A 142,834-nucleotide genomic window follows, 5' to 3' on the forward strand; every position below is an offset into this window, starting at 1 on the left:
CGAGGACGCATGGCTGCGCTGCGACTGGCTCCCTACCCAAACACCGACCGCCACCAACTCTCCATGGCGCGTGGCATTGTGTCGGGCTCTGCGTGTGTGGCATCGGAGTCGCGGCATTTCGGGGGAACTAGGATTTCCCCGCTTCCCGTGGAGTTTCCCTGGGGGGGTGGGGGCGGCCGCGGACAAGGGCAACGCGCCCCGGAGGTGCCCGGGGGCGCTCTTCCCCGGGGCGTGACGCACGGGCTGCGAGGCGCCCGGGTGCGCAGGGCGGGTGGGTGGCGTAGGGAGAGCGAGAGGGGGGCAGCCGGGTGGGGAGCTGCCTTCACTTTGATGGCGCGGCCGCCCCTGGGAAGCCGCCGCCGCCGCCGCCCCGCCCCGCCCGAGCTGGGTGCCGCGGCCGTGGGCTCTGCGCCGCGCGTCTCCGCGGCTGCCTCTTTAATCAGGAACACAGAAGGGGCGGGCCCTGAGCCGGCGCGTAATCGGATAGCTCTGCCGCGGCTCTGACATCCACATGCTGCTCGGCCTGAAAAGGCAGGGGGGAGCCGGAGGGGAGAGGCAGAGACCGCGAGCGAGTCACCAGCCCGCAGCCCGCCCCCAGCACAGCCTCGGACGCGCAGACCTCGGCGAGGCGCGGAGCGAGGTGGAGGTGAGGGCGGGCGCCCGCGAACTCGGAGAGGGGCTCGCTCCCTCGCGGGCGATCCCAGCCGCCGCCGCCGCCGCCGCAGCAGCAGCAGCAGCAGCTTCCTGCCTCAGACGCCCCTCGAGAGGCTGGCCAGGCGGGTGTAGCCGCCGGGGGAGGCTCCCGCTAGGGGAACCCGGCGAGGACGAGAGCCGGGCGGCCGCCTCCCACTCGGGCTGTCCGGCGACCGGTGCCTCCGCCCGCGTGTGCGTCCGTCCCAGGGGCCGGGGATGTGTGTCACTTTACGCCTCTGAGAGCACAACGCTGCCTGGGGGCCGGGTGATGCCCGGAGCAAGTCTTGGCTTTAATTTCTGTGATTATTGTTATTTTACGCCTGGCTTTCGGGAAATACTCGTGATGTTGTAGGATAAAGGAAATGACACTTTGAGGAACTGGCGAGGACATAGATGCGTTGTGAGAGGGAAGCCGTCCCCTCTTCGCGGCTTGCTCCTGCTCTGCTGATTGCCGGGGCTGCGGTCCTCCTAGGGAGCTGGGGATTCCGGCGAGACTAAAGGTGAAGACGGGCTGCGCGGACCCCGGAGGGAAACCCTGCCCAGTAGAGACACCTTTGCAGAAGACATTGTGAGGAAGCAAATTAAGAGAGAGAAACACAAAGACTTAGACTTAGACGAGAGACCTACAAACGCAGCCCCGGGGAGAGCCCCCGTCTCCAGAATGGATATCGTTCTGCTCACCTGGCTTTTCCTAGCAGTCTGCTTCCCAGGACGCGAAGTGCGAGGCCAAGCAGGTAAGCCCCTGAAAGTTTTTTCTATGCGTTTCAACATGGTTTCCCCCTTACAAGTGACTGGTAATGCAGAGAGGCCTCGCAGAGCCGCACACGAGGAAGCTCCCTCAGCTCTCCCATCCAGAGAGAGAGGTCCCAGCCAGCCCTCCCGCACCACCGCCGCTGCTGAAACCCAACTTTTCTCTCCTGCTAGGAGCGTGTGTGTGTGTGTGTGTTTTGAAACACAGAATTTGGCGGTGTTCAGATGTCACATATGGACTGAATCAAAGGTTTAAAAATACTACAAAGCCTTTGCATTACAGTTTTTGGGGATTTTTTTTTTCCTGTCTTGAAGCAGAATACATCTCCCTTGAGTTTCTCCAACCTAGCCAGTGAAATATAAATCATTTGCATTCCCTCCACTTAGCTACATTGAGCAATGCTAACTCAAGGGCTTGGGAACTGCGAGAGTGGAGTTTGGGTTTTCAGATGCTGTGGATTCTTTGCAGAATGGGTGGAAACGCCTAAGAATCCCAAGGCTCGGGCTGGAGGAGCAAGTTGGCTTGTGGCTTAGACAGCGGCTTGGGGCTGGGCACTGCTGGCAGCCCAGGCGGTGGGTCCTCCCTGCACTTTGCTGCATCCATGTGTTTTCTGGGAAAGTAAATCATATGTCCTTTGAAAAATTATGACTGGATAACACAAACTAGATAGAAACAAAATTATGGCCCTCGAAGGTCTCTCACTCTTGTGAAGTGGTTAGAAAGTTTTGAGTGGAATTTGTTCTCAACCAGTGCCAAGAAGGGTGTGTGGACAGACTGCAGAGGTGAGCGCCTGGGAGGCCCAGTTTGGCAGGGCCAGCCTTGGTGGGCACTGGCCAGGGGTCCACTCCCTGAGAAGGGATCTCTGGTCTCAGGGAATCCAAGGGGGCTCCCCCTTCCCTGGGTGAGCCTGTCTCCTCCGAGAACAGCACCTAGAAGCTGACAAGGAAAGTCCTAGCCGAGCCGCTACAGGTGACGGGCGACAGGGAAATCATCAATGAAGGAATTAGGGAAAAGAAAGGAGGAAAAAAAAAAAAAAACCTTCCCGAAGTGTCCTTACCCAAAGCGCTTGGAAGGTGATGGTGGCAGCCCTAGGGCTAACTTCCTGCAGCCTCCCGGGAAAGGCATCCCGCAGTGTGCGGCTAGTGTGGTGGAAAGGGTGAGCTTTGCCTGGTACTGTGGCTCTCCCCGCTGAGCCCCCCAACACACACATGCAGGCACACAGCCCACTTTAAAGCTGGGCATTTACTTGAGGGGGGCAGATTAGGGAATCTTTGCCACCCAAATCCACATGTTTGCAAGCTCTTCTCTGCCTGCCGCAACCGGTCTTCAATGCAGCTGCAGATCCTATCAAAGGGGTGGGCGCAGGTCCCACTTGGAGAGGTTTTCTGGGCCTCTCCATCCGCTCTTGCCTGAATTCTAAGTTCTCAGCTTGAAGCGAAATTAAATTTCTTCCCACAGACCTGGATGCTGCATAAATTATGAATGTTGGTGTGATTCGCAATGTGTGTGTGTGGGGGGGGGGAGCGCGCGCCCGGGAGATGCCCACGGTGTATTATGTATTCAGGCATAGACTCCGGTAGGCCCGGGCGCACGAGCGCGCGCACACTGGCACACACACCAGCGCACACAGACACACAACTTCAGGTTCACTGCTCTGTGCGGAGCGGGAGGGGTCGTGAAGACGCAGCAGCCATCGCCTACCCCAGATGTACGCACATCTGTCCCCGAGCACCACGCCGAGTCTGTGTACGTGCCTGTGCGCGACACTCCCTCGGACCCACTCCCGCTCTGCCACCTGCCTCTCGCGCTCTCTGCAGAGCCCCCTCCCATTCCAACCCCTGGCCGCGCTGCGTCATTTCCAGAAAAGCCCAGAGGCGCGGAGCGCGGGGCAGGTCGCCCACTGTGAGTCCGCGGGCAGCCTCAGACCCGGAATAGGACCTCAGGGTGGGGCCCAGAGCTGCAACTCTCCCAGGGTGGGTATTCCCCCAGTCACCCCCGAAAAGGCGACCGTAAGTCGTGGGCTGCTCTGGCTTTCAGCCGGAGCCATCGACCGGCACCCGGGGAGTTGGCAGCCGGTGGCAAAGGGCGAGGCCAAGCTAGACCTCTGACTCACCCGATGTGTGCCGGCCCGGAGGCGGCCCGGCTGAGCCGCCCGCAGCGGCCGCGAGAACCGATTCCGAGGAGCCATGGGAGAGAGTAGGCGAAGGTGCGCGCGGGGGAGCAATTGAGCAGATAACCCCGCAGTCCTGGCGGGCTGATGGGCGCCTGGGGGGCCGCCGGGCACCCGACGTCCCCTCTGCTCGCCACGCCGCCTAGGCCGATCGTGCCTCTCCCGCCTGCCCGCTCTCGCCAGGGCCCCAGGGCTCAGGGGCTCGGGACCGCTGGGTGGCCTTGCCCGGATCGCCCCCTCCTAACCCTCTCCGCGCTCCGCTCTGCGCCGCCGTTCGCTCGCGGAGACCCCTGGAGACGCGACTCTGAGGGGCTGGGGCCCGAGGCTGCCGGGGCAGAGGATCCAAGTGCTGGCTTTGCTGGGTGGCGGGCAGTCGAGGTGGGATTTCAGCGCAGAGAGGGGAGGCAAGGAGCCAGCTCGAGCCGCAGGAACGCGCGCAACTCGCGCAGCCGCTAGCCGCGCGGCGCGCCCAGCACCCGCCCGCGCGCCCGAACAGGTGAAGAGCATGCGGCGCGCGGGCCTCCACGTGGTGGGGACATGGTGGCCCCCAGATCCCCGCATAATGCACCCCCCCCCCGCCTCCGCAAGCGCCGTCCCTAACATCGATTTGTTTGGGCTACGCAGCAGAAACAGAGCTGAGCGATCCATAAACATTCTATTAGGCAAAAATATTCCCAGCGAAAGCAAAACCCAGGCTGAAGCCTCCGCGAAGTTGGCCGCCTCCGATTCCTCCAGGCTCGTCTCTTCCTCCCCCTCTTCTTCCTCCTTCTGCTCGGGGACCCCCCCTGGGAGAAGCCTGCGGCATTTCCGCGACACTGCCCAGAGCCAGAAAGTTAAGTCGCGGCTGCGGCTCTCCCCACCCCCTTCGTCCCCCACCCCCACCCCGGAGAAGCCTCTGCGGGCGCAGGCGAGTTCCCGCCTCCCGGTCCCCGCCGCCTGGCTCTTGGCTTTTCCGCGTGAGAAAAAGAAATACAGTATTCACGGCCAATGCTTCATTTTCACTGATTGATTTCTTTTTAATATCAACACGAGTGAACGGAGGCGAGGCGCGCTGTGATTAAACGGCTGCCCTCGCCCTGCACCTCGGGCTGGCTGCGCCGCGGGTTTTTCCCACCGAGTCCCGGGCGCCCGGAGGCTGAGCGCGGAGCCCACAGGGCCGGCAGTGATCTGGGGTGGCCCGGGCGCCCCTCTGGGGGTTTCTGCGGTGGCGTGCGTGGGGGGCGGGGGCCCAGCGCATTCGCGCTGCAGCTCCTGCGGCTCGGGCAGAGTTTCTGCTGGCAGGGTACGCGAGGTGACGCCCGGTTTATTGGCGTGTGCTCCCTGCGTCCCCCACCCCTTTCCAGTCGGTTTCAGACGGGCAGGGGAGCCCCCTGGCGCTAGCCATCCCCACCAGCGCCTGACCACGAAACTCCCCTTTGCCAGAGTTCATCGGGATTCACTGGGGACTGAGCTTTGCGGGGAGGTCGTTCGCGTCCTGCCTATGGGTTTTTGCAGATGGTGGGAAGTCCCAGCCAGCAGTAACGTCCCCACCCATGGGACACACCGCTAGGGGCCAAAACAACCGGGACCCCAGAACCATCTCCCGGTCTCCCCTCGCCAGGAGAGCTTTGATCTGTGCTTGGGTTTTAACACCATTGCCATGGACACGGGCAGACAGTCAATTCAACCTTCCGTCTGGACTGGACGATCAGATAAGAGGTGTAAATTGGCTGTGGGAGACAGGTCTGGGTTCAAATAAATTCTGAAAGAGAAGCAATGGCGGTCTAGGCGCCAGCTAAGGGTGTGAGGAGTGTATCTTTTAGCCTCTCTCTCTCTCTCTCTCTTTTTCTCCACAATGCGGTAGAGCCGTGGGGGAGCATAATAATTTGCGAGTAAAACTGTAAGCGCCTAGGTGCTCCACAGACACCCTGCGGAGGACTCTGGGGACCGCTCTCGCGCCCATATTAAATGGGTGCCCAGTAAACTTTTCCTGAGAAGCAGCCACTGGAGGGAGTGACGCTGTTGCCAGCTGCCAACAGAGCACAGAGTGCAAAACAGTGGCTACCCGGGAGCGCCCCACAGGGCTCCAGGGCAGGTTCCTGCTTGTCCAAGCCCCGCCTGGGAGAATTGAGCATGCCCAGCAGCGTCGCACGTTTGGGGTTTTATGTCATTCTATGGAGCCTGTATACATTAAGCCACAGGGCACTGAAGTGGCAAAATGGAAGACTGGAAGGTGGCAGCCATAGGGGACCCAAGCTCTCCAGCCAGGACTCCTGCTGTCTACCAAATGGCTCTGGCCCCCTGCTGTTGAATGTGAAGTCCACATTCTGGCAATTCCTGTCTTCACAGTCCAGAGTGCAATGCCAGGTGGAGAGGGGCCTGGGGACTCTGCGGACCCTGGTGTTTTTCAGCTCGCTCAGCTCTCCATGAAAACTATCGGACACATGAACTGATCTGGTGTGGGACCATTCTGAATTGACAGAACTCAAGGGCCAGCTTCACTGGGACAGAGTTTTCAGAACATATTCCCAGAAAGTCCAGTGTGGAAAGACTTCAGAAACCAGAGATGAGATTTTTCCTGTTTTCTAAGGTAGCAAAAGCATGCTAAATAAAAATGTATAGGCCACTGTTGTAGACCAGCCTCCTGCGCTAGGCCCCCGGCACACCAGACCAAACCACAGCGGAGTCAGGTGCCAAGTGCACGTGCCATATAATCACACTAGGAAACAGACCAGAACAGCTAACCAGGGGACTCGCAGCAACCTAGTTGGCATCAGGAGTGCGTCCCCTCCGGCTCAGCCCTGTAAGGAAAGCAACTTGGAGGTGCCTAGTCCGCTTTGGTTCTTTTTCTGTCTTTTTCGCCCACCTCCTCTGCTCAGCTTACAGGAACACTCATACTCATTCTATTTTACAGAATGAGATGTTGCCCAATTCATGAATTGCAAATAAAAGCTAATTAGGACTCCAACTCAATGTGTTGTAATTTTGTCTTTTGACAAGCAGGATACCTTTTTAACTTCTTGAACGGAAGAGAAAAGGCTGGAAGGACTAGAGCCATAATCTGTAGTATCCTTCACGCATCTGCCGTATTTTATCATCTGGCCCTCAGGTCCCGCTGGGTAAATCTTTGAGGTGCTCTGCTCAAGATGCAGTTCTGTGTTTTCATCCCCGGTTATCAGTGTACTTTTCCTTCCAGGTAAGGACTTAGCTGTTTGCTGTAATTCCTCTCCCCTGTCCCCTCCCCCCCATGCACCTTTTTTTTTTCTTTCTTTCTTGCATTTGATTAACCCATTGCTGGAAGATGGTGCAGAAGTATTTTTTTTTTAAGCTTTTTGAGAAACAGCTGAGGGCTTATGGTTCTGTTACCTAACAGGACTCAGTGGAGTGGGATTCCAGGACACACTGGCCTTGTATCGAGGCTGGCCCTCCAGGAGAAGGCATCTTCTAAAGCTTTAGGAAGCTGTCAAGTTTAGATAAGACTGAGCTCCGATCCTATGGGACCTTGGTTGTATTAATAAGGAGAAATTAATTTTTAACCACTGGGAACGTTGCCAAATTATGTGACCTTTGGCAGACCAGCTGTGCTATAAAAATAAATCCCCCTTTTCTGAAAATGCTTCCCCTCTCCAGTAGAACAATAACAATATGGCATTTAGGATGGGGAAGAGTGAGGGAGAAGAAGCGAGAGCAATGGGAGGTGACAAAAGGCCTCTCAGTCTTACGTATCTCTGCGATACGTGACTTCAGACCTGAGCACCCCACCCAGCCTTCACACTCTCCCTGACCCCCCTCCCTGGGGTTTCAGCAAGCCAGGACAGAGAGCCAGGATGACAAGGAGCTGAGCGCCTCTGCGTGCAGGCAGTGGAGAAGGTGTTAAGTGCTTCCAGCCCACTCACACCCCAGCCTTGAACACATCTCTCATTGTTCACACAGGCGGGTGACTGGCAAGGGCAGACAAAACAGGGTCTGCACACAGGCACAAGACCTGTCCGTCCCTAAATGCCACCAAAGAAGTTTGCCACGGAGAAGTTTTGGAGGGATTGTCACAGGACTTCCCAGCCTCTGGAACCCTGGAACCAGACTGCCTGGGTTTAAAAGCCTGCTAGGCCATGTGCCAGCTGCTGTCCAAGTGCACTCTGTAATCAGAGCATGGAATCTTACGGTGCCTCAGTTTCCTTATCTGTAGAAAGTGCTTATCTGTAGAAAGAATACTTGCTGTCCAAGATGGTTGTGCTATGTCAGATTTCTTTGAGTGCTGTTTGGCACATAAAGCTACGCCTGCACTAAAGTCACTTAATCTTTGAAACGTTTCAGTGGAGCTAACTGTATCTCATCATCATAGGAAGCACACTCCAATCATTGTGGGAAGTTTATGTTGTTTTTATGAGGTTTGCTTTGAATAAGTAAATACTTATTCATTCTCAGGTCTTCCCCCACTAAACCTTTGTCTGTGTTTTATAAGCACCAGATTATCTCAGGCCACGCTGTTCATAGACAGAGATCCTGGGCTGGATTCTCAGCCTAGATTTATGCCTCCTCTTTGCATTTTTTCCTGCTTGCTCTGTGTTTAGTGTTCTCGCCTCCACTTTTTTTCGCCTCTCTTTCTTTCCTTTCCTTTTCCTCCCCTTCCATCCCTCATCAGTGAAAGTGGGCTCAGCAGGGAACACTGTGTTTAAGGCGCTCTCTCCAATGTGTAATAACTTCCACTCTGGCATTAAGGCCCCTCAGCAGCTGAACTCAAAAAAGTCGTCAGAAAGACAAAATAGCTTTTACCCAGCAAGACTCTTAATAATCCCATTTCCCTCTGGGTCTTCATAAAAGAGTCATGATCTAATCCAGGAGAAAAGGGAGGGGGACGGAGAGTCACAAAAGGAAAGCTCTCCCCGGTAGCCGTAGCATGCAGCGGATGGGGCTGCTGGCCAGCTTCATGCACGTGTGTCCCTGGTACCCTGCTCCCTGCCTCCAAAGACCCTGTGATATCCACTGGCCGGCTTCTGGAGGGCCTGTCGGCGGAAGAAGATGAAGGGAATTGCAAATTACTGGGCCGAATGGTGACAGTGATCATTTGGATAAAGAGGAAAAATAAAACAGATGTGCCCAAAAGGCATATCAGGGACCAGAGACAGGGGCATGGGGAAGAGTTCAGTCCCCAGAAAATCCCATGACTAACAAATGGTTCAGCGTGGCAGTAACGGTTTGCACCTTCCTGGAGCTACTGACAACAGCTGTTTAGAGCTCGCCTTTGTGAATCTGGAATGTGAAGGGGCTGTTGTGAGGGAGCAAAAAGGCTTTATTGGTATTAGATGGAAAATGTAAGTGTCCTTTGAACTCCATCATTATTACCTAGTGTTAGAGGGGCCTCAGAGACGGTGTTCACGCTGTCTTCCCTGACCTATGACTAGGTACTGTTGTCCCAGACAAGTTATCAAAACTCTCAGTTTACCACTAAAAGCCATCTGCATCTAATAACAGCTGTGAGTGGGGAAGAGGGATAGTAGCCAGAGAAGCAGAACACTTTGTGATGAGACTCTGAGAATTCGGGACATCTACTGATACTTTGGGGGTTACTGTAGTCCACTTTCAGTTTATTCATTCATCAAATGTCATTGGAGTCTGACTTTTGGGGAAATCTCTGGATTTGGTCCTATGAGGAGTGCCAGAGATGAGTGAGAAAGGCGTTCTGCCCTCCAGGTGCTGATGGCCCAACAGAATGGATCAGGCCGGCCTCAAGTCCCACATCACAGAAAAAGATGCTGGAGACTTTGGCTTTTGAGATCCAGAGAGAAAAAATTAGTCTGGTGTTGGGGATGAGGAAGGGTAGAGACTGGATTGGGAGGCAAGATGGGACTTAGAGCCATCAAAGGAGAAGGTGGGAGTGGAGGCTTGTTGCTGGGTTTATTTGGGGAACACTCAGAAGCTGCAGTGTAGGCTGTGTGGTGAGAAATAATTGCAAAGAAAGTTAAAGAGAATGGCTTGAGCTCAAGGCAAGGTCTGAATTGCCAGGTCAAGGGGTTCGGGTTTCATTTGCTCACCAGTGGGGAGCCATTGATGTTACAACATGAGCTTCAGTTAATCAAAATAAATGAAAAAATATATTATATTACCTTTTTCCTCCTTTGGTTTTTGGATAGACCTCAGAATCATTCTCCTTCTGTTTCCTTCCCCCAAATGTCTGTTAAAATGGTCAGGAATTGTAATCCCAGATCTCTCATCAATGGCATCAAAATTGCATTTGCAATGAGGGCTGGAAAAGAGCGGACATAAATATAAACTAATGATATTATATCGGCTGACCTATTGGAATTGCATTTGTTTATGATATAAGATGACAAATAACAAGGTTACCACAGGTGGCATGATTCGAGGTCGGGGGAGGTAATCACATCAGACTTACATTTCACCCAGTAAATGAGGGTTCATTTTTAGAATCCAGATTGAGGGGCAGCGAGGCTCCGGAGGTCCCATTGGCAGGCCCAATGTGCAGCTCTGCCCTTGGTGAGTTCAGGGGAGGTGTTTTAGAAGAGGCACTGTGCCTCCTTCCTTCCTCTCTTCTTCCATTCTTACATGCTGGCCTCCTCACTACACTACTCTCTCCTCCCCTCCCAGATGTTTCTTTTATTCAGATCTTGAACTTTATCATTGCAAAAGTTCATAGGGGTTTCCATTTGCCGTGCCTTCAGGAGTGCATCATTCACTGCCACCGGCCCCATAAATTGAACAGATTGCATCCCTTCCCAGTTGCCTTAGGAAGTGGTCAAACGGCCACATTCCTGGGCTGATGGATTGGCTCATTTCTTCCCAGCTTAAGCCAAGATACAGATTTTATGAGACTGTCTTGTGACAGACTGAAATCGCTTTGAATAAAACAAAATCCAGCCTCAGCTCACAGAAATAACTTAAAAAGCAGCTTATCCTGAGTTGGTGAGCAAAATTTGGTTAAAACCCTGAGCAGAGGACTTAGATGATCTGAGTGAGGGATTTGAAGAAACTGCTTTTGGTCTTTTCTTTTCATGCATCGCTGTTGTTGACACGCTCACACACAGAACTGTGTATCCATAATATTTATAAACATGCAGCCACAGACTCAGTGGAAAAGAGAAACTCACGTCAGTAGAGCTAATGTGATTAAAAGAGACATTTGAACTCTCCCTAATGCAAGGCAGACATGTTCGTCCAAAGGATCCTGGAGTTGGGTTTCAGGCTTACCAAGAAAGAATACAGGGGTAACACCTTGAACAAGTGTCTTATTCCCTTGGAGGGTGGAGAAGCTTCTGAATTTGGGGTTCAATCCATAGGAGCTTTCTAGGTTATAGTTCTTTTCCTCACTTCATTATCGAGCTGTGACTTTTAGAACTGGAACTGACCTTTGGAATCATAGTCCTTGTCTTACGGATGAGAAAACAAGTGCTCAGAGTTGTTTACTAACTTACTCAAAGTCACAGAGCCAGCCGGTAGTGTAATCCCAGATCTCTCATCAGTGGCATCAAAATTGCATTATGAGGCGCCTGCATCCTGATCTAATGTTATTTCCAGCAGCCTGCCTGGAGTGGAGTAGGTTAAGTGGAAAGGTGACAACTGTGTCCCTTTTTAAGTAGAAGGAGTTTTTTCTTTGCCTTGCTGCTAATAATTAAATGAAAACACAATGCTCTTGAAATAGGGGCAGGATGGGATTAGGTGGCAGATAAAGAATAAATTGCAAAGTAAATAAGGTGTATTAGTTTCAAGGAAAATGAGACCAACTGTTTTTCGCTACCAGGCACCCTCAGGTAGACAGAAATTCCCCCTTATCCACTGGAGACACATTCCTAGACCCTCAGTGGGTGCCTGAAACCTCTGATGAACCCTGCATGTCCCATGTTTTCTCCTATACATGAGTCCCTGCAATAAAGTCTGGTTGATAAACTAGGCATAGCCAGGTGGTAGCAACGGTAACTAATAATAAAACAATTATGGCAATAGTTGTAATAAGAGTAATGTGGATGTGAATGTTCTCTCAAAATATCTTCTTGTACTGTACTCAACCTTGTTGTGATGATGAGATGACCCAGTGCCTACCTGGTGAGATGACATAGGCATTACCAGATGGCGTTGGGCAATCATTGGCCCTCTGATGATGTCCGAGGAGGATCACTGAGCCTGATGATGCCAGTTGGTGCAGGTAACCGAAACCACAAAAGGTGACACCTTGGAAGAGCAGGAACTACCGTCTGTAAGAAATTATGTCTCTCAATCCTTCTGTTTTTCCCCTTTTCCATGGCATTGGAAGAAGGCAACTGAGCTCAGCTCAGTGGGTTTCAAACCACCTACCAGGGAGCCCCAGTGCACCTGCTGAGAAGGCCCACAGAGGCTGTGGGAGGGTTCGGGAGGTGCAGACTCAGCATCGCTTCTGGCTACCCTCCTTCCCAGCCTCCAAGAAGAGCTCCACTTTTGTCTGCTTTGTACACTGGGGTTCTGGGTAGAGTTTTGTTCAAGGGGGAAAAAAAAGAATTTTGAAAACCACATCTAATTCTGTCCACTCATTGAATTACCATTTATGAACCGGAGGAGACTTGGGAAGTGAAGAATCAGGTGCTGCCTGTCGTCTTTTTGCTGCTGTCAAACCCTCTCTCTTGGCACTCCAGATCCTCTTTGATGACAACCGCCTGATTCCCTAACCTCACACCTAGTCGGTGGCCAGGTTTCCCTGCTTTTGTGAAAGACTTTTTCTGTCAGTTCAGCTAAACCAAAGGACCTGATTGTTCATGTATCTGCTGTCATGTGGCTCTGGCTGTTGTGCTGAGCCTTTGTAATTCTGATTATTTAAAAGTTCGTATTACAGTCAGGCTTCAGTTTTTAGAAAATATTATTGTCAAGTTCAAGGCATACAGAGTTCCTTTAAAACAACTCCAATTAAATTTTCCTGGAAGACAAGCCGGGTTTTTAAAAGACTTTCTTGTCCCCTTAATACTTCCTAAAAACCAAGTATTACCAAGGAATCAATGATTTCTCTTAAGTTAGGATCTGTAGGAGGATAAATTCCTCACCCCTAGACTCCATCAGATAGTACTTAGGCCACCAGCAAAGCAAGGTGGGGCTAGAGGGTAGGGGAGGGGAGGGAGAAAGAGAGAGAATATCTGATATTTTGTATTTCAAACAAAAATACGCAAGTACTCATTATAGGTGGTGGTGGCGTCAGAACTTTGACTCCGCATTGCGGTGCTCTCTCTATTGCAAATCACATCTGGAGGTGCCACCTTAAGCTTTTCAGCCTGGGGTCTTGGAGGTCTTCATCAGACCTGACCTGGCCCATTCCCTAGGCTTCCCTCCCAGATTCTGGAGAAGACCAACACCACCCTGAGCCAGTCTCAGCCTGGCCTGGGTTTTGCTACTTCTCGCTGGGAAATGAGTTTGCCCCAGGTGAAAGGTATTCACAAGAAATAGTTGGAGAATGAAGCTCCTTGTCAACTCACCCAACAGGCTCAGTGGCTCCCACTGCAACCGGGTCAATTTCCCCTCTGTGCGGGGAGATTGGCCTTAAGGGGATTGCCCTTGAGTTCAACTCGCCTTTGGCTTGGCTTGCCTCTGCTCCAGCCGGACAGAAAGCATTCTCGAGGTTGATTTGGAACACAATAAAAGCCTGCAGAGTAATGGATGGCACCGCTCTTCAGAAGAAATCCTAAGGAAGGCTGTTGGAGCAGGTTTCATTTAAGAAACAAGAGTTCCCCACCCTGGGCGGGAAAGATCAGTTATCCAGGGGAGATGTCGGATTGAGCGTGTTTTCCTAACAATTTTTACTGATGCATTTTAAGAATTCCTTTCTCTCCAAGAAAAATAGAAACAGAAAATCTAGTATTTATCTGGGGGATCTGTGGCTCCGCAAATGATGTGTGATATTTTATGAGAGGGTGTGAACGTGTATACAGGACAAAAGTGTGAGTTACTGATATGTATATGTAATTGATGTGTGTTCGGTATCTATGTTTGTGTGAGTTTCTGAGTGCGGATGCCATCCAAGCAAAAATGTGAGTTTATAAATGTTTGGGGATGGAAAAGGTTAACCACACACAACTGAAGCAGATGTTTTAATGAGTTCTCAGCTATTTCAATAAATGTCTTGATTTTCTTTGTACAAAGAAAGGATGGAGGAAAAGAAGACCAGGGTTCCTCCTCTTTCTTTTGGTTAAGTAAGTTTTTGGCAGCATGCTCTCGGTTCTGGGATAGAGGATGTGCCTATTTATTTATTAGTTTACTTGTCGTGGGGAAGGGACGGTTAGTGTCCGTGAGAACTGAAACCTTGCTGTGAGGTGGTGTCTGGCCTTCTAGCTGATCCGTGTGCTTGATCTAATTACTAAAAGCTGAAACCTGGGGTGAAGGGGATGGGAGGGGGAGAAGGCCTTCTTTAGAGAGTAATTGGAGAGTCAGGAAAGGCAGGGAGAGCATGGCTGCGGTGACTACACAGGAACTCCGGTCAGGCTTCCTCTGATGAGTTCCAAGGCAAAAAAAAAAAAAAAAGTGTGGTGTGGGGGAGTCGGTGGCAGAGCTGCACTTCCTGCAAAACAGCTGGCAGAGGAGCTAGACGTGGTAGGAAATGCCCTGTCCAGCTGGCAGGGTCAGAGCAGCTGGAGCTGTTAAGTCCCGGCGCCCCTGCCTTCTTAGAGGGCCACTCCCAGGCCCATTTCACACGCCTGAGCCAGGACCCATGGGCTGCCACGTGACTGGCTGGCTGATGCCAGGTGCCCAGCATGGGCGGGTGCTGTGGGCACCTGGAAAGCCTGCAGGCATTGGCTGCAGAGGAAGGCGAGGCACCAGGCGTCAGGGCTGGCCTCGTCTGCGTCTGGGCCCATTGTCCTCCTGGACCCGGGAGGTGCAGGGTCATTAGCTGGAGGATGATGTGGTGTCTACCAGCCGGCGGAAATGGCTTGCTTTTGTTTTCCACCCAGTAGGAAATGGACCTGAATCCATTAGATTCTGGGCAGTTCAACACGGCGCAGTGTGAGCTCGCGGAGGCTCCATGCTGAAAAGGCTACTTGTGTGGATTTGTGTCCCAACCACCATTGTGCGGCGTGCCCATCATTTGTGCATTTAAAGCCTGTCAGGCTGGTGACGTGAAGCCGAGGTCTGGGAGACAGTAATGCCAGCAGACGCGGGGAGCAGTAAAGTGCACCTGTAGAGCTAAAAAATGCATGACCCGTTCCCTCAAAAGAGCGAACACGGGCGAAAGACCCCATCCTGAAGGGGGGCTGCTGAGCTGTAATACATAATTCACGGGCCCATGCTGCTCCATGCAGATGGCGATATTAAATCGTGATTGATGCTAAGAGACGCACACTTCTCAGGAAGGTCTCCAAGAGGCTCCTGAATATTTTCAAGTCTCTGGTGCTTTGCTGTTCAAGTGATATTAAGCAAAATCCCCCACCTCCCGGGAATGCATGCTGGGGAGTGCAGGAGGTCCACCCCACCCCCACCCTCTGCCCCAAAGAGATGGGCTTCTTCAAATGTCATCTCCCACCTTTTCTGCCTTTGAAAGTGTCCGCCCCCTGCCCCCCCCCCCCCCCCCGGCCTGCCCTCCTGGCCCATGGGAGGCTGTTGCCCTCCAGCCAGGCATGGCTGGGAGGGGGCAGCCAGCTGCTGCTGGCCGCCTCGCACAGGCACAGGCTGGCTACAGCTGGAAGGCAGCAGCACACTCTGGTGGCGGTGACCAGGCAGGAGGGACAGTGGGCAGAAAGGCGTCCGTGCAGCACAAAGCACCTTTGTGGAAATTCTGAGGTCAGAGTCAGTGGGTTCTCCCATACAGATTTTTCCACTCGGTGTATAATGAAATAATAAATCAAATTTGCGGTGTATGTGGAATGAAATGTTTGGAGGTTTTGCTTTTTCTTTCTTAAAAGGGGAAAGGAAAAAAAATAGCTAAAATCACCCTCCAGGGCCTGTTCTGGCCCAAAACTGAAAGTACTTCCTCTGCACCACTTGTAATTGTTACCAGGCTCGCCTTGTGGGTCGGCACCACAACACCGCTATTGTCAGCTCTGACTGGCGGGCGGGAGACACCAAATAAAATGAGATAAAGATAGAGATGGGAGGTTTGAAGGAGGAGAGGCAGACAGGCCAAGGAGGGGAGACAGGAAAAGGCAGGGAGGCAGATGAAGTGTGTGCAGCCTTCTTGTTTTTATAATCTCAGAGCATGGAATTGGGAATATATACGGCCATTTCACAGAAGCCTTTCATGTGTGTGTGTGTGTGTGTGCGCGCTCATGTATGTGTAGTGGGTGGTAGGATGGGTTGAATCTCTTCCACTGAATGAGTAAGTGGGTTAGCCTTCTGGACTGCCATAAAAGGACTGTAAAATAGTTGTAATGAGCCACTGGGAGAGAGGAGACGCCAGGAGAGGGAGGAAAAAAAAAAAGAAAAAACCCATGACTGTAACATATTTGAAGTTCCTTGGCTTGTGGCTTTTTCTTCCAGACCCGCCGTGTGGAGGCCGTTTGAATTCCAAAGATGCTGGCTACATCACCTCTCCAGGTTACCCCCAGGACTACCCCTCCCACCAGAACTGCGAGTGGATTGTGTACGCCCCCGAGCCCAATCAGAAGATTGTCCTCAACTTCAACCCTCACTTCGAAATTGAGAAACACGACTGCAAGTAAGCGCCACGCCGCGCCGCGCTGCACCGTTCCTTGGTGGTTTCCTTTCCTCTCTGTGACAGGCACACTCCCTGCCCGCGCCCTGTCACCTCCTGGCAGCACCGTCACCGCGGGACGCGCTGCTAACCTCAACATGACAGCCCCTTCCTGTTTCATCCCGTAGTGTGGAAGACTCACCTGAGTGGGGAGGGCAGAGGCTGCACCTTGTCTTGAAAGTGCAGCAGTAGAGGAAAGTGGCCATGTGGGGCCAGGGATGGGGGGTGGGGTGGGGGTGGGGTGGGGGGGGTGGGGGGTGGACCACCAACTCACACCCCCTTGCTGTGGGGAATTATCTTCCCCTGGGAGCTCGCCCTCCCACTTTGCACTGTGCCTGCATGTAGGAACCTCTCTAGCTTCCTTAAACAGCAGCTTGGATTCCCAGTGGAAGCTTCCCCTGCTGCCAGCTGTTACTTGATGAAGCGGCAGCTGGGTTTTTTTTTTTTTGTTTGTTTGTTTTCTTGAGAGAGAGAGAGAGAGAGAACCAAACATCTGAGTTTGGGTAGATTCCTATTGATTCTTGCTAACTGAGCTGCACAGGTTAGAGTGGCAGAGCTGGGGTCACAGATTATTGAACACACTGTTCTGATGGCTTTGCAAGTACTAATACATTCAATTCTCCCCACCACCCTTGGGTATGGGTGCCATCGTGAGGAGAGACAGAGAGAGAGGTCTTCCATCCCCTGACTCACTCCACAAATGGCTGTGATGGTCAGGGCTAAGCTGGGTTGAAGCCAGGAGCCTGGAACTCCATCCAAGTCCCCCATGTGGGTGCAGGGGCCCAAGTACTTGGGCCATCCTCCACTGCTTTCCCAGACCATAGCAGAGAGCTGGGACTCGGCTCCAATATGGGACTCAGCACTCCAATATGGGATCCAGCATTGCCCTATGCCACAATGCTGGCCCAATCTTAAATGCTTTCCTCATCAAAATGTGCAAACGGTGCAGAAAAGTCTTTGCCAATGTCCTTCTCTCCAGACGGGCACCCACAGTATACAGTTGCTCCAAGAACTCCCAGTGATCCTGTCTGCTTAATAAAGAGTGCGAGTATTCCTTTGAGCAAGGCATTGTGGGTCCTAAAATGTTCACCAAGGGGCCAGCAGGCGGGACAGGTAGATGGGAGCCAGCAAAACTTCTGGCCTTCATCTCAAATCAGGCCAGGGTCCAGCCAGGGCATCCTCATGGGGGGAAACAAAGTCCGCAGGGCTAGAAGGTGAGGCTTGGAGAGTTGATGCCGTTATGAGCCTCCTAGGACCACTGTGCACCTGCGAACAGGCTTTCTCCCGACAAGGGGTGACCTTTGGTGAAAACGGAAGGGCCTTTCTCATGGATGTCTCACGTGAGCGGGAGTCACAAGAGGGAGTTTCTAAGCCCAGATCTGCCCTTGACTCAGTGGACGATGGTGGGTAACTCCCATGTTCCTCTCGAAGTCCCACACACACCCTGATGCATGTGCTCAGCACCTCAAGGCTTCCGATTCCCCAGTGGTGACCTGTGCCAAGAATTTCTGTTAGGAGAGCTTCCTCCTCAGGCCTCTGGGTCTGCGGGCCTCTGCTGGGCTGCAGGAGGTTGGCACAGATGTCAACATAACGCAGAGAGCTTGGGTCTGAGCTCCGAGAAATTTGACTAAGCACCGCTTTCGACAGAGGGCCAAATTCTGTTATGCTTATGCCAGCGAATCTCCCAGGGAAATTGTGTAGAGGTCATTTTATGTATATTCATAACGGCTGAGAGAGAAGCTGCACATTTTGGAAGGAAAAATCTCAGGATCCAAGGGCTTAAAACATGTTAGGAAGTAGGAAAGGTCAGAAAAGCCTGCTCCTGCCCTGCTGGGGGCTGCGGGTACCCCCTTGCCTTCCCAGGACCCAGCACTGGCCAGAGCCCCCACCCCTTGCTGGAGCAGGGACAGAGGAAGCCCGGGGTTAGAGTATGTCCTGCCTTCTGATCCTCACTGAGCACTTCCTGTGTCCCCTCCCCCTTCCTCATCCCGTGCTTCTGGCTCAGAGATCAGCAAGGTCAGAAAGAAATCTCTCTGGCTTCTCCCCCCCCCCCCCCCCCCCCCGCCCCACCCCGGGTGCCAGATTGTCAGAGAGCAACCCCTGGAGTTCAGCCTCAGCCACCCAAGGGGGTCCTGGTTCTCGCGCCCGTTTCTCTTTCTTACTCGTTTTTATATTTAGAAAAGCCTCTCCCTCTTCCAGGTAGGGCTGCCTGTTTCCCTTGGCCAGTTGCATGCAGAGTAAATGGCCACGGCTCTCTTTCCTGCCTTGTTTCACTGTCTGGTGAAAAGAACAATGAACGGAACTGAAGTCCTGGAAGTTCTATCTCACCGCTGCCCGCTTTCCCTCTGCCTGTCTTCCCTGCTGCCTTTTCCCTCCCAGGAAGCTCCTGAGCACTGACTCTTAGAGGCACTTGGCTTCCTTCCCCTTTACTTTGGGCACCTGGTTCAAGTGGCACTTGGCTCCCAAGGCTCGTAAGGTGGATTCTTCCCGAAAGAACACCGCTTTGCTGTCCTCCTGACCTCTGGCACAGCGGCAACACCCTAGCAGAAAGGGGAAATGAATAAGAAAGTCAGAAAAAAAGCCAGCCCAGCTGCGGAGACAGGCTGGTCCCTGTGGCTGCCCGTGTACTGGCTCTTCTTTCTGGGTGCAGGGTTAACCACCAAGACCGCTGCCACCATCTGGGGACAGGGTCCTCATAGGAAAGGATTAGCCTGTGCCGAGGGCCCTAAATCCTTGACGTGTACCCCGAAATCTGCATCCCGAAGGTCAAGGAGTAAAGCCCAGACAGACCTTTCCCCCTAACAGCCACTTGTGACTGGTTCCATTTGATCTTGCTGTCTGCTTGGAAAAGTTCCCTCGTGAGCCTCAGCTCTGCCTGAGTCAGAGCAAGCCAAGGCTAACATCTCTGCTGATCTTCCCCGGACTCCTCCCTTTGGCCATCCACAGGCTGCTCTGGGGCCTGCGTGGCAGCTGGGGGCAGAGAACAGAGGCTGCTGTGAGACTGCCAGGTCCCCGTGGTCCAGGACCACAGGGTGGGACTCGGGGCTGTCTGGACAAACAGAAGCCACTGTACTCCCAGAGAGGCAGAGGATGCTGGAAACTGCTGCCTCCGTATATGGAGACCTTGACCCTGACTCATCAGCCAGTGTTATGGTTTGAGAAACACACCAAGTCGAGCATTCTTCCCATTTCTAGAATTTTAGATACACGTAGTTTGGAAAAACACTCAGTAGCATGTGATAGCCGGCTTGTTAGTGAGCACTCACACAACTGCCTCTCCCCATTCCAGGGGCCCAGCAGATACAAACCAAAACCAAGAGTGTGGGTCCCTTGAAGAATTGGGAATTTCCAGAGACGTAGCTTGAAACATGTTTCAGAAAGTACAAAAGCCAGTAGGAAGACCCAAAAGAACCCTTGTAGGCTAAGCACCTTGCAAGAAAGTTTGCACTCATACCTCATTGAAGAAAGCTGCTCCCTCCCAAGGAAATGTCCAGGTACTACTCAAACCTCCCCTGTAACATCTTTTCTAAAAGGATTTCTGATTTTTAAAAAGCGTTCCAGGCCAGCTCTCTGCTGTGGCCAGGGAGTGCAGTGGAGGATGGCCCAAGTCCTTGGGCCCTGCACCCCATGGGAGACCAGGAGAAGCACCTGGCTCCTACCATCGGATCAGTGTGGTGCGCCGGCCACAGCGCGCCTACCGCGGCGGCCATTGGAGGGTGAACCAACGGCAAAGGAAGACCTTTCTCTCTGTCTCTCTCTCACTGTCCACTCTGCCTGTCAAAAAAAAAAAAAAAAAAAAAAGCGTTCTAAATTGTGCTGCATTTTTCTGTCTTCTCAAAGCTGACACTAATGGGGATCAACTTTTTCCTGATGATTCAGGATTTGAATTCTGCTTTTTTAAAAAAAATTATTTATGGCCGGCGCTGCGGCTCAATAGGCTAATCCTCCGCCTGTGGCGCCGGCACACTGGGTTCTAGTCCTGGTCAGGGCGCTGGATTCTGTCCCGGTTGCCCCTCTTCCAGGCCAGCTCTCTACTGTGGCCCAGGAATGCAGTGGAGGATGGTCCAAGTGCTTGGCCCTGCACCCCATGGGAGACCAGGAGTAGCACCTGGCTCCTGGCTTTGGATCAGTGCGGTGCGCTGGCCGCAGCGCGCCGGCCGTGGTGGCCATTGGAGGATGAACCAACGGCAAAGGAACACCTTTCTCTCTGTGTGTCTCTCTCACTGTCCACTTTGCCTGTCAAAAAAAAAACCTTATTTATTTATTCAACAGGCAGAGTGACAGAGATAAAAAGACAGAGGGGGGAGAGAGAGAGAAAGAGAGAGAGAGACAGAGAGAGAGAAATATCTTCCATCTATTGGTTCCCTCCCCAGATGCCCGTAGTAGCCAGGGTTGGACCAGGCCAAAGTCAAGAGCCAGAAACTCCACATAGGTTGCAGGGGCAGAAGCACTTGGGCCATTTCCCACTCCTTTCCCAGGCACATTAGCAGATCGGAAGCAGAGGAGCCAGGACTTGAACCAGCACTCCAATATGGGATGCTGGTATCGCAAGCAGTGGCTTAGCCCGCTGGGCCACCATGCCAGCCCAGAAGTCTGAGTCTAATTTTGACCTTTGTATCAGTAGGCAGATAATGTCATACTCATATTTAATAGCTTCAGCTTTGAACTTTTGTTGGCCTTTGAAGATTCCCAGGCCTTAGTTTGCTCATCTGCAAGGTGGTGACGCTAACAACTACTTGCAAGATCTCTGTGCCATGATTGTGCAGATGCACAGTAAATTAGAAACTGTTACATCTTTGTACTTTGTCATGGGAAAGTTTGGGACTGTCTGGCTGTCACTTCCTATTCGGGGTAGGCCTGCCTCCCAGGGCCTTCCTCTCTGGCTTGTTTTTGTTTTGTTGTTATGTGAAATGATTTTGTTTCAGGAGGTCTTACTGTCTGTTGAGAAGTTTGGGGGATGGAGGCCAAGTTTTGCCCTACGCCGGTGCAATTTCAGGGGCCACCATTTCCGACCGCTTCAGTCAGCCAAGCTCAGAGCAGCATGAGGGCTGGAGAGTGACCCCAAAGTGAAAAGAGCCAGAGCATTCCTTTAGATGTTCGTGATCCACTCCCCCCCCCCCCCGCCCCCATTCTGGGTATGTAAGGGTTGTGTTCTTGGCCTCTGTCTGTGCGTCCCAGACAAACAAGGTGCTGTTGTGTTTATTCACAACCAGAGGAGCCACCTGAGTCTCAGATGTGTCTGCTTCTGATGAGTCTGGGGTTTCCCAGGTTGATAAACTGACCACGGTCAACAGAGAGAACAGAGCAGCCTCCTCAGTCCAGCCCCTCCTCTTCACTGGTTCCCTGGGCTCAGTGGCCACCCTCCATGCCTGGCAGACAGCCCAGTGCCATGGGACATTTGCATGAGCCCCCAAGGCTCACACCTGCCCCGTCACCTCTCAGCGCATCCAGCTGTGCCCCCCACCCTGTGCTCTCCAGTTCTTTTTCCCGACCCCCTACTCTGAACTCTCACAGCCTCTGATGACCCCCCCGAGTTGCTTGCTTTTCATTCCTGTGTGATTCTCTTGTGTTGGGAGTATGTGAATTCTGTGAGTTCCTTTCTAAGCGCCTAGGGCACCTAGTCCTGGGGGTGCAGGTGACTGTTTCCAGGACATTTTTTACACTGGAGATGCCAGGGCATAGGCCAGCGTGACATCAACCTGTGTTTCAAAGCAGACTGAGCCTTCCTCCCTGTTTGTCCCTCTAGGGATGTATGACAGCAGAAGGAGAGGATATGACATGGGTCTCTCACCAACCTAATGGCAATAGGTCACTGGTTCATTCATCAGGAAGTAGTTAGTAAACACCTACTGTGTGCCCAGCATGGGTGATCCATGATGAATGAACCAATCCTATGTGGCCCTCAATGGAGCTAGAGGAGGAGGCAAGAAACGGTTGTTGACAGCAAAGCAGCCAATCTGGGACATCACCTGTGAGTGTGCCACTGGGCTAAGCACTTAATCCTCACCACAGATATCTGTTTTCACACTTATGCCTCCTCCACGCTATAGATTCTGGTCAGGGACATGATATGGGCCCATTATGTGAGCCCACAGCAGCCAGATCTAGTCAAGGCTGGGGAGATCAAGGAAGGTTCCCTGGAGGAGGTGATGCCTGCACTCACTGAAGTAGTTAGCCAGGCAAAGAGGAAATGTGTGTGGCTGGTGCTCCAGGCAGAGAGCAGTAGCCTCAAAGTCAAGAAGTGGGGAGGTATGATGGCTGCAAGCAGCAGTCTTTGAACATGTCTGAACACAGTTTCTTTGTCTAGAGGCACTGGAAGGATAGTGTAAGGAAGGCTGCTCTTGTTATTCACTGCTGCACATTCTCTCCCAGCAAAGAAGCACCTCAGCACCACTCTTGGATTTTATATCCTGGCCATGCGGCTTCCACCATGTCCTTAGGAGAGGAGCTGTGGTCAGGAAGCAGGAAAGACTGATGCTACGAGGACCCTGCTGCCCCTAACATCCCCATGCCTTGCAGGGTCTCTGCACTCTCATACCCTCGGTTCAGGGCCCCCAGTTGAAGGCTGAATAGCGGGCTTTGGCCTGGGACAGCCCCAGTAACACGTAGGACCAAGGGGCCGCCCTCAGAGTTCCCCTGCACAGGACGGTCTCAGAGTCCACGTCCCTTCCCAAGTAGAGGGCAGGAGGCCAAGTTGCCCAATGGGAGGTGTGGCTTCCGCTGGTGTCTGCTGAAGGCTGCGGAAACCCAACAAAGCAGAGAGAGAGTTCTCTGTGGTTCCAGAGGGTGTCTCACCTTTGCTCAAGAGGGAGCCTCAGGTTGATTACTCATGACATTATTGCAGATTTACTGCCCGCCCAACCACAGAAATCTTGTGATTCCCCCAAGGAGGCCACGAGCAGTAAGACTTTTCTGTATTGCAACAACCCTCCTAATGACACAAACAGATCCACCTCCAGGTACCTGGCGCAGTCATGGGCACAACCCTGCTAACTGGAGCTCAGCTGACAGGCGCCCCGGGCTCGCCAGCCCGTACCAGGGACCCCACCCAGCGACTTCGGCTGGCCGGGGGAGTGGGAAGAAACGCCCACAGATTGTTCTCCTCCTCTTCCCAAGGTTAAAGAGCAGTTGGGACAGTGGTTATTTTTGGCAGTTTGTTTTTGAATCTGCGATGTTGCAATCACCACCCTCACAATGCAAGCTTCACTATGGCCGGCCTTCTGAACAATGTGCCTTATCTTCTGATGGAGAAATCGCTGGAGATTTTATCCTGCACAGTCCCACTTGTTCTGCCTCTCAACCCTGGCACCTCCTCTGCACCCAGCGATCCCAGGGGGCCAGCCACTCACCCCATGTAACTCTGTGTAATCCTCCTGACTAATTACGCTGGCTCAGAGTCTGTCTTCAGAAATTCAGTGGGAGCTCCAGGTGTGGTGGGGAAAAAGCAGAGAGGCAAAACATACAAGTGAAGAAATTAGATTTTTCCAAAAAGGGATTTGTGTATTTTCCTGTAGTGATAAGTCCTCTAGGAAAAAAAAAAAAAAAAATATATATATATATATATATATTCTCTTTGCTTTGTCCTTTTTAGTGGCAAGGGGATTTAGACCTCTGGATTAAGAGAAACTCAAAGATAATTTAATTCCATTCTTCTACTTCTGCTGGGATAAATCATCCCAGGGACAAATAGTAGCTGCCCTTGTGTTTCCTTCTGGAAAGCACTCCCATAATCGTCTTTCATTATGGGGCTCCGCGTCTCCCGACTCATCTCCGTTGATTGCAGAGTAGTTGGTTGTATCTCATTTACATAATCAAAAATTCTTTTCCTAGAAGGAAAATCCCTGAAAAATGTTAGCTGGGTCAAAATTAATTTAACAAAAAAGAAGAAGGAGAAAGAAAAACCTGAGTGTCACGCTTCCGCTTGGGAGGGCCGTGTAAGACTACACTCGTGAAGGGAAAGCACACGGTTTTCCATGCCTTTTTCCTTGGCTTTGTAGCTAGGCATCCCGGCAACCTTGTTGATGTTTCTGCTCTGCCCCATTGGAGACCCAACTATATGTAGGTGGGTGGAGGGATTGTCAGATAGACAGTAGTAGCAAACACTTACTAAGCTCTCAGCAAATGTCAGACACTCCCTAAGGGCTCCCTTGACAGCCTGTGGGGCTGCTACCACTGTTACCCCCTTTAGCAGACAGAGAGAGTGAGGCTCCAGAGGTCACAGAGGGCTGCACTGGAGGCCAGGCAGGTGAAAGAGCCCCCGCGTCCCTGAGTTAGTCTGCCCAGAGCTGTCAGCGGCTGCCTCCTGCTCAGGTATTCGGGGCTTCTCTGATTTCTGTAGATATCCTTGACAAGGTTTTTCCTTGACTCTTTTCTGTACCTTTTCTTTGGCTCTTCCTGTCATGTCGGTCACCTCCGGATGCCGACGGGGCAGTCAAGGAGAGCGACATCTTTCTGTGGCTTTAAATGCAAGCAGGAGGCCTGCCTCTTGGTCAGTACCCTGTCATCCAGGCCCCCTTCCGCCCCCCGCCCCCACCGCCTTCAAATCCCCTGCCATCCCCAGCACCACGTTCACTCTCCATCTGGAAGCCGGAGACGCAAGGGCCCGTAATAGAGTGTCAGCGGAAGTAATTGATTCCTCACACTGGGAGAATTCTGCTGCCTTTAGTGTCAATGGAGCTGAACCAGAGTCTTGGAGGGTGAGCGAGACATGTAAACAGTCCACGGCTGAGCTGTCAGGGCAAAGCCAGACACACTGGAGAGTGAGCAAGAGGGAAACGGTGGAACAAATAATTGTTTTATTGGAAAGGAAAGGAGTAAATAATATTTCAGCCCAGGAATTGGCAGGTTGCAGGAGATGGTGGTGAGCTGGCAGCAGACAGAGTTGTGATGCAGGTTTTAATGGAAGAGTTGTTCTTTGTCTCTCAAGGTAGGAGATTTCGTCCCCTCCCCACCCCACTTCTCACATCATCATCGTTATTATCATTAAAATAATTACCGTAACAATTACAGCTGATGAGACCTCAGGTTTATAGAGCCCCTTTCATCTGAAAGTTCAAAGTGGTTTATCTGTGTGTCATCCCTGGGAGAGTGGTGGCAAGGTAGGGACCTGTTATTATTTTCTTCTTATCCACTGGGAAACCAAGGCCCAGACAGATCCAGGATTTGGTCCAAGCCTCCAGGCAGGCTGCTGGGTTACAATTTGGGGTACTGACTTCTCCTGGGGGTCTCTCCTGCTGTACTCTCCCCCACCCACCAGGGCCCTTAGCCATGTGCGGCTCCCACAGCGCACCCCTGACACTAAATGCTTCCGCCCTGGCTGTGCGCACCCTGCTGGCCGCTGTGGTCTGGAGGCCTTGCAGCCAGCCAGCAGTTCGCCCACCAAACTGCCTGCTTCTGGCTGTGGGGTAAATAACGGTCTTCCGAGCTCTGACTCACGCTGTTTCATCCTGCTTGGAGATTTCCTGTAATCTGGTTCCCTTTTTTTGTAGGGGCTCATGTCCTTTCTTCATAGTCATATGAGCTTTTGTCCAAAAGCACCCAATATTCCCAAGTATTCACAACTTCCCTCCCTCCCCTGCTACCAACCCAGAGTAGAGCTTTCGGGATAGAAGGGGCAGCTCTGTGATGGGGAGAGGCGAGGGCCTTGCCGTGCACTGGGGGACGAGGCTGCCTTTGCGCCCCGTGCTGTCGCGGGCACAGCTTCTCAGCAGCGCTTGGAGAGGAGGAAGCGTTTCCAGCTGACTGGCCACCAAGTGCTGTATTCAGAATCTCCACCCTGGCGTGGCAGCTGCGCCTTCCTGCTTGGACATGAGTGCAGGCCTATCATTTCCACACCACGGTGCTTTTTTTGCACAGTCATGACAAGTTGGCCCCTGGAGCCGGGAGAAGCTCTGAGCTCTGTAACCTGAGGCTTCAAGCAAACGAAGTGAAGGACCTGGGGCCCATCACACCTGCCACCTACTCCCCAGTTCTCCGCAATTTGGATTTCCGCATGGCATGTTTTTCAGACAGGTTTTGACATCTGAGTTTTGAGATGGAGGCTGGATGCCAGCAGAGGCGGGTTGCACAGTGACCTGGAGCCTAAATCCCTGGAAAACCCAAAAGGACTTTTCTCATGCGGGCAGTTCACTCCCCAGTGCCCAGGGCCCCATTCCCAGCGGGCTCCCATTTTTTTGGACTGATGGGGAGGTTATGATTTGCCTGTACAATTGGACCCTCTGGGAGCCAGGGTTAGTGAACACCTGTCTCAGAGGGAGCAGTTCTCCCAGCCAAGTGGAGGGACGCTGCCAGGGCCCCAGGGTCCCAGGATGACGCACTCTGATTTCCTCTTAGTGGTCACCGGATGCCTTATGGCCCTTCAAGCCAGTTGTGGGGAGGCAAGGCGGTGGGGGGTGGGGGTGAGGCATGATCCCTGCTCCCCTTTATGAGGCCAAGCAAACTGAGGCATGAGAGCTATCAGGCCAGCATAGGACAATTTAGTCTTGGCCATGCTGGGATTCGCCTTCATACCCAGGCAACAGCAGGAGGAAAGGAATGGACGTGACCTTTGGAATACTCTCAGCTCCCTTGAATCTGGTGCCTTAAGGAAATGCCAGCCAGGGACCCTTTAGGGTGACTCACAGGATGAGGATTTTATAGATATAGAGCCTTACTGAAAGTAGCTTGCCCTAAACCTGAAACGTCCCCCTGGCACTGGTGACCTGGACAATCATTCCTTACATAAGCAAACACGTTCCTTCCCAGAGGCCTCTGGAGTGCTTGCTGGTCCAGGGGCCGAGCATATTTGTGGCTATCCGGCCTCAGGAATGCACCTCGCTGGGGAACCAGCCCGGTTTGGGAAGTGGTGCTCACCCGAAGGGTCAGGGCCAAAGTACTGGACGCTTTGTTGTGTGCCCTGGGTCCGCCGAAGGTTCATGTGCAGTGAGAAGGCCCCAGTGCCCTGTCTTCCTCACGTGGAGGTGAGTTCTTGGCAGCCCATGCCATGAAGAACAATGAGATGGCAGGGCCCTTGCCATCATCCGGGGGCTTCTGCAAAAAAACAACCAGCAAGTATAAATAGCCGATGTTTGTAGTTTGCATGTTCTTGCCTTCAAGGTTTTTAGAATAATTCCTTCAGTTTGTTTTGGGTTATTCTCTCTGCATACTTCCTTTGCTGGGTGGTCAGATTTCCTGCCTTCTAAACACCCTGGTGACCCAGGCTGTGAGGGGATTTCAAATATGAAGCTCAAAATATTAGAGGCTCATGGTGGGAAGAAAATGCAATGGCAAATAGTCACTGTTAGCAAAGCCCCTGGCACCAATGCAGAAACACAGACCCACATAGAGCTATGGCACATAGAGCTTGAGGCCTTGGAGTGGGACAGTAAATAATAATGATGCATAGCAGTAATAACAGCTCACACCTGTGCATTGAGCACCTACTAGGTGCCAGGCACAGTGCTGAACCACTGGGTGCATTCAGTCTCCAAACTCTGGGGAGGTCATGGATTTTTGAACCCAGCCTAGCAGGCTGGCTGTGGAGCCTGTGCTCAGAAACATAGATTGAAATAAATTCTCAGAAACGTAGGTGAGTGAGCCACTGCTGATGGATTTGTACAGGAGGAGTACTTTAGGAAGTCCCAAGACTGGGGTCATTGAGACTCTAACTATGGCTTTTAGTTTGGGCTTCTTGTGTCTAGTCTCCAAAGTGCTGTGTGTCTGTAGCCTACTGTCCTGTTTTGTTGAACAATACTGGTGATAATAGAGAGCCAGTTTACTGTCACAATCCTGGCGCAGTCCCAAAAGGTGAAGAAATGGAGACTCAGGTGAAAAAGTCCTTGCCTGCAGTCACTAGCAAGTGCCAGAAACTAGCTGGGTCTGTCCACAAAGTCCTTCAGATGCTACACACCCCTGAGGGTAGACAACACCCTTGTAGACAGATGTGTTGTTGTATAGCAGTAATTGAAGATTTGTTTTGTCCCTGGTGCCTTCCCTAGGAAAATGCCCACACACACATTCCCAAACATGGTGGCATAAGATTACGGAGGTCGCCGATCCATTGAAACTCATGTGTGGACCCTACTGGAAATCAATGGACTGAAGAATATGAGCTCTAGACGATGCTTTAAGAGCTTATAAATACACAGGATCCTGCTTTCTCACTCAATGAGCCATATGTTCACATACGGGTGTGCATGTGCTTATAAAAATTCTGCGCTTACAAAATTAATGTGTTATCCCATCTGAGCACTCACAAGCAAGGTTTCCACTGGGTGAATCTTGAAACCATAAAATTCCGAGTCTGCTGTTTCTATTGGTGATTTGTCTATTCATTTTGGCATGTCTTGTGGGCTTTGTTTGAGCAGAACAACTAAATAAAAAGAGCAAGGTTCCATTAAGTCTCTTTCATACCTGATACCTATTTTGTGGAGGTCCACAACCACAAGGTTTCCTTGTACCTGCTGCCTGTGGATACTGTTGTGTTGTGGCAAGCTGGAACTTTCATTGCTCTCTGGTCTTCATTCCACAAGGAGGCAAAGGGAAGGAAGTGAGATTTCTGGGCTCCAGGGCTGACTCCAACCTTTCCTGGTTGTGTGCCCTGGGGCAGGTCATCTCACCACTCTGGGCCTCAGTTTCCTCATCTGCAAGTGAATGGGAATTGTAATAGGGCCTGGTGGGTCTAAATAAGGATTAAATCGTATCTGAGCTGAAGGCCAGGCACATCATAACTGCTCAATAAAATATAAGCAATTTCCATTGATAGACCAGCCTCTTATTAAATGAGCGGTGCCTATGAAAGGAGAAATTCAAGGAAATGAAATTTACTTCTTAAAAATCCTGACCTGACAGCAAGCCAATTTCTCCATTAAGGCTGGGCGTCCGTACAGAGCGCGAGAAGCAGGTGTCCTGGCTGTAGACCTGAGCTGGCCGGAGACCTCAGCATTGTGCAGCCCTGCCTTCGTGGTCTCTTTATGTCTCAGGCAGCTTCTTCATTGGGAAATTGTGCACAGTCCTGTTGGCTTTTCCTCCTATTTTCCCTGCAGGGTTTGATGTAAGGATTAATAAGACAGTGTTTGTAGATGTCTTTGAGCCTCCTGGAAAAAAGACGCTGCAGGAGGCGATAAATTCTCTGGCCTGGATAATCTACTCATGAAATATGGAACTTTGAAAGTGTGAGAAAAATCTCAAATCACTTTGACAGCATTTTAATTATAGTTGATTTGTTTGCCGCTAATAGTGAAAATGCTGTCAGCATGATTGGAGATGTTTTTTCCACTCAAAATGTTATATTTCATGTTTTTGAGTCATGAGGCAACATTGTGGGTTTCAGATGCAACCAGAATAGCTCAGTGAATGTGTTGGGGCACAAAGACGGAGGACAAAGTGGACCAAACCTACCAAATCCCTGGGAAAGTATCATTACAGGGGGCTGCTGCCTTCACAGGGAGCTACCACCACAAGTCCCAGTCGGTGGTCACTCCTGCGTGTCACGCACCCAGCAAGTATTGTGAACTCAGCAGCAGAAAAGTAAGGTCCTTGCTCTTATGGGGCTCACTGTCCAGTGCAGGAGGCAGTACATAAGCAAAAACCAGGCAAGACCTTTTTGGGTTATGATAATAGCCATAAAGAAAAGAAGAAGCTGGTGAGATAGAGCGTAAGGACCACCCATCTGACGCAGGGTGCTCAGGGCCAGCTTCTCTGAAGAGGTGGCATTGCACGTAGACCTGAAGGCTGAGAAACAACCAACTACGCCCAAAGCAAAGAGCATTTCAGAGAGGGGGAAACAGCAAGTGCCAGGTCCCAGGGGGCGGGGAAGGGCTCACCATCTGCACACTGTTACAGATCTTCTATGACACAAGCAGCATGGAAGGGACATGGCCTGTTTGACAAGGGTTGTGATGGCAGATCTGGGCACAGGTGTTCCGGGACGCAGACCCAAGTTCCATTCAGTAGACAAATGGCATTGGTACCCAGAGGACCTATGTACTGTGTCTGATCTAGAGCCCCCTCCCACGCGGTTCTGAGTGGCATCCATACCGTGATACTCTGACAGAGGCTGGACCTTCTCCTGCCTAGCCCAGCCCCGGCTGCCCTACTGGGCAGTGTCAAGTGCTGATAGACTTATGGAAACTCAAAAGCCTCTTTGCATGTTGGCCTAAGTGATGACAGAAAGAGATGAGGTTGTTGCTTCTTCATCTCTCTCCTGTGGACTCTTAAAATTAATTCCACCACCAAGATTCCCACGCCCCCAAATGCAGGTTTGGGGAGAGGCATGAAGACTTTGAAGTGGAGGAAGAAAGTAGGGAAGTCGGTCTCCAGACAGATGTTCCACATGCAGATGTTGGAATCTGTGGAGAAAAGTTAAAGGATGCGATAGGATCCGTTTTAGAGAGAGAAAGAGCCTGGAATAGAGGCGGCCACTGCAGCTCATGGCAAAATAAATAAATAAACAAATAATAAATACAAGGTAGTGTTAAAGCTTTGAAAGGAATTTTTTCATTTGAGAGAGATTATGGATAATGAAATGCAAACACTGTAGTTAATAATGTCTGTTGCCTTCGGAAAGTGAGTAATGCCTACTTAAGAGCAGTTTTCCCGGTTATCCTATTTGACTAAGGTTGGGGTGAGCTCTTTTGTACCCCAGATTCCTTTACCAAACAAACACTGGATATTTGATGCTCAATGCAAAATCATATTTATTCCAAGGCCACAAACTTCCTAAGCCTCTGCCGGGCTTTCTGCAAATGAACCTGACAACATGGAAATTTCTAAGAAGATTTACTCCAGCTGTGGCAAATCCCTAATAATAAAAAATTTCCCCAAATGAGTCAGTCACACAGGAGGTAAATGAGACATTCTGTGTGAAGTCAGCATGCCATTTGGAGTGTGTCCTTTATAGAAAAAGCCTAGCCAGAAAACCGTGTGGTTAAGTGGGGCTTGTCCACGGCACAGAACCAGGACCCTGGAGGGTGAGGGGATATTGCAGCTGCCAGCTGATAGCCCCGGGTCACTCTTCCCTTGAGCAAACCTGATAGAAAAATGTGGTTTTTCTAGGAAGTTCTTGGAAGGGCTGCCTATTTGCTCCACAAAAGGGCTCACCAGAGGGGTCCTTGAACTAACAAGCTCAGAGAGAAAATGTGTAAGACAACTGAGAGACAGGAACCTTTCACCAAAAGCACCCGTTTACTACCGGAGTATGGAGATAGGCGGTCTCTCGCTGGCTGCAGGACGAAAACGGATTTGAGGTGCTGGATCTGTGGAGTAAACTGGGGCGAGCTTGCAGCAGCAGCATTTGTGGAGTAGGCTTGCTGCATGCCATTCTGTTAATCTCCAGAATGACTCCATGGGTGATTAAGCAAGGAGATGAAACCCTCCCACGCTGATGAACAGGCCAGTGGGATGGCAGGGCCTGGCCGTCCTTTCTGGAGGAATTGGCAGCACAAAGGTGCTCTGTGAGATGTTTCTCACGTATTTAGAGTGTGGGCCATGTGCCTGACACGGTGCGAGGTGTTCTGCAAGTCGGATGATGGTGGTGATGGTGAGGATGATGGTGGTGGTGACGAATTTACAGCTTCAACTGCTATATCCTCAGGGCTGGATCCGTTTCCTCAGGTCTTTACTCTGGGAAAGCAGCTTGATTTTATGAATTTTTGGCTTATTAAAACATGTAGGCTCATTATAAACAGGCAGATAATAGAAGACAACAAAGGAGAAATTAAAAATTATCATTTATCCTACCACCCATATGTCTTGCCACTGTGACTGTTTTAGAGTAGAGTCTTTCAGATTTGTTTCTCTATGTTCACACAAGGTTTTATATATATATATATATATATATATATATATATACATATAATGTATACATATAATATATATGTATTTCTCAACACACTTTTAACAGTCTACCTTTTTAAAGTTCTTCCATAAAACATAAGATTCAGACCTGCAGCACTATGTACAATAGCAGAGTACTTGGTTTATAAATATATTGAAATTGGTTTACTTGCTTTTCATGCTTGGATCTTTGTAGTATGCTGCTTACAAACTGTGAATCAAACTTTTCATATGCTTTTAAAAAATATAATGCCCGCAGATGCACGTGCATCTTGCTACAATCATTTGACTGTTTTCAAGGCTGTGTACATATTAACTTCTGACCCATCTTTCCCAAATACTTGAGCAGGCCCATCTGCTGTACCTCTGTGGGCCAGTCACTTCCTCTCTGTGTCCCAGCCTCCTCGCTCCTGAAATGGGGCTGGGGACATAATGAATCAGTTAACCTTCCACACACACTGAGGTCCAGACTAGGTATTCACACTTCTTACACGTTAGATTCAGTCACTTACATCTCACCACCACCCTAGGAGAAAGGATCTATCCAACAGCCCTGTTTTCCTCTAACATTCCCCATTTCTGAGGCCCAGAGAGGTCCAGTCACTTGCCTAAGGGTACCCAGCTAAAAAGTGGTCAAGCTGGGATCCAACTGCAGCTGTGTCTCCTTGCAGGACGGGAACTTTGGCGCCTGGAGCCCTGCGTGCCCCTGCAGGGAGCTGGGTGGGGCTGTGTGGTCAGCAGTGGCAGGTGCAGGCACAGGATTCCTCCTCCTTTGCACACTGCCGGGGCAGTGTCTCCTGTCCTCAGCATGAAAATAGCAGGAGGGGTTTTCCAGAAGGTTTTGGGAGTTTCCTCTGAGAACGAAATAAGTGTCTTTTCGCTTTTATTTTTCGAAGAGAGGAAGCCTGTTTTCAAAGTCAGCACCACTTCTCACACTGAAATCACAGACCTGGACACTTTGCCCCACCCCCAGGGACTACCCCGTCTCTGCCCCTCTCCCCAGAACTGCAGGGGGAAACTGCTCCAGACCCTGGACTGCTTCAGCCATTCTTTTTTTTTTTTTTTTTTTTTTTTTAAGAATTAGGGCTTTTTTGTTTTTAATTTTTATTTATTTCCATTTTATTTGAAAGGCAGAGAGACAGCTGAGGAGAGATCATCCATCTGTTTGGTTCATTCTCCAAATGCCCAGAACAGGCAGGGTCAGGTTAGACCAAAACCAGGAACTGGAAAGTCAGTCTGGGTCTCCCAAGTTGGTGGCAGGAACCGAGTACTTGAGCCATCATCCCTACCCCCCCACCACTCCCCCCAGGTGCACATTAGCAGGAAGCTGGATCAGAAGTAGAGTAGCCAGGACTTGAACCAGGCACTCGATCTGGGATGTGGGCATCCCAAATAGTAACTTAACACTGCACTAAATGCCCAATGCTGCCATTCTTCTGGCTATAGGAATCCAGTCCTCTCCATCCAAGCATGAGCCACTCCTGATCTCCTATTTCTTCCTGAACAGGCTTATTTATTGGGAAGTGGATGAGCAGACTGAAAATATGGCTCCTAGGGGCTGGAGCAGGGCCTCAGCCAAGGCTCACTCCAGCCCCTCTGCTGAAAGCAGGCTCCCACAGATGCTGTGCGGGTGACAGGGGCCACAGGCGTGTTCCAGGGAAGACAGCCTTCCCGCCCCTTTCTTTAGCCACCAGGAAGAGATTTCTTAGGTGTTGTTTTCACAGGTTGATGCAAAATAAATAAACATAGAGGAAGAGAGAGGGGGGATGAATGGTTGTCAGTAAATAATGGTCAGTGGCCAGCAATTTGAAGGGAGCTGGTGCTGAGAGGTTTCCCACCTAGGCAGCTGTGACAGGACTGTTAACTGGGCACCCAGAAAGGGAGACCGACAGAGCCCGTGAAGACTGCCAGAGCACATAGCGCGGCTGAAAATGTGCGTCTGTAAAGATAAAACGGTGCATTATGTGTGTATCAGCCGTGAACCTGGCCAAGGGTGTCTTTGAGGCATCTTCCTCCCCACCCCTAGCCCCAGCTCAGGGAGGGCAGCTCACCCCGCCCCTTGCTGAGTCTGACAGTCAACTCTAGGTCCCCAGAGATCCACCCCCTGCCGTGGGAGAGAGAATTTTATTGCCTTATCTAATATGGCTCTGACTCCTTTTAAGAAGTGTTGTTGACTAGAGCCTGGTGATGTGAAAGTGGCAGGAAGGTGGCCTCTGGATGGGGAGTCTTTGTCACTAACAATTAAAGAGAAGAGGAGGTGACAGTGGTGAGGGGCAGGAAAATAAACAGATTTCTCTGAAACATCCCCAGTGTGCCTGGCACAGTGCCTAACCCTGTGTGTGTGTGTGTGTGTGTGTATATATATATATATATATATATTTCATTCCATCTCTTTCTCAACTCCTTGGAGTGGATTTCTAAAAAAATTTTATTTAATTAAGAGTCACAGAGAAAGTGCTTCCATCCACTGGTTCACTCCCCAAGAGTCCACAATAACCAGGGCTGGGTCAGGCTAAAGCAAGGAGCTGGGAACTCAATCTGGGTCTCCCACTTGGGTGGCAGGGCCCCAAGAACTTAAGCCATCACCTGCTTCCTCCCAGGGTGTACATGTGCAAGAGGCTGCAATTGGGAGCTGGAGCCAGGAACTGAACTAAAATGCTCTGAAGTGGGAGGTGGGCATCCTAGGCAGCGTCTTAGCCACTCAGCCAAATGCCTGGCCCTGAAGTGGGTATTTTTGATCCTCACGTTAGAGATGAAGAACTTGATACTCAAAGGAGTTAAGTGACGTGCAATGACACAGAACTATGAAGAAGAGACCAAAATTCGGAGAGAGAGAAACGGCAATCAAAATAATGCTGGCAAAGGAAGGAAGAGAGATGTTAGCTTTGAGATGCTTGATAGAGCGATGCCACTGCTCTCGTGTGGGCACAGGATAAGGCTCCCAGCCACGTGCCCGATGGCTCTGTGGCTTTCACAAAGCATCAATACTTCCCCATCAGTGTTTCCCAAGGTGCACAAGCAAACCTGAGAGCCCCATGTTTGTCCATCTGGGACACCTGAGTGTCTACAGACAAATGGAGAGAACGGGGCGGGGGAACAGCGGTCCTTCTTGTCTGCTCGTAGTGATCCGTTCTCATTTGTGTCTGTTGTGTCATCTCCACCTAGGTATGACTTCATTGAGATTCGGGATGGGGACAGTGAATCCGCAGACCTCCTGGGCAAGCACTGTGGGAACATCGCCCCACCCACCATCATCTCCTCGGGCTCTATGCTCTACATCAAGTTCACCTCTGACTACGCCCGGCAGGGGGCAGGCTTCTCCCTGCGCTACGAGATCTTCAAGACAGGTCAGAGGGGTCACCCATAGAAGAGCAGGAGAGAGGCATCTTGGGGAGGAAGGTGGGACATGGGGTGGGGGTATAGCAGCCCCATGGGTTGAGACAGGTGACCAAGGGTTACAATTCCATCCAGCTAGAGCAAGGTGACAGAGGAACAGGCTCAAGGTAGAGATGTCTGAGATGAAAAGCCAGCTGAGGTCACCATCTTAGTTGAAAAGTGGCAGGCAGATGGAACACTGTTGTTGTTTTTTCCCAATATCTATTTATTTATTTGAAAGGTAGAGTTATGGAGAGACAGAGAGAAGGGGGGAGAGAGAGAGAGAGAGAGAGAGAGAGAGAGAAGAGAGGTAGAGATCTTTGGTTCACTCCCCAAATGGCTATAACAGTCAGAGCTGTGCCAGGCTGAAGCCAGGATCTAGGACCTTCTTCTGGGTCTCCCACATGGGTGCAGGGGCCCAAGGACTTGAGCCACCTTCCACTGCTTTCCCAGCACAGTAGCAGGGAGTTGGATCAGAAGTGGAGCAGCCAGGTCTCAAAGTGGCTCCCACATGGGATTCCAACACTGCAGGCCATGGCTTAACCTGCTGCACCACAGTGCCTGCCCAGAGCACTGTTTATGCTATTTTCAGAGTAGGGGGCACCAAATATATGGACAAACACCATTTGGAAGTATTGACTTTTGTGTGTTTAAAAAGTCAAAATAAATCTCATGGGAAAAAGCAAACCTTGGTTGAACTTCCTCCCCAATTACTTCATGGTTTAATGTTGCCTTTATTTGGAATTTCATGGGACTGGAGGACATAATCTTTTCATTGTTAGAGTTTCTACAGATCTTACCCTGACCACCCCCAAAAGGGGTCCCACTGTAGCTTTTGAATGAAAAAATGACGTCCAGATTCCCCTCGGCGATTCCTCCTTCCAGCAGCTCTTCCCTTCCACCCTTGACTCCTGAACACCAGAGAGCAGCCTCCCTGGAAAGTCATCCAAGCCAGCGCTGTGGCTCACTAGGCTAATCCTCCGCCTGCGGCGCCAGCACCCTGGGTTCTAGTCCCAGTCGGGGCGCCAGATTCTGTCCCGGTTGCTCCTCTTCCAGGCCAGCTCTCTGCTGAGGCCCAGGAGTGCAGTGGAGGATGGCCCAGGTCCTTGGGCCCTGCACTCCATGGGAGACCAGGAGAAGGCACCTGGCTCCTGGCTTCGGATCAGCGCGGTGTACCAGCTGCAGCGGCCATTAGGGGGTGAACCAACGGAAAAAGGAGGACCTTTCTCTCTGTCTCTCTCACTGTCCACTCTGCCTGTCAAAAAAAGAAAAGTCATCCAAAAGAAAACAGAGAAAGAGGCGAACAAGGTCTCTCTTCAGTTGGCTGCTAGAATCCCATCAGGGCTGCCTACCACTTCACCGGCCCTGGAAACACCGGGTGTAGCCAATCCATCCACAAGATGCAGTCCCAGCACCTGCAGGAAGGCATCCGAGTTCGCGTCCTTCTCTCCGTGCGGGGCGCTAGCTCGCTCACCATCTCCAGGCCGAGGAGCACCTCCTCTGCTTTGCCCCCTCGGCCTGAGCCCCATCCCCACCTCCAGGTTCAGTTTTACAGCTCAACTCGTGGATGGGACTGGGCAGGGGGAGCTGTCAGCCCTGACATCCAGAGGCCTGAGGCCGGCGCCTGTTGAGTTCAGTGTGAGGGGAACTATTCATATATATTTTCTTTTTCATTAAACAGTTTCTTGAAAGGAAGTGGTAGCTGCTGAAAGCACTTTTTTCTGTCCACTCTGTCTAAATATTTGTCAGACTTGTCTGCCCGAGAACAAGAACTTGGAACCAAAGGAAGGCGGGGGTGGGTCTGGGGGAGCTGTATCGGGCCGGAGTGGGAGCCGGTTTGTCACAGGATACGTGTCCCAAGATGGTCTGTTTGCTGTGGTTTTCACGCTGTTGACCACAGTCAGTTCTCACAGGCTGACAATCTGCGTGTCTAGGGGCTCAAGGCTGGTGGGAGGCCCCCAAATAACTTGCGCTCCCCATTCTCGTGACTCCTGTGCAAGATGCAAACCAGCATCCCCAGCACCGATAGGACATCCAAATCCAGGGCGCGAGACAAGTGTGTAAACCCTCCACACCTAACAGATGCACAGTCAGTGTTGGAAGAACACACTTGTAAATGTAAATCGAGAGGGAAAGTGTAACGTGAGGCAGGATGGGTGCGTGCTAAGTAAAGGTGCAGTTAACATGCTGTGGTTACGAAAACGAGGGAGCAATCCAGCGGCTCTGAGGAGTTTGTTAGGCAGTACTAGAGCTGTCACTTGGCTCCACTGTGGTGATCAGGAAAGACAAACAGCCCCCAAGCATGTTGGTCCCAGGAGCCGGCCAAGGGAAGCCAGAGCAAGGGTGAGCCGTGCCATTAAAGCCCATCTGTGGCCTCGTGCCTCTCAACTGTTTCACAAGGCGTGATGCCACGCTCTCCGGAAAGCCGTGCAGAAAGGAAATGTTAAATCTCCCCGTTGTGCCGATTCGAGAGGAGGATATTAAAAGATAATACATTCAAGAGGGTGTCATAATTCATTGCCATTTTGAGATGCCATCGTAGGATTTCGAATGAAGCAACACATCTGTGAACTGCCTGAGAACCATGGTGCCAGCCAATGCAGGTAGACGGCTGGGTGTGGAGAAATGGAAGGACTGGCATTGCTGTGCCAGCAACAGCCACACTTCTGGGAAAGTGAGCAGGGGTGGGAGCAGTGGCCGCCGTATCAGAGCCACTCAAACCTCCGCTGTGCCCATCCGGAAGAGCAGCTCTTGGCAGGAAAGTCAACCCTGCATGAAACACACACACTGGGAAGTTCAGAAGGACGAGCGTTCTGCCAGGTGCCGTGCCCCGTGCCCCTGTTTCCACGGCAGGAGTCCTAAGAGAAAATACACCCAGTTGACATCATCCACAGAACATGAAAGAAATGGGTGTACGCGCTGCAGAAGTCCAAACAAACACAGCTATGTTTGCTAGTCGCATTCATAAAGAGAAAGAAGGGGGAAAGTGTCAACACAGATACGCAAATAGCCTTGGCCTAGTGAGAGTCTCTGCAGAATTAGAGACAAGAACCCTCAACGCAGAAGCAGACGGGGCTCATGGCCCCAGTGGAAAGTTTGTGTCTGTCCTAGGTGAAGAGGCTTATAGAAGATTCCGTATGTCACCATGTGTCCACGTAGAAAAGACCAGGCAAAAATGACTGGCATAGATTTCAAATGACTAAATGGTGTGCAGTTCAAAAAAACGAATTTTTGAACAACTTAAAAAATGACATTGGAAATGGAATCAGTGGAACAGGTGTTTGTGGCTTGTTTGGTGGTGATTTTTTTTTTTTTTCTGATGTGCCTTGGACCAAAGTTCAAGATCAGGTTTTTGTTTGCCCATGTCCAGTGACATTTCTGAAACTGAAATTTCTAGGGTCATTCACAGTGAGAGAAAACCTGGAGGGCTTTCTACCTGAGCCCTGAATTAAGGAACTGAAGGGATCATCTGTGGTCCAGCCAGGCTCAACTTGGAATCGATCCACTCTGTCTTTCATATTGTTATATATGTAGATACTTCTTCCACTTGCAAAGTTGTAAAATTGGCACTAGAAAAACAGAGTAGGAGTTTGTGAGAGCAGAGCCCTTTGTCTGAGAGCATTCGCTGGAACCCAAATCCCCCAGTTTCCATGGAGAATCTTAGCACTGAGTGGACTTGAAGATCTGTTGACTGCGTTCTTTATTCTTAACCTTCTACCCTTCTAGCACATTGTAGGAGAGGATCTTGCATTAAGTAGATATCTGCAAGACTCAACCTTTGTCTCCTTCTCTGAGCTTTTTCCTTGGTGTTTGATGTTCAGCTGCCTCCCTGATGCTTTGACCATGCTGCACACAGCACAATGGTTTAGTAAGACATGAATGCAAGTTTCATAGCTTTGATTTTTCTGCATAAAAAAGGCCAACACTGGCAAGTTTTATGATCTCATTCAAAATAAGGCAGTGGATATTCTCATTCATAGCCATCTATCAGACAGACAAACACACTTTTTTTTCCCCTTAATTTCCTAAGGTTGAAAATTCCATCCCAGTGGAATGAAGGACTTCAGAACCCTGGAAACTGGATACTTAGGCCTTTCACATTTTTCGGGTCTCTCTTGGACTCCTGGGTGTCCATTGTGGAAGCTCTGGTGCCCCACCAGTGAGAGGGACCAAAGGAAGATTCTGCCATCAATTCTACACTCCCAGGGGGCTAGGGATTCCCCTGGCCTTCCAAGAGAATGACAATAGAGCAAGTGCTAAGAGGGAAGGTCTGGATGCCTTTTCTAGCTCTCCAGCAAGTTGTGAATAGAGAGTTAATTTCCACCCAGCCGTGAGGCTCCCTAAGTGGCCCAGGAAGAAGGCTCTTTGGGGCCATAAACTCTAACCTTTTCAGAATTCCTCTTGGCCCCCTGAAGACCTGCCAGCTGGCAGGGCTTTGCTAAATTGTGTCATCCCAGGCCATTGAGGGGGCCCTCAGGAATTTAAGGCCTGCTGAAGAACAAAGCAGCCCCAACTCATCCCTCCAGGCCTAGCTGCCAGTCACAGCTCTGGGCCTACCCTGCCTAGGCCATGCCCCAGGGGGCACTTAGAGCCTCCAAAGAAGCCAGGGAACTGTTTGCTGTTGCCCTCATGTGTCCCTGGTCCCCACCTCGAGAGGCACAGCACTAAGTTGGAGGGAGGTAATGGATAGATAGGTAGGGGATATTAGGATTTCTTGTTCTGTGGACTGCAGCTCTCCCCTTCCCCCACTTATTTGCATGGCACCTTTTCCAAGTCAGACATTTGCTGCTTTCCAGAAAGCCATCATCAATAAAAGAGCCCCGCAGAGGGGCCTGCTACAGGAGCCGTGGATAAAGACATTGCTGCGGGCTAAGATCGGTGTATTGACATCACATCGTTATATTTCAGTGCCATCCCCCGAGGACGCTTCCTGCCCGTAAACACCTGGTTTATTGAGTATTTCTGTGTTTTTTCCCTCTTCGTGCTTGGAGTGCCTATCATCCTTCTCATAAATTCTGTTTCCTTTTCTGATTTGAAAATCCGAATGTGGTGAATGAAATCCATTCTGATTGCCCAGCATCAAGATTCATGGCACTCCCTGGCCTCAGTTCTGGCTCCATGAAGATCTGTGGATCCCTGGGTCTGGGTTGTTGTGCTCCAAGGACCCTTCCGTGGCTCTGCCCTGGCAAATGGGGTTCCCGGGCAAAGCACATTGAGGGCTCTTTGAAGAGGACTCCACCTAGAGGCATCAGGAGATATGGTGGCCATAATCCTCTTGGGAGTTCCTGCCCCTGTGCAAGCTTGCACCAGGCTGCGAGCGTGTGCCGCATTTAATCAGGATGCCTCCCAGCGCCCCAGCAAGCACACAAGAGAGCCGAGGAGGAGCGAAACAAGGCCATCCCCATCACAAAGGAAGCAGAAGCCTTCCAAATGTCGATACACTGCTGCATTTTTCCCAACTTGCTGCTGGAGCGGCCTTTAACATCCCCAGCGCCCCACTGTGATCCACCGGCTAAAAACGTCGATTGTTAATTGTCTGCGCACTACAGAGCAGCTCGTTTTAATATAGTCATGACATGAATGAGACCCAAGCTCCCCTTTGCCCCTCCCCTGAGGCACCTTGGATCTTGGAGGGAGAAGGGCACACTTAGTTGGCTGTGGTACAATAGGGGCTAGTGTTGAGGTCAGCAGTAAATAAGGGGCAACATTGTTTTCCCTGCTGGCAACCAGCAAGCCTTCCTTAAGGATTGAAATAACTTACATTTCTACAGTGAGCAGCTGAGTGACTGAGAAAGAAGATTCTGTTCCTCTTTTCAAGAGAATCAACCCCCCCTGCTCTCTCTCTCTATCACACACACACACACACACACTTCTCTGCCCCTCAGCCCCAGTTCCCCAATTGCTGCCCTTCCTCTAATGTGTGGAGTGAGCCAGCTGTGCTTCCCTGATTCCTATCCTAAAGAGAGAAATACTTGAGGGCTTGAAATATGGATCAAGGGCCACTTGAGTAGAAACAAAAACCTCGTGAGTAGGGAATTGGGGTCCAAATATTTAAATAACCCATGTGACAGAGGCAGTGAAGAAAGCCATTTTTAAAAAAGCTTTGTTTATGCATCTGAAAGGCAGAGTTACAGAGAGAAGGAGAGACAGAGCCATCTTCATCTTAATGCTACAGTTCTTTTTTTGCATACAGGATCCGAAGATTGTTCCAAAAACTTCACAAGCCCCAATGGGACCATCGAGTCCCCTGGGTTCCCTGAGAAATACCCACACAACTTGGACTGCACCTTTACCATCCTGGCCAAACCCAAGATGGAGATAATCCTGCAGTTCCTGACCTTTGACCTGGAGCATGACCCTCTGCAGGTGGGAGAGGGAGACTGCAAGTATGACTGGCTGGACATCTGGGATGGCATTCCGCACGGTGAGTGACGCCACTGTCATGGGCACTTCTGGCTTAAACGCTCCTTGGAGTTCTTAGGTGACCCGTGATGACTCTCTCTTCTTCTCCTTCACCAAGGATGGTGTACAGAAAGGCAGTCTACTTTCTTGGAGATCTTTCTTTGGGAAAGGATAGGAGACAGAATAAATACTTGGGAATGAATGAGGAAAATCTACAGGTGATGTTCTTTTCCCAGGTTGTCAGTATAGAAAGTGACTAATCTCTATGGCCAAAGGGAATGACTCCAGGGCCAGGCTGAGTGGGCGCCAGTCCCGCTCTGCTTTTTACCAGCTGTGCAGCCTTGGAGGAATGACTTAACCTAGTTGTGACTCTTCTGTATATTTTAGCTGCTGTTGTCATCATTATTATTGCTATCAATTTTTAATTATCAATATGGTCATGGATGTTGGAAAGTGCATCACCCAAGTCCAAGAGAAGCCTGTACCTCTGAGGTGAGGACCAGTACAGAACTCGAGTATAGCCAGTATTGTGGGCGAAATGAATCTCTTTTGTCATCATTTTAAGTATTTTCCGATACAAGGGAGACTTAATGCATTTTTCTCTCTGAGGAGAAGCATACCATTTAATCAGAAAGCTAAGGCTTGAGTCCCAACTCTGCTATTTCCTAGCAGTGTGAGCAAAGAAAAGCCAGTCACAAGACCTCGCTGGACCTCAATTTCTTTTTGTATAGCACAGGCGTCATAATGATACCTTTCCAGCCCATCTCCCAGGGCGCTGAGACCAGAATGAGGCCAACTTGGGGAAAGTGCTTTTTTTTTCTGTACAGAGAAAATGTTAGACATTGTTCTCTCTCTTTTTTAAAAAAAAATTTATTGATTTATTTGAACATCAGAGTTACAAAGAGGCAGCAGCAGAGAGAGGAAGATGTTCTATCTGCTGGTTCACTCCCCAAATGGCTGGAGCTGGCCCTATCTGAAGCCAAGATCCAGGAGCTTCTTCCTGGTCTCCCACATGGGTGCATGAGCCCAAGGACTTGGGCCATCTTTCAGTACTTTCCTAGGCCATAGCAGAGAGCTAGATCAGAAGTGGAGCAGCCGGGACACGAACCAGCATCATATGGGATGCTGGCACTGCAGGCGGTGGTTTTACCCATTGTATCTCAGTGTCGGACTCAGCCATTGTTCTTAAAACCACTTCTTTGGTTGTTCTTTGGTTTTTATGTCAATGCATGCAATGTGATTCTCTACTGTGACAAACTGCGGTGGAACAGATTGTGTTGAAAACCAAATGTGACATTTGACTTCTGCTTGCCTCTCTCTGCCCTGCGTGTCCAGTTGGCCCTCTGATTGGCAAGTACTGCGGGACCAAAACACCCTCTGAGCTCCGTTCGTCGACAGGGATCCTCTCCTTGACCTTTCACACGGACATGGCGGTGGCCAAGGATGGCTTCTCTGCGCGTTACTACCTGGTCCACCAGGAGCCGCTAGAGAGTGAGTTGGCCACCTGAGGACCTCGGTCCAGCCGTCCCCTTGGGGCTTCGGGGTGCACAGGTGAAGAGAGGCTGCCTCTGCCAGAGAAGGAGAAGGGAACGCTGCAGAATTTGCTCTGGCGTCCAGCTCGGGGGCTGCATCCCCTTGCCAGGCAGAGACGAAGGAGAAAAGAACCAGTGCTGACCTGGGCGCTCACTGCTTTTAAAGAAACACGTGCACCAAGAGTTGATCTTTTAAAGACATACGTGCACCAAGAGTTGATCGTTCCCAGGGAAACTCACGGGGCCTCTCAAGCCCCAGTTTCCTCGCCTATGAATGAAAGGGAGGTTAGGTAGGATGATCTGTATACAGCCCCCTCCAGGGTTATCTGAAGACATTTTTCTCTCTCTCCAAGCCCTAGGGACCATTTTTATAACCTGAGTCACATTAAACCCCTCTGTGTGTGAGTGTGTGAGTGTGTGTGTGTGTGTGTATCTGCTTTTAAACACCTCTGACTATGACATAATTCTGGCAGGCTTTTCCTGGCTAGACTGGTACACATGCTTGGACTTTCACTTCGCACTTCTAATAAATACAGTTCTTGGAGTTTTTACCATGTGCCAGCCTCTGGGCAAAGCATTGAAAACTGCCACACTGACCCCAGAGGTCATAGAACTTGTGAGTTCTGAGTTTCTGACCCTGAACTCCAAATTGAAAACAGCTGTCTGATAGCTTTGTCGCAAAACTGTAGCACATCTGCCTAGGAATCATATCAACAGCTCTTGGATGTGTGCTTCAGATATGTTGCCATTTCTACTTCAAAACCTAAATGTTCAGGGCCAAAGAAGTCCTTTAAGAATGGTGACACTAACAACACCCTGCCATGGCTGTAGAGAGCTCACCATCTCCAAAACCATAGACGCAGCAGCCCGGCCTTCTGCAAAGTCTCTGGGTTCTGCTCTGAGTCTTGCTTTCATTTTTTCCATCAAAGAGCTCATGAAGATTGAGGGACAAAACAACAGTACAGCAAATTGTACCAGGGTCTACAAATGGCTAAAGAATAGGTTTGATGCTACAAAAAGATGACTGGTCCCTTATCAAACACACACACACCTAAATATTGGTCATTGCCCTTAGCATCCAGGGGAAGAACAGCAATTTAACTGGCAGCACAAGACCAGAGTAAGTGACTTCTGAGTCAATTTGCCCAGACAGGTGGTACAAGGGAAGAGAGCGTGACGTGCATGGCTCAAAAAGAGGTCTCCTAAAGACAGGTATTTATGCTTTGTGATGTCTGGCTTCCGTGCCAGAACTCACGAGACAGTTGAAAGAAAGAGATGCACAAGTGCCTCCTGGGTATGTAGTAATAGATGAGGCTTCCCATGGAGTAGCAGCCCACCCAGGCGGCCCCACGTTTATCTCCTGTTTACCTGTATCGCAGGCACGGTGCATCTGAAATCTCTGCACATCGTAGCCTGCAGCAGGAACAGTGCTTATGCTTTAGATTGTGTTTTCCATTTGCATGATGGTTCTTATTTATCCATAGTCTAATTTCTTTTAGGTCCAAGTTAGTTTCTTTCAGACCCAGAGGGGTTGTCAAGCTCTTTGACTTAGTGTAGTTGTTTTTTTTAAAAATGCGAGTCTATAATTAGGGTCATTAAGATGAGACAGTACCTGCAAGGACTTGTCCCTAGAAAGAGGGTCCCAGGGGTTACAAGTTGAGAGGCCTAACCCTGCCCTTGACCTCCTCCATTTCTCAGACTTCCAATGCAATATCCCTCTGGGAATGGAATCTGGTCGGATCGCCAATGAACAGATCAGTGCCTCGTCTACCTACTCTGACGGGAGGTGGACCCCTCAACAAAGCCGGCTCCACGGTGATGACAATGGCTGGACCCCCAACTTGGATTCCAACAAGGAATATCTCCAGGTATATGTTCTGATTCCACAGGGTGTGAAGAGTGTGGAGGTACTGCTGGGACAGGGGTATGGTGGGAATGGGTCTTCAGGGCAGACAAAGGACACAAAGAAGATAAACACAGCATACTTGAGTACTTCATTCATTCATTCATTCATTCCACACTTGTATGTCAGGCACAGAAAGACTGCACTGAACATCCTTTATGTGCTGAGATAAATTGGTGAGTGAGAGGGACATCGTCCTTCCCCTTACAGAAATTAGCAGGACTGGAGACATTGTCTGGCCAACATGCTGTTTGCCCTATCCGCACAGACATCTCAGCAGTTCTCCAGCAGTTCTCTCTCTAGCCGCCTCTTGGCACAGAAAGGCATCAGAGACTCAGGGCGTCTTCCTGAGGGCAGGTCTGGGGAGATGCTAGCTGAGCATGGCAGCTTCTCCTGATCTTGGCTGCTGCTCGAGAGCCCTGCCAGGAAGGCTTTGCACATAGCTCTCAGAGGAACACATGGGGAAAATGTCAGCACCGGGAACAGAACCCAAGTTACCCGGATGCTCTGCAGCATCTTCTCAGACTATTGTTTGCTTTCTTTCTGAGTAAGACTTGCAGCTCCTGTTGAGTAATGGTCCTGTACTGCAGACTGGCCTAGCGCTCATCCCATGGGAAGAAATAAACAGGGGAAGAGCAAGCTGCTAGTTCCATACCAGAGCAATGACTGCTTTTATGACACATGGCAGACAGCCTTGTGACCCCTGGACAAGTCTGTCCTGGCTCTGAGATGACACAGTGACCTCTGTTCAAGAAGGAAACGACAGAGCAGACAACAGGAGAGGGAGAAAGATCACTTGGAAACTCCAGGAGAACCACAGAGGTCCTCACAGCACAACCTAAGGCCATCTGTCGCTGTCTCTCTTTCTGCCTATCCAAAAATCCTTCTCCTCCTGCAAAGCTTCCTGGAAGTTCTCTAACACTGTCATTCTGTGGGTTGTACTCCTTCTTTGGGGCCCTTAGTCATGTAGCTTCTCCTATGCCCATCCACCTGTTTCTCATACATATGGACAGCACCGCCTCCTCCTTTGGAGTGCATAGTGATGCTGAACACATAAGATGCCAATAAGTGCTTGCTGAATTGAATTTTGCCTGTGCACGTGGCGACTGGGGAATGATATCTAGCAATTTCCAAATGGATTTGGCATTGTAGGGGGGAATGTTAGCCACCTTCCTCACGGAGCAAAAGGTCAGGCTTGGCGCATAAGCCTAATTGCTTGGGCAGACTCTGCAAGCCCTTTGACCTCCTAGTGACCTGAGCGACTAAATACACAATGGAGCCAGGGAGTGTGGGGAGGGGACACAGCTAGAACTGTGGCTTCTGCACTAGGGTATTCTAAGTGGATTGGGTTGGATTGGACTGCATTGGAGTGGAATGGATTAGTTGCCATTGTTCCTTTAATGCAGCTTCTGTTTTCCCTGTCCAAGGCAGGCCACGGTTAGTAAGAAGGGATCAAAGTTCTAGATGCTCAGTGGTTATTGTGAGAAAAACTGAATAATGTCCATGCAGATTTGCAAGCAGAAAGAAATATGATCAAGTTGCATTTTCAAGGTGTCCTATTTAGTGTCACATTAATTTGATTTTCATTGTTCAATGGAATTGCAAAGTGACACTGATTACAAATACATTTCAGTGAGTCTCAGATACAAGTTGTGAGCTAAGTATCCCAGTTGTGTCCTTTGAGGGAACGCGAGGTGCTGGCCCCACATGGGGTGTGGGGGTCCCCTGGTGACGCCTCCCCCTCTCTTCCTCAGGTGGATCTTCGCTTTCTGACCATGCTTACGGCCATTGCGACACAGGGAGCAACTTCCAGGGAAACCCAGAATGGCTACTATGTCAAATCCTACAAGCTGGAAGTCAGCACTAACGGTGAGGACTGGATGGTGTACCGGCATGGCAAAAACCACAAGGTAAGTCCATGCCCCACCCCAGGGACTCACTGCAGCGCCGCAGGAGGGGTGGGGGACTAGAGCAGCTTCCCCACACCTGGGAGGTGGCCTTGTTGAGCAAGGCTGAAATAATTGATGGAGGCCAGGGACACGCTGACCCTGGGAGTCTTTCTTATGCTAAAGTCATTGGAAAATACCGTTTGCCCGACAGCATGGCTTCATTTGCTTCTTCTTCTTGCACAGCAGAGAGAGAGCTTGCAGAGTGCTCTCTGACAGCAAATGAAGGGGAAAATGCGCTCCCAGTCCTCGCCTCCCCACACAGGATTCATTGAGCATTTATGGCCTGAGTCCCTTCCACATGCTGGGTTAACAATCACAAAACCACATGAAACTGCAGTTCAGGAGTTGCCGAGGTCTGGAAATGAAAGGGCACAGATCCTAAGAGGGAATCACAATGTCCCTCAGAAAGAAAGGGGACAATGAATAATGAGGAGAAATTCGGTTTGCCAGGGACCGGCTCTGAACTGGCCATGGGCTTAGCAGTGAGCCATTGAATTGTCCCAGCTGGGGCCTTCCGTGTCTGTGGCTCGCGGAGGTGTGGTCCACGTGGGTGGTGCCGGCCTTTTGGTGCACATATGGATGACTGTCTGGCACTCAGCTTTCTTAAAACACATGGCCCTCTGGGTCTGCAGCTGGCGCTGGCAGTGTGCTAGCTTTATGGCCCACGGGGTCTGTGGGGCAGCTTCTCAGACACCCCTAGCATCTCACCTGAATCGGGGCAGAATGGGAGTGTGTGTGATGGCAGCCCAGGCCCCGACGGCTCTGCAGGCACGGGGCTGGTTCTGAGGTCTGGAAGGAGATGGTGGAGTCCTAGGAATTCCAGAGGCTGCTCACCCTTGCCTGGAAGGGAGTCTAGGATGCCTCCCTCTCCACCGGCTCCCTGTTTGCTGGCTTGAGAATGATCAAAGGACAGAGAGGCCAAAGATCCCTTCCAAAGGCTCTGTCCTTGGCCCCTGTCCCTGCCCCATGGTGTCTCACTCTTGCCCATGCACCTGGAAGCCTTGGGCCCAGAAATGTTGGCAGTCTTGGGAAATGTGACTTTTTAAAGGAGTGGATTTTTTTTTAAGTTAAAATTGCCATAGTAACATAATACCATTCATCTGGAAGTCGTGGTTGCCACACATTACCAAGAATCAATCAATGTCTCTCCCTCTTTTACACACACACACACACACACATGCACGATGTTCCCATTTCTCCTGTGAAAAAAGTGAGGTGCTTAGTAATGGCAAGACATCCCTACCTGGGTACATAGGCCAGTTTACCATTGATTTGGTTTCAGGAAGAGGTGCCAGACTTCAGTAGGGGGTTGCAAGCTGGGCGCTGGGAACTCTGGGACTAAGTCCCTGCCACCCCCTGCTCCTTTTCCACTCAGACCGTCTCTTCCATCCCACCCTTTCCAGTAAGAAACAGGTAGAACCTGAGCTGAAGCTCCGCCAGCAGGCAAGGGCCAGCAGCTGGGTAGGGGGTGGGGCCCGGGGAGAAGGCGGACACGCACCTGACTCTCTCCCTGTCCAGGCTCAATGACCAAGCAGCGCCGGCCAGAGGGATAGTGTAGCATAAGCTGATTTTAAAAGCACACAGATGGGCCGGGATGCTATTTAAAACACCATTTGTAGGAAATCTGCTTTTGGAAATACCTTCGCACTGCACATTTGGATGGAACGCGGTCCTCGCTGGCTTCGTCCCTGGTATTCATTTCCCAGGGAAGATAGTCCTGAGAACTGAATGCGGCTTCCTGGCCTCCAGAGTCATTTATGCTGGGTACATTCATAGTCATTCTCTCCCTCCCTCTCTCCCTCTCCCTCTCTCTCTCTTTCTCTCACCTCCTCTTCTCACCCTTCGCTGAATTGCTTTCCCGAGAGCCAAGGGATAACTTTGGGTTTTGTTTTTGATTTAGTGAATCAGTGGTGCCCAAATCAAGGCAGTGGGGGCAGAGGAAAAGCCCTTTCTTTCCCCCATTGTAATTTTATCGTCTTGGAACTTAGAAGGAGGCAGGGAAATGGAAAGCATGCCAGTTAGGCCTTGCCCCACCCTCCAAGCCCCTCGCCCCGCCGTGGCATGGTGGGCAGGCGGGTGGGACCCCTGCTGCCCCTTCCTTAGCGGATCTCTCTCTGGATTTCACGTGTATTTAAGACAGGCATCTGCATTGAAGGCTTGAGGTGTGTCAGCTCAACCCTCTGGGCTGTTGGGGTTGAAATCGTCGAGTGAACCATGCCAAATAGATTGTCAAGTCTGCTGCAGTGTGTGGAGATGCCACAAAGAGGGCGAGGGTGATATGAGGAAGGCACTTAAAGGCAGCATTGGGGAGAGGCTTCGTTGCCACTGGATGCTACCAACTGAGTTTCTCTTTGTGGCTGCTGCACGCTGGGCACTGAGCCAAGCAAACTGGTGCTAGGTGGTGGGCTTGAAAGTGAAATCAGACAACAGGACTTAAGACAAAAAGCAAAGCAGAGATGAGGCAGCAGCCTTCTCGGCTCTGCAGTATAGGGGGAGGACTTGCAGATGCCTTTCTGGGGTACAGGGAGTGAAGAGAGGGTTGTGATGTTTGGAGAGAAAGGTGGGAACTCGATTTCAATTCCCTGGCCACTGTCAACACCAAGGCAGTTTATCAAAGACCAGGAGCTGGGGAATTGGAGCAAAGCAAGATGAATGAGTGGTCAAGGTGGTAGAGGATGGCTGTGCTATACCCTTGGAAAACACAGGCAAGCCTGGGCCTGTGGGGAAATGACTCCTTGCTGCCAAGAGATGAGGAAGACTACCCAACTCTTCTCTAGCCTCCCCAGCCAAGGCACGGCCTCTTCTTAATCTCTTTCCATCCAGCAGTTAATCATGAGTTTGCCTGTGAGAAAGCTAATCACACTGCTGCTGGCGTATGGCAAGCATGCTGCCGGCAAATGTAGTCCAGTAATGCAGGCCACAGCCCAGCGCAGCCCCAAACCCTTATCCAGTTCCACATGCCGTAAATTCGGAACCTATGATTTTCATATAGGGCGGGCCCTCCTCATGCATATTTATACCGTAACCACAAGGCGGAGAGCTCTTCCACCCGATGGAACCCATATCCAACCCACGTGCTTCCCTAGATTATACAAATTGCTTCCCATACGTTTCTTCAGAAGCCACAAGTAGAAACTACTGCTTTCAGTTTCGCGGGTTGCATTAGCAACATCCCAGACGTGGCCCGGTGTTGTCAGTACAGTCAGAGAAAGGTCCCATATGTGTGTGTGATGCAGCTTGATCATGCACCGGAGAGTTGCATGGAGAGTGACAGGGAGAGCTCCCAGGCATGAGACCGGGGTCAGAGTCCAGCCCTCCTCTGAGAGACTGATTCAGTGAGTGTGCCCTGGAGCCATTACTGGTGTCTGGACAGGGGCAGGGGCCATTCTCCCTCATTTGGTAAGTTTGGGCATCTCCTTTATTGACATGGCTCTGGTTATGCAGCCCTTAGCCATGGCATTGCTGGGCTGTTCTCAGGTATTAGGAAGACATTTGAGCTAAGATTGAGGCAGTCTCTCCACCCTGATTGGGAATGAGGAGTTTTGGGAATTACCCCATCATCAGTGGCACTAAGCTTATCACATTAATATAATGACAACCACCAAGGGTCCTGGAGAACCCTCAGGCACTGACTTCCCTTTAGGATGTCAAGGCATTTCACAGGCTGTGGGGCTGGGACTCTCAAAGACCAAAGAATTTGCCTCAAGGACTGGGGCATGGTGGAGCCCCTGGAGAAGGCAGCTGGCCTTGCTTTCCAGGTTGGTGTTGTCAACAGTCAGTTGACTGTATGGGATGCCAGCACCTCAGGCCAGGGCATTAACCCACTGCGCCACAGCGCTGGCCCAACCATATCATTTCAAAATAGATAAACCCCTCACTTCAAAAACCTTCTGCTGTATGTTTGTTTTTCTAAACTAAACCAGGTCATTGCTAAATCAGAGACTGAGAGAGAGAAGGACGATATGAGAAGGCCCAATCCCCATATTTGTGGGCGGACAGTTGGAAGCACGTGACATCTATTTTCAGGTCTCCTCCGATGATGTGCTGTGTGACTCTGAACAGCCCCACGCTCAGTGTCTCTGTCCACCCAGATGGAGCGGTGCTGCAGCCTCTGTTGGCAGCGCACCCTGAGATCTGCAGATGGAAGCCTCTCTGCAGATATAATTAATGTATTAGGCCTGCAAAGCGCTTCTTGAACAGAAGCAAGTTATCAATTTTAAAAGTAACATGAGCCCCGTGGGGTACTTATCTGCCTCTTTTAAAATCATAGGTCTGGAAGGGACTGTGATAAGTCACCCAGACCTTTCTCTGAATCCAATGGGCCTGCACCCCAGTCACCTCAGATAAATGTCACTCAGCCTCATTCTCCATTAGGGATGCAACGATTACTCCAACTAAGAATTTATGTTTTCAAAAGAAACTTGGTTTTTGCCTCCTGGTGGATGACTGGTTTGCCTGTATTCCTTTTGTGGTAGTCATTTCATTGCTTTGTGGATAAGGTTAGGACAATGACTCAAACCCCGAGCTGGTAATGGGTATCAGCCTTCCAAAACCATGGACGTGACTGCCCCGTCTAACCATGGCAGGGCATGCTCTGAAGAGAACCAATGCCCTTTTCCAAGTTCAAGTCCTTCTGTTTACCTGCTCCCCCTCAGTTAGAACTGAGAAGAATCCAGTGCCCTGGGTAATTAAGTTTGTCCCTTATCCATTTGCCATGGGATGAGATCAGACCTTTAGCCTCTCCACTTAGAAAGCTCAGGGGAAAATTTCATTATACATAAGCTTGTACCTTCTTTCTAGCAGGCTCCTGGACCTGGTATCACCCAAGTCCCATGGGTGCTGAGTCTCCCGGAGCTGAGGCCAGCCTCTCTGAGCTGTTCCTGCCCCCAGGCCTAGGCTGTGTTGCAGAGGCCAGTGGGAAAGAGCTCATCAGGGGTAGTGGAGAGCTGATGGAAAGCTCACCTCGGCCCAACACCAGCAAACCTAGGTGAGCGTTGGCATGAGGGCCTTGCTGGTGGATTGCCGTGCCATTTGCTGTCTTCTTCTGCCTGCTCTGTGGTTTGTCAGACTACATTGGAAGAAGCACGTGACAGTGCACATGCTCCAAGCCTCCTGCCCTAGTCCCTGGCTGTCTTTCACACATACGGGACTTAGGGGTACCCCCTTAAAAACATCTTCGAATGCCCATTAGGAGGTTTTCAGGCATGGAGGACCACCCCCCTAGCTTGGGTGTCTGTGTCTCTCTCTCCCTATCTTTCCAGGAGGACCTTGACCATGGGATGTGGTGTTCTTCCCCCACCCCATCTTCTCCTCCAGCCCCGGGTCCCTGAGCTGCCCTCTTCTCCTCTCCTCCCTGGTGCTTTCCTGTCTCAAACCCTGAAACCCTAATCCTGTTAGTAGGCTGTGTTCCAGGGCTCAGCGTCTCGCTGGGGGTAACCTAATCCTGCATTAAATCTAGCAGCCCCACAAGGCACACACAGATGGGGATGCGCACGTCCACCCACCGCAACCCGCCCGCACAGAGAAGCCGCCCTGCCCCCGTCTCCTCTGTGGCAGGAAAAAAATTGCCTGATGACAAAAACAGCCTTAAAGTAAAGGAGGAGGCGAGCAGAGGTCATCACAGCCATGAACAAGCATTTGGTTGTCAGGGGCTTCTGTGCCTTCCCCAGCCCTGTGTGTACTCCCTGCTCTCTGTCTCTCTCTCATGTGTCTCTCTCTTTCCCACTCTCCCTCTCTCATTTATATATATATATATATAAACACACAGACGCATCCCTTCTGACTCTATCTGGCTGGGTTCCCACTCCCACTAGAATGAAAGCAGCTTTGAAAAAAAAAATTTGTAGTCTTGAAAGAAGGGTTTTAGGGGAGAAATGGCAAGATGATGATTTACACACGGGACAAACCCATGCCTATTACCTTAATATCACCTCCCTCCCCACCGCCACCGTGCCACAGACCCCCTGTCCCACCTGGCCTGTTTGGTGCAACAAATTAATTAGACGGATGGCATTCATTGATTAAGCGTTCATTTTTATGTGTAGACTTGATGGCTGGCTTGAGAGAAAATGCAAGGGTAGGTGATGGGAGAGGCAGGCCAGGCTCTCGGTTCTGGGATGAGTGAGACTGATTCTGAATCCAAGCTGCTGGGTGCCCCAGGTGCTGCCCTCTGTTCCTGCCACCGTTTTCTTTTCTGCCTGCTTTGTTCTCTCCTCCTGAGTGTCTGTACCAAGTAGAACTTTGGATGCCATGAAACATGCATTAGTGGAGAGAGAGATTTATTTAAAAGAAGCAGAAGATCTCATGCACAATTTCTACCTCGGGGCTCCAGCACTGTGTTGTCTTTGAATCGTTTTTTCTTTGCTGTCCCTGGAGCTGAGAGAGTTCAGGTATTTACAGCAAAATGGAAGTAAACAGTAGGTCATCCTGTCGGGAGTAAACAGACAGGTGTGTGCTAGCTGAATACTGAAGCCTATCTCAGATTGGAGCAGTGCCTGTGGGGAGGGACTGCCTGTGTCTACCAAAGCCTCACCTCATTTAGGTAATACCAGGGACCTCACTGCAAAGTTGGGGACTGGACATCTTCAGCCTCAACATGGGACGTGGAGGTCAAAAGCTTGCAGAACTTGAACTCACTCAAGTGTGTAAAGACCCATTTGTTTCTCGTGACTTCGCCGCCACTTTGACATCTGTCCTAGGAGCCAGCAGGGAGGGCGAGTTCAGTTCAGTCTCTACCTGCATGCCTATTCTCGACTTTATCGTCCTGAAGGAGAAGCCGGGGTATCTAAGGTTTATTGATTTGCCTATAGTGATTCAGTGAGTCGGCAGGGAATAGGAAATAAAACCAATTTCCTGGCATCATTTCCTATGCACATAACCCCTTACCTTGCAATGCCTAGACTGGAAGCCAAGAATCCATCTCAGGGAATTTGATCAGAAAACATATGAAGGGTGATTCTAAAGCCACAGAAGCATTGAGAACGTCGTAAAGATGCATAATATATGATCGCATTTACCAGCTATAAATAGGGGAGATGCAGGGAGAAAAATTGAGACCTTATAAATCCATTGGGTCTGGAGAAATAAAAACTGCTTAATATTTCATTAAAAATGGATTTTCATAAATTGCACTTTGATATCTTTGGGTGAAAGACAATATATAAGGACTAAGGCGTTGTTATTCATTACTCTTGGTTATTAATAATTTGGACTGTTATGGAACCAACACATCAACAAGGTGCATTCTTCCGGTGAATGGGGCACTTGCCACGTGTTCTGGGCACTAGCTGATATGTCCACAGAAGCACTTAGCCTCCAAGAGACAGTAGGTTACAAAAATGCCCTGCTACAGAATGGACACACTTGGAGCAATTCGAGAAAGGCTTAGTGTCTGGAGGCCAGAGAGGACTGTAGAAATCAAGCCGTACAATCCCCTCATTTAACAGTGAGGGAAACCAGGGCCTGAGGGAGGTAGAGATATTTGCCCGCTCTTATGAGCTAATTAGTAGCAGAGCCCAGCTCCTGGCTCCTGATTCAGTGGTGATTTTTTGTGTTTTTGTTTTTTCCACTCTGCCTGACTCAGGGCGAGAGAAGCATGTCAAGTTGCATGGAGTAAGACGGTGTTCCTCCAGCGAAGGGTCCAGAGAACAGGGGGCAGATACAAACACAAGGTCAACAGCCAGTGAGGAACCATGGAGGAACTAGTCTGGAAACATAAAGGATAGCTCAAAGCCAAGTTAGGAAAGAGCCTTCATATGATCCCAGGGCGGGAAGGAGTGTGCCATGTGGAAGGGCAGGTGAAGTTCAATTTGAGCAGTCAGATAGAGGGTCCAGGGTAACTAAACTGTGCACTTGCCTCCCTTGCTGACTGCTGACGCTGTGGCCAGGGTTTAGGGGGCTCCATCCAAAGCCTGTGGCCACTTGCATCCCTGGGCAGACCTCCCTGGGCATGTGTACTTGAGCAAGTGCACTGCACACGCACAGCCAGACTCACACACACCGCCACCTTCCCAGACAGTCCAAATACACAGTTGCCTCCTTTCTGAGAAAGGGAAGAAGAAGCTTCTCAGTGTTGTCTGCCAAAGCTGAGAAATGGAGGGGTCAAATAAGAGAAAATTGGACGTTAAAAACACAGAAGACGCGCTGTGCTCCTAAACAGCAGCAGCGTGGTGTGTGCGTGCTGGGGATCAGCAGCTGTGCTGAAGTTCACATCCACTCAGCTCTCCAATTATGGATGCACATGGCAAAGAAAGCTCTTTTCTCCCATCTGAACTCTGTAGCATCCCCTGATGGGGGCCACACACACGGTCACCATCACCGTCCTCGGGGAGCCGTCCAGAGGTGGCCCCTGCTGCTCACGGCACCCGGCCCAAATCAGCAAAGTGCTGCATTCGCTTGCTCCTTGCCAAAACAAAGCACAAACAAAGCCCGTGCCTGTGCTGAGTTCTGAGACCTGATTCATCTCTTTTCCTTGGACTCGGTGCCTCCATCCCTTTCCCCAGAGCTGTGGAGCCCTTTTTCAGCCCCCAGGAAGCCAGGGGCTTTTCCCTGTCTGCTCTTTTCTACTGGCCATCCCTGTCTCAAGGGGCCAGGCACCACTCCCACAGGCCTTCTGCCAGGTGTCCAGCTCTCACCCCCTTTTCTCCTCTATCTTTGCCCTTCTCCCTCCCTTGTGCACCCTTTTTCTTCTTGCTCTTCCTCATCTTCACTCACTGGACAGGAAGTGACAAAATCGCACCTGCAGGAGAGGAGTGGCCAATCAGTTGTCCCTCTGTGCTCCCTGCTGTCAGCAAAGCAGCAGACTTGGCATCTGGCGACCTGAAGACCCAGGGTCGGTGGGCTCCCCATGGGAGGAGAGAGAGCAGCAAGCTAGACAGACTGGATAGGAGCCCCCAGGTTTGGTGGGCTTAATACCAGGGAACAACAGCTTCACCTGAGTGAGGCAGACTGATGCAAATCTGTTTCCTTCACTTGGTTGCAAAAGGTATGATGCCTCCTACCATCATCTCATCTCATCATCCTCTGATGCCTCCTACCCTTTAGCTCACCATCATGGGTGTGTCATTAAATGATGCACCCGAACCTTTGACCTTAGCAAGTAGGAAATATGGAAGGCTCATGGCTGCCAAATGGTAGAGTTTGACAGTTCACGGGGAAGAAAGGCTTAAGTTGTCCATTGGCTCTGGACTCCTGTGCTGCTGTCCAAAGCCATTCTCAGGTGGGATTATTAACTCACGCTGGGGTTGTATCACTGGGCACACACACAATTGGAGACCTTCAAGCAGGAAAGCACAAGCTTGAAGCATAAAAACTTGGCAAGGGCTTTGGATCCACAAGGCATCTCTGAGCCTCAGTTTTCTCATTGATAGAGTAGAGCTATAATCTTTACTTGCTGTGGTGTTGTAGGCATAATTGTGTTTACACAGTGTCACACTCAGAAGTATTTAGATAAACCCATTTCCCCATTCCCTTTGCCCCCGCCCTGCCAGGGCTCCCAATACTTGGCATGTCCTGGGTATACTGAGCCAAAGCATCCAGTTCCCCTATGCAGGGGAAATCCCCGATGGTGGCAGACCTGGCTGGGGCTGGAAGGATAGTCCCTTGGTGGTTATGGCTGTGAGACATGGTTTGTTGGTTCTTCCCTCCAACCTTATCCAAGGAAACCAAGAGAAAATCACATATCCTTACTGCAGTTTCTTTCTTTTTTCTGTTTTTTTTTTTTTTTTTTTCCCTCCCTTAATGGAGAGCACAGAAAGCATCAGGTCCATATGGTGTTATTGACGCAGGCCATCTGGGCAGCCAGGCCTGGCTCCCTCCACGGTGGATCAGACGCATTCGGAAAAGACTTTCCTCCCATAAGAGCTGTGCTGGTCAGATGGGGACAGGGATGGATTTCATTACAGGGCGGGGACCACAGTGAGAGGAAGCCGGAGCAGGACTCAGAGGGAACTGCCTGCAACCTGGGCCCCGCAACAAAGACCAGAGAGAACCCGGCCAGTGTTGATTGACACAGGGGCACTGGGGTAGCCGGTGCCCCTCACCCTCTCACCCACTCCTGGGTGGGAAGGCATTTAAGTAACTAACAAAGACGATTGCAATGCCCTGCAAAAATTCTGATAGCCTGCAACATAAGGGAGTGTCAAGTTCAACCTAGTGTGTGAGGTCTGCTAGCCCTAAAAGAGGGCACTTCTGTTTCACTTTTAACAAATATTCGTATTCATTCTCTCTCTCTCTGTCTCAGCTTTTGAAGCGCTGTCATTTTCAATGCCCTGTCCTCTGCTCACTCTCTGCCCAGAGGCAAAATTTTCCTTCCCTCCAAAAGTTTTTGCAAACACCATTTCTTATTTTCAAGTTGGAGCAATGTGATCCCAAAACAAGCCCAATGATTAGTTTTATTTAGTTATTTTTAAAAGATTTATTTATTTATTTGAAAGTCAGAGTTACACAGAGAGAGAAGGAGAGGCAGAGAAAGAGAGAGGTCTTCCATCCTCTGGTTCACTCCCCAGATGGTTGCAACAGCCAGACCTGGGCTGATCTGAAGCCAGGAGCTTCTTCCAGGTCTCCCATGCAGGTGCAAGGGCCTTAGGACTTGGTCCATCTTCTACTGCTTTTCCCAGGCCATAACAGAGAACTGGATCAGATGTGGAGCAGCTGGGACTCGAACTGGCACCCATATTGGATGCCAGCACTGCAGGCGGCGGCTTTACCCGCTACCCACAGCACCGGCCCCAGTCACTGATTAGTTTTAAACTTGAGGGGGGCTAAAGCGGAATAGAACACTGCAAACAGGGTTTGATAACGTGCTCTTGTACCTTGTGTTACAGTTATTTCAGGCCAACAACGATGCCACCGAGGTGGTTCTGAACAAGCTCCACACCCCACTGCTGACCAGGTTCATCAGGATCCGCCCTCAGACCTGGCACTCAGGCATCGCCCTCCGGCTGGAGCTCTTTGGCTGCCGGGTCACAGGTGAGGGGTCTCCGAAAAGGTTGGGGAGCTGGTGGCCTCTACTTCCCCGTTTAGTGCTCTGCAAGCAACACGAATGCACCACGCAACTTTGCCAGGCTGGGCTCAAGGACTCAAGTCCTACTAGAGTTCGTGTTTTCCTTCATTCAGTGCGTCTTTATTAAGCATATATTATTTTTACCAGCTAATGTTTATGTATTTTTTTAAAGATTTGTTTATTTATTTATTCTTTGGAAAGGCAGAATGACACAGAGACTTTCCATCCTCTGGTTCACTCCCTAAATGGCCACAACAACCAGTTCTGGGCCAGGCCAAAGCCAGGAACTCCATTTTGGTCTCTCAGATGGGTGGCAGGAACCCAAGTACTTGGGCCAGCATCTGCTTTCTTCCAAGGCACATTAGCAGGAAGCTGAATCAGAAACAGTAGCTAGGACATCAACTCGCTGTAATATAGGATGCTGGTACTGCGAGCAGCAGGTTAACCTGCTGTGCCACTGGTGGCCCCATTCTAGCTAACCTTTATTGAATGCTAGCATAGCATCAAGTTCCATTCTCACCTAAGTTGTGTTATCTTTTATTATCCTCATGAGGACTCCATGTGGTACGTGTTATCATCCGTGTCACTTTATAGATGAGGAAGCCAGTGCTTAAAGAGCTAGCTCACACAGCAGGAAGAGGACGAGTCAGGAAGTTTAAATGCAAAGTCTTTGCTCTCCTCTGACACTTTGTGTTGCCTCAACTAGGGCAGGAGCTGTACATGACACTGTGGAAACCATGGAGAGCACACCAGACCCAGCTCTGTGGGGGCTATGTTAATGGAAAAACCAACCCATACATAAGTGTAAAATCCAAATCGAGACACCCGTATGGAAACATTGGCTCATAGCTAGTGGAGGTGCCTTGGAGGGGGTTTGGCCCAGTCCAGGAGAAGGATTTCCTTGTGGAGGTGATAACTGGGCTAAGGTTAGAGGACAGATAGGCTTTCCTGGTGAAGAGAGGAAGGAAAGTGCACCCAGCAGGGGTCACAGCTTGCTCAAAGGAACTGTGGCAAGAGGGACCAAAAGAAAGCGAGCAGGGTTGGGTGGCAACCAAAGGGGTATGGATTAGGAGAATCCCAGTAGGAACGTGGATGCTTTGAGGTGGCAGGTGTGGTGGTATAGGTAAGAGCTGATGGTTGGACCGGCCCTGGCCATTTATGGACAGTCCAGTCCCCCTCATCTTGTGGACTTGGCCTAGGTCAAGCAAGTGGCTTTTGTTGACCTGGAAGAGTCTGTAATATATACCCATCCACATATCTGCCCTCTCATCTTTCCGGCTCGGACAGGGCTTGCTCCAGGCTCCAGGCTGACCCTGTTTGAAGCTTCTGCTTTAAACACTGAGCTTCATGCCGTCTCTACATCTTTCTTTTATCTCTCTGTGTGTGTGTGTGTGTGTTACTAATGTTTTATTTTTTTCCCCAAAGAAACCACTTATTTAATGGGTACAAATTTCCCAAGTACAACTTTAGGAATACAGTGATTCTCCCCATCATACCCGCCCTCCCACTACATCTTTCATATCCATTTCTTGTACATCGTCTTGTCCACTTTCCAACAATGCTGTTAGGTGAGTGGGCAGGGACTGATGGGGAACACAAGACCCAGAGGCTGAATCACTTGTCCACAGCATCGCAACTAGGAGGTGAAGAAGGAACTGACTCCACATTTTCTCAGTACGAACTCTCTGCTCCTACCACCTTTACACAAACACCTGGCTTCTCTCCTATGGATGTGGCTCATCCTAATCCCTGTTAGGGGGCTGTTTCCTGTCCCTCCCATGTTGCTGCCTCAGGACAGCAAAGGCTGGCCATCAAGGAACTAGTTAAGACTCATTTTCTGGAAGACTGAAAGGAGAGAAGCAGTGAATTTGAAGGACAACCTGGAGGCTTTTTTTTCTTTAACCTATAAGTCAGTTTGCAAGTATTTAAGGCACAGTCATTCTAGAGCCTGCCTTGCCCAGCAACAGTTATTCATTCATTTCCCACTCGCTCATTTGCTCCACAAATACTGTGTATGTGGTCCCACACTGGGACTGGAGATCAAAAGTGAACAAAAGAGGTGGGGTCTCTGACATCAGGGGACTTTCAGGCTAAGGGGCAGGATAGACAATAAACAAGAGCAGGCACTGGATAATTACAAGCTATGTGTGTGTGAGTGTGTATGTGTGTGTGTGTGTGTGTGTGAAGGGAAGAAACAGGGTGCTATGCAAATGAATGAGGGAACCTGTTGACTGTGGGTTGACAGTTTGGGGACAGCCTTTCTGCCGATGTGACCCTTAAGCTTGGGGCGATTGAGGTTTGTCTGGAGACAACTGAGGGGAAGAGCATTTGGAGGGAGGGAACAACACGTGAGAAGGATCCTCAGCAGTGAAGAGCTGTGCTAACCACATGGAAGTGAAGACCTGAGGCCAACCCCAGAACAGTTTTGAACTAGTTGGCAAGTGATCACCCAGGAAATAACCCACTGCTTGTCCAAGCTCCCCTGCACCCACCATCCCAGAGAGGGTCAGTGGGGGCTGGGGACATTGACAAGAATGTGCTGTACACCTTCTGAGAGTCCTAGGTTAGAGCCACAAACAGCCAACAGCTGGTGGATGTGCCAAGCACTATCCTATGAGCTTCTATAGAAAAACTAATAGAACCCTCGCAACAACCCTCAAGAGGCAGGAAATGTTATGAGCTCCCCTTGAGATCTGGGGAAACTGAGGCATAGAGTAATTAAATAACCTGCCCATGGTCATCCAGCTAGTAAGAGGCAGAGTGAACATGAACTCTGGAAATTGGCTGCAAGTCCATGTTCTCAACCACAGTGTTATACAACCTTGGAATGCAAAGACTCTCAGCAGACCAAATGTGTGCTAGTTGGGGCCTTTTGCAGCTCCCTAGTGGTGGGTGGACGATCGTTCCTGGTTTGTGGGGTGGGAGCCATGACCTTGGGCATCTTTCCCTACCCTCTGCAGATGCCCCCTGCTCCAACATGCTGGGGATGCTGTCTGGCCTCATCGCAGACTCTCAGATCTCCGCCTCCTCCACCCGCGAGTACCTGTGGAGCCCCAGCGCTGCCCGTTTGGTCAGCAGCCGCTCAGGCTGGTTCCCCCGGATCCCTCAGGCCCAGCCAGGTGAGGAATGGCTTCAGGTGGACCTGGGAGCACCCAAGACAGTGAAGGGCGTCATCATCCAGGGAGCCCGCGGAGGAGACAGCATCACTGCCGTGGAAGCCAGGGCATTCGTGCGCAAGTTCAAAGTCTCCTACAGCCTCAATGGCAAGGACTGGGAATACATCCAGGACCCCAGGACTCAGCAGCCAAAGGTAAGCCATTCCTAGAGGGCTCTCTAGCCTTACCCCAAGCAGCGAGGCTAACTGGGGGGCACAGAATTGGAGATGCTGACTTCCCATCTGAACAGCCATCATCAAACCCCTGCAAGGCAATCCAACAAGTGTCAGCCAGAGATTATTTTGTGCCAGACACTGTGCTAAATGCTTAGATGCTCTCATAAGCCATCAAATGGAATTCCCATTTTAGTGATGATAAAACTGAGTCCTGACATCCCACTCAGGGTCACACAGTTATCCATGGTAGAGCCAGGATTCAGAAACTCCAAGTCTGGCCCCAAAGCTCTCTTTCAGATGAAGTTTCCTTGAAATTGGTCAAACATCCCAAAGGGATGTGGGTTTTGGAGACCAAAGTATAGGAAGGAGGAGTTTGCTTCCAAAAATAACTGTGTTTCTGACTGTTACAGCACTCCTTTGCGTTTTCTAGTCTTGTCTGCTTAGGTCTTCCCTTCCTCTCATACCGAGGCTGGGGAGAAGCAAGCGAAACTTACTGCAGGCCTCAAGTTCAGGCCAGCGCAGCCTGCACCCTGTGGTGACAGGGGTGAAGGTCGGCCTCCCCGACCAACACGTGGGGCCCCAGGACAGGGAGACCTCATAACCCCAGCCCTGGCCACGTTCATCACACTGGTCCTCGTTTCTAGGTTACCCCTTGTTTTCCTCCCAAAGGAAGAGGGCAGTGCAGTCTCTGGTGGGCCGCCTGCACCAGCCAGTTGTTCCCCTTGTGGATGCCGAGGCCAGGGCTGGCAGGAGGCTTTGCAATGCTGATTTCCTCCCAGCACGGGCCTGGAGAGGTTGCGGGAGGGCGTGGTAATGGCACATTCAGTGCATGGTGCAGAATGAGGGACACAAGCTTCCCCACAGAGAGGAAACGGAAGTGGCCTTGACCGGGGTTGGAGACAGCCCTCCCTGAGACAGCATTCCCCTTCTGGAACTGTGGACCTGGGGCGTCCTGCAGAACAAGGCCACCCATGCAGCACCCCGGCGGCTCACTGACCGCAGCCCTTGGCACCTGCACCTGCCTTTCCCTAGGTGAGGGAGGGGTGGCCAGATGTGCTTCGGGTAGGGTTTCTCACTGGCTCCCACCAGGGCAGTTGGTTTTGTGCAGTAGGGCTCTAGCTGAGTTTTCTTGGACAGAACTGCTTTCATTAAACAAAGGTTTGGGAAATGTTCTCCTTACCACGAGTGTGTGACCCGAGGACATGTCACTAGCCTGGAGGAGTGGGGTGGTCACTTTCCCTTCAGGCTCCCAGGGAAGCAGGAACTCGAGGTCCACTGGGACTCTAAATCCAGACTTTCAGGCATTAGGAAAAGCAGCAGCGCTTTGTGAGTAAACAGGATTTCAGAACAGTCAAGTCAGCCTGAAGTGCCTTCTCTTCTCTTGCTAAAGTCAGCTTAAAGCACATCCATTCGGAGCCTGCTTCTCCCCCCACATCCTCGGTTTTGGTCCCAGGATAAAAGCGGACAATTGCGACTTTCTTCTGCTCTCTTCTCTGGGTTCCTAACCACCTTCCAAATGAATAAAACCTTGGTCTGAAGATGAAACTGCCCTTGATGCTGCCTGCCTGCTTGGCTGTGAAAGGCGGGGAGGAAAAGGGGGAAGAGAGGGCAGGGAGTCCACACCAGAAGGGCTGAGCCACCGTCTCTCTGCAGCTGTTTGAAGGGAACATGCACTACGACACCCCTGACATCCGAAGGTTCGACCCTGTTCCCGCACAGTATGTGCGGGTGTACCCGGAGCGGTGGTCGCCCGCGGGGATCGGGATGCGGCTGGAAGTGCTGGGCTGTGACTGGACAGGTAAGGCTCTGCTCTCTGCTGGGGGCTCACTCCCATGGTCTTGTGCACTTGGCATCCAGGGACACTCCTGGGGCAGGGAGAGCAGAGGGGCCCCGGAGGAGCCCTATCCGGTGGGCACCCCTGCAGACCCTGGCCTCTGCCACGTTCTCAGACCACAGGTACTGCAGCCTCTTTCCAAGCTACGTGCACTTTCTTTTTTTCTTTTCTTTCTTTCTTTTTTTTTTTTTTTAAAGGCTCCCTTCAGTTCTCCAACCAGAGTCTCTCAAAAGCAAATCATAACCACACACCACCCACCCCAATTCAATTAGACCCTGACTCTCAGGCCAGAGGGTTGTGCCTGTTGATTTAGGGAAGGAAAAAAAACCCTCATGATAATAAAGTAATCGGTTTATGTCTGAATCTGGCCTCCAGATGTCACTGGCTAAGAGACTTCATTTTCATTTCGAAGCCACATCTGTAAAAGGCATTTATTTGCTCGGGAGGGGCCTTGTTGCAGGAGAGCTGTTGGCAACGGGGCTTCTGGATCACTACTATCCCAGCCAGGTGGCACAGGCCCGGGGCGGGGCCTCCAACCCTCCCCAAGAGGGTGAGGGCCCCGGAGCATGCCCACACAGCCCTGTTTCTGAGGGAGGACCTTACCCTTCCGAGTCCGGCCCCACCTCTCCTCGAGGCACCCGCCCTCCCTTCACAGAAGGGCTGGCACTAGATCTCACTCTCTGGCAGCCAAGGTGAGCTCGCAGGGCCCATCCAGGGCTCAGGGCCTGAACCCGGCACCAGCAGGAGCCGCGGGTAGGCTAAGCTGGCCTGCCCTCTCTCCACCAGTGCCCCAGGAGTCCCCATCTTCCTGTCTGTGCTCTACCTGTCACCAGCCACCCAGCAGGATAGCTGGAGAAGGATTAATAAGGGCATGTCAGAGAAATACTTTTGGCTCCCAGGGAGAAAAGTACTGCCTGTGCCCTGGCTCTAGCATTGGCTCAGAGGAGCCCCATTGAGGTGCACGGGCAGAGAATTGGGCCCAAATTAGCCTCTCTCACCTTTGAATGGAAGGCAGCCCCAGTGAACGCATTTTAGCAGAAAAACACTCACGCCCCGTCGTGTAGGGGTGAGGCCAAGGTTGCCTGCAGCCTGACAAATGTGCAGCACCTGTGCTCTCGCAGGTGCTGAGAACCCACGTCCAGTGCAAGCTGACTTCATCTGTGGCTGCGCTAGGCTCAGGGAGTAAGCGCCTAGGGCATCCAGGAGCCTCCAGGCGGGTGACTTTCAAATGTTCATGACCATGATCTGTATCACAGCTCGCCTCACTCACAAGCACACCACACACACACACACACAAGTGCTCGCATCTATGGGCACAATGGTATACTGTATCATCAAGTTCATGGATTCTGGGGACAGATTGCCCAGTCCTTGTCCTGCCTCTCCCAGTCACTGGCTGCAGCACCTCAGATGAGTTGTGTCCTTCTCAGTGCCTCTGTTGCCTGAACTGAAGAATGGGAATGGCATTAATCTATACTCTCCAGGATTGCTGTGCATATTAAAGACTCCATGGGTGTGAAGGACTTAGGCTTAAGCTGCTGCCTGGCACCCAGTAGCCCGTTATAATAAGTAAATGGAACTGAAGCCAAAGGTTCCCAAAGCAGTGCTCATCCTTACTGTGGGAGTGCACTCTGAAATCGTGTCGCTCGTATATTTAATGCTAATCGTGACCCATTAAGTTGATTCCACAACCCACTGATGAGTGTGATGAATGGTTTGAAAAACAAAAATCTCACAGACTCAGGACCACACCGAGCCTAAGGGAGGAAGGCACTTGCCCAAGGTCACCCAATTCTCTGGGGGCCACCCCACTCCTGTGCCTGCTACTCCCAGTTGTACCCTGCTTTGTGCCTGCCGGGCCAGTTGCTAATGACATCTCCGTCTTGGTTCTCTCCCAAGCCGCCCCCAGTTATACCGGTGATGGTCAGCAGCAGGTTTCCCATTTCCAAGTCCTGCCTGGCCAGTCCCTGGAAGATCGGCATTGAGCCACGTTACCCTCCGCCCAGCCTCCTTGCCTTTGAAGTCCCTGACATCTGGTTTCAATTTCGGGAGCGCGTTGCTGCTCTTTGGGCAGTTACTTCCTAGCTCCCAGTGCAAGCGCTATGGGCATGGAGCTGTCCACCGTTTCTTTGCTTTCATCCAAGCACCCTGCCCTTGCTGGCGCTCTGAGCCCCCTGGATTTAACATCCCCACCCACAGCCGATGACCCACTTTGCTACCTAACATTTCCAGAAACTGTCCTCCTTAGGTCATGTGGCTTTTTTTTTTTTTTTTTTGGTTTCTCAAACTTTCCAGTCGTTTTTGCAACTCATCTTTGGTTCACTTCTTCATTCCCACCCCCAAAACGATCACAGAAAAAGCAGTGGGCTGGGTTGGGTTGCTACAGCTAAGTAATTTGACAGGCCTGCTTCACCTGGTTGGTAGGTTGGTTTGTGTTTCGAATGATTACTTCTTCCTTGCTGCCCATAGGTTGTTTTACAATGGAGCCTGAGAGTCTATGACACGGTGACAAATCTGAACTTACAAATTAGGACGCTCTGAGGCTATTTGCTATGTGTGGTGAGCAAGAGGCAGACACAACTAAGGGAAGCATGAAAGGTTATGTGCGTGGTACTTAATAGCATAAAGGCGGGAAGTCGACCGTGAAAAAGCTATTCAGTGTATTTAGCAATTTCCTTCAGCTCCTGCCTTTATTAGCTGGTCTCCTGAAGAGCGCCTGACAAAGGTGCCTAATCACATACAACAGTGCAAAGGTGCATGTACAGGCAGGAGAAGAACAATCCACCATTTCTTTGGGGCTCCTTGTTGGCAGGTAGCTCTGGGATGAAGACACCACCTCACACGTGGGCTTACGCACCCGATTTCCAGAACCCTTTTCACCCCACCCAGGGCCTGACTCATGGCGCCATTCATTCCATGAATGGTTGCTGAATGAATGGCTGGTGTGAGCAAACAAACAGACCAATGAATGGATGAATGAATCACCTAGAGCCCAGGTCAAAACCGAATGCCAGCAGCCAGGTTGGGCTGGGTCAGGTTTTATTGCCTGCTATTTATTATAACGTGTTCAATAAGTTGCCAACACTTACGAAGCTAGAGATTTTACATAGGAAGTTTTGGCTTCTTGTAGGGGGAGAGCCTGGGGGAGGAGACCTGACCATAAAGGGCCACCTCCCTTCCAGGCCTCTTTTCAACCAGGCATGCAATGTCCCTGCTGCCACCGCCCTAACACACCTTACTCTGCCTCCAGCTGCTGTCTGCTTCCCTCACCCATAGTAACTGCTTGGATCCAGGGAGCATTTGCATTGGCCACACTGCACAGCCCCAAATTAATTTCACCAGAGTCTGGAGGCCTTTAAGTCCACATTCCCTAGCCATCCAGTTTTGGTGCAGATATACGAGCACAATGTGTCTGGAGCTGGGTTGCCCAAGCTGTGGGCGGTATTTATGGTTTTCAGCATGTTACAGTGGGGCCCCATTGGTCAGGGCGTTTTGAAGTGTTAGCTTTGGTTTGCGAAAGTTGTGTTGGATTCAGAGAAAGCTGAAAAGACAAGGTCTGTTCTCTGTGAAGCAGGAGTGTGAACAGGCAAGGCCTCCAGCAGCCACGCAAGGGGCAGTGCACACAGACCCATTTTCCTTATACTAGAAGCTCGCTTTGTTAAACACTGAGATTTCTCCAAACCATTTTTGATGACTATTTTTTGTGTGTGAGTGTTAGCCATGATTGTGTCTTAGAATACTGAGCATGGTTCCAGCCCTGCCTTGGGGTGAGCATCACCCTCCTCCATTATTGCCCTGCATGGCCTTTTGTGCTGGCTCAGGGGCTCTTCTGTAGACTCAAGAGCTGAGATTTGTGCCCAGGCCCTGGTCCTGGCTGCTCCTGTACACCAGGGCCATTGTCAATCAGCTCAGACTGTGCTCCCCCGTCTGCTTAGGCAGCGCACAGGTGACTTCGGCGTCTTGTGCACCTGTGTGCATCTTGGCTTTCCTCCTGTAAAAGCCCACACTTGGTTTGAACATCTTCCCCCCGCTGGGTTCCAGCGTGAGCTGCTGCAGCATGTTCCTCTCTTCCTTTGCTTTTATTCAGACTCCAACCCCACAGCAGAGACTCTGGGACCCACCGTGAAGAGTGAAGAGACCACCACCCCTTATCCCATCGATGAGGAGGCCACGGAGTGTGGGGAAAACTGCAGCTTTGAAGACGGTAAGGATGGGGTGGGCATCAGCTGTGTGTTCTCAGCAGCCAGGGCCAGTGGCTACTTCAAACCAATCTAGAAGCCTTCAGACAGTGTAACGACCAGGACTGCCCTGTGGGTGTGGACCCACTGGTCACCAGCAAGGGGAATTCTTCCTTCGAGATGTCACGGTTAAGCCCTCTCCACTTGGCTTCTCTTGTGAAAGCGAAGCCATCCTCATCCTTAGGCTTCACGGCGTGACTGCCTTTCCTGTTAAGCTGTGTCTCGACGGTGCAGTCAAGTGAAGATCTGGCGGTCACCTGGGGGATCTGGTCCGTGGAGCGTGATAGTGGGGTTAATTCAGCATTTAACCATGCCTTAATTGTATCTCCCTGTGTCTTTCACCGCCACTGATCTGAGCAAGTGTAACAGTGATGATTCTATAAGATAGCGTCTCACATCCCCCGGGACCGAGTGTGGGGCAGAGACAGAGGCAGAAGCCTGAAAAGGCATCTTCAACCACTCCTTCCAAACTCAGGGGCTCCTCATTTGTGGATCCGTCTCTTCCTGTGGGAAGTCTGTCTTCCTTTTGTTTTGTTCAAAGCATATCCAAGTGAGATCAAAACAATAATTGGCAGAGCTCAGAAGTTAGTCACATTTTAAACCATATTGCTAAGGTCACCAAAGATGAGGGCTTGCCTGGTATTTTGGGCTAGAATTTTGAGTCTGGCAGCCTCAGTTTATAGTAAGTTATGGACCATTGTTAAATGTTCATTAAACAAAGTGAGGGAAGACTGGTAAGAGACTGAGAAGATACAAAGATGTAGGAAGATGGCAAATCTGGGGAACCCGTGCGCACAACTGTCCGACAGTATGAGGAACTGCACTGATGGAGTGGATGGCTCCAAGACATGACTACTAAGGAGAATGGGAGGAAAGCCAAAAAGAAATGCTGAAGTGGTGCGACTGAAAAATGATAATTTAATGCATATGCTTTGGGGAATGTGTTTTTGTATATTGTGTGGGTGGGGACACTGTTGGTCAGGGCTAGTGGAATACAGAATTCTGACATTTTAATGAACTTCTTTTTGTTTTCCAAAGAGAAGAAGGAGGCTTGGAGAAGCTTCCAAGACATGTTTTAGATAGTTTGAGGGCCAAAAATGGGATGCATAGGGAGTAACTCCACGGCATTGGATTCACAGAGTTAGTTTGGACAGGGGTGGGGGGGTCCTATCCAAATGACAATCCAAGCAAACTGCAAAAGGTTCTGTTGCAAAATTTCAGAAGTTGATTTTCAATATGATTTTCCCATGTATAGTGGTTTGTTTGATTTGAGGTTTCTTTGATGGCTGCTCACTTCTATTTTGTGTGTGTGTGTTTGTGTGTGTGCAAAACATCGTTTTGTGGAATTTGGTTCCTGAGATATGGAATGCATGCAAACTTAACAGGGGAATTATGGTGTATTGAGTTACTCAGTATTTTTGAACGGAAAAATAGAAATTCAGAAATTGTGGGGAGACGGGGATGGTGAGGGCAAAGGACTAGCTGGCTTTTCCAAGCCACAGGTTGATGCTTCTGTAATGGATTCCATGTGTTTCTTCTCCACTCGAGCTGACTTTGGCCAAGGGTGGGCAAACATTCAATGCCCTTGCTCTGGAAGGGGAGGCAGAAACAGGGCCTCCTGGCTGTCTGCCTCCTGCCTCCTTGACCTCTGGAGGTGAGCCTTCCTCACCCCCACGAGGAGCAATAGGTTTCTCCAGGCTGCTGTTGCCTTTCGACTTCCTAACCTGCATTTGGAGCCTTCCCCACGGAAATTCCTCTCTGGGAACACTGGGAAGGGAAGTGAGAAGGCCGGAGACCCCACTTCCTCCTGCTGCCGGCGTTCGCCAGCGCATTTCCGCTTGTCTCCGTAGCCACTGCTGGCGAGCATCCAAACATGGCTTCCATTTCCTCTCTTTTCCCACCTGCACAGCACCGTCGTTGAGTTGCATGTGTGGTGCTAGCTCAGGCTGGATTTCTAGAGCTGGCTGGAATCTCAGAAGAAGCCCTCTTGATTCGGTCTTCCTGAGGTGAACGCCCAAAGCAGGCGGGCCCAGCCAAGGTGTTGTCACTCGAGTTCCACAGGGAAAGCTCTCTCTGCCTCCCCTTGGGTTCTTTGGCCTCAGGGACTCAGCACAAGGGGACGTTATTCTTCCGCCTGCTCAGCTCTAAGCTGGCGGCCGGCTGGTCTGGCCCCTGCATTTTGTCCCTACCATGCCGAATAGCCCGCCTGGTGTCGCCTCCTCATGGGGATGACGAGTTGTCCCGGCCACTGAAATAAGAGGTGAAGGTTGGAGAACAAGCCTCCCTTGTTTCTTGGGTCACTTTCTCTTTGCTAGCCACAGCCACCGGGCATCTCAGCCCGTCTGGATGCTAATAGGCTGCCCCATCACTTGTGCCAGCCAGGTTGGCAGGAGATGAGATAATACTATTTTTTTGGGAGCCAGCCTTCCACTGAGGCACTGGGGAGACATTCTTCTCCAGCATTTAGGGAACAGCAATTTTCACATTTGTCTGCTCTCCGAGGTAGACAGAAGAGACTGATTAGAGCCTGCAGCCATCCGTTTGGTGGCCTCATTTATAACTGCTTACTATGGAAACCACTGGCAGACTTGGCTGTCGTGCCTGGGAAGGATGAGACCAAAGGCTGACCCGAAAGCCAGCAATCGCCAAGACCAGTTAAATGAATAAGCAAAGGGAGCCACTTCTTTCTCTGCTCCCTACTTGGGCCCTGCCAGCCATTGAATTAGCACCACTGTGGTTGTTTTCTGAACCCATTTCATTTGCTTTCCTTTGGGTTATTTTTCCCCCCTTTTAGACAAAGATTTGCAACTCCCTTCGGGATTCAACTGCAACTTTGATTTCCCGGAGGAGCCCTGCGGTTGGATGTACGACCATGCCAAGTGGCTCAGGAGCACCTGGACCAGCAGCTCCAGCCCACACGACCGCACATTTCCAGGTAAGCCAGCCGCGAGCGCAGAGGGGAAAGGCTACGGGCTTGCTTGCTGTGCGTTTTTCAGCCCCAACTTCCTTTGCAGGCTTCATAACTTCCCACCGCAGAGCAATCCTGTGCTCTTTGCCCACAAACCACCACAGTCTTTGCTCAAGACGTCATCTCACAGAACAGAGGGTTGGTGGTTCCCAGCTTCTCTTGTGATTACAGCACAGCCTGACCACTGGGAGGGAGAGAGGAGGCCAAGGCAAGAAGGAGCAGTTGGGGGAGGTGTGTGGAGACGGGCTGAGTCAACCAAGCTGCCGCCATCAGCGCCTCTTATCACCTTGGGGCTGGGTATTGTTCCTCAGACAGACATCTGAAGACTTGAGATACCAGTGCGCTTGATCGGATGCTCTGTCTGAGGGTTTCAGTGCACCTGTAGCCAACTCGGGGAGGGACGGGGCTGCCTGACTCTTAGCCTCTGCCAGAGCATTGCTGCTGACCCTTGACACAGTAAGCCTAGAGGTGTCAGAGACCCAGTCTTCAGAAGCCTCCCCTGGCACTGTCGATTCCGAAGTGGTGCCTTCTGCCCGCCTAATGGGCAGAAGTAGGGCTTACCCGTAATCTCTGCTGTCACACACTTTGTTAACCCAGTGTTCTGCTAAGGGTTTAGCAGCAGGCTTTCCAAGAATTGAGGGGAGAAAAACCCCTGCTCTGTGATGCTGACCACTTTCAGTGGTGTAAATACTGTTACCAGGTTCAATTTAAGCTGTCCGCACACCTCACTGGAGGTGGAGTTGAGGAGTTCAGTAATAAGGCATTATATCATTTTGTCCATTGTACAGATAGAAAAGATGTAAATGACCTCAGAAACAAAGACTCTGGTAAAAACCTGCTAACGTAATGAGGAAGCATTGTGTTTTGCCCATCTTTTTTTGTTTTTAAAAGATAATCTATTGAGGTATAACTTTATATAATTTCATTTTTAAGAATGATTATATTTGACAATTGGCTTGCAAAACTCCAGAAATCCTGCTGAGTGGCTCTCACAAGCCACTGCGCGCAGGCTGCAGCACGCAACTCCTTAACGATCCGTTCTCCTGCCCCTCTGGCCTGGACCCTGGACCCCTATAAGCATCTGAGAGGAAAGGGGTTACTTTTAGAAATTCAGTGGATCCGAGTTGCAGGGGATAAGGGGGAGAGGCTAGGAACTAAGTGGGGGAGGGGCCCTCCTCTGCAGGTTCCGCAGAGTTGCTGGCTCCCCCTCTCCGGAGGGTCTGGCCGGTCCCCTGTCCCCAGGGGCTGGCGGTAGGACAGATGCTAGAAGAACACTCGGGGCTGACCTCCTGACACAGCCTGCACTTGCTTCCCCGGAGGGTCACAGCGTCTGCTCTGAAGAAAAACATTTTCATATTTCAAGTGTTTATCTCTTCAGCATTTGAGTGCTCAGAGAGATTAATATCTGAAGATCACCATGGCCGCAGGCAACAGGAGAGAACACTTACCCCACTCCCAGTCTTCATCACCCTCCCCGCCTCGTTCCCCGCAATAATGTTTAATTAATATAATAAGCCTCCTGCTCGTTGGAAAAAAATACTTATTTTTCTAACCCAGCCTGGATTTTTCATTTCATTTCCTGTCCTTTGAGACTGGGTCCAATTAATTCGTGGTTGTCCCCAGCCCCCACCTTGTATCTGAATGTAAAGAAAGGTTGCAGGGGTACAAGTGTGTGTGTGCCTACTAAGTGTGCATGCTTTTTTTTTTTTAAGATGTATTTATTTTATTTGAAAGCAGAGTTACAGAGCGGCAGAGGCAGAAAGAGAGAGAGGGAGAGGTCTTCCATCTGCTGGTTCACTCCCCAAATGGCTGCAATGGCTGGAGCTGAGCTGATCTGAAGCCAGGAGCCAGGAGCTCCTTCCCGGTCTCCCACGTGGGTGCAGGGGCCCAAAGACTTGGGCCATCTTCTGTTGCTTTCCCAGACCATAGCAGAGAGCAGGATCAGAAGTGGAGCAGCTGGACTAGAACCAGCGCCCATATGGGATGCTGGCACAGCAGGGGGCGGCTTCACCCACTACACCACAGCGCCGGCCCCTAGTGTGCTTGCTTTTGAGTGGCTGCGGTTTCTGTGCATGGGGGCGTGTGTGTCTGCGAGGTGTGCGGATAAAGTGAAGCTCGGCAGATGCACTTTGCATAAAGAGCTGTAGACGTGGCTCCTCTACAGCCTGGGCCATTTGCTGGGCTTTATTCGGCACCCGCCTTCAAGTTCTTTCCACGGACTCGGGCTGCCTCCCTTGCACCCTGCTAAACAGAAAATTCTAATCCAAGACAATCAGAAACCCGCCCTGCCCAAGCTACAGGGCCACCACTAAACAGATAGCAGTTCTGGGAGAGCTGAGGTTACCTCCCTGGAGCCTGGCCTTAGCCTCTGAACCTTTGCCCTCCTCCGCCTCCTCGTGGTCAGGGCCTGGCACTCACCTAGAGGCCCCGGCGGCTGACCCTTGCTGCTGGTTGGAAATTCTCGGCTTTGCCCTCACTGCAGTGGGGTCAGCCCAGCCTGTGGTTTGGGAGGGCTCTTCAGAGCTCACCAAGCAGGCCGAACTCCAGCGTTTGGCTACGTGGACGGGGGACAGAGGAAATTCAGGCCATCACGAACCACTGGATTCATGTTGTTCCTCCCTTAAGATACTGAGAAGGAAAATCATTTTTTTCCTTTTCCAGAAGAATCCCTAAAGTTTGAAAAAGTGGCGCTTGTCACCTGCCTCGGGGAAACAAAATCATAATATTGTTCTCAGAACCCTCCTCTGTATCCTCCGCTGATTTAAAAAACCGATTTCCATAGTTCCTGTGTTTCTTCTGCTGACACAACCCGGGAACAGGCTTTAAGCAGAAAATAGAAAGCAGTTTCTGTTCAGGGTGGTCCTTTCTTCTTCTCCTTCTTCTTCAAAAGCAGGGGTGGAGGGAGACCCTGAGGGGAGCAGCTGGGAGAAAGGAAACAGCTGTGCGTGGTTAGGGGCAGGGCAAACGCTAATGGGTTCAGAGTGGCAGCTCCTCCCTCAGACCTGAGGGCTGCTGTGTCACCGACATTCACACCGGGCATCCCTCAAAGAGGAGCCCTCTCTGAGAGCGGCCTGTGCCCCGTGCCCTTAGTAGATAAACGGGAGTCACTGAATTAAAGAAGGGAGGCGCCTGTGCCCAGTGCAGGGGGCCCAGGGCGGCAGAGAAGAGTGACAGCGCGCGCAGACAACTGCATCAGAAGCGTCCTCGCAGGAAACTGCTCGCATTCCTTGGATTTTTTCTGATGTCGTTGTTTTCTCCTGTTTTCTTTCTTTTTTTTCCTGCTCCTTTTAAGTCAGCAATTAGCTCTGTTCCCTTGGCCAGTGGTAATGGTTGCTTAAGGCTGAGACACCCACTGGTTTCACTCCCCCACTTTTGTTTTTCCACGCAGTCTTTCCAGCCACTTGGAATGCCTTTTTATAGCCCTCTGCTTGTGGCTTAGCTGCCTGGAGTGTGCTCACCCCAGCCCCTGGGGACCCCGGTCCAGCTTCAGTGACCCCTGCTGGTGGTGTTTTCTCGGAAGCCGGTGGCTCCTCTCTGTGGCTCCAGTGACAAAGAGTGTGTCCCTGAGTGGGAGCTGGCGTGGCGTGTTTTTCTCCCTGGTATTTTGAGTTTTTAGTTTTGAAATGGAGGGATTCAGATCTATCAGGAAGGAGGCAGCTCCTTGAGATAAAAGGGTGGGCCCACATAATCAGAGCTACAGAGTTTACTACGATCGCCATTAGCCACATGTGGCTATTGAAACTTTAACTAATTAAAATGAATCCACCCCTAACTTCTGTTCCGCTGCTTACTAGCCACATCTCAAGGGCACAATGGCCACAGTGCATTGGTCACTGCATATACAGGGGTCTTCAAAAGGTTCCTGGGAAATGTATGATATGAGAAAACTATGCATGGATTTCAAAATTCTTTTGCACCCAAATAAACTTAGCATTTAGTTCCATTTCTCCAGGAATTTCCTGAAGTATCCCTGTGTAGAACGTGTCCATTGCCTTGGAATGTTGGACAGCACTGCTCTAAAGTCTTTGGACAATTAATATGAGAGCAACCTCCAGGGCACCTGCTGATGCTGTCGGTCCTTGGTCTGGTGTAAACCAAGAAGCAAGTGATAAGAGAGTGTATCTTCTCTGTGAGAGTGGCTGGTATTTTTATCATTGTGCCATTCTGCCTCTCTGAGCAACCATAGTCATAGAAGCAAATAACATAGCATTCAATGGGTTGAATCTATTCTAATCAGTCAAAAAGAGCACCCTTGGGTGGGCATTTGGTGCAGCAGTTAAGGTGCTGCTTGGGACACCTGCATGTCCTACCAGAGGGCCTGGCCTCGAGTCCCAGCTCCATTCCTGATTCCAGCTTCCTGTTAATGTACACCCTGGAGTCTGTGGGTGATGGCTCAAGTGGGTCCCTGCCACCCACTTGGGAGACCCAGATGGAGTCTGGTCTCAGAGCTTTAGCCTGGCCTCGTCTCAGCCATCGTGGGCATTTGGGGAGCAAACCAGTGGATGCAAGATTTCTCTTTATGTCTCTGGCTCTGGCTCTCTCTGTGTCTCTCTGCCTTTCAAATAAATAAAGTGTAAATTTGTAAAGATTACTGCATTCCTTCTTTTAAAAAAGAACATGCTAAGTGAATATTAAGTAATAGCATTAATGTTTGTTATTGCTATTGTCACTATTGCTATTGTCAGGAATGAGACAGGAAATAGTTTGTCATTATGAAAGGACCAAGCTGTGGCTATTGGCGCACACGTTTATGGGACTGAAAGAACCCTTGGGTTCAAAAAGTAACTCAAGGGGTCAGTGTTGTGGCACAGCAGGTTAAGCTGCCACCTGCGAGGCCATCATCCCTATCATACTCTCCATTTCTGATCCAGCTCTCTGCTAATGTGCTTGGGAGCAGCAGATGATGGTCTATGTACTTGGGTCCCTGCCATCCATGTGGGAGACCCAGATGGAGTTCCAGGATCCTGGCTTTAGCCTGGCCCAACCCCGGCCATTGCATCCATTAAGGGGAATGAACTACCAGATGGAAGATTTCTCCAACTCTCCCTCTTTCTCTCTGTCACTCGGCCTTTCAAATAAATAAATTAATTTTTTTAAAAAAAGAAACACAAAAACTAGCTTAAATAGGAGAGAGTCAAGGATCCTAATGTTATGAAATAATTGGATTTTACAAATGGTTTCTATTTCAGATATACGTGGAGACTTGTTAACTCTTCATTGGGGCTGTTTTGATACAGACTGGGCCATCGAATAAACTCTATTAGAGTGAAAGTCCAGAGCTGTGATTCATTTTGAATGTTCACAAGAGATTAAGCGAAGTGTGGGTGGGTATGGTGGGTGGATGGTTGTGGAGAAATCAAAGGAAATAATTAATGAGGGAACTCACTTATGATGGGCTTGATTTCTGACAGTGAGATAGTGGTGGCTGGGAATTAAAAAGCGGCTCTCTGAGTTCAAAAGACTAGGTGGGCCGGCTGGCAGCGGCGATCTGCAGCCTGAGTGGGGTGCTAGGCTGAAGTGCCTCTTGGAAGAGGCTGCTGTGGTTGGGCTGCGGCACAGTCACTGCAAATGCAAGGAGAGAAACCGCTTGGCCTGGTACAACCTGTGCTTGCTCCGTGGTTGGGAGGAGGTGGAAGGCAAGGAACTGTAAAAGGTCATATAACTGGGGTGTTCCTACCTGGGATGTTTTCAGACATTTTCCTGTACTGTGCATTTTGTTTTACTGTGTATATGGTGTATACAATGGACACATGAGTCTTATTTTCCTAAGGAGGTTGCCAGTGTATGACAAAGTAGTAAAATTAGCATGTTTTGTTAAAAAAAGAAAGAAAGAAAGAAAGAAAGAAAGAATAGAAACTGCTGGGGCTATGGTCCGTGATGGATAACGACAGACCAGGAACAGCGTGGCTAAAAGACAGCCAGCCGTCAAGGGGTCATTTCAGCTGGAAGGGGAAAGAGCGGAGGCCCATCTTGAAGGAAGGTTGGGAAATGGCTTTGCAGCAAACACACTGGCAGAGGGAAGCTGTTAGCTGTTCTTACTGAAAGCCACGGTGGGTTGAGGTCCCAGGCAGCTGTGGGTTGATAACGAAGGGGCAGAGCGATAACAAGGCTGTCTCAGTGGCAAAACCTTTCGTGACCTACTGAGAAACAGCGCTCGGTAGACTGCTGCAAAGACCAGGCCAGCAATCTGAAATAGCCACAAAGTGTTCTAGCGTAAACCTTGAGCACATCCTGCCGACCGAGTGCATCTCAAGTCACCGTTCCCCTTAGCTGGTTGTTCAAGACCTTTGCCCAAGTGCACTGACCTTGGGAGGCGAGCTGAGGGGCTGACTCATGTTTTAAGTATGACCTATACAAAGAGTCTACATATCCTGCAGCCCTAAATATTCTTTCAGATGGTGGTTCTAGTAGGAGGGCAAGATGCTAGCCAGGAGATGTGTGTGTTGGACAGATGGTGTGTTTGGCTTTGCGATAGCCAGGGGGATCAAGCTGGTGATTTATTTTGGAGTTTGGTAAGGTGTAGACACAACTGATTCCATTGCTGTGGGGCCAGCCGTGGTCACGTGTCCGTGGGACACTCAAGCAGCTGAAGCCAGATGGAGCCGTAAATCGCCAGGTGAAATATCAAGAGACCCTTTCTGGGGAGAGCAGCAGGTTAAACCGCCCGAACGCCCCTGCACTCTGCACTTCCTCCCCACCCTTCTGAACTCCTGTTGTTCATTCCCATGCGATTGTTTTCCCTGTGTCATTGGCAACAACAGATGTTTTGAGTCAAGGGCCCAGCAAAATGCCTCCCAAATACGTCAGGCCCAGGAGGACAGGGGTTGTATCTCTGGGACATTATTTCTTCACTCTCTTTCAGCAGCTAAACATATTTCCTTTCCATTGTCTTTTTGTTGGAAGCTCTCCATTGCCGGCATTGCAGCCGGCAGCTCCGGGAACAAGAAGGCAACAGCTTCCAGCAGGGCAGGGCTGATTCCTAGCTGGGCAGTTGTATTTCTTGACAAGCCAGAGGGCTTTGCCGTGAGAACCAGGTACATCAGTAAAGGAGCTCCACCTGCCCCATGCCATGCCCACCCTTTCTTCCATCAAATAGCGACAGCCACTGTGTGCTTGGAACATGCTCTTTTGACAGTAGTAGCTCGTCAGCTGGGATAGTCCATCTGGGGGATGGGTTCTTCTCGTCTCCGTATCTATGGGTGAGTGCCATGACTTATGGCAGGTGAAGTGTTGAGCTTGGAAGAGGGGTCAGTGGGGACCCAGCACTTAGAACCAAAGCCATGGGCATGTAAAGGGGCAAGAGTTGTGTTTCCTAGGGAAGCAAAGACTCAGGGCCTTAATTCTCCATGAGTGAGAATGTTCCTAAGTCAGCAGCCGGACACTGGCTGTGCTCCATTACAGAGAGAAGGAGGAAATATGTCTCAATGACAGCAGGAAAACTTAAAGCTGAACTTACGAAGTTCCTGACAGTTCGGGTTGTGAGCTAGGAAACACGGTGCTGATGTGGCCTATGGAAATGCCTTCTCTGGAGAGCGGGAAGTGAATTGTGGCTTCAAGTTTTAGGCCTGGTTCCTCTGCGAGGCAGGGTTGGCCCTGCTCTCCGGGGTCACTTGAGGACCCACTCCTGCTCCAGGATCATGTAGCATTCGATTTCCTTGATTGTTGATGTACACAAAGCACACGTGGTAAACAACACGGGGTGGGTGGGCTTCTGGTAGGGCGCACCTGGAGAACCCGTCTGATTCCAGAAAACATCTGTGCCCTCTGCAGACTAAACCATGCTTCCTTCTGAGTCTTGGTATGGCCTTTTTACCCTTTTTCTTTCCAAATAAAATAAAGGCAAACATACGCAGTGTCAGTAATGATAATGACAGCTTTTAGTGAGCACTTATTATGTCCCTGTTAGCGTGCAACATGCTTTGCATGGGTCGTTTACTCCTTCCCCCTTTCCTATGCGGTAAGTCTGGTATTATATCCATTTTGCAGATGAAAAGGCTGGGGCCTTAACAGATAAGGGAGCACCAGGGAAGCATTCCATCCCAGACGAGAGGCCAAGCTCCAGCAAGTTTTCCCAGTTGAAGCAGGGTTCAAATCCTACTCTCATCACTCTCCCTAACGGTGGTGTTAGATGTATTACTTTAATTCTCTGAGCCTCGGTGTCTTTTCTGATAAAAATTGAGAAACTAGGGTAAGTATCCCAGGGACGACTACATGCGATAAGGTAGATAAAACATCCAGTGCAGTGGCAGGCACGTTGTAGGTTCTCGATTTTTCCACCTTCCTCCCCGTTGCTTTCTCTCTCCCTTCCTTGAGCGTTTCCGGGCCTGATTCATTCCTTCGTGATGTCCCTGGTCCTAATCAGCCCTCGCTCAGTGACAGGCAGGGACATTTTGCAGCTCAGCGCCCCTCTGCCTGATGTCTACTGCTAATTCCTTAAATTTACATATCATCTTTCTTCCCCGGAGCTCATAGCACTTAACAGACAAGTGGGGCACAAGTGATTTAACTAAGTGAAATCCAGAGGCCTGCTTGTCTGGAGATTCTGCGAACTGGTGGATTAGCTCAGATGTCAGCGCTGAATTATGATCCCTCAGCTGCCCGCGCCTAGCACACCACCAGCATTAACTCCCGGGTCTTGCAGTGGGCCTTTAAATCATGCATAGTGATTATCATCTTATTGTGAGAGAAGGGGGCGGAGAAGAGGGGGGAAGAGGAGGCAAGGGGAGGGGGCTACCTAGGGTCCCTGCAGGAGGCAGGCCCTGAAACCTCTGGCCCACCTGTGCCTGGCGTTCTAGTAGCAGTAGAGGCACTAGAAGGGACCCGGATGAAATCCAGACACCCTGCTTCCTCACACCTCCACTCGCATTTTCCGTACCAAATTCCAACCGCTAGGCGATGGTTCCCCTGCTGATAAAGAATGTAAATTCACACGAGTGACAGTATTTCTGCCAGACAATTCTCAGGCAGCAAGTGGGTCTTATTTGTGAAACTGTAAAGGAAGAGGCTGAATAATAAGTCTGAAATCTGCGCTCTTTCGGATATGAGGCGGAAGCAAGAAGGGTTTGGAAATGATCGGAAGTGTGGGAGCCTTCGGGGTAGGGGGCTCTCGCTGGGGTCTCATTTGGCCTCCTGCACAGCTCCCCTGTCCATATTAGTTCACGTTGGTGGCTTAGAAGGGGCAGGGAACTGTGGAGGATTTTGTGAATCTGAGGTTAACCCGCTGACTCCCCCCCAACCAGGTCTTGGGTCTTCAGGTAAAGCGTCCTGTCTCTCTGTACTGTCAACTGTTTGGTTATTCAATCATTTATTCCTGGGAGCAAAACTGTCCTAAGCAGGGCTTATAGGTATAGTATAGCACTATCCAGGGGTGGGAGAAGCACCTGACTATTGGACTTCATCTACCTGAGACCAGGGCCTTACAATAGAACCCTAGTGTTAGGAAACACTTGCATGATACAGTTAAATTACAGTGCCAGGCAGTGGGTGGCAACCTGCAGAAATCCACAGAACATGGCCTCGCGCCCTTTGGAAAAACACAAGGTGAAATCAGTGGTACCCTTAGTAAACGCTAGAGTCATGGAAAGAAGAGGGCAAAGAACACTGCATGTGTCAGAACGGTTAACGTTGATGGTTAGCAGGAGACCAAGCAGAAGAGGTGGGAGAGGTGGGGGTGGGGGGGAGCTACAGGTAAGGGCAAAGGCAGCAGTGGACACGGTGGGGAAGCCAGTTGGCCGCAGGGTATGATTGATGGCAAGGACGTGGGGCACAGCTCCCGTGCAGTGCAGCTGACATGAAAAGCTTCTTGCACGATGATGGGAAACTCCAGCTCTACCCTCTGCCTGCCTCTCTCCCTCAGACCAAGCCCCAGGGCCTCTCTGAATTTCAGTTTCTTCACCAGGTACACAGGCAGGTGAATAAGTCCTGGCTTACAACTCCGTTGCACGGATAAGATGAAATAATGCATAGGAAGGCGCTCTGTAACCTGTAAGGCATTATGCAAACATGAACTATAATTATTATCGTTAATAACAGTCGTAATAGGATCTGATAGGGGAAGCACAGGTTTAGAAGATCTTTTGAGTGTCTGCGTACGGCCCTGGTGTTTCCTCCCTCGATAGATCACCGCTCCCAAAATCCTCTCCTGGGGAGCTATCTTTTCGTAATCTGTGCTGATCTTGGCCTTGAAGGAGACACATGGTGTGTGGGGTGTGTGGACAGATACGGATGGTGGAGGAGGCACACACTGGAATCCCACATAGGCATCCTAAACTAGTCCAATCTGACTCCAGGGAAGGGTAGCTTCTGAAGCAGGAATCCTGAGAGTCGAACGGGAAGGGGGCTGGGGAGTCTAGGGCAGCTGATGCGGCAGCTGGGGAGTTGGGGAGGAAGGGGCTGTGTCTGGGCCAGCTGGATCCGTCCTGGGCTCAGCTCTCACCTGGAAAGATGACGTCAGCAGGAGGAGCACTGGCAGACCACGGGTCCAGGGAGTGCTGGGTTGACTCAGAGCTCCGCAGTCCTCCCACGTCCTTCTCTGGCTAGTCCAGGATGTTCACAGTCCCTGCTGAGTTAGGACGATCTGTGCACCTGTCTCAGGTTAACATGGCATCACATAAGCATGAGCCTAAGGCATCTGACCTGCCCACGTTCTGTGCTAGGTTTGTGGTTTAAAAGCAGTCCTGGCATCAGGCACAAGCATTCAGCCTAAGAGGCCCCGTGTTTCAGTCTGGTAAGAGGTAGTAGCAAGGTTTCCTTCTCAAATGCCATCCTGCTCTCTGTGCAAAGTGGTCAGATTGTTCCCTGCACCTGTGTCTACAGGAGACCCGGGTCTTCCCCAGGAGTGTCTGATGAATTTGCAACCAATCAGCCAAAAGGGCAATTCTCTAGATGTTTGGGCTGGCGAGCCCTCAATCTCCCAGAACGTGTCTATTCTGTTAAACACGTGGACTTTGTTAAAGACAGTGCCTTTCTCATCGGAGGCGTGTGAGACTGACTGAGGAAGGCCAGGTTCAGGCCTCCCCAGGGTGCATAGGAAGGGAGTGGAGGTCAGGTCCCCTGGATCACGCTCCTAGCCCCGACGCCGCTGGTCCTGCTTTGCAGTGAACCTGCGCTTCCGAGCTACCATCATTGGAGCCCTGGCTTCATCTGGTAGCTCCGGTGGCAACAGAAGGTTTTAATGCCTTCCATTTGGACAGTGCCCAGCCCCTCCCTCCTCCATTCCTCTGCCTTTCAAATAAAGAAATCTTTTAAAAAAGAGAGAGAGAAAGGGATGCTGAGCCTGGAGAATGGAACGCAAATGAAAGACCCCCAAACTGCAGCCCCAGCTTTCCCCTGGAGGCGCCACAGCTGCCAACAGATGTCCTTCCCAAGCATTTAACCAAGAACCTCTGTTTGGGTTTATTTCCCCAGACGACAGGAACTTCTTGCGGCTGCAGAGTGATGGCGGACGAGAGGGCCAGTACGCCAGGCTCATCAGCCCTCCTGTCCATCTGCCCCGGAGCCCCGTGTGCATGGAGTTCCAATACCAAGCCACGGGCGGCCGCGGGGTGGCGCTGCAGGTGGTGCGGGAAGCCAGCCAGGAGAGCAAGCTCCTGTGGGTCATCCGTGAGGACCAGGGCGGCGAGTGGAAGCAGGGGCGCATCATCCTGCCCAGCTACGACATGGAGTATCAGGTGGGGAGGCAAAGGCAGTGGGGGGCGTAGATCCCAGGGAGTCCTGGTGATCCGCGTTTCAATATTTCAAAGGGCTGTGCCCATTCATCATTAGGGGACGTGGTTAAGCACCGCTGTTTTCATTGTGTTTCTCACGTTGCCATGGCAACTAAATGACACTCTTATTTGTTATTCAGAATGTGCCTATCTCTACACCCAGACTTGGTTCTTTGTTCCTCCTATTGCCTTTTATATTGCTGAAATCTTCTCCAACAAATGTTTCTTTGCTCCATTTTATTTTAGATTGCTATCAGGTAGGCTGACAAAGGCACACGGAAGCCAGGGAAATAAACACAAACAAACCCTGTACACACAAGGGACAAGGGCCTGCTGGGCCCCAAGGAGCCCAGGAGGGGCTGCAGGTGACCTGCCAGGCCCGACCTGGGGAGCAGGTCCCAGGAAGCTGCTGGTCTGCAGCCAGCAGACCTGCCAGAGTCCTAGATGAGTGTTTTCTCTCTCATCAGCCCCAGGACTCGAGTTCTGTTATTTCTGCGCCACGAGCAAGAGACTCAGGCACAGATGGGCACGCACAGCTGTGGCTGCAACTTGGGTAGCGAGTTGCACTCTGGAAGAGGTGGCTGTGCACCAGCCAGAGCATTCACCTGCTCCTCCCCAGACGGGAGCAGCAACAGATGGGTGATGCTGCGGCCAACTGCTCATTCAACTTGCCAGAGGACATGTGGGAGTTTGCAGAGAGAACCTGGGGATGGCGAGAATGAGGGATGAGTGCCGCCCCCAGGGCAGGGAGGCGTTTCTGTGTGCGGCCTGCAGTCACTCTCTTTTGCAGTGTAAGGCTTCCTGAGACCCTGCGACCCAGGCCCAAGTTCCCCCATTGTAGTATAAGTTCCCACATTGTTTGCATGTTTGTCTCACCCACTAGACAGTGAGCTGTCCTGAGCAGAAGTCTTAGTAGGTTTCATTGCTATCCTTGTGCCTAGCACATAGTAGGTGCTTAGTAAACTGTTGGTGAAAGAACGAATCCTTCCTCTCCCAGTTGTAATAAGGGAGTCCTGAGGCAGTGTGGGATAACCAAGCCATGTTATCCGCATGGCAAGTCAAGCTTGCTCTCTGTTTCTCGCAGCTCCCCCACCTGCTCCGGTCCTCCGCGTTTTCAAGTACCTGGTTTGGGCATTTGAAAGATTTATGAGAAAAGAACCTCAAAAATAGCTAGGGAAATTTCAGCCCCTCCTTTAAACATGCCCTATTGTGATCCTTTTAATCAATACATTGTAGTTACTGGACAGCAGTATCCATCACCTTGTTATATTTCCTTATTCCCTCAAATATGCATTTGATTTCAACCAACCCTTGTTAAATTAAGATTTCAAGAGCTGCAGCCATGTGGCCAACAGATGTGTACCAGGTGCAATAATATACCCACATGCGCGCGCACACACATACACCCTGTGCTACAACTGAACAGAAAACTAGACATCTTTGCACCGTTTGCAGCAGGAAGCGCCGTTAACCACAACTCTTATTCTCTTTTGGCTTCTAGATTGTATTTGAGGGAGTGATAGGGAAAGGACGTTCAGGAGAGATCGCCATTGACGACATCCGGATAAGCACTGACGTCCCACTGGAGAACTGCATGGGTACGAGAATCTCTGTCTCTTTGTGACTCCTTCAAGTAAGACGCCAAGGGCTGGGCTGTTTGCAAGGAGGCAGCATGCCATCTTCAAATACGCTTGTTCCCCAGTGGGTAGGCAGGGAGCGGTGGGCATCAGGGTATCTCAGTCTGCGTTCCTGGTAGGGGGGCTGGGAGGGGAGGTAAGGGCTCATATCCCTGATCCCAATCAGAAATAGAAGTGTTCCAAGCATACGGAGAGTCGGGGTACCACGCCCCCTGCACCAGACAAAGAAAACATTAAGCAGAGAGCAGCCACGAGGCAGAATTATGGGCTGGGAAGATCTGCCGGAGGTGATGGAGACCCTCACTCGTGAGCAACAATAGTGCCTGTGTTATATAAGAGCAATAGCACAATTACCTGAGTAGTTCATTGCCACGAATGAAGTGCAGAGCAGATTATGGCCTAGGAGCCAAGATGTTAGATTTTGTCCGTCACCCCAGAGTCATAAGATGGTGCGTGTGTGCCAGGAGACCAGTGTAGGAAGGACCGTAGCGACTACCTGGGTTGGAAGTGCCAGGCAGCCAACCTTCCTCCCGAGATGCACGCATTTTATTTGGAGGGCTCACCCCAAGGGCACTGTGACCATTACCCTTCAAAGCCACGGACACTCCCAGAGCAAGAGGGAAATACTGAGACGTAACGAGACCCTGCTCTGGGGGTGGAGAGGACCAGGGTGGCTGTAAGAAGTCAGCAAGTGCTTTTTTTTGGCACATGATCTTGTGTGTGTGTGTGTGTGTTGCCTGATGATGTCAGAAGCAACAGGGACCACCCCAGTCCCCTCGGGCAGCTCTCTGGCCCTGGGCATCTAACAGTAATCCTGGCTCTGAGAAAGTAATCAGTGGTAAGTGACTGATTACAATGCTTTGGGGACCCATTACTCTATGAAAGACTTTTTGTTCCAAAGCAACTTTGAGAATCTCTTTCCACTCCCCCAAACCCCTTGATGATTATGTGTTAGACACAGCCCAGGACACGTGGAGAAAATGGGGCACTTTCTGTAGCGTATTACAAACACCCTTTGGCATCATGTTCATATAATTGTCTCTTCTTTTTATCTAAGTCAGGTTTGTTTTTTTTGTTTTTCAGAACCCATCTCTGCTTTTGCAGGTGAGAATTTTAAAGGTAAAACAAATTTGTTTTGCATGCCTTTTCCTTTCCCTATGTGATCTGAATTTGGTGGGGGAATAAACCTCCCAGTTTGACAAGTCTCAGCAGCAAAATTAGATGCCACACCTTCCCACCGCTAGATGGCACCAACAACACCTGCAGATGCAAGGAAAGGGGGATGGAGAGCTGCACTGTCTCTTGTTTAATTAAAGTTTAGAAACCTATAATAGAGACAAATAGGTTACAGATAAACCTTTGAGCCTTGCATTGTCCAACGGGGAGCAATGAGGCTGAAAATGCAGGAGTGGGGAGAAGGGAGAGGCTGTGGGAAGACGGAACCGAAAGAAGAAATCAGTAGTAAATTAAAAGTGAAATGAGGTGGCAATGATTTGTTTTAGCCTGAAGATGGTTTCTTTCCAGTTCTAGGGTACCAAGGCAGTGGTCTCAATGAACCTTCAGTGAGGGGCACTGCCAGGCAGGTGTGGGAGGGAAGACAGGGAAAAGACCCAAGGAGTGATCATCACAAGGAACAGTTGCGAATGCAGGAGCTGCTCTCCAGTAAAGGGAATAGGGAGGCGCCTTCGGTGACTGGAGTTAGAGCCCTTTAAATGCAGGCTGGCAAACAGAACAGGTCCTTTGCTGCCTTAGGAAGTGGACCAAGAGCAGAGCAGAGAGTGGGGAGGGGGGTTGGGGTACTTGTCTCACCCATAAAACAGCAGGGGTGGGGGGCAGCCTTCCACCTTGGGTGATGGGACTATTCAGGGTGGTCTAAGGCAGTGCATTTTTCCTTTTGCCCTCTTGGCAATCTGACTAGTGGGCAAAGCTGAAGTTTCCACCCAGGTTTCCAATGCTAACCATTTAGGAGCCACTCTCGACTCTTCGCTGCCGTTGGCTGAGTGTGAAAGGCTTCTCAGGACACTCGCCCTCACCTAATGACAGGCTTTTTGGGACTGAAATCGATGCAAACCATTGTGAAGGTGCCTGCGCCCCGTTCCTGGCTAGAAAGCGATGAATTTCTGATTTGCCACCTACTGGTGCTCCCTGACTCCAAATCATCTCGCCTAATTTGCCACTTATCACCCGTAGCTCAAAGGCAGTCGAGGAGGGAGAAAGCAGAAGAGGGGAGAAGGCAAGGCTATGTAGGATGTACGTTCTTTCTTTCTTACCCAAAGCCTGAGCCCTCTCCCCATTTCACATTTTAAAGTATTAAGAGCATTCATGTCCATACACGGGTGGTCTCGGGGCGTGAGATGCACATTAATGCAAATGCAGAGTATTGGAAGGAAAGCTGAGATCCAAACTGAGCCACTTGGATCGTAGTTGCATTCAAGTTCTAACCTTCGGGACCCCAGGTAACGCGTGCACTGGTGGAGTGAAGCCTGATTATGTTGTTTCTCCTGACTCTCTCTGGCTTGTTGAGACTCTGAGCTCCCAGAAAGGCTGGTTAAAGATGTGCCAGCAACTGCCGCAGATGCTGTTCTCTGCACACTGTGTCGGGTCGTGACTGACAAGTACAGTGGCTAAGTGCTTTGCTTCTGTAAGAGAATAAACAAACCAGGGCACATGGACTCCCCTTGAAGCTGTGCATACCGGGAGGCTGTACAGGCCATTCATGTTCGGGGGTACAAAATATATAAATAAAATCTCATCAGAGCAGCAGTGCTCAGTTAGCCAAAATAAACACAGGGCTCAGTGTTGGAGGTATGAATTTCCAGTGCATTCCTGATGGGCTGCTCTGGCAGCTGTGCAGGGGCAGTGAGCAGGTTGCATGGATTAGCTAGTGGCTGTTGTGCAAGATGACGAGCATCCGTGAAAGGAGGAAACCAAGTCTTGGGGAGCAGAGACTCGGCCAGGAACGGCAGACAGGGTCGAGGGCAGGCTCGGAATTGAGCATGGACAGTTCTGATCGCATTGGCACTTTTTACGAGGAGCTCTTGAGTTGGTAGGCAGATGAACCCAGGGCCAGGCTGGTGGGGATTCTTGCTTTGGGACTGATGCCCATCAGTCTTAGCATGCAACTTTGTGTCTTGACTCAAGCAAACTTTTTCATTTTGGAGAGAAAAGGGAGCTATGTGTCCCATTTAATCTGGTGACTGGCATTCTGTTTCTCTCCTGGTGAGCACAGCCAGAGCCTTCTCTGAGTCAGAACATTCAATTCACTCAAAAAAGGGAAACAGAAATCACATTGGGGCAAGCAAGATTTGGGAAGATGATGTTGAAACACCACTAACAATAGGCAATTACACTGTTCGTGTTTTAAAAAGTTCTTTTAAAGTATATTTGTTTGAGAGAGACACACACAGAGAGAAACAGAGACTCGCCAAATGCCTACAGTGACTGAGGCTGGGCCAGGCTGAAGCCAAGAGCTAGGAGCTCAGTCCAGGTCTCCCATGTGGGTGGCAGGGACCCAAGCACTTGGGCCATCACCTGCTGCCTCCCATGGTGCACATTAGCAAGAAGCTGGAATTGAGAATGGAGCTGGGACTTGAACCCAGGCCCAGGATGTGGGCATCTCAACCAGTGGCTCAATTTCTAGGCTGAATGCTTGCCCCAGAATTTTTTTTAAATTAAGGTTGATTTTCTTTTCCATTATAAATTAACCATATGACAGACGGAACCCCATTCTTCAGGAAAAGTGAATGTGTGCCAGGTAAATCTTCAGGGAAATGCAATAGAAGTGGCCTATGGACCTGGCTCTTTGGGCATTCTTGATCTTTTATATTTCAAGGTGTTTTTCATTTTCTGCCTCTTCCTGATTTCTTGTCATGCTGCATTTCTTTGTATTCAAATCACCCATGTCTTCTGCTTTATGTATACGCTTTGGTTGTATACCAGGGTGTGAGTCAGTGAGGAAGCGAATGGTGGAGAAGAAAGGGAACTGTGTAGAGAAGAGAGAAAAAAGTTTGAATACACTATGCTGTTGTGTGATTTTCAAAAAGACCATTTGTTGTTGTTATGAGCCATACTTTAAACATTGTAACCTGGGTGGACATTTCTCCTTTTCTGTTTCTTCAAAGCAATGGCTATAAACATGGTGCTGCCGTGTATTTGTCCTTAGAATCTGAGTTTTAACAAATGAAAAAGTGTGTGGAAGTGGAAAGACAAAAAAAAAAAAAAATCGAACCCCAAAGTGGTGTAATTAAGGTGATGGATTATTTCCTCCTACGATACTTTGCTTTCTTTCTTTCTTTCTTTTTTCAATAAAAGAAAAAGAAAGAAGCCAGGAAAAATATATAAAGCCCAGAGTCGGAGCTCTGTGGGTGAGGATGAGGCAGCTGTTTTTAGTAGTCTATGGTAGTCTCTGTTGGTGCTGGGGGCTGTGGGCTCTGACCACACATGGCAGGAGCAGAGGCTGGGTCTGCACCCCACCTCTTAGAGACGCCTGGAAATTCCAGGCTTGGTGCACCTGCAGCAGGTGGCCCTTAGGGCGAAGGCTTCCGTATCCCTGTCTTCTGCTCATGGATGCTAAAGGGAGTACCCATATCTGTACCATCTCTGAGGACCATGACTCTCGTCCCCTGGCCTTCACTGGGTGTCCAGACAGGTTCAGGAGAGAGCAAACATCTGAAGCCAGCTCGTGGGCACAGAAGGGAGCCGGCAGCAGAGAGACCCACTGGGGGTAACGGACCTTAGCTCCAGGCCTAGAGTTTGGAGTTCTGCTGAGTTCAGTGCCTCTGGCCAGTCTGTCCCCCATCCCATGCCATCCACTCTGAGCCCTACTTTCGTGCCCTGTGGCCTGCCTCCTAGAGACTTTACCCCTCCTATAGCAACTTTACCCCTCCCATAGCATAAGACCTGGCCTTGGCCACAAGACGCCCTTTCTCCTTGGATTCCTGTGTGCTGGAAGCCCTCTGAGACACGCACAGGGTTAAATGGCGTTCTTGTGCATAATCCTCTGATGAAAGGCAGAGACTCCTCTCCTCGCCCTGCCAGGTTTTCAAATGGGCAGCGGTGCTGTGTGAACCCCCACCCCCGTCCACAGCTGCTAGATGAAGGCCAGGTGTTGCTGAGCAGGGAAGGATGGTGCTCAGATGTGTGAACCGGGACTGCATGGCTGCCGTCCCTTCCCGGGGAACCCTGTACCTGTGATGGCGCTGGTACGCCCAGACTCACATGTCCCAGAGGCTGGCCACAGCCCCTCCCTGCCCGGTTACCACTGGGCCAGCCACTGAGGGCAGCAGAGGAGGTTTGCCACTGACTGCTTCCCCCTCCAAGAACGTAAGGAGGCAGCGTAGGGGCCACCAAAGAGATGGCACGTGTCCCAGAGGCCAGGCAGCCAGGGCTCTGGATTGAGAGGCATTTTAGATGGACGTGGGGTCTCGGGGGTCTGCGTGGCTGCTGCTTGCTGCAAACCTTGCCATGGCTTTTCCGCCAACACTGCTCACAGAGCAAAGGGAAGAGTCATTTCTCAGGGATGCTTCGTGCTTTCACATCCATTCTCTAAACAAATCGGAGGGCATGACCGCATTCTTCTCCTATCTTCTGTAAACTTTTCTAGGGGAGCCAACCCTTTTTGTTTTGCTTGTTTAATCTCACAAATTAAATAAACCTTTTATGTGAAAGGCCCCTTCACCAGCACTTCATTTGCAACCTGTACAGAAAGGAATCTGCAGACAAGCCAGGCCCGAGTCCGCGCTTTTGAGCAAGGAACCTTTCCTCTTCCTGCTCTGATGTGTTGGTGTCTTACAAATAGTTCCTTTGGAAACCTGGAGACCCCTCCACATACGTAGCTGTAGGAGGCGCTTTCTTTTGTTCCTGACGCGGTGACAGAGCCACGCCAGTCCCTTGGACAGGCTCAGACAGAGCAGGAGGCAGCAAGGGAGAGGCTGGCTTCCTGTTCCACCTCTGCTTGGGTAGAGCAGATGTCTGCAGACTTGTTCTGGAAAAGGCATGACAGTCAATGCTTCAGGCTTTCCAGGACATGCATACGGCTCTGTCTGCCGCTGCAGCACCAGAGCAGCCACAGGCGGTGTGCAAACAAAAGAGGGTGGCTGTGTCCCAATAAAACTTTATTAACAAAAACAGGTGGTGGTGGGGAGCAGGTAGCTTTGTGGCGTAGTAGGTCAAGTCACCACCTATGACTCCAGCATCCTATATGGGCACTGGTTCCAGTCCCTACTGCTCCACTTTCAATCCAGCTCTCTGCTAATGGCCTGGGAAAAACAATGGATGCTAGCCCAAATGCTTGGGTCCCTGCACTGATGGGGGAGACCCGGAAGAAGCTCCTGGCTCCTGGCTGGCCTGGCCCAGGCCCAGCCCTGGCCATCGTGGCCATCTGGGGGGTGAGCCAGCAGATGGAAGACCACTCTCTCTCTCTATCCCCCTCTGTCTTTGTAGCTGTTTCAAATGAATAACTCATTAAAAATAATAAATTAAAAATTTAAAAAACAGGCAGTGGGCTGACCTTGGCCCATCATTCACTGTGGTTTGCAGAACCCTGGTTAGAGCACAGATGGACTCCGACCACTGGTTTCAGCTGGGACTCTGCAACTTAGGACCAGAGTGCAAATCTCTAAGGGCTCTGGGCCATTTCTTGGGTATCTCTGTGTGAGGCTCTGCCCGCCTTCTCAATTTTCCTACAAGTAAAACCAGGAGATCACTAAGCCTTTCAAATCCTCAGTCTCCCATCTGAGGGTCATGAGGAGTAAACAAGGCAATCCGCACGAAGCCCATAGACCAATGGCTAACACATAGGTAACGTCCACCCACTGTAGCTATTGTTACAGCCACATTGCCCAATGGCCTATTGATATAGTAACCCTATTTGCAAATACCCAATGTGTAATTTTTTTCTTTATTTCTTCTCATATGTGGCTCCTCTAAATTCATTGTTTCTCAGAATTCAAATTCTTTGCATTCACTTTGCTTTTCTCAGAACTTTTGCAGATGGGAGTCTGCTCAACCTTGCAAATACACTGGAATTATTGGCTATTTAAGTATCTGTTTCTCATTATCTCACACAATGAGAAAACTTTGCAGAGAACTGGGGGTGGAAATTAAGGAAACATAGTTCAGGAATTGAAAGCATTTTCCAGTTGGAAATAAAAACAAAAAGGATGTGTGAGTAAGCATTAGAAGTGAGAGCAATCAAAGGGAAAGTTCAGGTCAGCACATCGCCAGCTCTGAGCAAGCTTGAAGTCTCACCTGCGCTCTTTGTCCCATGTGACGGGATTCTAGCCAAGACGCTTGTTGTTGTTGTTGATGATGAAGCAGTGGCCCAGCTACCACATATGGCTGAGGGGCTACTTACCAACCTGGACGCCCCAAAACAGGCACCTTTTTGCAATTTCACACAGAGGCACTGCATGAACTAGCAGGATCTCTAGCATTTTCTGAAAACAACTTTTCTTTGAAGTTTCAGTGGGCAATCAGTATTTTCCAGGGGGTCTCAATGTTGATCCGGAAGACATTCTTTCATCCATCTGCCCATCCATCCATCTGTGTATGATCCATTTATCTGCCCATCTGGCATTCACTGGGTAACGACTGTTGCCTAGGAAGGTGCTTTGGGTGGGGATGTTGATTGGTCACCTTGCTTTTCTCCACCTGACAAGCCATAGCCACATTAGCATATAGCCCTTCAAAGCTGTGGCACAGCCAGATTCCAAACCAACACAATGTACCACTCTTGGGGAGTTGAGTCTCCCTAGCCGGAGAATGTCCTTAGAAACTTCTGTCGCCAACTGCCAAGCCACTCACAACTTGCTTGTCGGGGATTAGGAAAAGGATTTCTAATCCTTTTCACAATAAAAGCATAAAATCACATGTCCTCTCATTTTTCCAAACAAATGTCCAAGGAAAATACTTCCAGAGCCAACATAATGTCCCCCCAGTGACTTTCATCAGCAAAGTTTCCTACATGTTGATAACGTGAGGGCAGGCGGGCATGGATAGGAAAGGGCATGAGTGTCTTGTGCCTAAAGTGGAGCTTGTTTTCCAAGGCTGAGCTGAATTCTGACCTGATGGGTCTGTTTCTCTGGTTCTGAAAACATAATCCACATGTCAGGATTCAACCTTCTTCCAGTGGCCTCTTGGACTCTTCCCCCCACTGCACCCCTACCTCATCTCCATCCCAAGAAACCCCTTCAGAGTGTCGCTGAGCTCCATTCTTCGCTAGCCCCAGCACTTGGAGGCCCTGGGCGGTGCATTGAATGTTGGAAACCAGCATTCCAGCTGAAGAAAAGCCAGCTTGGAACTGAGACTAAGTGGTGACGAGGGACCGTGGGTAGTTGCGGCTGTGTTCTGCTTGACAGACACACGCGCTCCTGCCCTTGTGGTCTGGTCTGCTCCTTTGGCTGGGGAGTTCATCCCTGTGGGTTTATCACATTCCTTTTCTCTGATGGGTGAGCCAGAGCCTCGTTAGAGGGTGGCTGTGTCCATGAGGCCAATTCAAAATCAGAGGCCACTCCAAGGACACCCTTTGGGGAGAGGAAGGAGGGCTCCGAGCAACCTCAGGTCTGTCCCTGCACACTTGGTTGTCTCTCATACATTCTTGTGAGCTCACGTGGAAATCCAATGGCAGGGTGGTTGCCAGGCAGCAGATCCTCTTGGTGACCTGAATAATGAATTGACACCAGTTCTCTGTGACTTGTAAGCTGGCCGTTTCCAGGAGCTGTTTTCGGCGCCTCACTCTCTCTGTTTCCATGCATGATTTCCAGTATGGCCACAAATGAGAGAGAGGGAAAGAGAGGTACAGGATCCTTTCTCCGCGACGTGAATGAAATTGTTGAAAGATTGAAATAGTGTGGGGACAAAGGACACGAGGATAGGTATTCATGTGGAAGAAGATGAGGTTGTAGGAATTGGCATTTAGGGGATCCTGTCCTTCCTGGGGGTTGTGTGCATGGCTGTCAGAGGGGGTGTGCCGGGCAGTACATCCTCGTCCAAGCTCTTCCCCTCGTGTAGGACTGCTGATGGCCCAAGAGCTCCTGATGGCCATGAACTCTAGCAGAAGGGGGTCCCTAAATCTAGAGAAGGCAGTGATTCAGAGTTAGCTAATTAGGCAGGCTGTGCAAGATTTTCCAGGAAAACAATCTCTCATTTTACTATCACTTCTGAGAAGACATTAGAAGGGCTCACCTGTCTCTTAGCTATTCTCCAAGTCAAAGAGAGGCGTTCTGGTGTTTAGGCTGCAGGACGTGGAGAAGACCAACTCAGACATGGGCGTCTAGCCTCTGGTCAGTGTTTTATTCGCCAAGCGTGTATCGAGTGCCTTCTGTGCGCTACTAGGCAGAAACCCAGATGAGAGCGATTTTCTCTGCTTGAGGAGCTCTGAGTCTCATGGGAGAGGCATGAAGCGATCAGTGAGCACGGTCTGCATTTTGAGCAGAAGCACGCCTGCTGTGTAGGACAAGGCTGTGTGGAGGCAGCAGCACCTCCCCCCTGGGGCTCCTGTCCCAGGGTACTCCATGATTAGAGAGGACACATCTTCTGGCCACCACCGCTTGATGCGAGCAGCCAGGGAGGCATTTTTCATAGGTTAAGCATGCATTATTTTTCAGAAGTCAAGATCATGCCTGGTTTTGGCAAGCTCACCAGCACCCTGTCCCTCTCCGGGGCCAGATTCTCATCTGATGTAAATCTTTGCAAGAATCAAGTTGTAGCCCTGTTTTGCATCAAGTGGGACTCTAGCCAGTCTTTCCCCAGAGTTACCCTCAGTTTAAATCTACTACATCATCTCCATGGCAACCAGAGGCCGGCCAGCGAACGCCGTGGTTGCCTTCTAAATCCTCGGCTGGCTTCTCCTCCCTGCTCTGTCTTTTCCATGATTGAGAATCATCTCCCTGCCATCGCCCCCACTCACTCGTGCTCTCACATACCTTCTTCTCTCTGTCTCGTGCCCACGTTTTTTGCTACAACTTCCCTCCCGATCTGCTTTTAAGACCCTCCATCCAATTAAAAGCGTGAAAATGCGTTAGTCATTGCTTGACACTGGTAATTGACCTGTTTAGACAAGACCAGGCTGATTTCAATGGGCACAGAAGCCTTGGCAAAGCAAAGTGGAATTCACCTTCAAGTCTAGCCAGCCTAATTAATACATTGTTTGAGAATGCTGGCCAGCCACACCAAATATGGCATTTCCACACGCTTGGATAATCTGCCTTGCTGAATCCCAGAAGTCATTTCAGCATCTGTGCATCTGTGTGAGTGTGAGTGTGTGTGCATGGGTGTGTGCATTACAATGCTTGACAGTAGTATAGACCGCTGCGGTAAAACAGGAAAGAGGGGAGGGGCTTTGTCATCGTGCAGGTCTTGGGAGAACCTCAGACTTAGCACTTATCACCTGAGTGATCACTGGTCATTTAACCTCTCTGCACGGGCTTCCTCATCTGTGAAATGGGAGTGATAGTACCTACCTCCTCAGGGGATGAGTATGAAATAAGCTCATTTACCAGTGTTTGACACATCCCAAGGACTTAGCGCCCCATTCCCTTCCCTGTACTCCCCGAAGCATGTGTGTGGTTTTCTTTCCTTTTTTTTTTTTCTTTATTTGTTTATTTTTAATTGATTTTTTTATTAGTCTGCATGCTCTCCGCCTAGCAACGCTCTTCTGTGTCTCTCCACCAGGGGGCACCCTCCCGCCAGGGACCGAGCCCACAGTGGACACGGTGCCCGTGCAGCCCATCCCTGCCTACTGGTATTACGTAATGGCCGCCGGGGGCGCCGTGCTGGTGCTGGTCTCCGTCGCGCTGGCCCTGGTGCTCCACTACCACCGGTTCCGCTATGCGGCCAAGAAGACCGATCACTCCATCACCTACAAATCCTCCCAGTACACCAACGGGGCCCCGGTGGCGGTGGAGCCCACCCTAACCATTAAGCTAGAGCAAGACCGCGGCTCGCACTGCTGAGGCCCGAAGCAAGATCCGCGCCCAAAACAAACGAGAAAGACTGCAAACACGTTGCCTCGATTTTGCACTTTTCTCTCCTCGCCCAGTCTCCGTGTAAATTCCCAGACATCTCCGTCCCGGGCCCCACCCCGTCGCGCCCCCCACGCCCATTCTCCTTGGGGTCATTTTGTTTTCTGTGTGTCCGTCTGTCTGTCCTTTTCTGCCATTGTTGATACTGAACCTGCAGACCCCACCTCTAATGCTGCATCTTGGAAAATGGGAAGAGATCCGCCCCAGCCCTTCACAGCTCCAGGCTCAGCGGGTTCCCTTCCCAAGGGGACTGGCCCTTGTGTGTCCTCCCCCTTGCCTTACCCGCACCTCCTCTCGGGGCTCCGGGGGACCTGGCTGTGTGTACATAGTATACACGTGCGTGTGAGTGATGGCTCTGCGTGTGGGTGTCTGAGCGAGAGACTGGCCCCGTATTGGGGGCATCCGTGGATGTGTTCACTCTTGTGTTCCTTCTCCTGGGGGACATGTCACGAGACAATAATATACTGTACACGTTTTGTTTACTTGGAGAAGAGATGGAAGCTTTTTGTTGCCTTATCTAGCTCTGGCTGGGTTTCTGTTGGCTGTCATTGTCATCTCCAGGTACCGTAGAGGCCACATGGGACACAGTGTGGCCCCTCTTGTCCTCGTCCCCATCCCCAGCCCACCTGACCCAAGAGGGAGGCCCCCGACCCCCACCCCTCGCACACTCGGACAAACCCCCTTCCGTGTCTCCTGCTGTCTTTGAAGTCACAAGCTACCAACCCTGGGTGTGTGTGGCGCCTCCTCCCAGCCCTGAAGCAGAGCTGTCTCCTGTTGCCTTATAAAAGAGAAGCTCATAGTGAATGTGTAGCTTTTATCGCTTAAGTCCAAGCTTGGAGTAAGTCATAGAGAATCAACAAATCTGGGACTGACGTGGGAAAAGCAGTAGTCTGTTTAAGCCGAGGGTAGGAGAAGGTAGGAGAGATGGAGAAGAAAGGACAGGTGGACCGTCTCTGCAAACTCTCCTCCTCCTGGGGTCGTTGGACCCAACCCAGGGTGGGGTTGAGGCAGAAAGCTGAAAACTGTGTTTTGTGTTAATATATTGGCCATTGCAAAGCATGTGCGGACTATGGGGGGAAGGGGATCATTTGCTTTCCTTTCTTGGTGTGAATGTGTGGCTGCCACTACAACCGCTGAAGACATAAGGCTGACCACCTGACTGACTTAACTATTATGCCAGAATAGAAAGTAGTCATTTTCTTCAATGTACCCATGTGCTACCCCTTAGAGCATGCAAGACATTGGGCAGCTACCTCCAGGGGCAGCGGTGGGGGGAGAGGTGACCTGGCACACCCAGGTGCTGCTGCCTCTTCCATCCGAGAGGCTGGGCCGTGAAGATGAACCCAGGCGCTGCCCACGTGTCCTCTCTGAGCCGTGCGGGGAGGAGGCTGTTGGAAAGCAACTGGCCAGGGCCGCTGCCCAAGCAGAGATAAATCAAGGCAGTCAACTGCACTGATGGCAGACGTGTGCTTTAAGATTCTCAGTGTAGTAGGGCTCAGCCTTGGAGGTGTTTATTTTTTTACCTTCCTGTAAGGAACCTATTAGAAGAGCATAAAATTCTCTCCAAAGATGGTTGCCTGGGCTGAAAGCCTCCAGGTACCTTCTGAGAACAAAACACTGATGATTTTTTTTTTCTTTTTGGCTGCTTGGGAGAGAAACTTCTAGCATTGTTTCAGAATACACAGACGAGGTCCCTCCAGCGCACACACTCGACTCTCGCATCTGGTTCATTTCATCCTCCTGCAAGAGCAGCGCTCTCCCACTCTTACTCTATTTCAAAGAGCCACTCTGTCTCGACCACAGCGGCCCTGCCAAGAGAAGGAAAGATGAAAGGCTAGAGCATGTGCTACCTTGAGATTCCCGGCAGTGACCCAGCCCAGCGGAAGATGGGGAGAGAAGCAGGCCCGGGGGGCAGATGCCACATGCCAGTCACCCAGGGCTTTTTATCTCGGGTGTCCACGGCCACTCATGTGCTAGGGGCCGGGCAGCCCCTCACGGAGACTGACAGTCCTGTAGGTGCCCCCACGGGGGCTGGTGTCAGGAGGTCACACCTGGAGAAGCCAGCCAGTCCAGCTGACTGGTTGAGTTCTCACACACCCTTGTGAATCCCCCTCTTTGTAAACTTGCTGTACCTTTTATCTGACCACCCCATGTGGCATCATCTTTAAGTCCCAGCCACAGCTGAGACTATGTGAAGCCCACAATACACATCAGCTGGGACTGCCTGCCTCTCTCTCTCTCTCTCTCTCTCTCTCCACCCCAGCAACTTTCATAGTATTATCCAGGTACTTTGCTAAAAGGGCAGCTTTTCTATAAAACGCCATGCCTTGCAGCTTTAAAAAGCAAACTTCTGTAATTCACAGAGGGAGAGCTGAGTCACTCTCTTACAGAAACACAGGCTAGACAGGTGAATGCACGCATGCATGTGTTTAGAGTTGCTGTTCAGAAGACAAAGAGGCGATAGCAGCGGTGAATGAATGAATGAATGAAGGAAGGAATGAATGAAGGCCTCGATGGAGCTGGTAAAGCTTTCGCCTTAGGTTTCTTGGCCACACCTCCTGGAGGGAAGCTCTTACCTGGGGGGTGGAAATCCCTTCCTTAATGCTGTGCTAGCAATTGCTATCACCTGATCGCTGGCGAGGGCAGAAAAAAGACAAAAAATTCCTAGCATTGCCATTGACAAAACAGGATGCTGAAAATAAAGTCAAATAGTCTTTTCCTTTGTCCCACGTTTTTGGGATTGAAGCCAGAACTGAATAGGAAATCCAGTAACATTTCTAAGGTTAATACCCCGTCTTTAAAAACAGCCTGCCTTCAAAATGAAACTAGCAGGCAAGCAAACACCTAAACAATAGACAAATTACCAAAGAACAACAACAAAACAAGGAAACCTGAAGATTTTTACTTCCTATTCTTCCCCCTCTCCCTGTTACTGTGACATCCCTTGCATTGCTCCGTTGCTTGTGTGTCAAAATCACTTGTGGATGTTGGAAACTATTTGAAAATGTATTGTGTGGAATGTAATAAAATGATGATATTTTTATACAAACATCTGGGTGGTTTTTCTCCCTCGGCCTGTGAGAACAAAGTTGAAGGGCAGGCTTTGAACAAGGTGATGCTTCCCAAGTTTGCATGTTGCCTTTGGAGCTATAGGGCATGTCCGTGGGAGGTAGGTGGGCTTTCTCCTTGAGGCTGCATGCCAGCTTTTCCTTCTTTTTATTTTTATTACTGCTTGTTAGGAGTTTTATCCAATTTGTGCAGCTGAGCCAACTTTTATGATTGGTGTGGGATTTTGTGAAAGTTGCTAAGTGCTAAATTGCTAAATGTGATTCCACAAAATTTCTCTTGATGGCAATTCCCAGGAGATTGGACTCGACTTTCAAGAGGCCCCAGGGGGAGTGGGACCAGCTAAGCTGTGCCATGTACTGAGCCCTACAGAGACGCATCACTTTCTCTGGAGAAGCGGCAGCCACATCTTACCTCTCACCTTCAAATTATTACTACCTCCACAGGGACATTGATCTCCAATTTATGAGCACTTTCCCAGGGAAAAAAAAGGAACCTGTAGTATGTTCAGGGCTTAAAGATATTTTAGACTTAATTTTTGAGCAGGTAATGAAGGTAATAATATGATTATGATGAGCCTGAAACCATCAGAGTAGAATATTCTATAAAATCTTGGAGGAGAGGGGATTGGGGAACCTTAAGAAACTCCATCTCTTCTCTTTTTTTTATCATTATTTTTCTTTGATCCTCCCCTTTGAGCAGTTAGTGATCTACTTACATAAAATACTTCCAGCAGAGTGATATTGGGGGAAATCTAGCAAAGAGACTCTCCCAGGGTTTCAAGGTTTCTAGATGGTGGCTAAGAGGAGGTCGTGCAAATATTTCCCACAACTCCTCATTCCTGGGCTGCCTCAGGAGCCTTCTGTCCACCTGGGCACCTTCCTTGGGGACCCAAGATCCATCCTTAAAGAGCCTGAGCAACAGGGTGTGTGCAGAAGACCCTCTTTCTGCCAGGGTCCTGCTTGCCTTCCTACCCAAAGCCAACTCTAGGAAGGAGCGCTTTCGACAGCTGTGCAATCTGTCCGGGTGCTGCTCCAAGGGGCCAGGAAGCTCTGTTTGTACAGATGGCCCCATGTAGATGGCAGTATCTGTCCTCCGCGGGCGGGGAGGGTAGAACGTCCGTGATTAGAGCACTGTTTGTTCTTCCAATGACAAGCACAATTACCCATTCTGTCTAAATAACATTTGGCTTTCCTTAAAGCCATTTGTTCCCATTTGTAAAGGATGAAATGAAAACATCTCCAAAGTGTTTATTTCGCGCAAAGGCCCAGGCTCAGTCCACAATTTCCCAAGCTGACCAGGGACCAAATTGGCCAGGCTGAATTAAATTAGCCACCACCGATGCTCCGTTAACAGTGCTGGTTTTGGAGCTACGTGTGGGAATTTTTTTGCCACCTAGTCAAGAGACTTATTTTAGGGGTAGTTTCCCAAAAAAGGACAAAGACTAACGACTCCAGTCTCAGAGGTTGAGCACAGACGGTCACAGCAAACATTCCTCTGTGTGGAATTAGCCCAAGCATAAATGTTACAGAAACTGTGTTTCCATGGATCATCAATACCACATGTCCGGAGCAGAGAAGGCGTGCCGCCTCCCCTACCTGGTCCTTGCACGATGGGCTAAATGCACGTTCTTGTTTCAACCACTGCCCTCCTAGTCCAGACAGCCGCAGCCCAGCCAGGCCCATGTGGCATGCTATTTGTTTTCCTCTTCCTTCTTCATGAATCTGCAGTCGTTTTGCACAAACATTGTGGCCTTTCTGTAATCTATGATGAAAAGAGCTTCATTCTGAAGTTTTCATTTGTCTGCATTGTGGGCTACTCATCTGAGCCAAACTGCAGATCTGTAGGTGCGGGCTTGTTTTTTTCTCTTTAATTGTGCAGATCACTGGGGCTCTCACAGCTGTAATTTGCCTTTCATCCACTTCAGTGACGGCCCAAAGAAAACACAAAACAAATCCAACCCGAGAAAAAGGAGGGGAGAGGGGAACACCAGCTGATGATCTTACAATCCGCAGGGAAAAGAGTCGCCTTATACAAATAAATGAGGAGCTAGGAATAGTGCAGGATTTAATTAAGCCTGACAGAAGCCAGGTGCACCGAGGTCAGACACAACCAGAAACCTGCACCCTTAGGAGTCATGAGGCCATAAGCCTCCGTCAGGTTGCGTTTGCGCTGACTGCCTGGAAGATATCTATTTGGCCCCAAATCTAAGCACTGGAGAGATACAAGATTGGGGAAACTGCCAAGGGTCAAAACTTCATTGAGCTTGGTATGGAACAACGGAGTCTAGGTGCTTCAGCACAACCAACAGAAGTCATTCTTGCCCCAAGTCCAGTGGGCAGCAGACCCAGCATCAACTCGTCTCTCTCTCAAGTCAAGTAATTGGGCTTGCATTCTTCTGCCGTTGATTCCTGAAAGTTCCAAAAACTAAAGTCAGGTCCTATGGACACTGAACCAAGAAATAGAAAAGACAGTTGAAGGGTCACCAATAGGAGTACCATAGGAAGGACTGGATTTTGGGTGGGAAACACCTGTTCTTGGAGGCTCATTGCCAGAGTTGCTCTTGATTCTGAAGTTTGTGTGGGGGAACCTTCAGGAGAGCAACTGGCTGAACTGCTTCCTTTTGTTTTTAAATTCACAAATAATACATGAGTACATTCCCCCAAAGTGTAATACTAAAGAAAACGCAAAAGTCCACCTCATTGTTGATGGACCCTGTTCTCCTCCCCAGAGGTTACCAAGAGAACGGGTTTGGGGAATGCATTTTCAGGCCTTGTTTTGTTCCTTCAACAGACATCATATTCCACTGTTCATGTTGAATTATGCGGTTTGACTCACCTGGGGTTTGGTTTGTTTTACATTAACGGTATCATGCTGTTTGTCACTTTGTTGGACAACTTACTCTGCATTTGACAACATCTAGAGGATACTTTGGTGCATACCAATACATTTATGCCATCCTTTTTAGCTATAGCTTGTCTAGAATCCCATATTGTACTGATTTTCAGTTGATTGTCAACTGCTCTCCTACCAGGGGGCATTCCACTAGTTGTGTCTTGTTTGGTTTTTGCTAACATTTGTAAATAATACTGTAATGAACATCCTTGCAGTTGCCTCTTTCAGCTCACGATCCTCTAGGGTAGTTTCTGGCTCAAGTGTGTGCCTGTTTTCATTTTAACAGATGCTACAAATGGCTGAGTTTACCTCTCAAAATGAACCTGTCCCCATTTGGGAGGGTGACAGAAGTTACTGGACATCCTGGATTTAGATCCCCTGTGACATTTGCACAAGCCACATAATGTCTCTGAGTCTTTCTAGTACCCAAGTAGGCATGGTGCTTGCAAGAGAAGATATGGGCAGCTTTCCTCTAAAGGGAATTTTAAACCTAGGGAGTGTTTCTCCAGGACTTTTTAACTGCCAACTGGTAGAGAATATGGCCTGACTGTAAGTGGCAGCTCACCAGAGCTGCGGCAGCTGTGGCCCGAGAGCTAATGCTATCCCTGGGTTCAGCAGGCAAAGGCCTGTTCTCCATGATTAATGAGTTCCACTTGGTTTCTTCAAAGAGTGACTGTGCTGTGCCTTGCTGTTATTTATTTATGTTTTCTCCTAAAAAATTCATGTAAAAAACATCCTTTAAGGTCAGTGTGCAGCATTGTGCTGCAGACTGAACGATTCCAGCAGCCACAGGTAGACCTGTGTGCCAAGAGAAAGTCTCAAATCCTTGGAACCATGGGACCCGTGCCCCTGCACTGGCTCTGGGGAGGAACAGACCTTCTGGGTTGAAAGGAGGCATCTGGACGCCTTCCAAGGAGGTTCAGGGCTACTCCACTAGAGGAAAGGCATCAGGCAGCAAGGTTGTTTTGTAGTGGGATGTTTATAGTGGGCAAAGCTTCCAGGCTCACATGACTCTGGCAAGGAATGGCAGGGTAGGAGAAGCCAAGAGACCGATGGGCCTGAAACACCATTTCTAACGAGAGCACTGTTTTCCAATGTGTGCTGAGACAAAAATGTGATACTAATGTGACTTTGACACTGAGCACGATGCGTAGTATCTACAACCATATACAAGGGGGGGCCAAAAAGTTCATAGAAAAAGGAATTAAAAGATGTTTGTTTTGGTGCAAAAAAATCTGAAACCCATGCAGTTTTTTTGCTTTTTCTTTTTAAGATTTATTTATTTGAAAGTCAGAGAGGGAGAGACAGAGAGAGAGTGATCTTCCATTCACTAGTTCATTCCCCAAGTGGCAGCAATGACCAGGGCAGGGGCAGGCTGAAACCAAGAGCCAGGAGCATCTTCCAGGTCTCCCACAAGGGTGGCAGTGCCCAAGCACTTGGGCCATCTTCCACTGTTTTTCCAAGGTCATTAGCAGGGAGCTGGATTGAAGTGGAGCATCCAGGACTCGAACCAGCACCCATATGGGATGCTGGCATCACAGGCAGTGGCTTTATCCACTATGCCACAACACCAACCCCCACTTATATATGCTTTGTGGGCTTCCTCTGACCTGCCCAAAAATCTAGAACTGATGCCTCTTGGACGACATGAAGCCAGAGTTTATCTCAGGAAATGAGTTTGCATGAGTTTGCAGTCTAAGTGAATTAGTGATAAATCACACACACACACACACACACACATCCCGCATTATTTTGGCTTCTCCACATAATTGTACAAAATTGAACACGTTTAATATTATTAACTAACAAAGGCTCGGATACAGACCTAAAATGACAGTATATCAGGCCTTGGCTTCCAACAACAGTAGTTTCTTTCTCTGGCCCCAGGACTCATTATCAGGATGCCCAGACTAGAATTTTCTGCAACTTGTTAGGAAGCAGCCAGCCCTAGTAATGATGGGAGTGTGGCAAGAGCTTCGAGCCAGAGGTGGCCTTGACCAAAGTCCTATTCTCAGCTGGCCTGCTGGGTTTTGAGGTTTCATTTTAGCACTGCTAAAAAAAAACCCTTTTTGTCCCTTAGTGTTTCCTTACTGCCACCAAAGGCATGGAAGAAGGTACATAAGGATTTGGGAGCTGAGGGTGGGCCTCCCCATTGCTTCTGTAGAGCAGTTCCAACAGCTGGTATAGAGGGAGAAAAGATAGTCATTAGGACCTAATTAGGGGCCAAAATGTCAACAAGGCCCTAGAAATGTCCCATCAGCCTCAGCCAAATGTGTACAAGAGTGTGAGCCCAGGAGTGTTCATGGGAAGCTCTGGGCCCACAAGTCACCCCTTTCTGCCTCTGTAGCTCCTAACAGGGCCACTGTCTCTACCCATCTGCCTTTGTGGCAGGTGCAGCTCACGTTCAACCTCCAGCATCTCTTTTCTACACTGTCCCTTTTTCTTGGCGGCCCTGTTTCTTATCCTGCTGTCCTGATACTTTCTCTGTCCTACCTCTACCAAAACCTTCTCCCAGAAAAGCCTGGGCAAGATTCCTTCACATAAATGCTTACTTGGTTACTTCCTCCTTGTATTTGCATTTTTACAGAAAACTGAACCTAAAGTCAGAGGAACTATTCTGTTAGTATTACGGTCCTCATCTCTTAAGAGGACAGAGAGAGGTAACTTTCTGGCACCTGTGGTCAGAGGAAGAACCCAGCCTTTAACAATAGTGAGTTCTCTTAGTGACATACAGATTTACTTTTTCAATGACCTATAAGATGGGAGGGCAGTCTTTAAGGAGACATCATCTGTTTACATTGAAGTGGATACAGTTTTGCTTCTTCAACTCCATCCTTTCTCATGAGCAGGATGTATCCAACTACTGTACCTGGGCAGTTTCTAGGGCACAACTCTTTAAAAAAATATTTATTTATTTGAAAGGCAAGTTACAGAGACAGAGACACTCCCCAAATGGCTGCAATGGCTGGGGCTAGAAGAGGCCAAAGCCAGAAGCCAAGAGCTCCTTCCAGGTCTCCCACATGGTACAGGGGCCCAAAGACGTGGGCCATTCTCTGCTGCTTTTCCCAGGCACATTGTCGTGGAGCTGGATCAGAAGGCAGAAGCTGGAACTTGAAATGTCACCCATGAGGGATGCTGGCACTGCAAATGGCAGTTCCACCTGCTGTGCCACAGCACCGGTCCCTAGTGCACACCTCTTGAATACTGGGAGAACAAGAAGGGGAATTGCAAGAAAGGAGAAATGTCAAAGTCTGCTGGGAAAAAACTCCCTGAAATACAAAGATACAAGACTTTCCTAACAGCTCAGTCCAAAATAAGGGAGGAGAGAGGGAAAAAAAGTATTTTTTTTCACTGCAATTTTCTGGGTTTTTTTTTTCTCATCCTCTTGCCTTAAGAGATGATAGCAGGGCCGGCGCCGTGGCACAGCAGGTTAAAGCTGGCACTGCAAGAACCATATGGGCACTGGTTCTAGTTCCAGCTGCTCCACTTCCAGTCCAGCTCTCTGCTATGGCCTGGGAAAGCAGCAGAAGATGCCCTAAGTCCTTGGACCCCTGTACCCACGTGGGAGACCTGGAAGAAGCTCCTGGCTCCTGACTTTGGATTGGCTCAGCTCCGGCCATGGTGACCATTTGAGGAGTGAATCAGCAGATGGAAAGACCTCTCTCTGTCTCTACCTCGCTCTGTAATTCTGTCTTTTGAATAAATATTTTTTTTTTAAAAAAGAGAGGATAACAAACAACAGAGGTGTAAAGAGTCAATTTCTTATTGACATATCTGCCTATGGGGTGGAGAATAGTCCCAATTTTTTCAAGATTTAGGGTAAAAAAGAGACTTCAGAATTTTCTCCCTTCAGTTTTGCTTGGTTTTCCAGCCTGCACAATGTGAAGCTTATCATTATAGCCAAACATTTCTCTGGCTGCAACATTTCTCATTTTCATCGCATTGTTGGGGCTCAGTGAAGTCATCCTGGCTTTAGCTGCTTGTCCTCCTCCACACTTGAACATATTACTCGAAGCCTCCTTAGTTGCAGTCAGTATTTCTAGTCCTTTTTAGTGTTTCTTCCTAGTTGTTCAACTAAAAATAATAGAAAAGAATGGCTGAATTCAAGATCAAGCTCTTCTAATAATTTCACACCAAGCCCTCTTTTCTTTTCTCACTTGAAAACTTTGGAAAAACTCCAAAAAAACGTTTCTTTTCCCTGACCTTGCATAGACTTGGCTACAGCCTAAGAGATTAAACACCCGTAATTCAGGATCTTCTACTTCTAAACTCAGCCAAACCCAGGGAGGAATGGTGCTCAAGGAATCTGACTTTCTCACAAAGATTTGCAAGGTTTCAATCAACATCTGAACTTTTGGCTCCTTGTTGCAACTGGGGATGAACAATCTGAGTTAGGGAAATTAAGTGTAGTGGGGAGGGGAAATATTCAGTCAACACTAAATGCAAGGCTGAATTAAGCATTTTGAAGCTCCAGGAAATATCTCCTTAGTCCTTCACCATTTCTCATTTGTTGAGCTCTTGGTGTTGTGTTTCCTGCTAGGATTAAAACAGAACAGCTGAACGAATTTTCTGAAGCCTACTCCCATCTGAACAACTCAGTGATTTAGCTGGCTCAAGAGGTCCAGGAACTTGGAATCGAATTCAATAAAGGCTCTGAGTGTCCAAGAGCTTGTCCCAAATAAATCACAGGCCCCAAACAAGGTGTTGAAAACCTGTGGCTTGCTCTCAGTTCCACTGCTGATTCGGTCAATAACTTATTGCATTTTTCTACCCTCCCTCCTTAACTTCTTCATCTTTCAAGTAGAAGTTGATGACACCAGTACCTGTGAAAAATGAATGATTTCAATGCTTTCCTGTGTGTTAAGGGCTCTCGATCCTTGCTTTCAAGTCCAGTTGTGGTTTGGTAGGTTAAGTGAATGTGCTAAGACTGGCCTTCCATGAGGCTTATCAGCCCAGCCATAGTGAAGGTGGAGACCTGGGACAAGGGACACATTTTCCCCACATGTCAGTTCATAGATTGCCAATTCAAAGGACTGGGTCCTAACCGAATTGGGCAAGAATCAACAACCTAGAACTCCATGGCTGCCCTCTACCTGTCCTTCTCATTGTATTCTCTTTCTGCGTACCCCTTAAGCTGCATCACTCCAGGGTGCAAGCATTGCCAGGAGAGGACAGATGTGGGTGACAACAGGAAGGTGGACCATGTGGGGTGACAGAGCCCTTGTGTTGGGAGTCGCTTCATCAGCCTCAACCAGCAACCATCTTCAGAGAGCCCTCATCAGGAAGGCCCTGTACCATCCTCATTTTCTTCCCCTAAACACCATGGAATTCTAGAGCAAGGAGAGCATGAGCAGGGATTTTCCAGGGAAGCACACAGAGACTTGGGGGGGCAAAGACTGGCCGATGCCCTACCTGAGGGAGAACCCAGACAAGAGAGCAGCACCTGCTCCCACACCAGGGCTCCACCGTGTCCCCACTACTGCCTCCCACAGATGCTGAACGGTCCTTAGAGTGTCTCTGCCACACATTCTAAAACACAGCTCTGCCAACAGATCCAAATGGGCCTGTTTCTTTTTTAAAAAAGTTTATTTATTTATTTGAGAAGCAGAGATACATTCCATCCGTTGGTTCACTCCCCATATGGCTGCAATGGCCAAGGCCGGGCCAGACCAAAGCAAAGAGCCAGGAGTTTCATCTGGGTCTTCCACATGGGTGCAGGGGCCCAACCACTTAGACCATCTTCTCCTGCTTTCCGAGGTGCATCAACAGGGAGCTGATGAGAAGTGGAGCAGCCAGAACACGAACTGGAGCTGCCCTCCCCACAAACAGGACTCTTAACCCATTGTTCAGAGTTGGCATGGAAGGGGCTCCTCTAAGAAAGCCAACACATGCTGATGTCCCAAAATGATCTGTGTGCGAGTGGCCTGGGATGAAGTGCCTTACATCATTGATCTTACGGTAGCCAGCCTGTGGTTTGGGGCAGCCCTCTGCCAGCAATCTTGTGAAGCTTCCTTCACAGTACAGAAAAGAAACAGAATGCTGTGGAGGGCAATGCATTCTCCGTGGACCACAGTGTATCACAAGTGGGGACAGGAATGGTGGCACACTTCTGCAGAACAGCAAACGGATGGAGCAGTGCTCACCCTGAAGGGTCCCTAATTGAGAAGAGGGAAGAAAATGAGGGTGAGAAGAAGGATGTGTGTGAGTGTGTGTGTGTGTGTGTGTAAGGAAACAGCACAAATTCCTGTTGGAGACCTCAGTCACACTCAGCGGGACTCTCCCAGCTGCAGGTTGGTGTGTCTTGGGTGTTTCCCCTGAAGAGTCTGTGTGGTCCTAACACCACCAGGCAATGTTCCAGAGCCCTTGGGGAGAAGCGGATTTCATTAGAGGAGTTTGTAACTGGGTAAGGCTGTGCACCATTTGTGGCTGTAGGGTTGCAACTTACTGAGAGGGATACAAGAGAATGTCTGACTCTTCTAAGGTGGAGGGAGTCTCTGGGACAGTGGGCTGGAAGTCTGTATAAGTAGCCACTGTAATTTCTTGCTTTGAAAAATCAGGGCTACGGGTGAGGCATGAGACCTTGAATCACTCCTCACCACGCACCCACTAAGTTTCTCAGTGATGCAATGGGAAAAGACATCTGGGGAAAGAAGTTGCCTTTTTGGCTTGAGACCTTGTGCAGTTGGGCAATTTCTGTTTTCAGGAATGGCTGCTCTGCTCCCTTGATTACTCCAACTCTATTAAACTTTCAGTCATCCTACGTTCCCCTCTTCCTCTCACCATGTTGCTATGTAGCAGCTGGGAGAGGAGACAAGGGGGCAGAATTCTCAGTTGCATGTAGATAAACTCAGGGCGGAAGATTTGTGGCTGAGCAAGGCCATCTCTTTGAATTCCTTGGTAGGTCTGATATAAGTGAATGTGAACCAAAAACCGAGGGATCAGAGTCAGGGTAAAAAGGCGCTTGAAAGCATTTCTATCAATCAAACAGATAAGGAGCCAGGACTCCCCCAGGCATACCTTACACAGCCTCTGTCCGAAGCATCCTCCTCCTCATTCCCACAGTTTCTTTTCTGGAAGAGCCCCAGCTTGCTTTGCCCTCTCCTTGCCTGGACTCAGGCAGCACATGGTTTCCTTTATGCGTGGTTGTCACTTCCCAGGCACCCTGAAGGGCCTTCATGGCAGACGCCAGGTCCTGCACATCTTTATTTCTCCAAGTCCTCTGTGCAATTCCTGGGCACCGAGTACACCCTCTTACTGAATCATGGTTGGTTGAGGAGTTGGTGAGTTGGCTAATGACGACCGCCCTTTGAAAAGCCATGCAATTGAGCCAGCCCTTTCTGAGTGATGTCTATCATGAAACACATGAACTCCCACATTTGAGATCACCCCCTCTTCACGTTCAGAAATGCCTTCTGAGTTGTCACCAAAGTGGTAAGCCAGAGAGTGTGAACCCCGCCAACCAGAATGCGAAACAAGGCAGCCTTTTATCTGTTAGAACAAGGTAGCAGTGATACAGAGGCGCTCACAGTGTCCAGCCCACCTCAGAGAACTTGAAAGCAGGTTGGGTGGTCCCACCTGACCTGATGCGGATTTGAAATTCAGCATTCAGGCTTTGGAGTCAGGCCGGTCTGAGACTGAATCCACACAAAGGTCCCCGAAGGAGGCAGGGTCATGTGAGCACAAAGGTTGAAAGTGGAAGCCGCGTGGGTGGCGAGATCCGTTCCTGACCTGTATTCTCCCAGAGACGTGGCCCGTTCCCCTCTCCCCGGCCTGCCTTCCCCTCCCAAACACACCCATCCACTGGGGCAGAGTCCCGGAAGGTCCTCTCCACGTTTTTCCCCCATTAAAAAAAAAAAAAAGCTAAAAACAATGTGCTATGGCCCTCGTCCCTTTTTCCTGCCATCTGCTGCCCTCCACTGTCACCTCCCTGGTTGGTTCACCAGCCTGTGGGGCAGCTTCCGCTTCTCTGCCTTGAGCCTCTCGCTCTACTTTCTCTCTCCTGTCCCTCTGGAGGGTCCCTTCGCCTTTGCTTTCCAAGCACTAGCGGATGCAGTGAGAGGACCACACTCCCTCCTGCCAGCATCCTGGGGTTTGCCTACTGAACTCAGCAGAAAAGGCAAGTGGCCTGCAAATGGCTAAGAGGCTCTCAGCAGAGACAGCTGTTAATCAAACACAGATATCCAGAATATGAGCAAGAAGACTCAAGAAAATTGCTATCAAAGTAAATTACTTTTTGTTCCCTTTATTTGGGTTTTCCCCTGTGTGCCTTTCTTTTCTTAAGACTTGGTGAACAGATGCGCTTTGGAAAATGTTGATTAACTTATGCTTCTCTCCATCCCGGCCCACTCACCCGAACTCCTGGGAGCCGTGATTATACAAAAAGCCAAGTCAAGCTGCTAAAGTGTGCTTCTTCACCTTAAGTAGCCTTTGACTCTCCAGGTGCAGACGTCTCAGCTGCATCTGGGTGACTGATTCCATAGAGGCTTAGAAATGGGCCAGTTCTGGGGAAGTCATCTGGTCCAGCCCTCTGCCTCCAGAGGCAAGAAACCTTGACCTCCCGGGATGAAATGTTCTCACGGTCATTGTCATCCTATTACCCTTTTTCATTTAAGATCAGTGTCACGTTCACCTCTTTCTAGCCCATGATCAGTAGTGTCCCAAGCCTTCTTCTCTGAGGGTATGAGATAGAGCAAGATGACATTTCAGCCTCCAAGAACTCGTCACATCCTTGGCAGAAACCAAATCCCTAAAAGCAAAAACAGGATTTGGCCCAGAAGTCGCTGGCAGGAGCCCCACAGTTCTCATCCCAGGCTGATTCGCATATTCTTATCCGATGTTCTTCGTCTTCTAACCGTGAAGGTGTTAAGACATACGCGCATCCCATCAAAACAATTAATTGTCAAAAATGTGACAGTTTTCTCCCATGTTCAGTTTTTTTTTTGTGAGGTTAAAAAAGAACTCAGGGTTGACTTTCACAAGCTCCATCTGATCCCTGTGACAGACACCACCTGCCTCATGTTGGTTCACGTCCACGTCTCCATTCCAAGGAAACAGCCTGCTTTGTAGGGGCCTGAAGAATGATTCACGGGATGGGCATTGAGGTGGAGAAGCTGGTGTGGCCTGCAGGTGCCAGTTGCTATGCAGTGAGCATGCCAGGAATGGGCTGGATTTCTGGAGGACTGGTGCCACATGGCATTGATCTTTTCAAGTAGGGTCTTGGCAAATTGTTTTGTACATCCCTTCCTGGAGACCAAGGAGATGAGAATGTGCTTTAGTACTTTGGCCAGGAACAAAGAAGGCTTCTAACATGATTAAAACCATCACCTCCAGGAAAGACCACATTTCAAGTATGACAGTGATAGATCAATCTGCAGTTCAGATCATGGCCAAGTAGATCTTCCCTAAGATGTAGTGCTGACGATGGAGATGTTCAGGATGGGCTAAAGTTGTCCGCCTGCTCTTGTTTGATACTTTCATTGTTTGGGATTTTAAGTGCTGTCTTCAAGGTTGTTCATCTGACTTTGGGCTGGGCAAAACTCCCAAAAGGCTACCTACATTTGCTGGGGCCATCTTGAGCTGACAGCCTGGAAAGGCATAATTAGCTTGTGAGATAGGAAAAAGTGATAAGACCTTGCTCTCTGCCACATATCTGATTCTCTTTTTTAATGTTTTGCCATTTTAGACAGGTAATTTTCAATGGCTGTGATTTCTGTAAGATGGACAGCATCATGAATAGACAGAGCTGTATTACCCTTCCCCCTGCCAAATTATCATAAAAGAGGAAAAGATAGTGATAATACTGGAAAAAGATTTAGAGTAAATTAATTTAGTTCTATTCAAGCCTGGGCTAGTCAGATTGGATGCCCGTGTTTGATCTACTCTAAATAGTGAAGAAAACCAATAGAAAAATAGACTGGAGCAAGACAAGAGATGTTAGCACAGATATGTTATGGTAGACAGGCATTATGAAGTTCTTTCCGGTTCTTCTCTTACATTAAACATAGAATGATGAGGCATGACTTTCTTAAATTACCATATTTATTTGAAGGCTAGAGAACAAAGACTGGTGCGTTGTGTCTATATAGTCACACGCACGTGAAGAGATGCAGAATGCTCCACTTAGTGGACATCTAATGGTGACTGATTGTGCACGTAAGATGCCATTGAAGGTGCCTTAGCTAAAACCCAGACCTGTATCAGTAATGAATGACTCTCATTATGAAGACCTGAGTGACAAGGTTTACTTGTTGCCAGAATCCCAGTGTTTCTAATTAGTTCTCTTTTTCTGGTTGTTGTTGTAGAAACATTCCAATAATATATATTTGAAATGATCTAGAAGTGGTTGTGATTCTTGAACTGCCTACCCTACTGGTAGGTTGCACCTCTGTCTGCCTTTTAGTCATTGGTGATAGAACCTGCTATAACTTGGTTTGTTTTTCTTTTCATTATAGTGGACATCCCAGAAATACACGGGAGAGAGGGATATGAGGATGAAATTGATGGTGAGTATCACTGTGATTTAGCAGATAATCATGGCATTCAAGTTTGATTATAAAGACATCAACAAAAATAATACCCAGGGTATTGGATGGAGCAGGCTTTAAAACTATCAGTCAGAAATATAAGTGAAAAGACTCCACAGAAGAGTGAGCAAACCACCAATTGCCCTGTCAACGTCAGACTTAGATATTCAGGAGGCTTATTGAATTCCCTCTGCCTAATCTGAAACAGGTCCTCTGTTTCACACAACTTTCTACACTGATGGACTTCAAATCTTGATAAGCCCTTTAGAAGTGAAAGGTGAGCTCCTCTATGTGTCACTGCTTGAACCCTTTAACCTCATCCCAAAAAGGGCCTGAGTCAATGAGCATAAATGTGAATATTCTCCCAGGGCTGCTCTGGCTTTGGTTCCCTGGCTGAGGATGGCGGGGGATGAAGGGGGAGAGCATTCAGTAACCTTTCTCATACCACCGAAGATTGCAAATCTGGCTTGTTACAAGTTTTAGGTTTCTTTGTCATACTACCCATCTCATGTTCATATTTATTGCAAGTTCTATTTTTCCACTTCAAATACACATGCTTTAAGAGGCTGACACAAGACTCCTAACTGGAGGGTGGCTAAGCAAACACATTGGGGTAATTTCTTCCCTGGACTCTGAACAGTGCGGGTCTCCAAGAGACTCAACAGAAGATTCCACTCAGAGAACAACTTTCGACCAAGATTGATGCGTTTAAGAAGAGCAGTTTATAGAGCAGCTGCTTTGAACCTGACCTTAATCAAAAACTTGAAGTGTAGTTATAGAAACTGGAGTGACTAACCCAAACAGCACCTTGTTAACTGCCTGCAGACTCTCCCTGCAAAGCTCAGTCCAACGCGCCTTTTATGGGCAAAAGTGCATGACTGACCTACATGGTGAGGCTGCAATAGATCAAGCAGCACAAGCACTTTGATGGAATAGAAAGAGTAAGGGATGAGGACGCAGAAAGCCCGATTCCTACCCTTGGTTAGCTCGCTAACTCTGTGACCTGGAGTGAGTTACCTAGGGATCTCATTTCTCTAAGCTTGTTTACTCACCTATTAAAAAAAAAAATGTAACATCACACTGTGTCTTCATGGGATTATTAGGAGATCTGTATAAATGAGCCCTGGATTGCTCATGCCTTGGCCAAACTATAGAAATGTAGCCATGTTAGTGGGGATGGCTGCCATGACGGGGTACCCCCTTTCTGTGGTCACGGTTTCAAGATCAGGTTGTAAACAGGGTTAGTTCCTTCTGAGGGCTGCAGAGAAAGGAGCAATTCTAGGCCTCTCTCCTTGGGCTGTTGGAGGTCATTGTCATGTTGTCACATTGAATGCCATTCTGCCTTGTGCAATCACCCCCAATGGCCTCTTTGTAGCTTGATTACCTCTGTAAAGACCTGGTCTGCAGTATCTGAAATACAGGGTGTTAGCACTTCAACATGAGTTGGGGTTGAGTGGGGCAGACATGATTCAACCCATAACAATAAAGGAAGACCCAAGTCTGGGGTGATGTGGTGAACAGAAAGAAACTGCTGTTTAAATGGCTACAAATGCTAAATTGAGAAATTTGTCATGTGAAATAGTCCCAGCCTGTCCTTTGATTGAACTTGAAGCAACTGGAAGTGATGGATGAGGAGTCAAAGAGGGATGCCTGGGACACAGGCCACCAGGTATTCCAAAGCCACCTGGAAGAGCCTGTTGAAATCTGAGCTTACCGAATGTAAACCAAATCATTTAAATATCAGCTATTTGGAAAGCACTTGCTATGTCCCAGACACCGAGTGCTTGACAAAGATTAGTTCCTGTCATCCCCTAACAAGCCAGTGAGGGAGATGTTATTAATATTCCCATTTTGCATATGAGAGAACTGAGGCAAGAGCCGTTTAAATCACTTGCCCCAAATTACACAGCATGGCAGGACTGGCTTGGAACCCCAGGCAGTTGATTTCCAGAGCTCCTGTTGCTGACTACTATGCTCTGAAGAGCTCAGGGCTGCAGAGGCTCCGTTATTTCACCCTGAAATAAGCAGCGCCTGCAATCTCTCATGTGTGTTTTATGTCACAGATGAGTACGAGGTAGACTGGAGCAACTCTTCTTCCCCAACCTCAGGAGCCGGTGCCCCCTCGGCTGACAAAGAGAAGAGCTGGCTCTACACGCTGGATCCTATCCTCATCACCATCATCGCCATGAGCTCACTGGGTGTCCTCCTGGGGGCCACTTGTGCGGGGCTCCTGCTCTACTGCACCTGTTCCTACTCAGGCCTGAGCTCCCGCAGCTGCACCACGCTGGAGAACTACAACTTCGAGCTCTACGACGGCCTCAAGCACAAGGTCAAGATGAACCACCAGAAGTGCTGCTCAGAGGCGTGACGGATTGCACCTGCATCACATCTGACGTTTCATTCCAGGAGAGGGGCTGGTGGTGACGAGGACATTTTCTTTTCCTTGGGAAACTGAATGCCATAATCGCGATCAAACCGATCCAGAACACTGAAGGTGTGGACAGGACAGACAGGCGAGTCGAGGGAGGAAGGCAGGTGCAGCCGCGAAGGAGGCTGTTGCCTACCCAGGACCACAGTGGCTGAGTCACTGCAGCAACCGAGCTGTGTTCTCTGCTGGAACAAAGACGGGAGTTCATCTCTTTGGGGTCACAGTTCTATTTTGTTTGTGAGTTCGTTGTTATGATTGCCGTTGTTATGTTTGATTTCTTTGGTCTGTGAGCTACTCAAAGAGGCAGAAGAAGAGAATGACTTTGCCAGCACAGAAGGGCAGCAGGGATCTGTATTCTCTACTGTCTCTTCCTAATCAACACTTGAAGAGCAAAGGGTCTTTTCAGCCTTTCCACCTTCAGAAATAAAACTCAAGAGGAAGCTGTCCGGCTTACCCCATCCTCTGCTCGTCTGACTTAAGGGATTTTCTGCTGTGTAGGTTCTGCCAGCCAACCCTACAAGCTGCGGTGGCACGCCTAGCATTGAAGTAGGATGTTGTTGCCTTTAACTTTTTGTATCCAGGGGAAAAATTGCCATGTTAGGGTCAGCCCGAACAGCTCTTTCTTCCATGCCATGGAAAACAAACCAGAAAGGAAACGTCACACGTCAAAACCAGTGGAAGCGGATGAGCCTTAAAGTGCTTTGCGAGCAGGAGCCATTCATTGAAGCTAGACCCAGAGTTTGTGGCTGTGAGGCTTCCTTCCCGGGGCTTCTGGGAGTGGTTTTGCCTTTTCTTTTCCCTCCTCTTTATTTTTGTAAAACACAGAAAAAGACACATACACGTGTGCTCTCTCTGTCTCTTTCACACACACACACACACACACGAGTTTTTCAGGTCTCTAAGCTTTGGAAATGGCATTGCTTGCTATTCTCAGTGGCATGCAGTGACTGGTGACCCCTGGAGGAGAACAGTTGTGCCTCTGTGGCCTGTGATGGCACCGGCTGAGCATTGTAGATGCACGTTTGCATGAATCATTTTCTCTAATAGGCTGGTAAACACTGATTCCCCCTTCAGGGTCCAGCCACCACTTTAGCTTTCTGGGAGAGTGAGCACACGCTGATATGAACCAGCAGTCTGCAAACACTGTGTGCCAAAAATGCCAACCACACTGCTCCAATCCCAGAGATACTTGGGCTCTTCCCTCACACACACACACACATACACACACACACCCCACATCAATTTATGTGTTTTTTATTAAGTGCCTTGAAAAGCAAAGAAACATGTATCTCCCTCTATGTAGACATCCGCGAGTATCTTACAAGTTGAGGCATTCTTCCTCCCCGAACCTCGATGGCTCCATTCCCCTTTCCCCTAACTCACCGCTGATCCTACTAATGGAGTGAGTCCTGCTACCCGCGCGGCAGTCAGAGCCCCCGATCACTCTCAACTAATCTAGAAAGGGAGGCACCAGGAATAGAATGAAATTGTATGAAGGGTAAGATTGTCTGCATCAAGATGCAAATCTTGCTTTCATGTTAATGCCTAAGGATCGCCTATGTGCTAGAAAGACTTTAAAAACCCAACCAGCGTGCCCAGTCTGGTGCGTATGGGTAATAAACTGTCAGACCATTTTGCTGCTATGGTCACCTACAATTTCGTTTGTCTCCTACCCAGTGGAAACGTGAAAGGTGAATGGGACCGGCTGATTCCTTTAAACAGTAACTTACGAAGATGCTAGTGCAGATGGCAATGTCACAGTGTGTGGTGTGCAGAGAGGGAGACTCCATTCCGACAGCTATTTATCCCTGTGTGTGTGTCTTCACGCGCCTTTGAGTTCTCTGTGTCTACTGTGTATGTGAATGGTCACGTGGGACTCGGTGGTGCTATTGTGACTTTGACCTGGGGCTGCTGATCTTGGCACTCGTGGGCCCAGTGGTAGTTAGAGGTGAAAAGTGAAGCTGTCAAGCCCCAAAGGTTTAGTATTAGGAGCCCCCTGAGCTGAGTGTGCAGCAGATGCAAGTTTCTTGTTAAGCCCCCTCCTCCTCTACACTCTCCCGTGCAGCTCAGTGTTCACGAGGCTGGAAGTAGCCTGCATCAGAAGAGGAGTGCAGAAGCCTACTCTGGCGGGAGTCCTGGCCTTCTCACGCCCAGTGGGTCATTTGTAATTCCCCAAAGACCAGCTCTGTCTCAGGCCCACAGGTCTCCTCTATGTTATTGTACAACGCAACCTGTATCCCCCTAGAAGCTCCACAAGCATTTTCATCATCAGCTGACTAGAGACCCACCGTGGGCCTTGAATGCTGAACAGAACTAGGGTCCTCGGGCTCCATGGAGATACCTCATCCAGGCTGGAAGAAGCTGGTCTGTCATAAGACATAGAGCAAAACACCTGGGCTCAATTGAAACTCTGCCAGAAGGCCACCTTGGTGCACTTGTCCCTCTCTGCAGGTAGGCTAGCTGACCCATCTCCTGAGTCATTCCCCTCGGGAAATCCCACTCACAGTATTGAGCTCCTCTTTGCCTTGTACTGAATGACACATTACCTCCCAGCTCTACCAGACTAGGAAGTCAACAGGAACGCAGGGTTGCTTTCTCTCCTTGCTGGGGATGGGGACTTGACAGGGATGAGGATCCAAAGAAGGAGCATGAGCGACAAGAAAATGAGGGGGGAAGGCAAACTGATACACAGGAGGTTGACTTTTCCAGGGTTTGCAGTTAAAGGTATTCGACCATTCGCTGGCTGAGCCAGATCACGGGAACTTGAGAGCTTTTACTGTGATTCTTCAATGTAAAGAAAAGAACAACAATGTCAAACTGTGTTTATATGATTTGTATAAAGACTTTTTAAAATTACTATTTAAATAAACATTATACCAGAGGTATTTTTCTGGTTTGTCTTTCTGGGGACAAAGAGAAGTGGGACTTGAATGACCAAGTCATCCCCATGGGCCATAGACTTTTGTAGTTTTTAGAACTGGAAGCCCATTGTCTTAGGAAACCCCTTGTCTGAGTCAGCTTGGGTTGCTATAGACTGGGTGGCTTAAACAACAGACATTTATTTCTCACAGTTCTAGAGGCTGGGATGACCAGAATCAGGGTCCCTGTAGACCCCATGTCTGGTGAGGACTCCCCTCCTAGCCTGGCGAAAGCAGCCTCTACTCTGGGTCCACCTGGCCTTTCCCTGGCGAGAGCCCTCTGTCTCCCTCTAACAGCACTGATCCCAACAGGAGAATCCACTCTCCTGACCCCATCGAAACCTAATGACCATCCAAAGGCTCCACATCCTACCACCACCACAGTGGGGCTTAGGGCTTTAATGTAGAGCTCCCGAGAGGACACACACATTCAGACCCTGGCACCTCTCCATCATGGGCAAGCTAAGATGCTTGGTTCTACCCTTGGATCCACGTTTCTCAAAACTGGACTGAATAGGCCGACTGCTTGACTTCTTTAGAAAACGAAGCGGTGGGGGTGGGGGATGGGCCACCTGGCCACGTGGGCTGAATTAACTCAGAGTCTGGCCTTTCAGGATCCAGAGGCTGTGCTCGCTGTAAACCCTCCCCCTCCCTTAGATACCACCAGGCCTGGCAACCTCAGATTCTTTGCTGCTGCTTTTGGGCTCAGACTGTGGACCATCTCTGTCTCTGGTGATTCTGACATCTACCGTGGTGCTTCTCAAACTAGGGGCCTAGGCCAGCAGCAGCAGCATCATCCAGCAACGTGTCAGAAATGCAGACTCCCCGGCTCTAGCTCAGATCTGAATCAGAGACAGTGGTGCCGGCCTCGGGGATCTACATTTCCACAAGCCTCCCAGGAGACTGGGAAGCACTTGCAAGTTTAAGAACCAACAGATGGTCGGGCTAGCACCGTGGCTCACTTGGTTAATCCTCCGCCTGCGGCGCCGGCATCCCATATGGGCTCTGGGTTATAGTCCCGGTTGCTCCTCTTCCAGTCCAGCTCTCTGCTGTGGCCCAGGAGGGTAGTGGAGGATGGCCCAAGGGTTTGGGCCCTGCACCTGCATGGGATACCAGGAAGAAGTTCCTGGCTTCGGATAAGCGCAGCGCCAGCCGTAGCAGCCATTTGGGGAGTGAACCAACAGAAGGAAGACCTTTCTCTCTCTCACTGTCTATAAATCCACCTGTCAAATAAATTTAAAAAAAAATTTAAAAAGAACCAACAGATGGAAGATCTCTCTCTGTCACTCCCTCTCTCTCTGTAGTTCTTTCAAATAAATAAAAAAGTTTTTTTTTTTTTTAAAAAAAGAATTGTTTTGATTACTGCATTCAAAACAAACAAGACTTAGGCCAGAATAAGTCAAAGGATGCCCGGTTCATCATGAACCACAAGACATCCACAACAAAGTGCAAATGCAACCTGGTGACATCATAGCTTAGTTTGTGTAGGTGCCCTGTACAGTGTTTGCACAGAAACATGTGATGTCACATTCATCGGAACGTGTCCCTGCTGTTAGGAAGCATGACCGCACACTCTGAGAACGTACAATTCCCAGGCAAGAATTTATTAGGAGCCTCTCCCTATAGAAACTATGAACTGGAGCTCAATGTGTCCCCATCCTGAGGCTCTGTGCACCCCCAAAAGGAAAATTGGTCCAAACCCTTACTCACCAACTGTGTTGAAGTACTTCTTGATTTTATGAGCTCCTGCAGTTTACAATCCAGTGAGAGGTACAGAAAGTAAACAGCCAAACACGTAAGGTAATGGCTGGTTACCATAAATGCAACGATGCAATTATCAGGTAGCTCTGACAGAAGATGAAGAGGATGCCTCCCTCTAAATGGGTGATCCTGGAAGGTGTTTCTGAGAAGGCGATGCTTAAGCTAAAACCTGAAGGGATACAGAGGGATGAGATAAGCAAAGCACCGGGAAAGACTTTGCAGGTTGCAAAACAACATATAAAGATCTTGCTGTGGGAACGGGCTTGATGCACTCCTAGGGACACAAAGCAGTGCAAGGAGAGCATGACCCCAGATCTGGGGGAGCACTTGCCATGAGCCTCGGCAGCGGGTAAGAGCTTGTTCGCACAGCACCACTAAGGCTACCGGAGGTCCTCTCACATGTGTATCATTTTTCAGTTTTTTGGGTTTTTTAAAAAGATTTATTTATTTATTTGAAAGTCAGAGTTGCAGAGATAGAAGGAGAGACAGAGAGAGAGAGAGAGAGAGAGAGAGAGAGAGAGAGAGAGATCTTCAATCCACTGGTTCACTCCCCAAATGGCTGCAACGGTCAGGACTGGGCCAAGCCAAAGGCAAGAGCCAGAAACTTCATTCAGGTCTCCCATGTGGGTGTCAGGAGCCCAAACACTTGAGCCATCTGCTGGTGATTTTCCCAGGCCATTAGTAGGTAACCGGATTGGAAGAGGAGCAGCTGGGACACGAACCAGCACTCCTCTGAGATGCCAGCATCACAGGTTACAGCTTTACCCACTACGCCACACTATAGGCCCCAAGTTTTTCTTAATTTATAGGCAGGGCAGCCCCCTTTCCTCTACCCACGAAGGTCAAGTCTGCCGCTTCCCTCTTTGCCCCTCCAGTGATCGTTGTGATACGCAGCATCTCCAGAGCCGTCTGGTTCCATGGGTTCACTGACCCTCGCCACAGAACAGAGGATAAAATGAAAGCAAATTTCCCCTTTCTTTTAGTTGAGGATTTGGGTATTTTTAAAGCCCCAGTAAACTAATAATATCTCCTGGTCCCTGGCCATGCAGTGTTTACGTAAGATCTTTTTCTTTCTCTTATCTGCATCCTTCTGGAAATGTTTACATGATCCTCAGGGAAAGCCGGCAGGCCAGGGAAACACAGTTGGAACAGAACCATCCTTGAGCAAAACAGAACCCATCTGGAGGCTGAGGCCGCCTCCCGCCCCGGCAATGGTGGCGGCGATGGGGGTGGGGAGGAGGGGACCCTGAACAAGAGGTTGAACGGTGACTCCGGTCCTCACAGGCTGCAGACTCTAATCCCAGGCTGAGCTCAACAGGATTTCTGAGAAAAATGTTTTCCCCCAACAGGGCACAGGCTGTGGGATGGCGTGGGAGAGGTGTTTGGTTAAGGAAATGCCACCTGTTGGGGGTCTTCAGAGCTACCTTGTGGTCCAGCCAGGAGCCTCCCGGGAACTTGAATGCCTGTGCTCATCAACAAGAAGCCTGGTGACCCCCAGTAGTGAAGCAAGGCAGAGCCTGCCTGACCTCCAGCCTCCCTCGCCTGCTCCCTGCCCACCCCTGTAGGCTCGTCCTCCTTATTCCTCAGTTGTCTTGGTGCCCCTGAGAGATGGCTCCTGGACAAAGGACGTGCCTTCCATGTGCTCCCTGGAGACCGGAGCGCTAGACCTTGGCAGGGGCTGGGGGTGGGAAGGAGCTGCGAGCCAAGTGGTTTCTGTGGCTTATCCACACAGAGTGACACCTGTTTCCTCTCCCCTCCCTGCCAGAAAGCCCAGTGGGACGTGTGTGTGTGTGTCTCTGTGTGTGTGTGTGTGTGTGATGAGAAAGGGCTGCTCCTGTCACTGCCAGTTTACTAATGCTGGAAGAAGAAGTGGCCCTTGCTAAGAGAACATGTGCCACCCGACTGCAGTGTATCTGAGCCCTTCCTCGTGCCTTCTCCTGCGGAGTGGCCCCAGTGGGGCAGGCTGCCCCTCCCTGCCCAGGACCCAGTCAAGCAGGGAAACCCTGACCTGAGGCCCTGCGAGGCCGATGTGCGCACAGGTACAGCCAGTCCTCTGCAGAAAGCTCCCCGCCCACAGAGGGAAAGGCTTGGGGCCCGGCATTGGAAGTGTGACGACTTGGGGGGCATTCAGTCCTCAGCATCTCACCAAAGCAGCAGGCCTCGGCAGCCGTGGCCAGGTGTGGCCGCTCCTCTGCCCAAGGTGGGAACAGCCTCCTCTGGACACGGCGCAGCTGTGTTTGTGAGGAGCCGGCTGCGGCTTCCACAGCCCCCAGGCTTCTGGGAACCCACGGCAGGGCCAGGTTGCCAGCTTGGAGCGCAGCTCCACTAATCAATCTCATCTCCAAGTCCTTGACTGCCTCCGCTGGGAATTGAAGTGCAGCCTTCCCGAGCGCCCACTGGCTGCCCTCTGCAGTGCCAAGCCCTGACAGGGCCCTGACTCCGGAGCGTGGCAGGCGGCCCTTCCAGACTGGTATTCTTTCTCCTTTTCCCCTCACCTCACCTCTCCTGGAGCGTGCTTAGCTCCCTTCCCAGACAGTGCTTCTCTTCTGACGCCGGGGGCAGTTCAAAGAAAGACAGGACTTTTAAATCCCCAGCGTGCCCCTCCCCTTGAACTTGGACATGCTGAGCAGGTGGGAGAATGCTGGTCCCAGAGCGAGGGGACCAGGACTCAAGATTCCAGTTCTGCCCCAACCCCAGCCGCCGTATGTGATCGTGGGAAAACCATGTGGCATCAGTGAGGGGGGCCTTGGAGCTGAGTGGCTTTTCTGCCCCCAGCGATGGGACCCTCGCCCACAGAGCGATTGTGTTTGTTTCTGTCTGTGTTGTACAGCCCAGTGAGGACAAAGCTCTGCACATGCTCTCTCCTGTTGGTTCCCTTGGATGCTTTCTCTACAGAGATGCTGGGGATGGCATCTTCGGGCTTTCTTATGGAGCTAGCTCCCAGTCCCAGCTCCCCCACAGCACAACTGCTCTCTTCCCCAAGTCCCTCATTCCTGTTTACATAGAAATTGATAGGCTGACTTGTCTCCCTTCACTTCTTGAGGGAAGAATTTATGCATGTACTCATTTACAGAACCAACATGTTTTATATTAAATGCTTGGGCTGGGAGACAATGATAAACAAAGTGACCTGGAGCTTACAGTGGGTCCTCAAAGAGACACAGGTGATTCAAATGACCACACAACTTTAACAATGTGCCAAGAGCTGCAAAGAGCAGAGAGCTGTAGTGTATGCGCAATCAAGCTGACCATCATGTCCCCTGGGAACTGACTTCCTAGGGTGAGTCACATGAGCAGGCCGGGCAGGGTGGAGAGTGTGGCAGGTAGAAGAGCTGGGCTGGTACCTGCAGATCTGCAGAGGTCCAGGAAAACCTGGCTACAGCTAAGTAGGGGTGAGGAGTAGCATCTCATTCACCGTTGTGTTGGGACCTCCAGCTCACACCAGGCACGTATTTGCATGCATAATAAAAGCTGAAAGGCTGCATGAGTGACTTGTACAAATTCCCCTTGTGACAAGCAGCGAGCTCCCCAGTGTGTACACTTATCACTACCTGTGCTTCACTGTTGTTATTGCTTCTACTTCACAAGGAAGCTTCACTGTTGTGGAAGACGTGCAAGAAGTTTTCCAAGAGCCAGGACTGAGAGCTGATGCCCACAACTTCCAATATGGAGATGGGCACTGTAAGTTTCTGCTTAAGTATGATAATTTACATTAAATACAACATTTGGATTAAAATTCTGTTGAAACTTTTGGAAGGTTGCCAGACAGAGCAAATTAAAAGAGATGCCCCATGCGGCCACTGTGGAAAACAGCGTGGTAGTCGCTGAAACTGTTAAACATAGCATCACCATGTGATTCAACAACAGTTCCACCTTTAGATATATGTACCCACAATAATTGAACGCAGTTACTCAAATAGATGCCTGCGTGCCCATGTTCATGACAGCATTGTCCACAATAGCCAAAAGGCAGCCATGACTCGAATACCCATCAATAGATGAATGATTAAACAAAATGTGGTGTGTTCATGCAAGGGTTCTTCAAACAGTTCATGGAAAATTGGATTAAAAGATAAGTTTATTTTGGTGCAAAAAATTTTTGAAAATCATGCATAGTTTTTTTCATAATATGTATTTCCATGAACTTTTCAAATACCCTCGTACTAGGAAATATTATTCAACCTTAAAAAAAATGACATGCTATAACATAGATAGACATTGAAAATATTATGCTAAGTGAAAGAAACCAGATACAAGAAGACAAATTTACAATTCCACTTACATGAGGTACCAAATTCATGCAGACAGAAAATACATAGAGGATATCAGAGGACAGGAAAGCAGGAATGGGGAGTTATTATTTAATGGGCATGGACTTTCTGTTTAGGTCAATGGGAAAGTTCTAGAAATGGATATTAGTGATAGTTGCACAACACTGTGAATTGACTGAATTCCACTGAATGGTACACCTCAACATGGTTAAATGGTAACTTCACTTTATGTAGATTATACCACAAAAAAAGCTCCTTGCTTTTCAAAAAATATACTGTAGCAGGCATTTGGTGCACATATTAATCCACCACTTGGGACACCCATGTTCTGTATCAGAGTGCCTGGGTTCCAGACTTGGCTCTGCTCCTGCTTCCAGCTTCCTCCTAATGTGCACACCAGGGATGCAGCAAGTGGTGGTCTGCCTGGGCCTCTACCACCCATGTGGAAGACCTGGATGTAATTCCTAGCTCATGACTTCAGCCTAGCCCAACCCTGGCTGTTACAAGCATCTGGGAAGTGAACTAGCACTCTTTCTGTCAGTGTGTGTGTGTGTGTGTGTGTCTGTCAGTCCCTCTACCTTTCAAATAAATAAAAATAAATCATTAGAAAGTTCAATATCCCTTTTAATACTCGGGGCACACTTCATCTGAAGATCTGCTCATGGTTCGTTGATCCTCACGTGCAGTGGAGTGTTCCGAACTTCACCTGCTCATCCTAGTTGAGAAGCTTCCTCTGCACCATGGACTTGCTAGGACCTTCCCGGGATCCAGAGGCCATATTTTCCAAGCCAAAAATAAGTGCATATATTCTGACAAGAGCAAAAGTACAAACACAATGGTGGAAAATCAGAGGAGTAATGCCTGCCCTAATTATAGATTCAACCACGGAGAGAGGCCATGAAGTGACTGCCTCAGCCCTCACGCACTCCATCAGCGAGGAGGTAGAGATTAGAAATCTTGGCTGGGTTTCCCATCTGTTGTTTAATCATCATGAGCCCCAAGTGCAGTAAAAGCTGGCTGTGAACCCCTGCTTACGATTGACCACGTGGCTGGAATTACAGTTGCAGATGGTGACACTTGTGTGTCTGACTCAGACGATAGCCTTGTCCCCTGCCATCAGTGGGTCTACACCGGAGTTGGTAAGAACCCATGGGGGTGGCAGATGCCTAATTGTACTGCCATTTGCACCCATGCCTTCCCATAGAAGGAAACTGCCTGCACAGTTCATTTGCAGCAAGAAACAACAGGTGCAAACGGCAAAGGCCACTTTGGAGCCATTTGGACCAAAGAACATGGCTCAGGGTAACAAGAGTGCCACAGCCCTGGCACATGTGCATTAACCGCCTACAAGGGTGGGGGAAGCTGGAATCACATCACAGCCCCAGATCGACGGCTGCTGTTCCAGGTGGTTCCACCTACTCCTTCTCTCAACCGAGACGAAAGGCAGCTGGGGAGGGCATCGCACGAAGAGATGGGTCGTGTCCAATTCATTTTTACTAGGTGCTGACAAGTCCCTGTGAAAGTCTGGAAATGCGTAGCACAGCAAAAACACGCGGGTCACAGCGCGCTGGCGACTGATTACAGGAGGAGACATTCGTTACAGGCTGCTCTCCGCTCCCATCACGTAAAGAAGTGCTACATTAGCAAGATGGAAGGGCTCTGGGGTCCCCTCCCCAGCACAGCCCCCACTGCCTCTACCTGCCACCCCCTGTTTCAATTTGTGTTGCACTGTGAGAGCGTAGCCCAGACGTGGGGGTAGATAACTCAGCTACCCTAATCAAAAGAGGGTGTGGGTAGGAATCAGGGTCACCGTGGTGGCCAAAGCCCATTGCAGCAGCTTTGACCTGCATGCTACCTGAGATCCTTTCCACCAGCCTGCACCACCGATGACCACGGTAGCCTGGTACCTATATGTGGCATGCAGAACACAGCGAGTTGTTTTTAACTGCTCCTGCGAACTCATTTCCTATCTGGAATGTGTGTGTGTGTGTGTGTGAGTATCCCCCTAGACATGCTTGTCCCTCATGCCTGTAGACACCCAGGCTCCTCCTTTCTTTTCATGGTCATAGGTGTGGATCCTAGTAGGCGTCACTATGGAGCCTGCACTGGACACTGTAGAATGGACTTGGAACAATTCTGCATCAACAAGTTCCAGGGTGATGGGAACAGAGCCTCAGGTTTTGCGGTGGCTGTGGGGACTTCCTACATCAAGCGGACTCAAGCCCTTCCCGGTCAGTGTCATGTGCAGTCTTTGACACAGTCCTCTTTGTAATCTCACTTCTGCAGTTACCACTTCCCACATGAAAGAGTCACAGGCCACAAGTGCAAGGTTAGCCGGGAGTCACCAGCACACGCCAGATGGGGCAATAGTTCTTCCCAAATGGGATCTCTGCTCCTCCTGGAAGTCATTCACATGCAGAGGGGCCAGCCAGGAGTCAAGTGCACAGCCAGGCCCAGGAAAGGCGGACATGGGCTTTCCACAGATGCCTTCTGAAGGAAACTTGAGCCTTGCCCCTGTGGCCAACCTCTGCCCACAGAGAGGACTGGTGCAGTTCCCATTGCAAATGTCAACCTACAGAGGAGCGCCCACCCCAGCACACTGGCCAGCCAATGCAGCATTACATATTTAGCCTCTGGGTGGCCAGCCTGGGCTCCAGAAGCGCACCCTGGAGCCTTGCCCTCAGCCTTCTCGGCACCGTGCTTCTGCTTGGTTTGCCCAAGCCCATCCATCTCGAATGTCACCATCTGCATTTTCTCCTCTCCTCTTTTATCAAAGCAGCCAAAACAGAAAATGTCACTGTATTTGGGGCTGATTCAAAAGCCGGGCTGAGATGGATGTCCTGTGGCTTTCCCCAGCCCCTGTGTTCTTTTTTAATTTTTTTAAAGATTTATTTTATTTGAAGGGCAGAGTTACAGAGAGGAAGAGACAGAGAGAGGTCTTCCATCCTCTTGTTCACTCCCCAGTTGGCCACAATGGCTGGAGCTGCGCCGATCCAAAGCCAGGAGCCAGAAGCTTCTTCCAGGTCTCCCACGTGACTGCAGGGGCCCAAGGACTTGGACTATCTTCTGATTTCCCAGGCTATAGCAGAGAGCTGAATCGGAAGTGGAGCAGCTCAAACTGGTGCCCATAGGGGATGCTGGCATTGCAGGTGGCGGCTTTACCCACTACACTACATCACCAGCCCTGGCCTCTGTGTTCTTACCCCCCATGGAGCTGCAGGGGCTGCACCTCACCCCTTCCACTCCTGTATTCATCTAGCATCTTTAGATCTCCCCTCTGTTGGACGCCCCTCACTCACCTTCTTCACAGCATCCTCTTTGTCACTGTAGCCCCTGCTAAGAGGACATGCTGGGAGCTGGCATTGTAACACAGCGGGTTAAGCCACTGACTGAGATGCCTGCATCCCATATGAATGTCAGTTCGAGCCTTGGCTGCTCCACTTCCCATCCAGCTCCTTGCTAATGTGGCTGAGAAACCTGCAGATGATGGCTCAAATTCCGGGGCCCTGAAACCCACATGGGAGACCCACATGGAGTTCCACGCTTCTGGTTTTGGCCTGGCCTAGTCCAGCCAAAGAGATTCCTGGCTGGAATTCTCTCTCTCTCTCTCTTTCTCTCTCTCTAGTTCTGTCTTTCAAAGAAATACTTTTAAAAAAAGAGGACATACGTTGCTTTTTAAGGGGGGCAGGACTGCATTCTAGGGGTGCAGGATTGCAGGTGAGGCTGTTAGCACCCCCATCAACTTCCGACAGTGATCTGGACATGGAGCAGCTGATGCAAGAAGGGGCCCCTGTGCTGCCTTTTAGAAACTATGTTCCCCAAATTTGTCCAGAACACATGGAGTCGTCCCCAGCAGTGGCAGGTGCGGTTGTGGTTGGAGGGAGTACTGTGTGCACCTCCTCTCCTCTGTGTGCCTTGAAAACCCCTCTAGGACCTGCAGGGCAGGTGGCAGTCCAGATGAAGACAACAGTCAGAAGGCATCCCTGACAGCCCTGGCTCACCCAGGAATACAGCGTCGATGCACTGATTGATACCTGAGCGGGCGGCTGTCAGCGGGGAGGACACAGAGGGAGATAAGGGACTCAATCAGTGTCAGACCTGTCCCAGTGCAACACAGCCATAAATCACTTTGGGCAAAGATTCTCAGCTGCTCAAGTGGAGAAGGGCAAGCAGGTGACAGAAAAACAGGGGGAGACGCAGCCAGGTAGGCTCCGGGAGGCATGAGGCACCGGGTGATGCCCTGGATGAAGGAACAGACCCTTCCAAGAACTCTGTCCATCCGTCAATCTCACCTCAGCCCAAAGCTTGTACTGTATTTCCCCCGGTTAATTGCACAGGGTTCAAATACAATCCAGGGTGAGCTCCAGAGTATGTGAGCTATGTCTCAATAAGGCTATTAAAAATACACACACTCGCGTATTCCAGCGGCAGCCCAGGACGCCTGCAGTGGAAACCCCACCCCCACCGCTGCTGATGTTCTTGCCTTGCCCTTGCCGCTGATACCTGAGTTAGACACAGCACATGGCAAACCGTGGGGAGGACAGGACTCAAAGGCTCAGCGTTTTGATAAAGGAAGATTTCTCTAATTCCAGAGAGCCCCAAGACTCCGCCTCAGCAACTCCCATCCACACTGCCCATGCGATTAGCACTGGCTAAACCCATTTCAGAGATTGTCTTTCAACGTGTTCTAATTAGACATTTAAAAAATAATAACCTTATTCTTTTGTCCAGGGGACAGAGATGCCTAAGTTGGAAATAAAGAATGGATTAGTGCTTAATTAATTGTTGGCAGGTGTGGGGAGATGCTGTCTATGGCTTTTCAGCTCTACCCCCCACCACCTTTTCTCTCTTAAGATCATTCTTTCTTATTTTAATTAATTTTTTTGCCACCCCAGCATTTCTCTTATCAAATATTCAAATAAACTAAACAAATAGTGTGTACCGAGACCAAAGCACTCAATATGGTGTTTAATTGGAATTGTAGCCTGTTTTGTCCCAGTGGAGTCTTGGGGCACCTGGAAGCTTTCCCTGGCAGTGCAATTGGACTCCAAAAGTGTGTTTTTAGCATCTAGTTAATCCTCCTCTCAGGTGCCAAGGGCATGGCTTGATTGAAACAAGGGAAAGTAAGCCATTGGGTGGTTTGGGGTTTCCTGTGCTGGTACGGGATAGAAGTGGTAACACAGCAAGCCTGTGGACTTTCTCTCCACTCACTCTGCTCCCTCCCCCCTTTCAAAGATTTTATTTACTTATTTGAGAGGTAGAGCCACAGACAGAAAGAGAGGGAGAAACAGAAAGAAAGGTCTTTGATCCACTGATTCACTCCCCAAATGGCTACAACGAATAGAGCTGAATCCATTCAAAGCCAAGAGCCAGGATCTTCTTCCAGGTCTCCCACACGGGTGCAGGAGCCCCGGACCATCTTCCACTGCTTTCTCAGGCCATAGCAGGGGGCTGGATCAGAAGAGGAGCAGCCAAGACATGAACAGGCACCCAAATGGGATCCAGCAGCGCAGATGTAGGCTTAGCCTACTATACGACAGCACCGCCCCTCTGCTCCCATCCTCACATGTGTGTCTGCACCACACAAGTGAGTGCATGGCCCTGGGTGCCCGATCCAGCTGTTGGTTGGGCCTGGTCTGGTGGCAGCCACATCCCTCAGCTGCCAGCATCACTCTAGACTCAGTAGGGGGCAGGTGGCAATCACCACATTGCCACTTGTGCCAGTACCAAGCAACCAAGTCTGCATTCATGTCTTCAATCCCAGCCAGAGCAGCAGTGACAGGCAGGGTGAGTGCCTCTCGGGGAACAGGGACTTTATACTCTGTGCTTTCCAAAGGGATATCACTCAGTTCCTAATACATGGGACTGTTTCCTGAATCAGGGAGCTGTCTTCCAGAACTCCAGAAGGGGCTTGGGGACACAGGTCTGTCATGGAGCCAGAGCTGTTGGCTGCTTTGCCAGGAGTTACATGTTTCAGAACACAACTCTGGTGTCTTCCAACAGCTGAGAGATTCCTTAGGAGGGAGGGCCTCTGCTGTCTCCTCAAAAGCAGCCAAATTGTTGAGCCATGACCATGGCTTTGTCCAGAAATGATGATTAGTGGGAATGCAGAAGAAATGGAAAGGGAGTTTGAAGAGTGGGTCTCTGGTGGCCACTGTGTCATTCTGCCCAAAGTACTTTTCTCCTGATTGAAGCAAAGACAAGAAATCTGCTATGACCCACGGAGCCTAGATGATTGTTTGCCGAGCAATTCAAACACTGGGGGGTGGGGGACAAGGCTAAAAGGTGGAGCAAGGTGGGGGTGGGGGGACACGCAAAGAACCATGGGCAGTAGAGACATGGCCACTGGGTTCACTGGCAAAGACATGAGAATTGGGGAGGGTGTTTGGCACACTGGTTAAGACGCTGCTTGGAACACCACACCTCATACTGCTGCACCTGGGTTTGAGTCCTGGTTTCAATCCAAAGCCCAGATTCTAGCTTCCTGCTAATGTATACCTTGGGAGCCAGCTAGTGACAGCTCACAGTTGGGACCCTGCCTCCCATGTGGGGAACCTGGATAGAATTCCAGGTTCCTGCCTTTGGCCTGGCCCAGCCCCAGCTATTGTGGGCATTTAGGAAGAGAACCAACAGATAGTAAATCTTTCTCTGTTTCTATCTCTCTCTCTTTTCTCCCCCTACGTTCTCCCATTCAAATAAATAAATATTCAAGAATTTACTTTTTAACTAAAAAAAGCAATGAGGATCAGTGCTGAGGGCTTCTAAAACCACAGATGCAGAGTGAAGATCCAGCTAGGGAAAGATTTCCTTGGCTTTTCTTTTCTTTTCTTTTCTTTTTATTTGACAGGTAGAGTTAGACAGTGAGAGAGAGAGACAGAAAGGTCTTCCTCCCATTGGTTCACCCCCAAAATGGCCATTACAACCGGAATTACACCATTCTGAGGCCAGGAGCCAGGTGCTTCCTCCTGGTCTCCCATGCGGGTGCAGGCACCCAAGCACTTGGGCCATCCTCCACTGCACTCCCAGGCCACAGCAGAGAGCTGGACTGGAAGAGGAGCAACTGGGACTAGAACCCGGTGCCCATATGGGATGCCGGGTGCCACAGGCAGAGGATTAGCCAAGTGAACCATGATGCCAGCCCCTCCTTGACTTTTCTAAGTCTTTTTCTGTCTACCAACTTTGGAAGCATTGAAGGGCTGAAAAATTGGGACAAGGATCCTTAAAGGATCTGTAAAGCAATGATTGATAAAGCTTTTTATTTTTAAAAAGATATATACATATATAAATATTTATTTGAAAAGTGGAGTTACAGAGAGGCAGAGACAGAGAGGTCTTCCATGCACTCTTTCACTCCCCAAATGGCTGCAATGGCTGGAGCTGGGCTGATCTGAAGCCAGGAGCCAGGAGCTTCTTATGGGTCTCCCACATGGATGCAGGGCCCAACCACTTCTACTGCTTTCCCAGGCCATAGCAGAAAGCTGGATCAGAAGTGGAATAGCCAAGACTTGAACCAGTGCCCATTTAGCATGCCGACATGGCAGACGGTGACCCTACCTGCTACACCATAGCACGGATCTTGATAGAGCTTTTTAAATTCTCAAGGATAGGAGCCAGCACTGTGGTGTAGCAGATACACAGCCACCTGCAGTGCCAGCATCCCACATTGGTGCCAATTTGATTCCCAGCTGCTCCACTTCTGATCATCCAGCTTCCTGCTAATGAGCCTGGGAAAACATTGAAAGATGACCTAAGTGCTTGGACCCCTGCACCCATGTGGGAGACCCAGAAGATACTCCAGGTTCCTGGCTTCAGATCGGCTCAGCTCTGCCCCATCACAGCCATTTGGGGAGTGAACAAGAGGATGGAAGACCTCTCTTTCTGCCTCTGCAACTCTGCCTTTCAAATAAATAAAATAAATCATTTTTTAAGACTTAAGAGAGAGGTAGAGCCAGAGATTTAAGATTTAAGAGAGAGGTAGAGCCAGAGAGAGAGAGAGTGAGAGAGGTTTTCCATCCACTGGTTCACTCACCAAATGACTGAAATGGCCAGAGCTGAGCCGATCCGAAGCCAAGAGCCAGGAGTTTCTTCTGGGTCTCCTATGTGGGTGCAGGGGCCCAAGGACCTGGGCCATCCTCCACTGCTTTCCCAGGCCATAGCAGAGAGCTGGATTGGAAGTGGAGCAGCCAGGACTCGAACCAGCACCATATCAGATGCCGGCACTGCATACCAGGGCTTTAACCTGCTGTGCTATAGCGCCGGCCCCAATAAATCTTAAAAATAAATAAATTCTCAAGGATAGACTATGGGGAAGTTGTAAAATAAATAAGTAGATAAATAGTAGTCAAATAAATACATATAAAGAAAGTCCATTGTATATAAGGAAGAAAAGATCTTTAAGACACGTAGTTAATCCAAAAAGCAAAATGAAGAACCATGTCTAATACACAGAATAGGCTATGTAATTTGCAGGATCCGGTGCAAAATGAAATTACAGAGTTCAGAAATTATTAAGAATTTAAAGATTGTGACAGCAAAGCACTAAAGCAAGTGCAGGGCCCCCTGAACACAGAGCCCCAAGTGACTGCACATTCCACTCCCACGGAACCAGTCCTGCTGCAGTGCTGCCATTGCTCTTTGCCTCAAGTGTTACATAAGAAATAAAGAAGGTGGACCTTCTGTGAGGGGAGGGTTAGAAGGAGGAAGAAGGAAGGGAATTTCCACCCTATGGCCATTTATATATTTTGAGTTGAACTATGTGACTGACTCACCTATGAAATACTTAACAAAAAAAATCCTCATGGCTCCAGAAAACCCCACATAGACAGTAAGCAACATGGGCTCCTACTCATGTTGATTTTGTGGTCACATGAGGCTGTGTAGAGGTCTGTGGATGGGATGAAGCTATAAGAACAGATGACTGGTGACAATGACTGAAGCAACAAGTGTCCTTCTTCTCACCCAATCATTCACTTCCCAGTAGATGCAGATTTTTATGAAGCCAAATAAAATTGAAAATGTTATCTTGCTCTGTGATCTCCATCAGGTTTCCCTCACCCTCCTGAACTTTGCAAGGCCTCAGGCACCTGGGCCAGTGCCTATTTTCACAGCTGCCCTATAGGTTAATAAGTGCTACTCTTGTGAGCGGGGCTACTCTTGTGATTCCAAATCTCATTAAATGCCTGGGCTGGGTGAACGCATCAGTAATATTAGTGATAATCAGAAACTATGAGACACTTCAAGTTTAACTAATACGACCTGCTTATGTGTCTCCCGAATGGTGCAAAGAAATGAGTGCAGAAATGAGATGTTCCTGAACCACAAATAATCAAGCTAATAAATTTTCATGTATTATCTACAGCGTGCTAATTGAATTGTTCATCTAACCCACATGATTCCCTTCCAGGCAGGTTCTACTATTCTTCTCTTTCAATAGATAAAGAAATAAGCCCAAACAAGAAAACTAACTTGCCCAACATTACCCAGCAAATAGAGATTGGGGCCTGGTTAGAATACAGACTCCAGTTCCAAAGCCCACACTCTTAACCATTAGCCAACAAAGGAAGGAAGCCCTGATTTTAATGTAAATGATCTATATAATAAAGAACTAAGATGCAACACATTTTTTAAGCTATTCCACTCAACAGAATCTTCTGCATTCCAGAATACAATAGCACTAATTTAGAAGTAAAGGCTGCCTATTATCATTCGGGTAGACATAGCTATGAATTCCTTTGAGCCATCAAATCAAATGAACACTAAGCTCACTATTGTTTGAGGCCTACATTAGCGTTCCGCGTGGCCCTGCAGCCTCTTTTCATTGGAAACATCTCTAAAGGTATGACAATCTGACAGCTCTTGGGAACAACTCTCTCCCTGGACTTACCCCCTAACCTCTCCAAGTGATTTAAGAGGTGGAGGCTTTTAATGAGAGGGAGGAGGAAATCACTTTCAAGAGTACAGAAAAGTCAAGAAAAACAACCCAGAGTCACAGAAGTTCAAAATCAGTTGACATTCCTGGACTGAAGAAAAGGTTTCAGGACTTGGTTCAAATTAGCCATAGAAAAACTGTAAAGGTGAGACCAAACTCCAGCATTCCCTTGGGAACTTTCCTCCTTCTGAACTGCCTAGGATCCTGGAAACAAGCATCTATATAAGAGTATTATACACATCTCTGTACCAACTATACTGTCACTTATCTTCTATTAAATTGTGGTAACTACTTTGATGGAAAAGCCAATTTCAGATATATATTAATGTCCCAGAACTTAAAACAGTACAAGGTGCAAAATGGGCCCTTAATATGTATTTGTTGAGATGGTGAATGAATGACTTGACTCATCAATCAACTGACATACAAAATCATAATCCTTAATGGCCATGATATCCAAATAATATCTCATTATACCAACCAACCCCTCCCTGCACTCTACCAATGAAATATTCAAATGATTCTAATGACATTTTGTGATAATTGCTAGAAATTCTATTCCCAGTAGGCAGAAGCTGGAGATGAAACTGAATCAATATCAGGTTTCTTTATCAAAAATTGCAAAGTTGGGGCAGTGTTGTGGCATAGTGGATAAAACCTCCACCTACAACGTCAGCATCCCATATGAACACCAATTCAAGTCTCAGTTGCTCCATTTCTAATCCAGGTCCCTGCTCATGGCCCAAGTGCTCGGGTTCCTGCACCCATGTGGGAGACGTGGATGAGGCCTCTGGCTCCTGGCTTCTGCCTGGCCCAGTGCTGGTTGCTGCAACCATCTGGGGAGGGAACCAGTAGATCGAAGATCTTTCTCTGTTTCACCCTCTCTCTCTCTGTAACTCTGACTTGCAAAGAAATAAATCTTTTTTTAAAACATTGGAAAGTGAAATTTAAATTATTTAATGCAATAAATATATATATATATATTACAAATATATATATAATATATATTGCCCTTGAAGCATCATGCTGTGTTTGTGTGATGTTGTCAAGTGACTACTCAATAAATGCTTCAAAGCTTATTTAGCTTATTCAAACTTTAAATATGAAGAGAAAGAAAAGATTGGTTGATTTTTACAAATTCAATAGCCAGAGCAGTGTGGAAGGAAATACAAACAGCTGGGTTTTATGAAGTTGCTAATTTAGTTGAGGATTCATCATCCATCTAAGCAAAAACACTTCCTTTGCCACATCTGGAGGAACCAGTTGTAAGAAGCGAAGGTATGGCGTGGTTGCCAAAAAGATATTTTCCTTATTAGGGAAAAAAAAAAATCTTGATTTTATGCAAATTGCCTTTCAGTCTCCCTCTCCCTGTCCCTCACTCCACCCCCACCACTGAAGTGATGAAACACAGGAAGCAGGAAGATGGTTTGGGGACTTTTATGAGACTGATAAAGCCGTGCTTTCCCGGGAATGAGACTCAGCTGATCCTTGGCCAGGTGACGAGACTTCATAAGGAGGCCAGTTTTAAGGTTTCCAGTAAAAGCTGCAGGAAGAGAGAGGTTGCCAGCAGCTTGTGAGGAGAGACCAAGGACTTGGGGATTTTCAACACCCTTATAGGAACTAAAGATCTAGGACTTCTACTTAAAGGAAAAGTACAGATACCAATAAACAATGATTGATAAGCAATCTGTTGGGATAAGAAACTTAACCTGAACAATTTTGTACAGTCTTTCTTTGTATGTAGTTCTAAGTTGAGTGTATCACTTTCTACACTGTTCTATTTTAAGAGTTACACATCAATTTTTGCTTGCATTTGTTTTTCTCAAAATTAGGGATTCTCAATTACCAATGAAGCTTTAAAATAAAAATGCAGCTTCCTGAACCTAGATGGTCTAATTTGGCGGAGGGAGGGGTCAGGTTCAGGAATCTGTTTTATGGAGCTAATAAGGCTCCATACGCTGGGCAGTCTTATGCCAATGATTCACGTTTCACTTTTAAAAAAATACACTATTTTTATAATGGTGTTTATTCCATTTTTAGTATAGTTGAACTTTTTTTAAGATTTATTTATTTGAGAGGCAGAGTTACAGACAGAGAGAGGGAGAGACAGAGAGAGAGGTCTTCCATCTGCTGGTTCACTCCCCAAATGGCTACAATGGCTGGAGCTGGGCCAATCAGAAGCCAGGAGCTTCCTCCAGGTCTCCCACTTAGGTGCGGGGTTGGGGGGGGAGGGGGGAGGAACCAAGCACTTGGGCCATCTTCCACTGCTTTCCCAGGCTATTAGCAGGGAGCTGGATCAGTAGTGAAGCAGCCAGGACTCAAACCGGCACCCATATGGGATGCCGGCACCACAGGCAGAGGCTTAACCTACTACACCACAGCACTGGCCCCCAAATATCACTTTTAAGAAGCTCCTCTTCAGATTTTTGTCCTTGGTAGTGTCCTCTGTCTATGCAGTTGAAGCAAGGAATTCCCACCTATTGAGAATTTACCAAAATTACAGACATAATGGAAAGAACTCTGAGAAGTCAGTGTATTGTTTTGTCACTTAATTGTGATGTCAAATAACTGCTCAATGAATGTCTCAAAGCTTACTTGATTTATTCAAATTTAAAATATTACAATAATTTAAATAGATTTGGATTGTTTTTACAAATTCAGTACCAAAAATAATGTGGGAGAAAAATTAGCAGTGGACTTGTACCATGGCTAATTTCTTGTAGTTTAGGAATCCAGGTTACCTGGAAACAGGATGCAGAAGGGAGGAGAGCTACAGAAACACATTTATCTATGTCTCAGTTATTCCTGCATCCCTTGCCTTAATAAGACACTTCAGTCCCATGTGTTAATACTTCAATTAAGAAGTCACCATTTGGGGCTGGCTATGTGGCTTAGTGGGCTAAGCCCCTGCCTGTGGCACCAACATCCCATATGGGTGCCGGTTTGTGTCCTGGCTGCTCCTCTTCCTATCTCACTCTGCTATGGCCAGGGAAAGCAGCAGAAGATGGCCTCAGTTCTTGGGCCCCTGCACCCACGTCAGAGACCTGCTTGGAGCTCCTGGCCCCTGGCTTCGGATCAGCTCATCTCCAGGTGTTGTGGCCATTCGGGGAGTGAATTTGGCTACAAATCTCTACTTTGGCCATTCATCAGCAATTACAGGTGAGGCATGTCTTTCTAATTCAGTTGCAACCCCTCCTTCTTTGGGGAGGGCATGGGAAGAAATCTGAATTAAATAAAAGAGAACTCTGCACTGGAGAGCATTTTGCCCCCTCCCAGATATGCACATGGCAAAATCAAGGAGTAGAAGCTTTGGACAACACTTCCTCCAGCGGGCACACATTTGACCTGGAAAGTCACAGACTTCCATACTGACCTCTCCTCAGTCACAGCAGATGGCACAAGACATCACACCGTTGAAGGAACCAGCTGCCTTACAGCACAGCATGAGGACACATGGAGCATTTGGCTTTGGCAGTAATTTGCATGACCAAAGGCAAACCACTTCTCTGGGCATCTTTTCCTCCTCTATTAGGGGAGTATCCCTTCCTTCTGCGATTGTGAAAAGTTGACCTAATGTATGCAAAAGGCCGGGGACATAATAGGTGTTCAACAAATGGTAGTTGCTATTTGATGCATGAGCCTTGGGCTAATGTATGTGTGAACATTTAGTTATTAATTAGAAGGTAAATGAAAGCTGGCTGGAGGGAATTAATTGCATTTGACCTTTAGCAAATTATTTCATTTAGATGTGCTGATGCAAAGCTATCACATCTTATGAAGAAAGACGAAAATAAATCTGGCTGACAAAAGGTATTTTAATAAATATTCAATCTCCCTCCACTATGCTCTCAGTCCGTGGCCACCCACAATAATTCGTATGCTGTCTGGGGAAGCTTTTGTGCCTTCCCCGCTCTTGTCATAGCCCATCACTGGCTGATCAGGGGCCAGATTCAGCTCCGAGAAACCTTTCTGAGCACCTGCAGCTAGTAACTGCTCCCACAAAAGGAGCTGCTCATGCTTTTTTCCTTCCAAATAAGCCTGCCACCAAATAAGCTCTGGCACTCTAGGTTGATAGACTCTGTTTAAATTATTCCCAGGCTGTGTGTAGCTCAGCTAGTCCAGTGTGACACAAGAGCCTGAGGCATTTGTTCCTTCAATATGCCCATTTTATTGAGAGGCAAAGAGAACCTGCTACACTTACATGCAAAGCTCATGATGGGAGGCGGTGCTATGAGAGTCACGTTCCTTACAGTCCCATGTCTGCTGCAGGGAGAGCAATGTGCGGACGGGGAAATGACAAGGATTCACTACAGACCAGAAAGAGCCACGTAGAGGGATAGTGACCTCATCTTGGCTGTCTCTGGAAGTGCACTTAGTGAGCAGGAGTTCTGAACTTTGAGAGACGAGTAGGAAACAGAGAAGGAAGGGGATCTGTGAAGGCATTTCTGCAGTGGGGAGCAACGTGCGGAAGAGGGAGGCTACAATAGGAGGCTGGGGCTAGGACTGCTTTGCAAAAGCGTCAGTGACAAAGAACTTTAGGCACATTTGGGAGAAAGAGAGCTAAGCCTCCTGTGCTTAAAAAAAAATGAAAAAGAAAAAGACTAGGAAAGAAAAGGAAGGAACGCTTTCCGAGGGAATCACTAGCTGATGCCTTCCTGCTGGAAATCAACACAGGTCCCATGACGAAAAGCAAAGGGATTTGTGTTTTTCACATGTGATTTTTTCATGCTAAATAACACAAGGGTAAATGGTGCTATCAGGGGCATCATTTGCTGTTTCTCTACCTCTCAACCTACCTGGGATGAGGATGTATTAGAAAGTTGAACCCAATGAACTTTACAAAAGGGCCGTGATTAGCTTTGGTAGGCTCCAACTGTGCAAGCAGCCACTATAATAAGCTCACATGTTGTGACTGATGATGCCCATTACCATGCCTGCATATTTATGCTCACAGAGGAGCAGGAGGAAGAGTTAGATGAACGTCTTTGGGACTAGTTTATTAAGCTAATATACCAGGCATTGCCCATTTTGCATCCTGAGAAGCCATCAAGCCCTTTGAACTTAGCATTTTCATTAGAAATTGTCTATTTTAAATAATGATACAGTGAATCTTTGGACTGCTTTTTATCCAAGGACCTCAAAATACATTACTATTACTGCTGATTCTAAGCATTCAGTATATAGTGTTACATTAATTTTCTAGATGGTTAGACTAACGCATCTAATGGCGAAATGCAAAATCCGCTGCAAAGTTAGGAAGAGTTTAGAGGAGTCAGAGCTGAGGCTGTTATCTGTAGAACTATCCATACTGCACACATGCCAATATCCAGATGCACAATTATGAGCGAGGACAAGTGAAGCCTGTATGACCGGGCACCTGTAGAGGACCTTGGTCACATGGGTGACTGCCTGACATCTTTCTGACAAGGCTCCTTTCCCAGCCTCCCTTGCAGCTGCAGTGCAGACATGCATCCTGGGCTCTATTAATCAGATGCACTGGTGAGGGCAGCAGGTCTAATCTCTGGCACAGAAGTTGCAACAAAACAAATTAAACTGTCAAGTTCATGGTAACAGCAATGGCTTCCCCATCAGGCCAGTTTGACAGCACAGTTGTAGACATGTTTCTGAAAGAGGAACCTCTAGCCTCAATGATTTTACAAACTCCCTCGTGTCTTTTTAACCCACTCCTTCTCTTCGAGATCAGCCAGACTCAGCTTCTGTCAGCTGCTGCTACAAACCCTGACAGGTATACCTTTCCATCTCATAAAAAACAGAGATCAGAGAGACTCCTTCTGGTACTTTAAGATAGCTTGATAACTATCAGTCCATTTTTGAAATTATCAACGTACTGATTTGATATTTGACATTTACAAAGATCTAGTGTTTTCTGAGCATCTATGTGCTATGTGTAAAACTCTGCACTCAGACTTGTAGGAATTATTGGCGGCACACCTGTTATATGCTATATATCACAGTGAGGGTTAGGGATATAAGACAAACGAGGAAGAACAGACATAGCCACCACCCCCAAGAGTGTAAAGTCCACGGGCAAAGGCAGACGGTAATTGCGGAATCACACTCAGAAGTGTGAAACTGCCACTATCACAAGTGATGTGAAGGATGGAGCAAGTATCCTTAAGGGAATGATACCAGCATGAAACAGGCTTTTGAAAAAAGTACACTGAAGTCAGTTGAAAAAAGAAGTCAAAAATAGGTGCAGATTGACCAGGTGGAAAGAAAAATGTCACTAATTCAGGAGGAAGTTGATAGTAGCTAAGGTTGGGAACGTTAAAGGTGTTGATACAGGGGGGATAAAATGACGGATTAGGGAGATATTTAGGAGATAAAATCAAGAGGACTTAGCAATGGATTGGACATGAGGAAATGAGGAAATGCAACGGATAAATACAGGTTTTTGACTTGAATCACTGGTTAGATGGTGGCATCTACCCTTGGGAGAACATTGGAAGAAAACCATGTGTAGTGAAGACATTGCAAGCTCAGTCCCAAGCAGGTTACATAAGTTACCTTTGCAGCATCTGTGTGTTGGCTGCATTTTGAAGGTATGGAACTCAGAATAGAGGACTGGCTAATGGCACAGAAGAACTCCGGTGGAGCCAGCATTGTGGTACAGTGGGTTAAGCCACTGCCTGCAATGCTGGCATCCCATATCAGTTCCGGCTGCTCAGCTCCCAGTCCAGATCCTTGATAATGCACCTAGGAAAGCAGCAAAAGATGGCCCAAGTACTGGGATCCCTGCCACCCATGTGGGAGACCTGGATGGAGTTCTGGGCTCCTGGCTTTAGTCTGGCCATTGCAGCCATTTAGGGAGTAAACCAGCAATGGAAGTTTCTCTCTCTCTCTCTCTCTCTCTCTCTCTTGATGTGTGTATGTATGTTTATATGTAACTCTTCCTTACAAAGAAAAAATAAATCAATCTTTGAGCCCTTGTGTAACTGAACTCATTGTGCAAATGGGATATCTTCTGGGAGGAACATAGCCCAAGGGCCAGCTTCAGACTTGTTCTAAAAAGGAGCAAAATGTAGGTCTAAAAATTAGGCAGGGTGGCCATTTGACACTGTAGTCAAGACACTGCTCTCAATGCCCTCATCCCACATTGTAGTGCCTGGGTTCAATTCCTGGCTTTCTCAATTCCGGCATCCTGTTAATATAGACCTTGAGAGGCAACAATGATGGCTAAAGTAGGTTGGGTCCCTGTCACTCACACAGGAGAACTAGATTGAGTTCCTGGCTCCTGGCTTTGGCCTGTGCCCCAGCCACAGATGTTGTGGGCCTTGGGGGAGTGAACCAGTAGATGGGAGATTGAGATTGCTCTCGCTCACTCTCTCTCTCTCTACTCCCACCTCTCTCTTTCCCATCTTTCAAATAAATAAAGCTTTTTAATTAAAAAATTACAATTAAGTGAACTAATCATTAATGCTTACCAGAAGACTAATCTTTTACTCAACTAAAAGATGAAATAAGACAAAGACATGTCATGATTCTCCCACTACAAACTCCTCTCCAGTAGGAATCACACCCTCAGAGCCCTGGTCAATCTACTACCCAGCCAGTGGGCCAGGAAGGGGTTGTGGCATATAGGACAGTGCATGCCCTGCTGAAGGAGGACAGCTGATTCTAAGGCCAGGCAAGTTATCTGCAGATAATGACACCCATACCCAAATCTCACCATTAAATCCCCCACTATTTGAAATAACTACCGTGGCTTACATTTATGTGAATGAACTTGGACCAAGACAATGTTTAACCTGGGTTTCTAGAGTCAGGGCCTAATCCTCTGCTTCTAAATTGGCAAAAAAAAATCCCCAATTAAATTATTTTTCCTACTGAAATCCTCCATTTTTCAATTTTCAAATAGCATTGATAGCTACTGATGGTCAACTGCTCTCCTACCCGGGCAAGTTTCTCTAGATTCCAATTCTCCCCTAAAGTGTTTGCTAATATCAAGCCATGGTTGGCCCCTCTAAAGCACCCCCCACTATATGACTCCATCCTGAAGAAAGGGGCAGCTATTGGTACTTAGGAAGGTGTTGGTCCCATAGAGTGCGGCATAAGGACAAGGGAGGAGCTGAACAAAGGGTCATTGTCTCCTGACACCAGGAGGTAGCTTGAGATTAGGAACTGAAGGAGTTGTGGTAAAGGCAGTGACATCAATGAAGGACACACGATCCTGGATACATCTTGAAAACAGTCTAGGAAAAGGAAAGAAAGTGAGAAGAACCAGCAGCAGTGGGAGGAAATTTCTCTTGTCGCTAGTTCATTCTAGACTCGGATATTTTTTTTTGTTCCTGAGCACCAGGACATTTGCCTGAAGGTCTATGAGGTGGTTTTCATTTTATGTATTCAGATCTCTTCTTTTGCCTTCTCAATATCCCCTGCAGCAGTGGACTGCATGTACTAATTATAACTACCAGCTATTGACTACATCTGATATGTAGTTGAACCGGATTTATCCTTAGCCTAGTGCTATAAAGCATAAACACACACAAAATCCAGTTCTTCCTCCCTCCTCCCACCTCCGCAACCCTGAACTGTAATTTTTAAGCCAAGGCACATGAAACAAAGCAAACGCTCAGCACATGTGTGTGGTAAGGCAGCTACTGAGGGCTGCTCCCGCCTCTGCAAATGCCAGGTGAGTCAACCACACCTCGCTTTGTGCTGCAGCTTCCAAGACAAGCATCCTTCAGGAAGCATTACACAGCACCCGAAGCAGGATGACAGGTAAAAATCTGTTGATATTCTTTGCAGAGTGTTGATCTGTGTGAGTAGGAGCTTGCCCCAAAAATTCCCTTTCTGTTGACACTTGGCAGGACTTCTGTCAACAAAAGTTAAATCAACCAACAGCTAGGAGAGTGTCTGGCACATGATAAATACTCAATACTTGTTTTTAAAAATCAGATGAAAATAAGCCAGGTCTAGTCTTATAATGAATTAATGTAGTAGAGCAATTAGTGTCAAGCACATAGTAAATGCTACATAAATATTAGCTATTGGTGTTATTATCATCATTTAGAGTCACTGTATCTCCTTGTTCCCATTCTGGAAATCAAGAGGGCTTCTTACACATCCTTCTCTCATTCCCTTCCTCTTATTTAAATTCTATCATAACTTTCAAAGAGATTTAAATCACACCTCACACACTCACACGCAGTAAAAGATCATGGCCTCACTCTCGGGCATTGCTGATGGGAGAATAAGCAGCAGAACGCCTATAAATGACAATTGGGAAACATCAATCAAAATTACTATCATGTTGGAGAGTTTACCCTACAGAGTTTTTTTTATTTATTTTTTATTTATTTATTTTTTGACAGGCAGAGTTAGACAGTGAGAGAGACAGAGACAGAGAGAAAGATCTTCCTTCCATTGGTTCACCCACAAAATGGCTGCTGCGGCCGGCGCGCTGCACTGATCCGAAGCCAGGAGCCAGGTGCTTCTCCTGGTCTCCCATGCGGGTGCAGGGCCCAAGCACTTGGGCCATCCTCCACTGCCTTCCCGGGCCACAGCAGAGAGCTGGACCGGAAGAGGAGCAACCAGGACAGAACCGGCACCCCAACCGGGACTAGAACCTGGAGTGCCAGCGCCACAGGCAGAGGATTAGCCAAGTGAGCCGCAGCACCAGCCTACCCTACAGGTTAACTCACACCCACATAACTTGCAGTATGTTCAAGCTTTTCATCATTGCTATCTTGTTTGAAATTGCAAAACAATTAAGCAAAGTGTCCTTGAATAGGGAACTTATTAGATGAAATCGTAGTAGATGTATAGAATGGAATACTCTACAGCAATGAACCAAGTTTTGAATGAAGAGACCGCTTTGTACTTACATGAGATCTCTAAAATGTATTGATAAGTTCATTTTTTAGTTTTTATTTTCACCTACTTGAAGAGCAAGATGGAGAGAAAGAGATACATCTTCCATCCGTTGGTTCACTACCCCAATGCCCACAACAACCAGCGCTGGACCAGGCTGAAACCAGGATTCCAGAATGCCATCTAGGTTCTCCCATGGAAGTGGCAGGAGCACAAGCACTAGAGTCACCATCTCATGAATCCAGGTGCATT

The 142,834-nt window shown here is 49.4% G+C and overlaps 1 protein-coding gene across 3 annotated transcripts; it reads left to right on the top strand.

The window, feature by feature from the left end:
- The first annotated feature begins 869 nt into the window (after window positions 1-869).
- On the top strand, window positions 870-116,755 carry NRP2 (neuropilin 2). Of its 3 annotated transcripts, none has more exons than XM_062190204.1 (17): window positions 870-1,427; window positions 16,035-16,212; window positions 35,227-35,408; window positions 41,630-41,860; window positions 43,174-43,329; window positions 45,069-45,238; window positions 47,028-47,183; window positions 58,046-58,190; window positions 61,185-61,534; window positions 63,209-63,353; window positions 67,477-67,593; window positions 70,422-70,562; window positions 82,002-82,264; window positions 83,802-83,898; window positions 85,021-85,056; window positions 111,371-111,421; window positions 113,506-116,755. In XM_062190204.1, exons 1-17 carry the CDS (start codon window positions 1,355-1,357, stop codon window positions 113,808-113,810), a joined length of 2,796 nt encoding a protein of 931 aa, XP_062046188.1. In that variant the 5' UTR covers window positions 870-1,354; the 3' UTR covers window positions 113,811-116,755. The 3 variants fall into 3 exon arrangements, with proteins under 3 accessions (XP_062046188.1, XP_062046197.1, XP_062046195.1); XM_062190211.1 differs by having other exon boundaries at window positions 872-1,427; window positions 85,021-85,041; XM_062190213.1 differs by lacking the exons at window positions 111,371-111,421; window positions 113,506-116,755 and adding an exon at window positions 94,609-98,005 and having other exon boundaries at window positions 85,021-85,041.
- Window positions 116,756-142,834: the final 26,079 nt, after the last annotated feature.

The sequence above is a fragment of the Lepus europaeus genome, chromosome 1, assembly GCF_033115175.1.
Source record: "Lepus europaeus isolate LE1 chromosome 1, mLepTim1.pri, whole genome shotgun sequence".
Lineage (NCBI taxonomy): Eukaryota > Metazoa > Chordata > Mammalia > Lagomorpha > Leporidae > Lepus > Lepus europaeus.

Coding starts and splice junctions, on each gene's coding strand:
- NRP2 (XM_062190204.1), top strand. CDS start 1,355: ATGGATATCGTTCTGCTCACCTGGCTTTTCCTAGCAGTCTGCTTCCCA. Junction 16,213..35,226: donor ATTGAGAAACACGACTGCAA/GTAAGCGCCACG, acceptor ATCTCCACCTAG/GTATGACTTCATTGAGATTC. Junction 85,057..111,370: donor TGCAGGTGAGAATTTTAAAG/GTAAAACAAATT, acceptor TTTTCATTATAG/TGGACATCCCAGAAATACAC.